Source organism: Dendrobates tinctorius, unplaced genomic scaffold, assembly GCF_039654945.1.
Source record: "Dendrobates tinctorius isolate UK_male_01 unplaced genomic scaffold, ASM3965494v1 ptg000060l, whole genome shotgun sequence".
Lineage (NCBI taxonomy): Eukaryota > Metazoa > Chordata > Amphibia > Anura > Dendrobatidae > Dendrobates > Dendrobates tinctorius.
The window spans coordinates 23,872,423-23,974,714 of record NW_027361728.1 but is presented as its reverse complement, the minus strand read 5'-3'; the positions used below and the strand labels follow the sequence as shown (position 1 = coordinate 23,974,714).

The 102,292-nt window shown below is 44.5% G+C and overlaps 2 protein-coding genes across 3 annotated transcripts; one reads left to right on the top strand and one right to left on the bottom strand.

Moving 5' to 3' along the window:
* Positions 1-12,126: 12,126 nt before the first annotated feature.
* Positions 12,127-84,134, top strand: LOC141092544 (actin-like protein 6A). 2 transcript variants are annotated; one of them, XM_073578785.1, is made up of 14 exons: positions 12,127-12,264; positions 15,342-15,418; positions 16,305-16,443; positions 56,616-56,716; positions 63,519-63,616; positions 65,232-65,326; positions 70,912-71,018; positions 72,422-72,511; positions 72,598-72,659; positions 72,737-72,851; positions 81,070-81,150; positions 81,912-82,004; positions 82,126-82,215; positions 83,220-84,134. In XM_073578785.1, the coding sequence occupies exons 1-14, from the start codon at positions 12,255-12,257 to the stop codon at positions 83,295-83,297; spliced, it is 1,236 nt and encodes a 411-aa protein (XP_073434886.1). In that variant the 5' UTR covers positions 12,127-12,254; the 3' UTR covers positions 83,298-84,134. The 2 variants fall into 2 exon arrangements, with proteins under 2 accessions (XP_073434886.1, XP_073434887.1); XM_073578786.1 differs by lacking the exons at positions 12,127-12,264; positions 15,342-15,418; positions 16,305-16,443 and adding an exon at positions 30,188-30,514.
* A 4,147-nt stretch (positions 84,135-88,281) lies between these two features.
* Positions 88,282-99,297, bottom strand: MRPL47 (mitochondrial ribosomal protein L47). Its single transcript, XM_073578787.1, has 7 exons — positions 99,067-99,297; positions 98,817-98,959; positions 97,001-97,061; positions 96,084-96,180; positions 95,775-95,905; positions 88,678-88,773; positions 88,282-88,436 (listed from the first exon to the last, which is right to left on the bottom strand). Exons 1-7 carry the CDS (start codon positions 99,132-99,134, stop codon positions 88,328-88,330), a joined length of 705 nt encoding a protein of 234 aa, XP_073434888.1. The 5' UTR covers positions 99,135-99,297; the 3' UTR covers positions 88,282-88,327.
* Positions 99,298-102,292: the final 2,995 nt, after the last annotated feature.

Here is a 102,292-nt window from a genome sequence, read left to right as displayed (position 1 = left end):
AAATTTTCTGTCCAAGCTGGGGGAAGAGAATCCAAATTCTCAGCCTTGACCTCCCATCTAAACTCTAGTAGAGGAGGAAGGCTTCTTGAGAGACTATCGGAGACATAAAATCTACAAATGCCATGGCGGTCTAATAATTATAATTTTATTTCTGTAGCGCCGACATATTCCGCAGCACTTTACTTTTCAGACAACATAACAGAAGTCGATTGTCTGAATGACCTGCTTTAACCCTTGAATGAGACTGACATGGCCAGTTCTCATCTGGAAAGTGAAAAGAAGGAAACACTGCCAATATCCTTTTAAACCAGCCATCAAGGACTATAGGCATAAAAGGTGGAAACAGCGATAAAGTACTAAACTAGCGTCCTCAAAGGGAGGCTTCAATAGCCACTCGATGCATCTAAAAGAGGTGCCCTACTTGGGGACGATGCCTCCACCAAAGCAGAGATTCCAAGGGGATACCTTGGAAAAAAAGCTACTGGCAAGAAGGTCATACTGTCAAGGTGATGAGATGACCCTACTCTATGGCTTGGGAACCATTAATACCACTGTATTTGATCAAAGGTCTAAGATGCCACGAACAAATGACTCCTCTAGGCTTAAGAAGTCCATACTAGTGTGACTTGACAGAGTGCGGCACTGCAAAGTAAAAATCCCTAGCTGAGTGAGGCAGTCACGGCTGCCTCTAAAATTAGAGGAAAATGAGATAAGGCAACAAGACTCACCATGCCACGTCTGCAAGCTCTAGATCCCGTGGAAAATGCAACAACACAAAGAACCCCTTATTCCCATAGTCCTAGTTCAAAATTTGCTGAGTCACTTCACGACGAGCCCCGTTTTCGCAGATGCTGCACGTCCACGCCCCCTTTTTGTGAAGCATATGCGAAACGGCGCTCGACGGGCATGGGGGAGCTGCCCCTGCACACCATCCCCTGTGCACAGTTGTATGTTATTTTCATCAGCAGCAGCCAGGTAACCTTCTAATATACTATGCCTCTTCTTTTCTTTCTCCCACATTTATCATGGTGGTATATCAATTGTTTAGTGCTGAGCTCACTCCCCAGTATTGAATAGCAAACATTGTCTTGCACTACTGGTGACATAATATAACTTCCTCATTTATTTCTTTAAGGGCATCTATATATTTTTTGTACTTCATTCTCTGTACTTGCTGCTTTGCACTGTGCACTTAACTATTTAGCTTGTTTATCTATATTCCTATTTATCAACTTAGGATTAATTTAGACATTCCTACAACATTGTGCTGATATGTCAACAAGTTGATAAACTAGTGCTGGGCACAGTCTCCCCCTGCATTTGGAGGTTCCCCTTTGTCTTTTGCATCACGTATTTTACTTATTTATAAATAAAAATCTATATGTTTTAAAATTTAAATCTTCTCACTTCCTTCTTTTATGGCACCATACCATTTAAGAATGTTATTAACACCAAGAACCCTGCAGAACAAAAAGCAGCAGAGAAGTGGAGGTATGGGAACCTAACAGTGAAACACCGGCAGGTGCACAACCAGTGAGGTAGATCATGGGTGCCGGGATGCCACCGAAAAATTACCACCGGGAATCCAGCGCAACGCCGGGAGGCAGCAAGGAACTTACTTTACTGTACAAAAGAAGCTTGATTCTCTTAGATTGGCATCAAGAAGTCTAGGTTCCATCTTCCGCTCCGTGCAAAAGCACCGTGTCACGGTAGGTGTGTAACGAGGTGGCACGGTGGGGTAGTTATGGTCGACTTACTTAAAGGTACAGTCCATAGAGCAAAAGGTCAGCGAGCACCCCCGGCCCCTTGTACATAAACAGGTCTGACCCAGCTTCTTCCCACGGTTTACCTTTTCTCCCGGCCACAGTACTCCAGGCAAGTGAAGTTCAAGAAAACGGCTGTGGTCCAACAGGGAATAACTTTCAATAAACGATGATGAAAAAGAAAAGAATACACTGGCTTCCTGCGCTCTCCCGGACACTATCCACTGCCGTACCCACAACAGTCGTAGTAGTCGAAGTTACGCAGCAGTCCACTCGCTGGAATCTGGATGCTTATGGTCCCTGCAGCGAGGGGCCCTTCCAAAGTCCTGGGGCCAGTGTTATGGTCCTTGAGTCAGTCCGGGGCAGCAGATCCTCTCCCTCCTGGGAGTCTGGCAATGCTTCCTTGTGTCCTTTTTTGCCCGGGCAGCAGATCCTCTCCCTCCTGGGAGTCTGGCAATGCCCCGACTCAGTATACACACCTGTCCAGGCCAACGTGGCTGGGCTACTGACTCGGAGCAGCAGCTTCCTGCCACCTTTTGCTGCTGCTGGCCCAGCCGACTCATTAACTCCTTGCTTTCCCTAACTCTTTAACAACATGGCAAACATAGCACAGCAATAAAGATATAGCACATTAGACAATTTAAAGGGGAACTTCCCACAAAGAAAGGATACACAGTAGTACATCAGGAGACAACATATTTACATATGACCGCACATAGTAAATACAGCACATCAATATGAGGCAGTTCAATGGAATTACATGGCATATACAGTAAGAACAATGTGAAAACAGACGTTAACACAATACATTAAGAGCATATTTATATCAAGTGCTCGGGGCCACACAGGAAGGAGAGAGGGGGCATTGAGGTCCTCTGCCGCCTCCTTACAGGTGTACAGACAAAAGACAAATGGACGAACTGTCCCAGTTAACTGATCGCCGACTGCATCAAGATACACCATCCTGCCATACCTATGAGAGGATACAGGCTGAACAGTGCAGGCTATACTTTCCGTGTCTCAATGGGGTGAAGCAGAGTGGCCTCCTTCATGCTCTATTACTTATTCTATGAAAAATTTGGGCTACAGTGAATGTCTCCTGAAAAACTAAGAGAAAAAGGTTAGCTTCCAACCTGCCTAATCAAGGCTAAAACAGTCTTTCACTCAGGCCTACGTCTGCCTGTGAATGACGCTAAGCGTAGTACAAATGACAGCTAAATTTAATAAATAGGTCCCTAATAACTTCACTCACGTAATCTTCGATCCTCCCAAGACTTCCTTCTCTCCTCCACACTTATTCGTTCCTCACACAACCGCCTCCAAGATTTCTCCCGAATATCCCCCATCCTCTGGATTTCCATGCCTCAGCACGTCCGATTATCCACCACCCTCGGATCCTTAAAACGGAATCTGAAAACCCATCTTTTCAGGAAAGCTTACAGCCTGCAATGACTTCTGCCGCCTCACCACCGCCCGAGCTGCCGCCTCTAAACCACCAGAGCTGCTGCACCCCCGACCTTCTGTCTCTTCCCCACTATCCCGTAGAATGTAAGTCCGCAAGGACAGGGTCCCCTCCCCTCTGTACCAGTCTGTCGTAAATGTTTACTGTTAACGATATCTATAACTTTGTATGTAACCCCCCTTCCCATGTACAGCACCATGGAATTAATGGCGCTATATAAATAAATAATAATAATAGGTCTCATCTGCCCAGGTGTATCCTGGTGAGGTGTAAGCCTTTTTTTTACTAATATGTACCACCAGGTGGCAGCATATTAACCCGTGCTTCCTGTATCCCCAATGACGCAACCTAGAATTCACATTTTGGACCAGTAAGTGGCCGGTGGTTATGTGTAAACTACTAACAAGATCTAGTTACTATATGCTGTGGATGGGTTCCTTCCTGTATTACATACATTTATTAGGAGTTAGGCTTTGTATACAAGAATACCTGTTTATCCCCTTCTCGACATATAACGTACCGGTACACATTTTGCCGGTACTTCCCGCAAATGAATGTACCGGTCTGTTATGGCAATCATGTAACAGCCATAATTGCATCATGATCGCAGGCTACAAATGGTTGTCATGACAACTATGACCAAATAACGACCTCCGGCTATGCCAGCTAGAGCATGGTCAAAAAAGGCGTTCTGTCACACTGGTATAATGCATGCAGTACATGTGCATTACAATGAATTACACCAGTGATTAGACTAATAAAAGTTAAAGTCCTATAAGGGAACTAAATTAAAAAGTAAATAAAACCCTGTAATTATATTTAAAATAATAAAGAATGAAAAAAATCTATAAAAAAATATGCCTATAAGTACCCATATTTATGTAAAAAAAATACAAATACATATTTGATATTGTCATGTTTGGAACGACCTGATCTATAAAACTGTCACACTATTTAACCCCAGTGAACACCGTAAAAATTAAAAAACCTAAGGCCCCTTTCACATATCAGTTTTTTGCCATCAGTCGCAATCCGTCTAATTTTGAAAAAAACGGATTCGGCGACTGATGCCGCTGGATCCATTTTTTTCCTCATCGGCTGGTATTTGCGACAGATGGCCTCACATTTCATCCGTCGGATCCGTCAGAAATTCTTTGTCCGGCGGTCAGACACGAAGCACAGAGCAAAGTTTTTTTGTCCGATTTTTGCTAGAATGGAAGCCTATGGGCACAGGATCCGTCGCTGTCCGACAAATGACGGAATCCGGCGATGGATTCAGTTTTTCACACTGCGCATGCTCCGACACTGTGCGTGTATGGTGTGTGCGATCTTGTGTGTAGGGGCTGTGCGGAAGTATGCGGGTCTGTGCAGGGGCCTGTGTGTGTGTGTGTGTATGCAGGCATTGTCCGATGGGACTACAAGTCCCATTGGGTTATGCCTGCTACACTGACAGTGATTGACACATTAGCCAATTATGGGACAATAGTATTCCCATCATCTGGCTAATGTGTTGAATGTAAAAAAAAATAACAATAAATAAACATACACACATATATACATATATAGTCCATACTCATCATATACTGCTAATCCCTGAAGCCTTCGATCACCTGAAAAAAAAAATTAAAATAATAAACAAACACTATACTCCCTGTCCGACATAATCCAATAAATATGATTGTCCCACCACAATCTCCCATGGACAGCTGTCACATCAGCAGATGTGACCACTCTGCTGGGGCTCCAGTGATAGAATGCGGAGGATTATCTCCATCATTGTATCACTCCGCAGCCAACAGGTCACCTGAGTTCACCTTTCACTTTGCGGCACTACAGCGTGAGAATTTGCTCATGCTGTAGTGTAGTAAAGTGAGAGGCTTATCTCCAATGACACTGCCAGAGGGTTATCTTCGGTCAGTGTGTCATCAGTGGCCTATAGAGAGGTCACATCTGCTGATGTGACAGCTCTATAGGGGAGATCGTCATGGGACAATCGTTATTAATGGGATTACGTCGGACAGGGAGTATATTGTTGGTTTGTTTTATTTTTTTTGCAGGTGATTGATGACTTCGACTGGATAGGTGTGTAATAAAAATTTGGAGACAGCCGAAAGAAGCATTCCATCCAGACTGCCTTCTCCCAACAGTAAAACATGGTGGAGGTTCTGTGATGATCTGGGGTGCTATTTTGTGGAGATCTGCCGGGCCAATGATATCCCTTCATGGAAGAATTAACGGCCAAGATCATTTAGGCATTTTGGGAGACCAAGTGCATCCTATGGTTCAAGCACTGTTCCCGGAGGGGAATGCCATCTTTCAGGATGATAATGCACCAATTCATACAGCTAGAATCATTAAAGCATGGCACGAGGAACATTCTAATGAAGTTGAGCATCTCATCTGACCCCCAGAATCCTCAGACCTCAACATTATTGAGCATTTATGGTCGATTTTAGAGATTCAAGTTAGGCGTCGATTTCCGCCGCCATCGTTGCTCAAAGAACTGGAGGGTGTTTTTACTGAAAAATGGGCTAAAATTCCTTTGGAAACAATTCACACCTTGTATGAATCCATACCTCGGAGAATTGAGGCTGTAATCGCTGCAAAAGGTGGACCTACACCATATTAAACTAACTTTTGTTGATGTTTCCAGGTGTTTCCATTATTTTGTCCAACCCCTGTATATGGCTATATATCTATGTATATATCCACAGATATATATCCATAGATATATAGCCATAGATATATCCATAGATAGCTCCCTGAGGAAGAAGACAGTTAGTCTTTGAAGCATGTTGGAAAGTCCATTGGTCCCCGTCGCAACCACCAGCAAGTGAAATTGACATGGTCATGTGTTGACTCACATCACGAAGGTCCTGTATACCTGGAGCAGCTCACAGACGCCGGGAGCACGAGAGGTCGCTCACGTCTGCTCCACAGCTGGAGGTACACTGACAGGAGGCTGCCACCGGCCGGGGCAGCCCCTGTAACTCGTCTATACCCCAGTGTACAAACTCCCCCCTCCTTTTCCAAGCGCTGGAGCAAAAAGCGCTATTTTAACTTGCACCGCTTAATGGAGTGAGGACTTCGCATCGCATTATCTTTACAGGCACCGCTCTCTGACTTGTGCATTTACTATTGCGGCTACTCTGCACAGCCGTTCACAGGCTGCAATTTGACTTTGACTTTTTTTTTTTTTTAAAGCTACTATCAGGGAGAAATACCCTGCAGTATATAACCTGTTCAGTGATTTCAGGTTTTTACCCTCACTCATGCCTTTTTAGTTTGTGATTGTTCAGGTTGGAACTAAGATTGCCACCAGCATCTATATATATTCTTTTTCCCGTAAGCACTTCTTCTGAGGTCTTACAATTGACTATTACTAATTGCTATTTTCTCGCTATTATCCAGCTACATAAAGAGCACTTATAAGGCCGGAGTCACACTGGCGAGGAATACGGGAGAGTGAGAGGCGCTAAAAGCACGCATTAGACACGGACAAATGATTCTCTATGGGGTCACTCGCACCAGCCGTATTTTTCTCCTCCGTATCCTACGCTCCGTGCCACTCGCAGCATGCTGTGATTGTCAGCGTACTACGCCCGTAGTACGCCAATGCAAGTCTATGGGTGCGCAAAAAATACGCATTACACACGGAACACACGTGTGACCTGCGAGCAATACGCAGGTCTTTTGGCTGGTGAACAGGAAATGGGCCAATCCATTATCAGGAAGCCTAGACATGCAAATGAGGTCAAAAAGCGCTCCAGACATCCAGGAAGTACGCCTCCACGGAGTACAGCAGCAGCATGGCGTCCACATATATTAATGTAGAGATGCTAATTGTGCTGGTGCAGGAGCGTCCAGAAATATGGGACCCACGCGACGCAAACTATGCGAACCGCACAAGAAAGGAGGCGTCATGGAGGCGCATCTGTCGCCAGATGTACCATGACTTTGGTGACAGACCACGTGATGAGCAGCATAAAATTCGTAAGTGCAACCATAAAAATATAATTAACGTTAGCACGCACTATAAAAGGAATCTACAATCAGCCCCCCCCCCCTTCCTGTGCATGTACTTTTATTAGCCTCATGAGGCCGTTACATTAGGATGTGACACGTGGCTTCACACAGCCATAATTAGGGGTTAGGCCACAAGCTCCTCATCCTCCTAGCCACTAAAATTAGTTTCAGGGGAGCTAATGAGACCCTGGGTATCGGCACAATTACATATGCCACCATGGGTAGAACGCACACCCTATAAGGCCCCATGCCTAGACTACTGTTTGTCAAAATCAGATATTTGAGAGGTCACATTTTCAATCTTTCCTGTCACATTGCAGTGGAAGATGTCTTGAAACGGTGGAGAAGCATCCGGGACCAGTACCGCCGGGAACGCCAGCAGCGGTCCTGGAGTGGGGATGCTGGCCATGTCAAGCGCAAATATATATACTTTGACCGGCTGAACTTCCTCGCCCCAATTCTGGCTCTGAGACCGTAAGTACATACCTCACACCACATGACACAAAAACATTACACAAATACTTTACAGGGACAAAAATATTGATGTATTTTTGCCTCTGTTCTATTTCATAACAGAACTCAATCCAACCTTACGGATCGAGGAACGGCCTCAGAGGCAGAGCCCATTATAGATCCTGTAGGGGATGAGGTGGCTGGCCCATCTTCTCCCCCTACAAGAAGGATGGCTGAAGAGGAGGCTTCACCAGAACACACAATGGCTGCCCTACACAACACACCACCAGGACGGTCTGCAGCTGCAACCTCACCCATCCTGGAAGAGATGGGCAACTTGAGCAGCAGCCCAACTGCCCAGATCAGGCCCTCCCCACAGGCTGCTCTAGCATCAAGGCGAATAAGAAGAAGGCGCCAGGTCACCATTCAAGAGAGCAGGACCAATGTGGACACTGGGGTGCTGAATTACTTGTCCAGAGTCACTACAGATGATGGTGAGGAGGCCTATGCACGTAGCCTCACCCTTTATCTCCGTGCCCTTACCCGTGAGGTCAGGCTCCGTATTAGGGGGTGTATTCAGATCCTGCTTGATGCAAGCACCCCCCCCCCCCAATACCCCATATGAGGTGTTTGAATTTCTGGAGAGGTGGCAGCTCTCACCAAGAAATTTAATGCGCATGAGACCATCCACACAGATGCTTGCTCAAGCAGGGTCTGAGCAGCCCCTAATACGTGGGCCAACACCTCAACCCCTTCCTCCCCCTACCCATCCTTCTATTCCGCAGCCCCAAATGTCTTCATCAAGCCAACCCCACCAATATGGCCACTTGTACCCACCCAGTGTTGGAGGCTGGTCCCAACCTGGTTGGGGACGATCTGGCTATCTTGGTGGGTATGAGCCACGGGCCTACCAGAGCCAACAAGAAGCCCCTCACCATCATCATTATTACTCTGGCCAGTATCACCAACAGGCCCAGGAGGCTGGACAACAACAGCATCATGGGCAACAGTATGGCCCCACACAGGGCGATCTTGGCCACAATGTCCAGCAGCACCCACAGGCTGTTCCTCCCCGTTCCCCTTCCCCTACATATGAGGATTTATGAATCAAAAGTTTGGAGATGTCCAGTAACAGATAACTGGTGCTTCTAATCTAGACAAAAAAAACAGGTGTTCTCCTTCACCAACATTTAGAACATAATTTAACACTCACATTTTTAAACAATGTTTTCCAAACATATGAAACAATCCATCATGACAGGCAACGCTACCTCACGCCTTTCACACAGATATTACATGTTTGTATAAAAGAGAAGATTTAAATGCGCTATACTGTTACCTGAAAGGATGAAAATACACTAATCACTTGCTAATGCATAGGAAAGGCGTGCTTGCCTTTAGTTAAGTAGCCAACTTTGTTATTAGCATTGTCTAGTAAAGCAATTTGAGGCGACCAGCATTGTCAATATCACGCTCTCTCTATGTCTTAACAAGTGAGTTTTGTATTTTCATCCTTTCCAGTATAGCATGCTTAAATATTGTCTGTTCTACAGACAGGTAATATCTGTGTGAAAGATGTGAGGTAGCCTTGCCTGTCATGGTGGAAGCTTTCTCTGATTGGAAAACATTATGACGAAATGTGAGTGTTATCTTATTGACTTTATTTTGGTGATGGAGCTCACCCTTTGTTGCCTAATCAAGGTTAATGTAGGCATGCAGCAATGTTGTTATTGCATAATGGTTGTTGCAGTTTTTTTCTGTAATGTTAATGTTACACCAAGTTAAAGAAGGCCCAAAGGGTCATTTTGGCCATTGCCAAATTTGTGTTCTGGCAAAATTATGTTTGCCTTTAAGCAAAACCCCAAAAAAAAAGGCAAAACTAAAAATTTGTCTACTATAGTTAACGTCTCTGTGTGATTTCTCACTATCCCTCACAACATACTAACAGACACCAACCAATGCAAAGAAACACTCATAGAATCATAAAAAGGCTTGAGTAATATATATTTAGACACACTTTGAAAAAAAAAAATTATAACATAGACACAGCATTCTCTTGCCAAGAAGTTGCCCCCTCAGGTGAGATAAAGTAATTCGTGAATATATCACGCACTTTGAGGCCAGAGAGCGGTCTATGTTGAGGGATGATAGGTGGTCTCACCCTGCGCACATTGTCCGGCCTACGCACAACACCATCAGAGGAGGAACAATCATGTATCCTGGTGAAGTTATGCAGAACAACACAGGCTTTCACAACTTCATTCACATTTTGCTCACTCAACTGAATGGCAGACTGGAGTACCCGCCATTTTGCACAAAGAATCCCAAAGGAACACTCCACCAGTCGCCTAGCACGTGATAGGCGCAAGTTAAAAATTCTGCGCCTGTGGTCAAGGTTGCGCCGGGGATATGGCCTCATGACATTACGTGATAACTGAAAGGCCTCATCTGCCACAAGGACATAAGGGACTGATTGTTCGGGGGAGCCTGGTAGCTGGCGTGGTGGTGGGAGATCCAACTGGTTGGTGCGTAGCCGCCGACCCATTATGGAAGTATTGAAGACTCTAGAGTCTCCCGTCCTTCCATAGGCCCCAATGTCAACAATTATAAACTTGTATTGAGGGTCTACCAGAGCCAACAATACAACAGAAAAGTATTGCTTATAATTGAAGAATTGGGAGCCTGAGTTCGGCGGCTTACGCACCCTGATATGTTTGCCATCCAGGGCCCCAATACAATTTGGAAACTGGCAGTCCTCCTCAAAGTCCCTTGAAATCCTTAACCAGTCTTCCATCCTGGGCTCGGGTAGGACCACCTGATGGAGTTTTGTCCAGATTTCTGCACATGTAGACCTCACTATGCCTGAAATGGTTGACTTTCCAATGAGAAACTCATGGTGGAGGGTGGCATAAGACAGGCCAGTGGACAGGAAGCTGTAGAACAACAGAAATAGTACAGGTTAGAATGGGTAAAGTAAAAAAAAATCAGTTACATGCCGACCAAACTTGGTAGGGAATGATAGAGAAGAACACACACATATTTGGTGGCACAATGACTAAGTGATATGCAGTACATATTAGATGTAACATTCTGCTGTGTCAGGTGAAACATATTTTGAGGAAGATGAGGGTATTAAACTTTGTCCAAGAAGGCCAAAAAACATAAATTAACACACACATTATGAACATAGAGAATGTGGTCGTGGAGTACATACCGTATTGTGAGTAGAAGTCGCTCCTCTGCAGATATGGCTTGGCGCATCCTAGTGTCCTGAAAGGTGATCCCAGGGCGCACTGTCTCCAAGAGGCGATCAAATGTGGAAATGCTCATTCGACAGTACTGGTAAAATTTTTCCGGATGCTCCCGCAGAGACGAATAGAGGCGGTGAAAATGCCCTCTTGTGAGTCGTTGCCTCAAAAGTGGATGTACCCACATGCGTCTCCTCCTCCGCGGATCCACTATCACAGGATATGGTTGGCCAAAGCGCCGTGACAAAAGCCAGGTAAAGAGAACCTGCTCGGTTGTATTGAATGTCAGACCCTCGGCCATGCTGCACAAAGAACACCAACACACCTCGTGAAAGCAAGGTGAGAAATGTACAGAATGTAGGCAGCCACCTGTTTCTGAGTGTCTAAATAGGGTGCAGGCTAATGATTTAAATTGTTTGCAGGCCTCAAAACCGTTAAATGTCCATTTTGCAAGGCTGCGAGAAAATCTCGCCATACGGATTGCATACGGATGCCACACGGATTACATACGGATGCAAACATGCGCAAAATACGCGACCACACCTTGCTTACGGATGACCTACGGAGCACTGTTTAGGGGTCATTGATCCGTATTACGCATGTAAAATACGGAGCGTATTTTGCGCAGGCTAGTGTGACTCCAGCCTAAGACGTTTTTTTTTTTCTATAACCACCCAATTTAGATTTCCCTCTTCTTTGAGTGTTCCAAGCGCACACTAATATTATTAGTTATTTTACCTTATTTCTTTGACACCCTTGTGACAGGTGTCTTAGTGTTTGCTGCTGGAATTACACTCATACACAAGCGCCACTGAATCTCCATTTGTATATCCATAGATATATCTATAGATATATCTACAGATAAATCCATACTTGGCACAAGTATGCCAAGTCTGTATATACTAGGAAGGTGAAAACAGGCCTGGGCGGTAAGGGGTTAAAAGACATGACAACGCAGAACATAGTCCGACTGCATGGAGTGAAAGGAAGTTCAGAGCTAATAATTACATAGTTGAAATATGTTTTTATTCAGCTATCAATACATTACAAAGGTTCATGGTCATTTTTCTTGGTAAACTCTCTTTAAGTTCACTGTATTCCTTGGGTCATGGGAATCTCCCTTTCTGTTATAGTTCAACAACTTCCAATATTAAGTCTGAGATAGCAGGGCGGTGGCAAAGTGTTATCACACAACCATATGGGCTGGGGCTACCTGTGATATATAATGGGTGATACACAGGTGTATGCAGGCGACTCACCTGTTCTCACACTGTACAGGAGGAAGGTTCTCTACAACTAAAGATGAGTGAAGGTAAGAAAATGTGAAGCAGCAGCTTCTCTTCATAGGTAGATATATAACTCACTGTCATAACTACTGTACTGTTTGATATATTCAGCCTTCTGATCAGCAGGCTTTTTTGAGGAATAGCTGTTATCGAAATTAACAAGGAAATCTGGTTGTTCATTAAGATCTACCACTACATTTATTACACAAACCAAAATAATAGAGTCCCAAATTAACATAAAACACACTTCTCAACATTGAAATTAAAATTTCAACACCAAGAAGGAGAAGACATTGAGTTATGGAAATCACAGGATTGATAGACATGTTAATAATATAATCTGCAAATGATGAAAAAATGGAAACATAATGTTCACATATATTCATAATTGAGTATGAACGCCACATGCAGAAATCTGCACTTGCACGCTTTGGCAGCTAGCAATGAGGTTATTAATGGTTTTCTGAGGAGCATTATGCCACGCTGACTGCAGTTTGGCGCACAAATCATCAAGATCTGTTGCTGGCAGTTCTCTTTTCAATTGCCGACCTATGACGTCCCAGATGTGCTCAATGGGAGACAGGTGGCTGCACAGTTGGGCCCCTGTCCTGCTCTTCCCTTATTCACATTGAGGTCGGTTGACACAAGGTGAGGTTTTAATTCTAGAGACAAGATAGGACCGTCCCGAATGGGTACACCTTGTTGCGGTGGGATGGCTTTTACGCCTTTTGATCAAAATAGTGTTAACTACCGTATATACTAGAGTATAAGCCGACCCCCCTAATTTTGCCACTAAAAACTGGGAAAACTTACTGACTCGTGTATGAGCCTAGGGTGGAAAATTTAAATTTAAATTTAAATTTAAAAAATAAAAATAGATACCAATAAAAGTAAAATTAATTGAGACATCAGTAGGTTAAATGTTTTTGAATATCCATATTGAATCAGAAGCCCCATATAATGCTCCATACAGTTCATGATAGCCCCATAAGATGCTCCGTACAAAATACACCCCATATAATGCTGTACAAAGGTTAATAATGGCCCCATAAGATCCTCCATAGAATAATATGCCCCATATGCTACTCCATAAAGGTTATGGCCCCATAAGATGCTCCATAGATTATGCCCCCATAAGATGCTCCATAGATTATACCCCATATTCTGCCCCCATAAGATGCTCCATAGATTATGCCCCCATATGCTGCTACATTTAAAAATAAAAAAAATGACAAACTCACCTCTCTGTCGCTGGGGCCAGGTGCCGGTGTCACTGCTGGCACCTGTCAGTGAAGTTCAGACTGCAGGGGTCGCGGTGCGCACTAACCACATCACCATGCCCTCTGCTGTCTGATCGTCACTGACAGATGACGTGCCAGACAGCAGCAAGCAGCGATGGACCCCGGACAGGTGAATATCGCTATACTTACCCGTCCTGGCACAGTCTCTGCAGCTCCCAGCTTCTCCACAATCTCCCTTCCTGCCTTCAGAGATCACGTGGTACCGCTCATTAAACTCATGAATATGCGCATATTCATGAGTTTAATGAGCGGTACCATGTGACCACTGAAGCAAGGAAGAGAGATCGCGGAGAAGCTGGGGGCTGCAGAGACCGTGCCAGGATGGGTAAGTATGACCTGACACCCCCGCCCCCCTCCAACCCCCTGGTGTATATGACTCGAACATAAGCCGAGAGGGGGACTTTCAGCCCCAAAAAATGGGCTTATATTCGAGTATATACGGTAAGCACCCTACGTTATTTACAGTACATGTACTATTACTATTTACTTATTTACTGTGCTTGCTATGGGTACATGGTCATTTTATATTCTTTTCTTGTGTTTTGCCTGTTAAATGACCACAGTGTGTGAACGTGATGTTACATATTGCACATATACCAACTTATGCTCCAGCTCATTTCTTTGGCTTCAATGGGAGTCAAGTCTAGAAATGATGCAGACCGTGGTAGCATGTTTAGACCATGCAGGCTGCTCACTATAGCACAAGCAATATGAGGCCTGGGATTATGTAACGCTGAGTACCTGGAATTAAGACTGCAGAATTTCAGCTACCGTACATTATGCCTGACCACACCATAAACCCAGGAATAGGATTGGAGTGACGTTCCCTTACGAATGCCTGTTCATGGCGTTGCCACATAAGCAAAACAAGATGTTTTGAAAATTTGCTTTTTATTTTTTTCATTTTTGCATACACTAACATATCTATCGATCCAGTGACCTCCATAAATTCACAACTTTTCTTGGTTTTACAATTCCAACATTGAGGAGTGTATTTTTCAGCTTTATGCCTTAAACTATAAACCAGTTTCAATTACGGTATTTGCCCAACATTCATGATGATGACTTCTACTCAATGGTTCATTATAAAGTAATTGTAGTATTGTGCTTGGAAAACATGACCCATGCACATCAGTTGACATCCCATTCCAATGACCTGACTTCTACAGCAAGTGACAGGCTTCAGTGCTCATGTGACTGAAGAATATAATACCATCGCTTCCTATCCATGCAGAGACCATCAGAGTGGCCTACACTAAAGTCATGACGCTATTGAGCATAGCTTCTTATGTGATTTTATAACATTTCATGTATTTTGACCATTCTTTTTGGTACAACGAACCACACATTTAAGGTAGCCATACACATAATATAGTTAGTTAGTCAGCAAACATGGCACTGCCTATGGCACTATATACTGACAATAATACCTAAACCTCAACAGAAACCTGATCGAACAGATATGTTTGATTCAAGTTCTTGGGGGAAGTTCTTCCAGAAAAATGTGTAACAGATTTTCCTTCTCTATCTTTAGCTGGAAACCTGCTTACGGTACTTAACCAATCCAAGGATGTATGTAAGGGCTCATACACTCCACGGGTTGTGTGTGCTACTGCTCCTCAGCCCCATAAACGGTAGTGGAGATGATCTGCCTTATTTACATTTTTGATTGAGTGGCATTATTGGGGAAACTATGGTTATTAGAACTTAAATCAAGGATCAATCAAAGCTATTCATCATAAATGTAATACATAATACGATCCAAGTGCGGTTTCTATGTAATTATTCTATTTTTATTCTAGACGAGGTGGGATCCTTGGTCTTTGATATTGGTTCATTTTCAGTACGTGTCGGCTATGCGAGAGATGACCATCCTGAGGTGAGACATTTGTATGAACGACTTCATTACTACAAGTGGACTATTGCCAGTAACATAGTTATATAGTAAGACAATGATTTACATGTTATTATGAGGAAATGTAATCTACAATAATACATATACAAAGTGCTGAAAAAAAATAACAGGTAAGAATTACGCTGTTCTGTCAAAACAGTGAGAAATAATGAAATTAAACATAGAAGATCTGCGAAATAGTAGTTGTTTTTGTAGATATAGGTTTAGTTTAGAAGTTAGATTGGTTTTACCACTTGAGCAATAACAAAGACCAGTGTGCTTTAATTGACATTGTTTTATTCTGTGATACAATTGGTATGCATAGTGTGTTCTGTGTCTCATGTCATATGGTACATGTATATTTTGTACAATATTTTATATACCATGTACAAGTATGTATAATGTATACCCTGTTTATGGCCTAATAAACAAATTTAAAAAAAGAAATTAAACATAGAAGATGAAAATATGACATCCAGTGGAACAATGGTATAGTCATTAGAAAATATCAGATATGCTGGGCCATAAATGATCATAGAGTCATAGAATGTTAGAGTTGAAAGGGACCTCCAGGTTCATTGTGTCCAACCCCCCCCCGCTCAATGCAGGATTCACTAAACCATCTCAGATAGATGTCTGTCCAGTCTCTGTTTGAAGACTCGCCACCTTTCGTTGCAGCCTGCTGCACTCATTGATCACACTCGCTGTTAAAACATTTTTTTCTAATATTTATCCTCTATCTTCTTCTTTTCAGTTTCATTCCATTGCTTCTCGTGTTTCCATGTGCAAATGAGAATAATGATGATCCCTCTACACTGTGACATTCCTGATGTAAAGAATGTCTTTAATTATTGCCTTACAACTATTGCAGGTAGATTTTCCTACATCAATTGGTGCAGTAAATGATGCACAAGACGGGAGCACACCATCAACGTATTACATAGAGCCTAACATTCATGACGTACCCCTGAAGAACATGGAAGCCATTACACCAATAAAGGATGCAATGAGTAAGTTGTCTCTCTCTTAAAGGTGTACGTTTTCTATTAGAAACATGTATAATCCATATATATTTTATGTAATATGTTAGGTATACTGAGAAATAAAAAGATGTTTCTGAAGATGTCTAGAACAGGTGCCCCATGTTCCTGGTTTACTAAAAAGATAGCTGCTAAAATGAAGTTATGCTTCATTAAAACAGAATTCATGAAAACCTCAACAGACATGGATCTAGCAGCAGGTGTATGTAAATTATGATTCTTTTCCCTGTAAGATCACTTCTCATTTTCCACATTTTTGAGGGTAATAAAAACCCTGCCTGTACTGCCTCATTCAGCCGTCTGTATATCATGGCCCAAGTGCAGACCATGACTATTATACATACTGACAACAGATCTTCTGACCCAAATTAAACAGACTCACATGAAGGCTATTGGGTTTGAACAATCCTGAAGGTGCAGTTCTCAGCTGTATGTGTAGATGACTTACCATAAGCTTAGGGCTATATGACAGCATGTATTGTGTTCACTGATATAGCATGCACTGCATACACTTAGCAATCATTAGCTTAACAGGAAGGAGGGACAATCAAAATTTGCCACAGTGCTCCTTTAAACAATACTGCAAATCCCTTCTACGGGGTTATAAAAAAGATATTTATCAACTTAATGAGTGACTTATTTTGTATTAAAATGTGAATCTCCAAGAACCTCTGTTGTGACGATACAGAATTTAATCTGAATTATTCAGACATAAATTCAGGAGGCCTAGAGACATAAGCTATTATTTTTATGTTGACTTTTGAATTTATGTATTTTTCTTTGGTTGGTCAAGAAGGCTATTGTTCGTATGAACCTTTAACGTTGACTTTTAGTTGTTTGCTGTAACATATTGTGTTGCTATCTTTGATGACTGGTATGCAGAGTAATTGAACAATAGATGTTTGTTAATTTGTTGATTACACATTGTCCAAGCCAGCTAGTTTGTTGCCCTGCAAAACAGAGAAGAACAAACTATGCAGATTGATTAAATACTCAAACAATTAAAGATAAACTCATCTCACCTCCTCCCTGGCCTGTGGATGATAACCTCAAGCACAAATGTGGGTATAAAAAGGGATTTCTATCATTCCGAAAAGAAGAATCAAGCGAGTTGACAGAACAACAGCCAGGACACTATGACTCCATAAAGGAACATTCTAACAGGACAACTTGGCTTCATCAAGAGGGACACAAATTTGACATTCTAGAGGATGTCAGCTTAGAGGACTACAGCTCCAGCTGAAAGAACACAGATCTGCTCCATTGACCATCACTGAACCCATGGATACATTTAGGGAAGCCAGGATTTGGACCCACCGGTCACTTGAGCCCCATGGATACATTTGGTGAGGCCAGAATAGGTACCGACTGGTCACCTGGCTCCATGGAGACAATCTGAGAAGCCAGGTTGTGACCCTTCGGTCACCTGGCCATGTACATCAATGAACTTTCAGCTTCCTAACCTTGTTGTTACCTCCTCTCTGTGGATGCCCACCAAAATTGGGGTGCCACTGATGGGGGTAGTTGGTCCTGGAAGCTCCGCAGTTGCAGATGCTCTAATCCTGGCAAGTCTCAGAGGGTGAGACTCTGTAATTTTGCACCATCTTGGGTATTTTGCTGGGACTGTTCTATGTGTTATTTTCGGTTGGTGGTTCAATAAAGTATTGCTACGCTGTTTTACCCTAACCCTGTGTCGGCCTGAATGGTACTATGCCCACAGGAAAGGAGAGCGAGCATTCAGTGGGGATGAGCTCTGTTAAGGCTGTCTCGGGCCAACAGACTAGAGCACTCACTGACCCCCTGTGTCTCCACAGCTGTATTAAAAGTACTTATAAACATTACTAGTGGTGTAACTAGAAACTTATTAGCACCAGTGCAGAATCGCCAACAGGGCCCCCATCAATCATGGGTGTTTAATATAATTGATCTTCCCTTATGAGCCAAAGGGAGTCCAAAGCTCCACCAGATAACAAAAGACTGACAGTCACTTGCAAACAGAAACCAGGTGTGTACAGGTGTGAAATAAGAGTATCTATCGCCATATATAGCCAACAAAGTTGCACTCTTTAGCACTATAGCATGCAACCATGAAATACTGTATATGAAATATGAATTGGATTACTGCTCTAGAAAATAGGGAAAATTGAGAATACTTCGTGCACAAATTGTCCAATTCATATGTACCTAGCAGCCGTGATAAGGCGATTCTCGTTGCTGGGAACCTATCTCATGTGAATCCTCTCCTTGGCTGAAGCCTGCATTTATGTGGGTAGATAGGATCCTGCTATGATTAAAACCGCTAGAAGCTGATGGGTGGAGTGCTTAGTCAGGGAGCCAATATACAAATAACAAAAGACTGACTGTCACTTTCAAACAGGAAACTTGTGTGTACATGTGCGAACTAAGAGTAGCCACCTCCATATATAACCAACAAAGTTGCACTCTGTAACGCTATAGCATGTAAGCATGAAATAAATGAAATATGAATTGAATTACTGTTCTAGAAAATAGAAAAAAGTGAGAATGCTTAGCACATAAATTGGCCAATTTAATTGTACCCAGCAGCCTCGATAATGAGATCTCCACCAGGGCCCAAGAGCAACCAATACACCAACTATAGTTATAGAAGATGATCTTTGGCAAACCTAACAATTCCTGCAGAACCTAACCCCCAATTCATCACACTTTTTTTTTATCTGAATTGGGCTGACTTGTCCTGTAAGCAGAGTCAAGGAGGTAGCTAAGCGATGTGGTCAGTTTTCAGTTCTGTGACGGAGTCAGCTTACGCTGAGTCGTTTTCTTTAGAGTGGACCCTCTGGGTTGTAGCACCCACCCACCTTGGGCGAGCTAACCTTGTGAGAAACCACCCCCTATACAGGGAGTGTCAGGGGCAAGACCAAGGGGGTGAGCCACCACGACTGCTGGAACCAGACGGCCGGCTCAAGGAAGACACGAGTGTCTGACGACAAAGGACATGCAGGAAACAAGACAAGACGTGAATTCAAGGTATCTTTATTAAGGCAAACTCAGGGTAACATCAGGTGCAAGAAGTGATAACAGGAAAACACAGCAAGGTGCGTGCGTGGCACGCCAAGGTCCATGGCATGATACGTGCTAGATGGCACGCCTAGGTACAAGCAAGGCTCGATGGCATCGGACTCTGGACAGCAGGCAATGATCGACAGGATCAGGGCATCAGGCTGCGGACATCAGGCCACAGTCAGGCATACGATCTCTGGCAGCGATCGGTAGGTTCCGGGCATGCGGCAGGCAAACCAGGGTTCAGGCAAGCAGGCACGACAGATCTCCAGACATGGTGCGTGTTAGGGAACACGCCAAGGTCGAAGGCATGATATGGCGGGCATGATAGTTCGGTGCGTGTGCACACTGCTCTAGGAGTCATGCGGCATACCAGATATGGCGGGCATGATAGTTCGGTGCGCGTGCACACTGCTCCAGGGTTCAAGCTGCATAACAGACATGGCGGGCATGACAAGTTCATTTGCCTTTTTATTCATATCACCTAACAATCTTTTCCTTATTGATGATATATTTATTGGTACATATATCATTTTGGCTTCACTGTAAAACTCAAGTCATTTTCCCTTCTGCTGGTGACTTTGTGAAATGATAACAAATATAGACCAATGATAAGGCAGAATGGGCTTCATAGGAGAACATTATTTTGACTCTATACTGCAATATTGTAGTATTGGAGTTTACAGCTTATAGTATAAGCAATCGAACGATCTCTGGTTCAAGTCTCAAAACTGACTAAAAATATACTTACATAATAATATAATCTGTGTGTGAGATATATATATATATATGGCAACGAATGTCCCATGAGTATAGGGTGATAGGGAGACAAGGAACAACCCAGCTCCAACACCCTAAGCGTAAGCTCAAAGCATAATATTGTTAAAAGGAGAAGCACAAGAGCACGCAATAAGTCCCATATAGAAGAGTACAAATTTTTTTATTTATTAATATTAAATTAGTAACAATAATACAAACATGGATAGCCACAGATGTGCTCATAAACAGTATGGACAATATGTCCCATGACCCACCCTCACACCCTCCAGATGAAAAACCGGGTGGATATGTACCATAAACCCAAAATCAAGTCTTAGATCGAAGTACCAGCCCTGCAAGTCAAGAGTAAACAATCTAAGTGGCAATGGCCAAAAGACATCCAAGCCAATGCCCACATGTAATAAGAGTCAGAAAGATAAAGCCGGTGCTGGTTAAGATCACTGTGTGACCCCTTCCTCTTCCTCTCCCCGGTGAGTTATTCTTCGGTCTTCACATATGGTCTTTTGATCTTAACCAGCACCGGCTTTATCTTTTTGACTCTTATTACATGTGGGCATTGGCTTGGATGTCTTTTGGCCATTGCCACTTAGATTGTTTACTCTTGACTTGCAGGGCTGGTACTTCGATCTAAGACTTGATTTTGGGTTTATGGTACATATCCACCGGGTTTTTCATCTGGAGGGTGTGAGGGTGGGTCATGGGACATATTGTCCATACTGTTTATGAGCACATCTGTGGCTATCCATGTTTGTATTATTGTTACTAATTTAATATTAATAAATAGACTTCCGGTTCCGGCGCTGTGATGTGAGGACGCAGGAGACAGAGCTCCGCGCACCCCTCAGCTACAAAGACCGACACAGACCACCCCACGGCCGCGGGAGGCAGCGGGAAGTGAGGGATAAGGAGTAGGAGACGCCGGTATATGGAGCGGTACCTTCTCAGGAGCGGCGGCAAGCATTTAAAGCCAGGAGCTGTTGGGGAAGATCACACAGCACGAGACCACAAAATGGCGGCGGGCGCGGCTGACGCGGGATACAGAGGTCGGTAAGGAGGTGAGCAGAGCCTGGTGGAGGAGGAGGGGAAGAGGCAGCATGAGCAGCCGGCAGCCCAACAGAGCAGTCAGTTAACGGACGTGCTCATAGACTATGATCGCCTGGCAGGGGCGGTGGCAGCACACCTGGCGGACAAGATAAAGGAATCCCTGGAGGCCATGGTGGGGGTAGCGCTGTCCCCTATTAAAGAACAGGTCACACAGCAGGGAGCCAGAGTGGCAGAGCTGGAACAAAGATTATCTAACACCGAGGATGAGGTGATAACGTTAAAGGGCAAAATGAAGGAGATGGAGGAGGGTTCCCAGGCTATGAAAGACAAACTGGAAGATCTGGAAAACCGTTCCAGGAGAAGCAACTTAAGGCTAGTGGGGTTACCGGAAACAATAAGCATGCGGCAGCTGGATAGCATTTGTGAAGCAGAGCTTCCCAAGGTACTGGGCCTGACACACAAATGCAGAGTGGAAAGAGCGCAGAGTGGGCCCTGTAAGAGAGTACACGGGCGCATGGGGAGCGAACGGGAAGGAGGGTAATGCAGGGGTGACTGGATCAGCCAGACCGCGCCAAGTCATAATAAAATATTTGGAATAAAGACAAAGAAGAGTTGTTGCGAGCATTTAGAGGACGGAGGACCCCACTGTCTCTACAAGGACATAAAGTATTGATCTTTGGGGACTATTCGGCAGAGGTCACCCGGAAAAGGAAGTCCTTCAGTAAGATATGCACTACACTGTACCGCAAGGGTATAAAGTTTCAGCTACTCTATCCTGCCCTTCTGAGAGTGACAAAACAAGATGGATCTCTTTTTGTGACAAAGGACTTGAGAGAGGCGGAGAGATGGATGGAGGAGATGGAGGACAGAAACCTGACAAGTGAATCTACGGAAAGGAGGGGTGGTCGATACGGGGAGAGGGAGGGGGAGGTTCGGGAGGAGGGCTGGAACGAATGGAGGGAGAGGGGAGAGGAAGGGAAGGAGCCTCACATGGAGAATCCCAAGGCACGAAGATCGCCGCCACACAAGTCTGGAAACCAGGGCAGGGGAGTGCCTTGAGAGAGACTCTGGAGGGAGGATTTGAAGAACAGAAGAAAAAGGAAAGGGTGTTTTTTTTGACTGAACTGTGGGACTTATGGGAGGGGAGATTGGTGGATAGTAGAGGTCGAAGGTGGTTTTTTTCTTTTCATTTCTGGCCTCTTCTTTTTGGTTCCCCTCGTCTTTTCAGATTCTATTGATCTTGGGGTCTTACCTACTCTGAGGGGTAGGGGAGTACTAATATCTGGGGGGGAACGGGCTTCTTTCTCATTTGTATTTTTTGATAAACTTCTCTGTTGGGGGTTGGGATGTCCACACCGTTGGGAAGAAGAGGGATTCTGGGTTCAGGAAAAACAAATACTATGTATGGAAGAGGAGGGAGGGGGTGCTATATGTTGGCTTGACTATTGACCAAGAAGGCCTTGTCTGAGTGAGTTGGGTAACAAAATAACGAGGGGTAGGCTATGTATAATTCTTAATTAGGTGGCTGAGGGGGAATTGCGGAGCCAGGAGCATCACAGAAAAAATGGGAGTGAAGAGACGTTTGATTGTAAAGGGGGGGTTAGTTGAGGGGTTGTTAAATGATAATAGAAATAGGAAGGGTAGATGGGTACAGGGAAAGCAATGGCATAAGCGCACCGAACGCTTGGAGGAAACACAACATCACACATATGAAAGACCACATGGCGACTTGAAATATTTGAGGAATTGGGATAATGGTTAAAATAGTGACATGGAATGTGAAGGGATTGAAATCACCACATAAACGTATGATGATATTGAGGCAACTCAAAAGATTGAAAGTGGATATAGCATTACTACAGGAAACACACTTACCCCAGGGGGATTTCTTTCGTATGCAGAAATTATGGGTGGGAAAAGTAGTTGGGTCAGGCTCCTTGGGACGCAAGGCAGGGGTGATGATTCTAATCAACAAAAATTTTAATCACACGATAGTGTCCCAGACCAATGACGAAGAAGGGAGGTATATCCACATCAAGCTTTCCAGTCCACAGGGAGAATTTGGTATACATAACATATATGCCCCCAACAACGAACAAACTTCTTTTTTTAACTTCATCACTCAGGAACTGGAAAAGGATACAGAACTCAAAAGGGTAGTGGGAGGGGACTTTAATGCAGTGGTTTCAAGGGGGGAATACAAGAGATATAGTAGGGATGATGGTAGGCCAAATAGGGAGGTAAAAGGTTTAATGGCCAAGCTTTTGGAGGACACAAATCTGAAAGATAGCTGGAGGTTGTATCATCCAAATGACCGGGAGTACACTCACTATTCGCATCCCCATGAAGCGTGGTCCAGGATTGACTACATCTTGGTTGACCAATTTCTGATGCATAGGGTTAAGGATGTGGTTATTGAAGATATGGTGATATCGGATCACAGCCCGGTGCTTCTAGACATCACTGATATAATACAGAGGGGGACGGATTATCTGTGGAGGTTTCCGTCGTTTTTGCTTAGAGACAAGGAATTTGCCAAAACTCTGACCGAATGGTGGGATGATTATAGCAGAACTAACAGTGAACATGAGGCGGATGTAATGTTGTTCTGGGAAACAGCAAAAACAGTATTGAGAGGGAGATTGATGGGACATGTAGCTATACTTAGAAAACATACTCACAAACAATACCAAGACGCAAGTGAGGCCCTCAGAGAGAAATACACGTGGTACTTAGCAAACAAGACACAAAGTGCGAAAGAGGAGTGGAAGGCAGCGAGACAGGAATTTCACTCTTGGGCGGGGAAAAGAGAGGATCTGATACGATCACAACAGGAAGTTGACCTACACAAATTTGGCAATAAAGCGGGGAAACTATTGGCCAATCTGGCGAAAGGACGACGACCAATGACCTTGATAACTAATATGACTAGACCGGACGGGAGCAAATCCTCAAGCCCACAGGAGATTACAGAGATTTTGGGGAATTATTATGCGAAACTATATAGCAAGGGGAAAGAGACGGGTGACAGGGGCAGTGATCTGTTGGAAAAAATAAAACTCTCGCAAATAAATACGGAAGAGCTGTCTAGATTGAACGTGGAAATAACAATAGAAGAAGTACAGTCGGTAATAGGGGAATTGAACGTACACAAGGCACCGGGACCTGACGGGTTCAATGGGGAATTTTATAAAGAAATGAGAGAGCAGATAGCACCGGTTCTGACTAGAATGTACAATAAAATACTGGGAGGGTGTGGAATTTCGGGACATCTCAACACTGCGTACGTAAAATTGATACCCAAGGGTGATAAGAATCTAGACAATCCAGCAAATTATAGGCCAATTTCATTAATAAACCAGGATCTCAAAATTTTGGCCAAATTGATGGCCAATAGGTTGGCGGAGATAATACCAAATTTAATTTCACCGGCACAATCGGGGTTTGTTAAAGGGAGGGCAGCGGTGACAAATGTACGGAGGGCCATGTTGGTAATGGATGCCATTAGACATAGGGATCTTCGAAAGGAGGAGTGTCCAGCCATGGTCACGCTTGATGCTGAAAAAGCGTTCGACAGCGTGGGGTGGACATGGCTGGAGACGGTGCTAGATAAGATGGGGATAAGGGGAGCTTTTCGTACATTCATAGGAGTATTGTATGCGAATCCTCAGGCGAGGGTGGCGACGCCCAGGTTCCTGTCGCGGTCTTTCCCTTTGAGCAAGGGGACTAGACAGGGATGTCCGTTGTCACCCCTCCTGTTTAATCTTGCCATTGAGCCATTGTCTCGACTGTTAAATGAAGGAGATTGTTTCGAAGGTATTAGTGTCGGGAAGGAACGACTGCACTCAGCCCTATTTGCGGACGATATCATATTATTCATGAACAACCCTCAGAGTGACCTACCAAAAGTGATAAAACAGATAGAGGAGTTTGGGAGCTTGTCGGGTTTTAAACTGAACAGAGCAAAGTGTGAAATACTATTTCTCTGTGGGCAAAAGATGCCACTAATGGTAGCAGATGGAACAAGGGTGGACATCTGTGGGATACCAATAGCAAAGTCACACCTTAAATATCTAGGAATACAGATGGGACGTACGTCAGCGTCGATATATGAATTGAACTACAAACCTTTGATACAGAAAATAGAACGGGAACTAAAGATGTGGGAAGGGCTACCGTTATCTTTGCTAGGTAGAAATCATCTCTTGAAAATGATGTGCTTTCCAAAGTTACTCTACCCAATGCAGACCATCCCCATGTTGTTGAAGCACACAGACATAAATAGATTGAATAAAGCATTCTCGACATTCCTATGGAGGGGGAAAAGACCGAGAATCAAAACGGAAAAATTGATGCAATCTTTGGAACAAGAAGGCATTAAACTGCCAAATATTAGAGGGTATAATTTGGCATGCCTGATGAGACACGCCATAGACTGGTTGAGGAAGACAAATGGGCATTCTGACATACGTTTAGAGAGTGAGTTCTGTAAACCCTGGGATTTAGGGGCACTATTGCACACGTCATTGGCCAACATACCAAGGAATATTAAACACTCACTGGTATGTAGAGATACGGTGATGGCCTGGAAAGCAGTGAGGAAAAAATTCAAGTTGTCCTGGAGAATATCCAAACATCTTGATATATGGAGGTTCCCAGATTTCCCAGCGGGAAGGGATAACAAACTATTTTCAGAATGGAGGAACAAGGGGATAAAAAGGGTGACGGATCTAATACATGAGGCGGAGAATAGATGGCTGACATACCAGGAAATCGTGACGAAATATGGGCTATCCACATTTCAAATCCTCCAATACAAACAGATAGAAAAGGGGCTAATGTCACAACTGAGGGATGTTAGAATGGAACAGGTGACGAATGACATGGACAGAATTATTATGAAAGACCGACATGAGAATTCTATCTCTGCATTATATAAAGCTTTGAGGGAGGTTTTGATTCCAATATGCCCAGAACAAGTCTGGAGAGCATGGGCAAGACAATTAGGTGACACTGAAGCAGGGGATAAGATATTACAGGGGTGGATGAAGATGAGGAAGGAGGTGATTAATGAAGGTTGGAGGGATACACAATATAGGTTGATGCATAGAGCAATCTATGGTTTTAACATCCCAAATACACAACAGATAAACAGAGTGACCCATTGCCCCAAATGTAAATTGCCAAAAACAGACCTATTCCATGGGATCTGGCAATGCCCAGAGAGCCAGAAATTCTGGAAGAGACTGCAAACATTTATGCAAAGAGTGGGGAGTGTGGAAGTTGAAATGGATCCATTGCTGTGGATCTTTCATTATAGGAACAAAGGACAGGTAGTAATAGGAGGGGAGGATCAGAGGCCCAAATTACCAAAATTGTTTCATGGGGTGGCTATGATAGGCAAGAGGGCTCTACTGTCCAAATGGCTTGAGGGAAGTGTGCCGTCGGAGGAGGAGGTGATGGGACAGATTAAATCTTTACTCAGAATCAAACAGTTGGAGGCGGAAAGGAACAAGGAGGGCTTGACGGGTAAATTTTTAAAAAAATGGAGGCATTTCATAGTAATACAGTGTGATGAAGAAGAAATAAGGAGAATAGTAAGGCCCTTTAAATATACAGAATGGTACCTATTGGAGGACATCCAAAACAATTTGGGGAAACTGAAGGTGGCTAATGAAGGTGAGGTGTAAGGTCCTGGTTGGGACAGGAGTTAAAAAGGAAAAAATGTGTGGTGATATTGTACAGGGGTGATGCTTGCAATCTGTGTTTTACAAGTGGTCTAGACATAAAGTGTGTGCGAAGTTGCTAGGGGAGAGTACTGAAAATGTAAGAGGAAGAGGGTTTGTTCAAGGGAGGGTTGGAAGGGAGGATGATAGGCTAAGTTATTGTCTGTTTATTGGAAATATGACTTGTTATGTGAAATGAAGCAATGTCTATGAAAATTTGAAATAAAATTTGTGTTTAAAAAAAATAAATAAATTAATAAATAAAAAAATTTGTACTCTTCTATATGGGACTTATTGCGTGCTCTTGTGCTTCTCCTTTTAACAATATATATATGTATATATACATATTATATTGACATAATTAGCATCACCTCATCATTAACCGCTTAACGACCACCGATACGCCTTTCAACGGCGGTAGTTAAGGGTACTTAAACCACAGCGCCATGAATTCACGGTGCTGTGGAAAAGTGTATTGCGCCCCCCAGAGTCAGATTTTCTCCAGGGCCTCACCTGCTGGGGGTAGCCGAGACATCGGGAAACATTATTCGGGTCGGTTTTTACCGACCCCGCTTTTGCGATCGCCGTTATTAACCGTATAACGGCGACCGCAAAAAAAAAGCCGCGATTTTGCATTAGCTTTCTCCTCTGATGTGATTGCAGAGAGAAATAGGGTCCCTGATCCCCCCTGGTACCTCCTGGTGGTCCTCGGGCCCTCCTGCATCTTCTTCCGCCCGGCAGATTCCATTCATTCATTGAACGTATATTTTGATGACTGTGATAAACTCTTATCTCAGTGATCAAAATAATAAAATAGTAAATAACCTCCTCTTTTATCACCCCCTTAGTTAGGGAAATATAATGAAATAAAGAAAATATATTTATTTTCATTTTTTCTTTAGGGTTAGGGTTAGAATTAGGGTTGGAATTAGGGTTAGAATTAGGGTTGGGATTAGGCTTAGGGGTGTGTTGGGGTTAGGGTTGGAGCTAGAATTGAGGGGTTTCCATTATTTAGGCACATCAGGGGGTCTCTAAACGCGACATGGCGCCACCATTGATTCCAGCCAATGTTAAGTTCAAAAAGTCAAATGATGTTCCCTCCCTTCCGAGCCCAGATGTGTGCCAAAGCAATGATTTACCCCAACATATGGGGCATCAGCGTACTCAGGACAAATTGCATACCAACTTTGGGGGTCTCCAAACGCAACACGGCTTCCGATCTCAATTCCAGCCAATTCTGCATTGAAAAAGTCAACCGGTGCTCCTTCCGTTCCAAGCCCTGCCGTGCGCCCAAACAGTGGTTTACCCCCCCATATGGGGTATCGGCGTATTCAGGAGAAATTGCACAACAAATTTTGTTGTTCATTTTCTCTTTTTACACTTGTGAAAATAAAAAAAATTGGTTCTGAAGTAAAATGCTTGTAAAAAATAGGTAAATGTTAATTTTTACCTTCTACATTGCTTCAGTTCCTGTGACGCATGTAAAGGGTTAATAAACTTCTTGAATGTGGTTTTGAGCACCTTGAGGGGTGCAGGTTTTAGAATGGTGTCACTTTTGGGTATTTTATGTCATATTTACTTCTCAAAGTGACTTCAAATGTGATGTGGTCCCTAAAAAAAAAATGGTTTTGTAAATTTTGTTGCAAAAATGAGAAATCGCTGGTCAATTTTTAACCCTTATAATGTCTTAACACAAAAAAAAAAAATTTAGTTCCAAAATTGTGCTGATGTAAAGTAAACATGTGGGAAATGTTACTTATTAAGTATTTTTGTGACATATCTCTCTGATTTAAGCGCATAAAAATTAAAAGTTTGAAAATTGCAAAATTTTAAACATTTTCACCATATTTCCGTGTTTTTTTCACAAATAAACACAAGTCATATTGAAGAAATTTTACCGCTAACATGAAGTAAAATATGTCACGAAGAAAAACATTCTGAGAATCAGCAGGATCCGTTAAAGCGTTCCAGAGTTATAACCTCATAAAGTGACAGTGGTCAGAATTGTAAAAATTGGCCTGGTCATTAAGCTGCAAATTGGCTTTGTCACTAAGGGGTTAAAATTCCAGTCTATTTAAAGGAAACTTGTCAGCAGGATTGTGCACAGTAACCTACACACAGTATCAAGTCGGTGTCGTTATACTGATTAAAATGATACCTTGGTTAAGGAAATCCATCTTGTGGTTGTTCTTTACTCTTTATTTTCAGTTTTGTGTTAATGATATTCTCGTGCCCTAAGGTGGGGTCCATGTATGAGGTGCTCTGAATAGTTATTCATAATGCATACTGCTGACAGGTCACTGATCCCTCACTAGCCTGCCCCCTAGTTTGGATAATGAATATCTGTATATACTTACAAAAAAAAAAAAATCCCTTCTCCAGGCAGGTGCCAGCCATGGCAACTGCTCTGCAGCAAAATCGCATGTTTTGTGTGCTAACAATACATTTTATTCAGGTTATTCAACTAGATGAAAAAAAATCAATTTGAAAATGGCGCCTGCGCAGTAGCTGCTATCGGTGTCTAGCTGTGATCCAATAGCTGCTACTGCACATGCGCCATCTTACTGGAGAACAAAACAAATTCCTCCTCCAAGATGGTGCCGCCCGCACCTGCGCAATAGCAGCTCGGAGATAGGGCTAGGTGTGCGGAATGTGGGAACAGGTGTGGGCTTGGTGTGTGAAACTGCATCAAAGTTGTCATTTGCCGAAATAGCTACTCTGGAGGGACTCGCATTGGGCACAGACTCACTTAGCACAAGCCAGTAATGCTAGGCAAGTACTTAAGGGTCAGGAAATTCTTCACCCACTCCAGAAGGGAAGGGGGCTTTACAGAACTTTTTCCAGACTGCTGTTGCAGGGTAGCTGTTGTCTGGTGAGGTGGACGATGTGCAGTCAGGTACAAGAGTAAATCCAAAGCTAGCAAAAACCCAAATGAAAACCAAAGGGAAACCTTGGGTTAATAGCTAATAAAGAAGAACCAATAACAATCATTAGCAGCTATTGAGAAGCAACCAGAGCTCAACCTGGAAGCACTCACCATACACCTATGCAAGGGAACTGAATAAACAGCGCTGAACTGGATTAGAAGCAGGCCTATATAACCAGCCAAAATCCAAGGGTAATAATCAGGTGATGCATTCCTCCCAGTCAGTCACTCCCTGCTCACCTGTACAGCAGGGTGCACAAATTCCCACCATTGGCTAACACCAGGCAAGGCAGCACCCTGTATTGCCTGGCAACAGGGGAGACACAGAGTCCCATGTCTCCTGGGCCGCTAAACCAGTGGGAAGCACAACGTTCTGTGTTCCCAAATTGCTCACCACTTCCATACATGAGGCACCACTGCACCATCGTGTATGGTCGTACCACCCAAGTGTGGGATAGCTCTACCCCCAGCGTGGACCGACCGGTGGAGCAGTCTGGAAGCTGGAAGACGACTGCGTCCATTTCAGGTATTCTTAACAAAAGTCAGGGACATGACCTTTGATGTACATGTAGAAAGGGTGTGAAGGGGTTAAATAAAAAAATACATAAAAAGTACAAGTTTGGCATTGCCATAATTGTACTTATTTTTAAGTATTATGTTCCCAGGTCATTATCACATAATGAACGTTCTGAAATTAAAAAAACAAAGGTAAAAAAGTTTTTTTCCCTTGCCATTTCACCAAACATGTATTTTTTTATTGTTTGCCAGTACATTCTATGGTAAAATGAATGATGTTATTGAAAACTACAACTTGCCATAAAACAAGTCTACATATGTCTATGCAGATGTAAAAAAAACCCAGAAAACTAAAATTGGCAGGAAGGGTTTACTTTCTGCTTTAGGCTGCAGTAGTTAAGTAGCTATAAAATGACAGACCTAGTATTACTATCCTCCCCGCCGGGTCCAGCACTGAATCTCCACCTCTTCCCCGGTCTATACTGTTCTTCTGCAGTAATAATGAAATGCCAACAGTCAGTGGGGGTAACTACAAAGTTATGGGCCCCGGTGCGGTTCCAATGGAGCCCCCCATGCCAAAATACACGCACATCTCCGCTCCGTACACCTCGTACACACGCGGCTCCGCTCCCTACACCTCGTACACACGCGGCTCCGCTCCCTACACCTCGTACACACGCGGCTCCGCTCCCTACACCTCGTACACACGCGACTCCGCTCCGTACACCTCATACACATACAGCTCCGCTCTGCACAGTGACACACCATACACACACGGCTCCGCTCTGCACACCCCATACACACATGGCTCCGCTCCGTGCACACACACAGCTAAGCTCTGCACACCCCATGCACACACATCTTCGCTCCGTACACCTCGTACACACACAGCTCTGCTAAATCCACCCTGTAAACCCCCCCTGACCCAACACAGAAACTTTACCTCATCCAGCATCATGACAACCAGCACAGCAGAGTCCTGCAGACAATGAGGCGCCTGATCATGTGACCCATGACTCCTCCCCTCCTGTGACCTCATCACAGGTCCTGTGTGCACAGAAAAGGACTTCATTGCAGGCAGGAGGGCGAGGATGGGGTGCATTAGGGGGTGGCGGCTCAGTGCGGGACGCGGGGGGGGGGGTCAAAAGCGGGACTATCCCGTGAGAGAATCGGCACGGTTGGGAGGTATCACGGTCTGACCTGTCGGGCCCCTCACTACTACCGGGCCCAGTCGCAGTGGCGACCGCTGCGACTGTGGTAGTTACGCCCCTGCCAACAGTGCTGCAGCCAATCACTGAACTTAGTGGCTTTGCCTGTGTAGATCACATAGAAGATGCTGATCGCAATGGTTGGCAAACAGAGACCGAGGCAGTGCCAGGGACTTAGAGCTGGACCTAGAGAGGGTATTAGTCTGCTTATATAAATATATATATGCAGTCAGCTCTCAACAGTTTGGGTCTAATTAAGGTAAGGACGGGTTTTGGACTCTATAACCGTTTATTATGAAACTGCACAAAGCTGAATTTTATACTTTTTTAGAAACGAAAATGACAGCAAACTGTCCTACCCACCCCCCCCCATTCCCTTATTTAAAGATATCACAGCACATACAAACCTGGATCTTCCTAAGTTCTCAGTCAGATGTCAGTACTTTTTCATATATGTTTGAAGTTTCATCAGTGTTTGGCCAGTGATTTTCATGTATGAAAAAATAAATACATAAATTGATGTCATCCATGTGTTATCCGTGATTTTTCTCTGACCCTTAGATTTGTATGGGTGATTTTCATCCATCACGCTAATAAAATGGACATGTCTCCATGATTCTTTTTGCAAACGGAGAGTTCTCAAAAAACATGGAAATGTGAACAGTTCCATAGAATTTAGTAGGTACATGATAGAACATGTACGTGAAAAATATATACATCTGAATGAGGCCTAACAATTTTTAGTTTAGTCATCACCTCATACCCACATGCAAGATGTCTCGTGTCTTCTCTATCTCTTTTGCAACTTCCTACCTCTTTCCATCCAGGAAACCAGCCCTCAAAACTACACCATGTTCCAAATTATTATGCAAATTGTTTTTAAGTGTCATAGCGGTTTTTTTTTTTTCTTAATGAAACCCATTGATGGTATTGTGTCTCAGGGTTCTTTGGATCAATGAAATCAATCTCAGATACCCATGATAATTAGTTTGCCATGTGAGCCCAATAAAAGGAAAACTGGATGTTCCACACTATTGAGCAGGCAACAGTTTTCAACATGGGAAAGAAAAAGGATCTCTCTGCTGCCGAAAAGCATCAAATAGTGCAATGCCTTGGTCAAAGGAGGAAAACTTTAGCGTGATCATTGTACTGTTAAGAGATTTTTGGCTGATTCTCAGCACAGACGTGTTCATGCTGATAAAGGCAGAATGAGGAAGGTTTCTGCCAGGCAAGTTCATCGGATTAAGAGAGCAGCTGCTAAAACGCCATTACAAACCAGCAAACAAATATTTGAAGCTGCTGGTGCCTCTGGAGTCCCTTGAACCTCAAGGTGTAGCATCCTTCAAAGGCTTGCTGTGGTTCATAAACCTACTATTCGGCCACCCCTAAACAGTGCTCACAAGCAGAAATGGTTGCAGTGGGCCCAGACATACATGAAGACAAATTTTCAAACAGTCTTGTTTATTGATGAGTAGTGTTGAGCAATACCATCCGTGTACACGTGTGCTCGGCGTCGCAACTGCGCACGCCTGGATAGGCTGCAACCGCAAATATCGCATGCGCGATGCAGGACGCTAAGCTGCTGGAAAGATGGAGCTTGTGCACGCTGGCGCTAGCGCAGGTGATGACAGAATACCACTCACTCCCACTACTAGTAATGGGAATGTGGACAGAGCAGGAGACATTGCCGGACACACATCAGGGGATCAACTGACGTGACTGAGCCCCAGTAACACAGGAACAAGTGTGGATTGTGCAGACGCCACTTCAGAGCAGTAACTGGTGGGGTTGGAGGCATTGCTGTCCACACAGGCAACATTGCCGTCCACACAGCAGGGGAGCAGCTGGCATTACTGAACCCCACTAACACAGGAGCTAGTGTTTTTCTCTGTGCAGACGGCACTTCTGAGCAACAACTGGCTGTGTTGAAGCCCAGGGATTACAGTTCAGGTGGTAGAAACATGAATACAACAGGAGACCTGGATACTGTTGCCAACCAATTATTTATTCTGGAAGAGGACTGGCAAATTCTGGCGAGATCCAGGCCTTGTTCATTTTCAGAAAAGTAAGCCGGTAAACATTATCGGAGGACTGTCGCGTGCGACGGTCTGTTAGTACACCACCTGCAGCAATAAAGACGAGTTCCGATAATACACTGGCAGCAGGGCAAGCCAGCACCTTCAATGCATACTGGCTAAGCTCTGGCCATGTATCCAGCTTAGAGACCAAAACTTGAAGGGGGAAGAGCCGTCTGGGAGTACACTGACAGGGCAAGACATGTAGTCTGTCACCATCTGACGGAAACGTTGCCTCCTGCTGACTGGAGCCGTCTGTAATGGTGTAGACATTTGTGGCGGGCACACAAAACTTTGCCACATTTGGGCCATACTGGTCTTGCCTTGTGCTGAGGCGCTGCCTCTGCTCCCTCTTTGTGCAGAGCTTCCTCCACTGCTTCGACGCACAGAGCTGCTTTGTAAAGCACTAGCAGCACTGCTCTCGGGTGGAATGGAGAACATGATGGACTGCACCAGTGTCTCTTGGTACTCCCGCATTTTATGCTCCTGGTTCAACGGTGTTATGAGGCTTTGTAAGTTGTCCCGGTAGCGAGGATCTAGGAGGGTGTACACCCAATAATCAGCCGTGTTGAGAATGTGGGCGATGCGGCGGTCGTTTCTCAGGCACTGCAGCATGAAATCAACCATGTGCTGCAGACTCCCAACTGCCCAAGAAACGCTGTCCCTTGCTTGAGGCGTCATCTCTGCCTGCTCTGCATCACCCCACCCTGGCTGGACATACTGACTACAGCATTGTGTACCTCCCTCCTCTGGAGAGATGTCTTCCTCCTCCATTGACTCCTGCTCACAAAGTGTCCCCTGCCTAGGCCTTTGTGAGGAACCACGTAGCGCAGACTGTCCAGAAGCAGATGGCATTTGTGACTCCTCATCCTCCACCTCTTCCAAAACCTCCTCCCTTAGTGCTTGCAGTGTTTTTTGCAGCAGGCAGATAAGGGGGACAGTCATGCTGACTAGTGCATCATCTGCACTCGCCATCTGCGTGGAATCATCGAAGGCACGCAAAACGAGGCAGATGTCCTTTATAGAGGCCCACTCAGTGTTGCTGAAGTGTGACCGGCGCGCAGTGCGACTTGTTTGCGCCTGATGCAGCTGGTACTCTATTTCTGCTGCCTGCTGCTCACACAACCACTCCAACATATGTAACGTTGAATTCCACCTGGTGGGTAGGTCACATATGATGCGATGTTCCGGAAGGCGTAATCGGCGCTTCAGAGCTGCAATGCGCGATCTTGCCGTGCTGGAACGCCGCAAGTGAGCGCACTCTATGCGGACCTTGTGCAGCAGTGCATCAAGATCCGGATAGTCCCTCAGAAAGCTCTGCACAACCAAGTTGAGCATATGTGCCAGACATGGGATGTGAGTGAGGTTGCCTAAGCCCAGAGCTGCCACCAGATTTCGGCCATTGTCACACACTACCAAGCCTGGCTGGAGATTCGCTGGCACAAACCACACGTCGCTCTCCTTCTTGATGGCATTCCAGAGCTCCTGTGCTGTGTGGCTTCGATTCCCCAAAGAAATTAATTTCAGTACGGCCTGTTGACGTTTGGCCACGGCTGTGCTCATATCAGTCGTAACAGGCTCCTGCAGCGCTGATTCTGAGGAACTGGAGTATGAGGAGGAGTCTATGTGTACAGACTGGATTCCTGCAATCCTTAGAGTTGGCAGAACACGTACAGCGCCACTCTCTAGATCTGTACCCGGCTCTACAACATTGACCCAATGGGCAGTGAAGGAAAGGTATCGTCCCTGTCCATGAGTACTGGTCCACGCATCGGTGGTCAGGTGGACCTTGCTACTGACGGCGTTTAGTAGCGCATGTTTAATTTTTGCCTCCACATGCTTTTGCAGGGCAGGGACGGCTTGCCTGCTGAAATAAAAGCGGCTGGGCACGGTGTATTGTGGGACTGCCAATGCCATGAAGTTCCGGAAGGTGTCAGTCTCCACCAGCCTGAATGAGAGCATTTCAAGGGCCAGTAATTTGGCAATGCCAGCATTCAGAGCCTGTGCTCGGGGATGGTTTGCCGAGTATGGCCGCCTTTTCTCCCATGCCTGTGCTAAAGATGGCTGTAGAGTGCCCTGGGAGTGTGAGGATGAACGAGAACGTGGTGCTGTGGGTGGAATGTCACTGGGTCTCTGGACAACAGTGCCAGAGGTTCTTCCATGATGATCCTGTGAGGAAGCCAAACCAGCTGTGTGTGAGCTGGAGGAAGAAGCGACAACACGAGCTGAAGAGGTGGTAGGTGGTGCTGTAGGTTGGCCTACATCATCAGTGTGTCTTTATAACTCCACCACGTGCTTGCTCCGCACATGTTTCCACATATTTGTGATATTGAGGTGCTGACACTTTTCCCTCTTTTGACTTTCTGATGACACAGCTTGCATTTGACAAAGCAAATGTCATCTGCAACTGTGTCAAAAAAGGACCACACACTGCAAGTCTTGGGAGCGCTCGTTTTGGCTTTTGTAAAAGGAATGCTCCTAACGGGTGCCGAAGTGGAGGCTACAGGCAACCAAGTCTGCCCCCTCCCTCTCGTTTTGGCCGTTCGGGGAATCTCTTTCTCAGAGCTGCTCCCACCACCTTTCTGTTCCTCACGCCATGATGGGTCAAGGACCTCATCATCTACACTCCCCTCATCAAACACCGGCTTCTCCTGGGTAGTCTCGCCAGCACCGTACGCACCAGAAAGTGGCACCTGAGTCTCGTCATCATCTGATGCGTACTGAGGTGTGCTGACCATAGGCACTGGCCCACCCGCCTCTTCAGATTCAGAGGGACAAAGCAGTTGCGCATCACTGCATACTCCCTCTTCTTCACTTTCTGGAATGCTGCTTGGCTGGCCCCCTTTCCAAGCCAACAGATTCAGAGAACAGAAGTAGAGACTGTGATGGCTCCTGTACAGGGCTTTCTGACTGCCTGGGCAATTTGGCAGGTGGTGAAGAGACAGATGGTTGCTCTTCAGTGCTCTGGCCCTGAGAGGACGTGGAAGTCATTGAAGTCGATGCGTTAGCTGCCATCCATCCGACAACGGCTTCAATTTGTTCGTCCCGCAGCAGTGGGGTACGGCGAGGTCCTACAAAGCTGCGCATGAAGGACTGTTACCTGGTAAAACTGGGGGATGCTGACTCACTGGTGCCCGCAGCAGGCAGAGTGTGTGGACTACACTTTAATATGAGCTAATGTGGCCTACACCACTGTCAAGTGGAGTGTTTGGTGAACTTTATTTTGTTTTTTTTCAAAAAAACAAAAAGGATGTGACCAAATATTTGAAAGCGATAGTATCACAAACTTTTTGGAGCTATTACAATGCAGGAAGGTAACCTAGAATGCAAAAGATGAGGCTCCAAAAAAATAGGGTAATACTAATCTGGCTGCGGCTGAAGGGCACAAGCCAGAAAAAAGGCTCCTCTATCTACTCCTATAGTGTTTGCAACCAACCAATGTAGATGGATACGGATGGAGGCACACTAATAGGAGAATGAAAAATGAGCTGCAATTAAAGAAAAATATGTATGAGGCAGTGACGCACGCTGAGCGGCCTACAACCAGACTTAGCTGCAGGACACACTACAGCGTGAGCTGCGCTCACACACAGAGACCTCTCAGACAGCCGTGAACAGTGCAGATAACTGGGCGCTAGCACTGAAAGGCTGCAGAGAGGCTCCGCTGTCTACTCCTATAGTATTTGCAACCAACGTATATAGATACGGATGGATGCACACTAATAGAATGAAAAATCAGCAGCAATAAAAGAAAAATATGTATGAGGCAGTGACGCACGCTGAGCGGCCTACAACCAGACGTGGCTTCAGGACCCACTACACAGTGTGAGCTGCACTCACAAAGCCCTTGCAGACAGCTGTGAACACTGCTGCAAGGAAAAAGAAAGCTACAGTGGTGGATTATGTAGCCTGGGTAAAGCACAATATGATTTGGAAAATCGATATCTCTAACTGTCCCTCAGAGTCTTGAACAGCAGCCTGTCCCTAACTGAATTCACAGCAGACTGAACCCTAAATGGCGGCGGCGGCTTTTATAGTGCATCATTACCTCATTTCAGCAGCCAATCACTGCCATGCCATTACTTAACATGCCTACATGCCTAACAGGATGTGCCCACACTTCTGAGGATTGTCATTGGCTGAATCAAATCAAACTGGCTCACAGCATTATGGGAACTTCCGATTCCGGTATTCGATATGCTAAAAGTATTGGAATTCCGATACCGTAAATATCAGCCAATACTTGCGGTATCGGAATGCTCAACACTACTGATGAGTGTTGAGCAACCCTGGATGGTCCAGATAGATGGAGTAGTGGTAGGTTGGTGGATGGTCACCATGTCCCAACAAGGCTGAGACGTCAGCAAGGAGGTGGAGGAGTCATGTTTTGGGCTGGAATCATGGGGAAACAGCTGGTAGGGCCCTTTAAGGTTCCTGAAGGTGTGAAAATGACCTCTGCAAAGTATATAGAGTTTCTGACTGACAACTTTCTTCCATGGTATAAAAAGCAGAAATGTGCCTTCAGGAGCAAAATCATCTTCATGCATGACAATGCACCATCTCATGCGGCAAAGAATACATCTGAGTCATTGGCTGCTATGGGCATAAAAGGAGAGAAACTCATGGTGTGGCCACCATCTTCCCCTGACCTCAACCCTATAGAGAACCCTTGGAGTATCATCAAGCAAAAGATCTATGAGGGTGGGAGGCAGTTCACATCAAAACAGCAGCTCTGGGAGGCTATTCTGACTTCATGCGAAGAAATACAAGCAGAAACTCTCCAAAAACTCACAAGCTCAATGCATGCAAGAATTATGAAGGTGATATCAAAGAAGGGTTCCTATGTTAACATGTAACTTGGCCTGTAATAATAATAATCTTTATATAGCGCCAACATATTCTGCAGCGCTTTACAGTTTCAAAACACAAGTCATAAGTAATGACGTTAACAATACAATAATGAAAGCAAAATAAGATAAGACGACCCTGCTCATGAGAGCTTACAATCTACAATGAGGTGGGGGAGATACAAAGTACAGGTGTGTATTTACAAGGATGTATTTACAATGATGGTCCAGCCATCTTGAGGGAGTGAGGGATAGATGGAGATAGTCAATGGGCTACACACGCACACTTACACATAAAATGACTTTGATTAGTGAACATGATAGGCCGTTCTGAACAGATGCGTTTTGAGGGAGCACCTAAAACTGTGCAAATTGTGGATAGTCCTAATTTCTTGGGGTAGAGCATTCCAGAGGATTGGCGCAGCGCGGGAGAAGTCTTGGAGTCGGGAGTGGGAGGTGCGGATTAGTACAGAGGTTAGTCGAAAGTCGTTTGCAGAGCGCAGCGGTTGGTTAGGCCGATAGACATAAATGAGGGAGGAGATGTAGGGGGGTGACGCACTGTGGAGAGCTTTATGGGTGAGAACAAGTACTTTGAATTGGATCCTATAATGAATGGGCAGCCAGTGTAACGTTTGGCGAAGAGCGGAGGCGTCCGAGTACCGATTAGCCAGATGGATTACCCTGGCTGCTGCATTAAGTATGGACTGTAGAGGGGAAAGTCGAGTAACGGGGAGGCCAATTAATAGAGCGTTGCAGTAGCCCAGGCGGGAGTGGATCAATGTGCCAGTGAGGGGTTTTGTTGTTTCCATGGTGAGAAAAGGGCAGATTCTGGAGATGATCTTTAGGTGTAAGCGGCAAGAGATTGCACATGGGATGTGAAGGAGAGCTTGGTGTCAATCATAACACCCAGACAGCGTGTTATTGTGTTGCCACCCAGGCCCGGATTGGCAATATAACCAACTGGGCATTTTCCCGCTGCCGCTTGCCAGTTGCTGCGGCCACTGTTGCTCCTGCCGCCGGCCCTCTGCGGGCATGCAGTGATAGTTTCCAAGTTCCTCCCGCACTGCAGGGAGATAAGCTGCCACGCCCCCCCCACGCACCCCATCCTCGCACCCCCCCCACGCACCCCATCCTCGCACCCCCCCACGCACCCCATCCTCGCCTTAGCATGAGACCCCCTCCCCCCGCAGCCACTCACAGCGTCGCGCTCGCTTGCCTGCTCGCTCTGTTCGCAGGACCTGTGATGAGGTCACAGGAGGGGAGGAGTCAGGGGGTCACATGATCAGGAGCCTTTGTCCAGACCCCCGATCATGTCACCCCTGACTCCGCCCCTCCTGTGACCTCATCACAGGTCCTGTGCGCTCAGCCTTGCCTCTACCGTCTGCAAGACTCTGCTTTGCTGTTGTCATGGTGCTGGTTGAGGTAAGTATGTGTGGGGTCAGGATTTACAGTGTGGATGTAGTAGCAGAGCTGTGTGTGTATGAGGTGTACGGAGCGGAGCCGTGTGTACGAGGTGTACGGAGCGGAGCCGTGTGTGTACGAGGTGTACGGAGCGGAGCAGTGTGTGAACGAGGTGTACGGAGAGGAGCCACACGTGTACGAGGTGTACGGAGCGGAGCCGTGTGTGTACGAGGTGTACGGAGCGGAGCCGTGTGTGTACGAGGTGTACGGAGCGGAGCCGTGTGTGTACGAGGTGTACGGAGCGGAGCCGTGTGTACGAGGTGTACGGAGCGGAGCCGCGTGTGTACGGAGAGAAGCCGCGTGTGTACGAGGTGTGAGGAGAGGAGCCGCGTGTGTACGAGGTGTGAGGAGAGGAGCCGCGTGTGTACGAGGTGTGAGGAGAGGAGCCGCGTGTGTACGAGGTGTGAGGAGAGGAGCCGCGTGTGTACGAGGTGTGAGGAGAGGAGCCGCGTGTGTACGAGGTGTGAGGAGAGGAGCCGCGTGTGTACGAGGTGTGAGGAGAGGAGCCGCGTGTGTACGAGGTGTACGGAGAGGAGCCGCGTGTGTACGAGGTGTACGGAGAGGAGCCGCGTGTGTACGAGGTGTACGGAGAGGAGCCGCGTGTACGAGGTGTACGGAGAGGAGCCGCGTGTGTACGAGGTGTACGGAGAGGAGCCGCGTGTGAACGAGGTGTACGGAGAGGAGCCACGCGTGTACGGAGAGGAGCCACGCGTGTACGAGGTGGACGGAGAGGAGCCACGCGTGTACGAGGTGGACGGAGTGGAGCCGTGTGTGTATGGAGTGGAGCCATATGTGTACGGGATGTACGGAGCGGAGCCAAGTGTGTACAAAGCATACAAAGCAGGCTTTTCCTACGGACACAGGAGTACACGGCGGAGCCCCGAGGAGCATTTTAAAACACACACATGACGTTCCACCTGAAGTGATGTGCTGGAAGCTGACCGGAAATGAGATAATTTCTTGAGGAGATTGTGACGGAACCAGGAATGCTTCAGATCCATCACCATGTCCTCCTCCGACAGCGCAGACAGCAGGATCGCCTTGGAATCGGGGATGCCGGCCATGTGAGCGGATCATGATATGTCTTGCATCGGGAGGCTCAGGTGGGCACTACAATGGGAGCCGGGCTGCTATAGTATCTTTGTAGAATCTTTCTTTATTTCTTTCTCTCTTTTTCTTTCTTTCTCTGTTCTTTCATTCTCTGTTTTGTCTTTCCCTCATTTTCTTTCTCTCTCTGTTCTTTCTCTCTCTAATCTTTCTTTCTCTCTCTGTTCTTTCCTCTTTCTTTCTCTGTTCTTTCTTTCTTTACTTCTTTCTTTCTCTCTCTGTTCTTTCTCTGTTCTTTCTTTCCCCTTTCTCGCTCTCTCTGTTTTCTTTTTTCTCTCTCTCTCTGTTTTCTCTCTTCCTTAGTGCCAGTCAGTGTGCCCATAATGCCAGCCACTGTGCCCTCAGTACCAGTCAGTGTGATCAGCAGTGCTAAATGGGTGCGATTAGGTGTGGACATGGGTGTGACTAGTTGTGAAATGGGTGTGGCTGGGCGTGGCCAAAAATTTGCAGCTGCGTGCGCCGCAGTCTTTGTCCATCTTTCCCTTCTTCAAAAGTTGGGAGGTATGATAGAGGCAGCTATGACCAGGGGGTCTGGTTGCCCAATAAAGAGCAGTTCTGCCAGGAATTCTGTAATCATGCATACAAAAGGGGACAGAGATTTGGGAGGAGTACTGTACCTAAAAGCAATAAATAGGACTGAGCTGAAATACTGGGCACAGCTCTGACTACATGTTATATAGTCGTGTTAATCTCCTCTCACTTCTTGTAAACTACAAGTGTACAAAGATATTATATAGTCACCATGTGACTAGTGGGCCTGTGTAACTTCAAATGCCAGGGCTGAATTTTAGTCCCAGTCCGGCCCTGGTGCCACTCACGGAGAGGGAAATGTCAGCTTTAGGGAAGTTAGTAGACGGCGGGAGCAGAAGTTCAGTTTTTGAGAGGTTAAGTTTCAGATAGAGAGCAGACATGATGTTGGAGACTGCAGACAGTCACTGGCGTTCTGTAGTACCGCGGGGGTAAGCTCAGGGGATGTGTATAGTTGTGCGTCATCAGCATAAAGATGGTATTGAAAGCCAAATCTGCTGATGGTCAGTCCAATTGGGGCCATGTAGAGAGAGAAGAGAAGGGGGCCAAGGACTGAGCCCTGAGGTACCCCGACAGTGAGAGGAAGAGGAGATGACGTGGAGCCAGTGGACAAAACACTAAAGGACTGGTCAGAAAGATAGGAAGACAACCAGAAGGGCGGTGTCCTTAATGCCTAGAGAGTAGGAGACAGTGGTCAACAGTGTCGAAAGCTGCAGAAAGTGGTCACCGTTACATTTTGCTGTCAGAAGGTCATTGGTTACTTTGATGAGGGCAGTTTCAGTCGAATGTAGGGGGCGGAAGCCAGACTGTGAAGGGTCTAGGAAGGAGTGAGTGGAGAGGTAACGGGTAAGGCAGTAGACTAGGCGCTCCAAAAGTTTGGAGATGAAGGGGAGATTGGAGACTGGTCTGTAGTTGTTTGTGCAAGATGGGTCGAGAGCGGATTTCTTTAGTAATGGAGTAACGATAGAGTGTTTGAAGGAGGATGGGAAAATGCCCGAGGAGAGGGAGAGATTAAAGATTGCAGTTAGGCGAGTTTTGACATTATGCTTTCCCTATACCAGAAATCCACTGCCTCAGAGTAACCCTGGACTCTGTCCTCTCCTTCAAATAACACATCCAAGCTTTCACCACGTCCTACCTCTTCCAACTTAAAAATATTTCCAGAATCCGTCCTTTCCTCATCTCCTGCCTCGACTACTGCAATATCATCCTCTGTGACATCCCTACTAACACTCTTGCACCTCTCCATTCCGTCCTTAACTCCACTGTTTGACTAATCCACATCTCTCCTCCACAAATCCCCTCATTGGCTTCCAATTCCCCAACATATTCAGTGCAAACTAGTATCATTGACCTAAAAAGCTATCCATAATCTATCTCCTCTTGGTCGATTTGCATTTGCCTGGTCAATATAGAGATATAGACATGAATACCTTCAACCTTACCTGGTGCAGTCTCCAGCACAGAGAACACCTCTCCTTTAGCACTTGTGAATATGACGCCAGGTTTGCTACCACACTGCTGGCAGAGGACAGGTGTGTCACTAGGCCATTCAGAGCGGACCGGTGTCTGAGCTTCTGCTTTATCTTCTCTTCCTCTGCAATGGCCACATTATCAAGTGTCTTCTTTAGATTTTCCTGCAACTTCTTGATATCATCCAAGAATTTTTCTTCCCTAGTAAGTTTCTGTGGCTCAGCAATGTGTGAGGTTGGAGAACCTGTCAGCAGCTGCTCTACAGTCATATTTTTCAAGCTTTCTGGGATCTTTATAGCCTCCTTTAACTGTTAGGATGTTTTGGCGTTAAATAGCTTTTTTTGTTCAGTGAATGTGACCTCCTAATGCTGCAAATTCCACAAATGAGCATTTTCAGTTCTTTAAAACATATCAAATGTTTAGAAATTCTACTGTGCCTAATAATTTGGAACAGTGCATTTTGAGTTTTTATTCATTTTGGAGATTATACTGTTATCATTGGGAGGTTTCTTCAATAAAATTCGATGTATACTCTATCGGGTGATGACTTTTATTAGACTGTCATTTGCACCGACCACTGAGGAAAATCAGAGAAAAATATCATTTGCATAATAATTTGGAACATGGTGTAGAGTTGAGCGAACTTGTTCGGATTCGGTTCTGAATGCAATCAGAATCGAATATTGTTTTTGCAATATTTGTCAAACACAGCCGAATGTCATTAGAGTCAATGGGAGATGAAATTACCGAATATGTTCGGAACCGATCATTATACATTTGGCACGAATAGTGTTCAAATATGGCTCGAATATTTACATTTGGATTTGGCGACCAAATCCAAACAAGTTCGCTCAACTCTACTCAAAACCTTCAAGCACTCATTGAAAGCTTTCCTCTTGTTAGGAACGGCGGAAAGCACTAAACAAAAATAAATAATAAAGTGCGTTCGCCGCTCGGGGTCCACCGTGCAGTAGGTGTTGCACCGCTGCTAGGTAATGGCAGACACACAATATGGCGGTATATCGCGCACGGGTTGAACGTCACCCAAGTGCGGTAAGCAAACTCTGTTTGCTCACAGAGATATCAGCAGAGGTAAAGACAAAAGGCTGAGCCTGTTAGTGTCACAGGACTCAGGTAAATGCACACACGGTATCTGGTCACAGGAGCAGGACCCAAGACAGAGGAGCTGCGTCCATCTAGACCTACCGTGCGTGCGGCGTCGCTACTGCGGACGCCAAAGTGGGCTGCAACTGCAGCGCGCCATAGAACACTGCCGCTAGTCGACAAAGCAAGGAAGCAGGCGCAATGTCGGATGCTAGCACTGTGGATGATGCTGTAGTGGCTTGAGGCTTGCCACGCGCTGGCGCTGACTCTAATCCAAGTCCCTGTACACATTTGTAATATCAAAGGAAGGGGATCTTAATGAGTCATTCGCAGGTTCATACATTCATTATCATTCACACAGTAGCAACTAGAGACTATACTAGCGCATGGCTGAACGGTCATGCGCACTTTTTATAGCCGGGACCTTCTGGAAGCTTCCAGATCTCCAAGATGGACCAATGTGATCTGGAGCAGGACCTGGGCACATAAGATAAGATAATCCTTTAATCGTCCTACCATGGGGAAATTCAGAGCATTACAGCAGCAAGGCAGGAACAAGTACAGATACAGATGCATAAAGGCATTACATTGACAGTAGGTAGGTACATATGCGAAGAAAAAAAAAAAAATGTAACCGGACTGTCACAACTTTGGATCTATCAGTTCTCTGTTTGGGTCGTTCTCTGTTTTGGACAGTGCTGGTTATACAGCCTAACTGCAGCAGGAAGGAAGGACTTTCGATAGCGCTCCCTCTCACATTTAGGATGAAGTAGCCGGTCACTGACAGTACTGCACATCTTTGTCACGGTCTCATGCATGGGATGGGAATCATTCTGCACCATGTAGCTCACCTTGGCCAGTATCCTCCTGTCGCCTACTTCCTGAACTGGGTCAAGGGGGCATCCCAGGACAGAGCTGGCCCTTCTAATCAGTTTGTCCAGCCTATTCCTGTCCCTGGCTGATATGCCACTACCCCAGCACGCCACACCAAAGAAGATGACTGATGCCACAACAGAGTTGAAGAAGGATGCAAGGAGTGCCCCTCTAACTCCGAAGGCTCTCAGCCTTCTGAGCAGATAAAGCCTGCTTTGGCCCTTCCTGTACACTGCATCCAAGTGATGGGCCCAGTCAAGCTTATTATTGAGGATCACACCAAGGTACTTATAGGTGTCGACTATCTCAATGTCATTTCCCTGAATGTTCACCACTACTGGTGGATTTTTGCCCTTGCGAAAGTCCACCACCAATTCCTTGGTCTTCCCGGAATTAATCCTAAGGTGGTTCTTCTGACACCACTCCACAAAAGCTTGGTTAGTATCTCTGTACTCTCTTTCATCTCCTCCTGTCATGAGGCCTACTATTGCAGAGTCATCAGAATACTTCTGCAAGTAGCAGCTAGATGAGTTGCACCTAAAATCCGCAGTGTACAGTGTGAAGAGAAAAGGGGCAAGAACTGTACCTTGAGGTGCCCCTGTATTGCAGATCACTGTGTCTGACACACTGTCCCGAACCTTTACAAACTGAGGTCGGTTCGTGAGGTAGTTAAGGATCCAGGTGTTGAGTTGGAGGTCCACACCAACAAGGCCCAGCTTGTCTCTCAGTAGACCTGGCTGTATGGTGTTAAAAGCACTAGAGAAATCGAAGAACATTATTCTCACAGTGTTCCCAGGTTTCTCCAGGTGAGAGAGAGTCCTATCTAGAAGGTGGATAATGGCATCATCCACACCAATGCCCGGCCTGTAGGCAAACTGGAGAGGGTCCATATCCGAGCTCACTAGAGGACGGAGACGTGTGAGAATCAATCTCTCTAATACCTTCATCAGGTGTGATGTCAATGCTACAGGTCTATAGTCATTAAGGTCTTTCGGATAAGGTTTTTTCAGAACTGGTACCACACACGATAATTTCCACAGTTGTGGTACTATACCCATTCTCAGGCTCATATTGAACAGATATGTAATGATCTCACTCAGCTGGTGCCCGCAGGTTTTGATTAGCCTTGCACTGATGCCGTCAGGACCTGCAGCCTTCAAAACTTTGATCTTATTCAGTTCTTTTTCAACCTGGGTACTTGTGAAGAACAGACCCTGGCTCAGTTGACAAGTTGCAGCAGGGGGTGAGGTTATTGTAGCAGAGAGGTATGAATGGTATGCAGGGGCAGGAGCAGCCCCTGTGATACATTACTCCCGATCTCCAATGGGAGATCGTCTCGTGAGCATGCCCAGTGGGAGAACAGAGGGACTTAGTCTCTGGAGCAATCTGCTGCAAAGCAATCTCCTCTGCGGTAGATAGACAGCAGGAGACCATAGAATGTGAGGCTCTGGATTCCTGCAGAGCAGATGCAGAAACCTGACGCCTAACCCCTCTGCCACTGGATTTTCACTGAACAGCAACGCTCCTCGCAATCAGGTTTTGTAGGGAAGACTATGAAGGGGCCAAAGTACTGATAGAGCCTTCATTCTCAGGATCAGTTTCATCAGTTGGATTAGACTCCACTGCCAGACCGCTCTGACCAATATGCATCTCTCCTGATGAACCCACAGCAGGGGGAAACGCGTTGAGAGTGTGCGAACTATATCTGAGGAATGATGTTATCATGGACTTTTTGGCTAAGATAATGAAGGAGTATATATTCATAGATAAGTACTGTTTTTCTTTATGAATGGGCTTATTGTTGTCAATATCTGGTGAATTAAACTAGGGGTATGGTATATATCTAATATCTGAAGTGGCTGTGGTGCCCCTGATAACTTACACTGGGATATGTGAATCTGGCATGTTCAGTGATGCTTTTGATTGCTATGATAATTTCTGACAATTTGATACCAGATAAGCCTGTTTTGTTTGCCTACTATTGATTTATCACTTTGCTCAATGGGCAGGTTTTATCTAGGCACTTGCTGTGAGGATTTATATATATTCCATATACATAAACATAGTGGTTTTGGGAAAGGTCATAATTTGCTACAAATTTATATGTAACTAGCTGAAGAGCCCGGCGTTGCCTGGGCATAGTAACCAACTGTGGTTAGTTATAACAAATTATAATGATTATATTGCACATAAAAACCGTGCATCTAATCCTATCCTGTGTGATACTGACTGTTGAGCCATGTGTCTATTCCTCTCCTGTGTGATACTGACTGCTGAGCCGTGTATCTAATCCTATCCTGTGTGATACTGACTGCTGAGCTGTGTATCTAATCCTATCCTGTGTGATACTGACTGCTGAGCCGTGTATCTAATCCTATCCTGTGCGATTCTGGGCTCCCCCTGCAGTCTGTGTCAGAGGGTGGTCTGTGTTGGCACGGTAATAAATTGTGTTATTTCCAGCTTTACAGAAGGACGATAACACCATAGAAATGATAAGAATAATAGGCCTCAGTTACCACAACTGTCTACAAAGAAAACTGTTGCTGATAGCAACCAATCACAGCTCATTTTTCATCTTTTAAACAACTCTGGGACAGCGTGGAGAGGTTTGAGTGGCGACTTTTGTGTTTCGACTTTTATGTGGCGAGGTTGGTGTATGTGTGGTGAAATGTGTGCTGAGGGTGGTATATGTGTTGAAGCACGTGGTAGTGTGTGGCACATTTAGTGTGTGTGGTCATATCCCCATGTGTGGTGAGTATCCCATGTCAGGACCCCACCTTAGCAACTATACGGTATATAATCTTTGGCGCCATTGTTCTCATTCTTTAAATCTCCCTTGTTCATATCTGCCAGCTGTCAATTTGCCTCCAACACTTTTCCTTTTACTTTTTCCCCATTATGTAGATAGGGGCAAAATTGTTTGGTGAATTGGAACGCGCGGGGTTAAAACTTCACCTCACAACATAGCCTATGATGGGGTCCAGACGTGTGACTGTGCAAAATTTTGTGGCTGTAGCTACGACGGTGCGGATGCCAATCCCGGACATACACACATACATACATACACACACACATTGAGCTTTATATATTAGATTGGCTCTACTGTATGTGAGTGTTATGCATTTATTTAGACTGTCTGGACTTTCCACCTTTTCTCACATCCATATATGATTGTATAAATCTATTTTACTGCATTCATGAAGATTTTCTAAGCAAGTGGATACAGGCCATCTGGCCCTCTATTTCTAATCTGTCGTCTTATAGGATGATATAGGAGACTAGGGATAGCCATCGCACGAGTGGGGGTGCCATTCTCGTATTTCTTAGGGTGCCAACCTCCGAACCGCACCTAGTTAGGTGATCAAACAGTAATTTTGTATAGGGCCAGGTCACTCTTTTCTTCACATCGGCTGAGTGAAATTGTTATTAGGTGGTAGCACTAATTATCAATTTTAATACATTCCCTTTATGTCCATTCCCTCTTTTCCGTTTGAGTGTTTTTTTGGGCTATAATAGTTTTTGTGCAGTTTTTTAACTGCTTGGATTCAGGTTTTTCTGACCATATGATTGTATTGGCAGATTTAGCTGGTGAGACTTGGTTTAACTGTTATACCTCATCTCTTTCCAGCAATGTAATAGCCCGTTTTTTACTAGGTTTTAAAATAGGGGACATCTGTGCAATTTTATATTGCTGTTTTGTACTTAATAAAAGTTATATTTTAATAGGGTTTTTTTTTCCAGTTAGTTGGTTATAGGTAACCCTTATTTACATATTTACATCTAAGTTGAAGACTATGAAGGGGCCAAAGAACTGATAGAGCCTTCATTCTCAGGATCAGTGGGGGTCCTGATAATAAAATGATGGCATATCCTACCAATATGTCATCACTTTAGAAGTTGGTCTTAACCCATTAAGTTATTTTATGATAAATTCTCTGGTTAACCAAAGGATAAAATGGTTCCATGTATGACATGAGGGCACAGCTAGTCAATAAGTAGGCTATGTTCACACACTACGTTTTTGCTGCTTTGTTTATGCAAATTAGAAGTTGCTTTTTAAAGTACCAGCAAAAGCTATGAAATTTCAGAAAACTGCTGATTTTTTTTTAACTGTAAATTTTCATTTAATTTTTACAATTAAACAAGTGAACATAAATAAACAGAGATCCAAATGGCTACATTCAGGACATAAAGTCATATTACAATGTAGAAACCAATATGCTACAGTGACACTTAAAGGAACATTACATACCAAGAATAGTACACTAAAGTATAATATAACTAAAGTATAATTTAAGGGATCGCCCCCCTCTTAGTGTAACCAGAGCTTAAGCATTGAATAATATACGGTACTCAATATCAGATTCAGTGACAAGTCGATAGAAATAGAAAAGACAAAAAGATTGGTTTCACCGTAAATTAGCTCCATCCTTTAATCTAGTAGCTATTATCCAAACAAGACATAAAAGAGAACAAGACTTACAGACAGGGATAAGGGTAAGGAAGAGGCGTAAACCTAATAAAAATAGTACGGGAAGAAGATCCTAACCGCCAATCTGAGCCCAATAGTAATCCCAGGGGGTCCAACTCATATCAAATCTGTCCATTCTGCTCTCAGTGGATGTCAGCAATTCTGTTTAGCAAATGTTGTTGGGAGGGGGCAGAAGTCCACTTCCAGTTAAGAGCTATCAAGCAGCTTGCTGCTGTGAGAATGTGCAGCAACAGTCTAGCCAAGTTTTTCCCCATCCCCTTAGGAGAAACATTTAGGAGATAGCCGGGTAAAACTGCTGATTTTTTAAAAACTGCAGCATGTCAATTCTTTTAGCGGTTTTGTAGAGTTTTTTCACCCATAGGAAACAATGAATAAGTGCAAAAAAACACTGTCATCAGTTTTTGCAGCGTTTTTAGTGAAAATAAGCATTTACAGCAGGATGTGAAACCCATTGAATATTTGTGATTTTCTCAAATTTAAACCATGTCTTGGTCTCCTCCACTGACCATGGTTGTTAGGATTAGTACAGTTTAACTAAATTAGTGACACGTGTAAAGTAAGCATTGGCTGACCAAGGTGTGAAAGTAAACAATGCCCAACTGTATCAATGCTCTGGCAATGCCTTAGGTAAACTATTCCCTTCCTAATTAAACTAAGGGTCCCGTTTCACATAGCGACGCACCAACGATCCCGACAACTATACGACCTGGTAAGGATGGCTGGTGCGTTGTCACACAGCAGCTATTCTGAACGATTCCAGCCTGCCCCCCTGAGTTCTGCGTCGCCAACGAGGTCGCTTGTCGGCGTCAAACACAGCGATGCATGCTGGCCAGCGGGACGCCGATGATGAAAAGATGGCCCAGGACATTCGAGCACAATCAGCGATACCAAGCGGGGGGGCGGTCGCCGCTATGTGTCATATGTAGCGAGATCGCAGGCGAGATGGCTGTTGCTTCACAAAATTGGTGACGCATTAGCGATCTCGCTATGTGAGACGGGGCCTTTACTCTGCTGTTTTTACATTTGTAATTGTGGATTTTTTTCATCATGAACTTTTTTTGTTCACAATAGTCACCATTTTTTCACAGACATCAAAATCTTTTTTCACTACTGTGATAAAACACTCCGGGATCGCCTTTGCTGGGGTCAAATGTCACGTGCGTTCAGCATTAAACTCAGGCGCAGAGCTGGGATTCGTGTATAACTGACCCTGGGTCAGGTTTATTAACGGTGAAAGCAATGCAAAAGGAAATAAAACATAAAACAAATCCTTGCCTGTCCGGCACTAACTAAACAATGGACAACCTAACTACCAACTGGCGGGCTTCTCCCGTCCAGCCAAACCACAGTTGCAGTGGGCACTGCTTCCACTCACGTGTGTCTCTCACACAGACAGGCTCTCTGTGTTCCCAGGCTGAGACACTCACACAACCACCTTGCATCCTTTTATATCCACCTCCCATTATTCATTAGCAAGCAGGTGCGATACTGACCAGACTAGGCCACATAGGAAAGGAATCTGGGCGAGATATACCTGCCCTCATCCACTATTCCCACCTGATTCTCACATATCCCCCCCCTCTGCTCAGACCACTCTGGTCGAGCAATGAGACCCGCCAAACAGTGCACTCGGGACAGGGCATCTGCATTCCCCATCTGTACCCCTGGGCGGTGCTCCACCATAAAAGTGTAGGCCTGCAGGGCAAGGAACCACCTTGTTCAAGTGCATCCACTTGAGAGGGGCATGGTCAGTGATCAGCCTGAACTTTCGGCCCACCAGGTAATATTTGAGGGCCTCTAGAGCCCACTTAATGGCGAGGCACTCTTTTTCTACGACTGCATACCTTTGCTCGTGTTTATTCAGCTTCCTGCTGAGATAGAGGACTGGGTGTTCCACTCCGTCCCTCACTTGTGAGAGTACGGCCCCGATACCGGTATCAGAGGCATCCGTTTGTACCACAAACTCGCTGCGGAAGTCCGGAGTCACCAGTACGGGCTGAGAGCAAAGTGCCCGTTTTAGGCTATGGAAGGCTTCTTCAGCCGCTAAACTCCATTTAATCATGACGGAGTCTTTCCCTTTTGTAAGATCCGTCAGGGGGGTAGCGATGGCTGCAAAATTGGGTATGAACCGGCGATAATAGCCGGCGATCCCCAGGAAGGCTTGCACCTGCTTCTTGTTGAGAGGTTGTGGCCAGTCCTGAACCGCCTGAATCTTATCAACCTGGGGTTTAACAACACCCCTCCCAATTACATACCCCAAATACCGGGCTTCTTCTAGCCCGATGTGACATTTCTTGGGGTTCGCGGTTAGACCTGCCTCCCACAGGTCGTCAATCACAGCTTGTACTTTCTGGAGATGAGTCTCCCAGTCCAAGCTGTAAATGACAATGTCATCCAAATAGGCCGAAGCGTACCGCCTATGTGGCCTCAAGACTCGATCCATCAGTCTCTGGAAGGTCGCCGGTGCCCCGTGCAGTCCAAACGGCATATACACATACTGAAATAAACCTTCCGGCGTAGCAAATGCCGTCTTTTCTCTGGCCGCCTCAGCCAGAGGGATCTGCCAATACCCTTTGTTAGATCTAGGGTCGTAATATACCGGGCTTTTCCTAACCGATCTATTAACTCGTCAACCCGGGGCATAGGATAGGCATCAAATTTTGAGACCGCATTCAGTTTCCTGAAGTCATTGCAGAACCGGATGGTGCCGTCCGGTTTAGGAATTAGCACAATCGGGCTGGACCACGCACTGTGCGATTCCTCAATGACTCCTAACTCTAACATTGCCTTCACTTCTCGGGAAACGGCTCACGGCGCGCTTCCGGGATTCGGTAGGGCTTTACGTGAACTGTGACACCAGGTTCCGTTACGATGTCATGTTTCATTAGCATAGTCTGCCCGGGTTTTTCTGAGAAAAACTTTTGGTTGTGAAGTAGAAACTGCCTGACCTCAGTCTTTTGCCGCTCCGAGAGAGTCTCTGCAACCCGTACCTCCGGTACGGTATGCGAGCAGACAGGACGGGCCAGCTCCGCTGACAAGGCAGACCGATCCTTCCAGGGCTTTATCAGATTTACATGATAAATCTGTTCAGGTTTCCGTTTACCTGCCTGGTATACTTTGTAGTTTACTTCACCAACTCTTTCCTTGATCTCAAAGGGGCCCTGCCACTTTGCCAGGAACTTACTGTCCACCGTGGGGACCAGGATCAACACCCTATCTCCGGGTGCAAACGTACGGATCTTGGCGCCCCTATCATAGATTCTTTTTTGGGCTCCTTGAGCCTGTATCATGTGTTCTTTGACAATAGGCATAACAGCCGCAATACAGTCCTGCATTTGTGTGACGTGATCTATCACTGTTTTAAATGGAGTGACCTGACCCTCCCAGGTTTCTTTTGCAACGTCTAACAGTCCGCGAGGACGTCGGGCGTACAATAACTCGAAAGGCGAGAATCCCGTGGAAGACTGGGGTACTTCCCTGATGGAAAAAAGCAAATACGGAAGTAAATAGTCCCAGTTCTTCCCATCCTTGTCTATCACCTTTCTCAGCATCTGCTTCAGAGTTTTATTGAACCGTTCAACCAACCCGTCTGTTTGAGGGTGATACACGGATGTGCGTAACGGTTCGATTTGTAACAATCGGCAGAGCTCCTTCATTATCCTGGACATAAAGGGGGTCCCCTGGTCGGTGAGTATCTGTTTTGGTATACCGACCCGACTAAACACATGCACCAGTTCCTTGGCAATCGTCTTGGTGGCCGTGTTACGCAAAGGGATGGCCTCCGGATAACGAGTGGCATAATCCAAGATGACCAGGATATGTTGGTGTCCACGTGCAGACCGTGGAAGGGGCCCAACTAAATCCATCCCAATCCTCTCAAACGGGACTTCAATAATAGGTAGGGGTACCAAAGGGCTACAGAACCGGGGCTTAGGTGCAGAGGCTTGGCAGTCAGGACAAGACTCACAATATACACGAATATCGTGATGCATGCCTGGCCAAACAAAACAGTGTAATATCCTTTCGGTGGTTTTCTGGACTCCCAGGTGACCTCCCATCACATGTCCGTGGGCCAGGTCCAGCACCTGCCGCCGGTAGGGTTTTGGCACGACTAATAGTTGCACCGTATCTTCCCCCTTTTTCTCTATCTGATAGAGTAAATCATTCTCCAGAACCATGTAAGGATATGCCAGCCTAGAGCCAGGTTCTACGGGTACCCCATTTATCACTTTTACATTTGTCCTAGCCTGAGAAAGGGTAGGATCCTTTATTTGCTCGCTTTGGAAGTCATCTTTCTGAACTTCTAAATCCGGCAAACGGGGAGGTGGACGGCTGGCGGCCTCCTCCTCTTCCCCGGTCTCCTCCGTATCACCCGCCATGACTGAAAACGGGAACGGCAGGTCATTTCCCACAGACTCTTCCCCAGAGTCTTCCGGGGAGACCTCTTCCAGGGGTTCGGGACCCACACGTGCCCTGGGAGAAGAATCATGTACACTATTACCCTGGGGTATCAACTGATTCTCCCACAATCGCCAGAAGTGGGGAAAATCCCGACCCAGGATAACATCATGCAATAACGCCGGGACGAGTCCCACTTTATGTTGCACAGACCCATAGGAAGTTGTAATGCATATGACCGTGGTGAGGTACGAACAGGTGTCTCCATGCACACACGTTACAGAAAATTTGTCTGATGGTCCAGTCGGGGCTGACACCAGACTGGCCTTCACCAGAGTCACCACACTTCCCGAGTCTAACAATGCCACCACATTTTTGCCATCAACAGTTAAATCACACAAGTGTTTTTCCACATCCTTTTGACCGGCATTCACACTCACCACCCGTGCAACCATAGACATGTGGTTTTTAGAGTCTGTGACGTCGCACTGCATGGGTTCAGTAGTGACCGGACAGTTCGCAGCAATATGTCCCATCTCTTGGCAGCGGAAACACCTAACGGGCCCCTTGCTTAGACCATAGTTCGTTACTCTCGGCCTCGCAGTGTGGGCAGTCCCGTTTTCCTCCCCCACTGTCTTAGGGATTTTTCCATCTCCCCTACTCCCTGGAACAGTCTTACCGGTTCCACGTGGAGATGATGAAGAACGAGGTGGGGTAGCGTCGTCTCGGAGTCCTTCCGCCACGGAGTAACGTTCAACCAGATCCACCAGTTGATCTGCCGTCGTAGGATTTCCATGGCTTTCCCACTTCCTCAGGGCTGGCGGTAGAGCTCTCAGGTACTTGTCCATGACGACTCTCTGGATTATCTCTGGCGCTGTCAACACCTCGGGTTGTAGCCACTTCTTCGTCACGTGGATCAGGTCGAACATCTGGGACCGCGGTGGTTTATCCGGCTGATAAGTCCATTGATGCACTCTCTGTGCATGGACAGCGGTCGTCACTCCCAGCCGGGCCAAGATCTCGGCTTTTAATTTGTCAAAGTCCTGCGCGGCTTCAGGCTCTAAGTCATAATAAGCCTTTTGGGCCTCACCGGAAAGGAACGGGGCAATCAGGCCGGCCCATCGTGCCTTCGGCCATTTTTCTCGCACCGCCGTCCGTTCAAACGTGGTCAGGTATGCCTCGACGTCATCTTCGGTCGTCATTTTCTGCCAGTACCGACTCACGTGAATCACTCTCGACTCGGCTTCCAGGTTAAGCTCAGGTAAGCTTGCCAAGCGCTGCGCCACCTGCTGGAGAAGCCAACGATCGGTAACTGTCATGTCCACCAACTCCTTCAGCTGGGCCATCATCACCCGATTAGCTTCTTGCTGGACGGCGGTGGACTGTACCAGCGCTTTCACCACGTCCTCCATGCTCATGCTTGCAACGTGATGCCCGCGTTCTCCACCACAATGTGATAAAACACTCCAGGATCGCCTTTGCTGGGGTCAAAGGTCACGTGCGTTCAGCATTAAACTCAGGCGCAGAGCTGGGATTCGTGTATAACTGACCCTGGGTCAGGTTTATTAACGGTGAAAGCAATGCAAAAGGAAATAAAACATAAAACAAATCCTTGCCTGTCCGGCACTAACTAAACAATGGACAACCTAACTACCAACTGGCGGGCTTCTCCCGTCCAGCCAAACCACAGTTGCAGTGGGCACTGCTTCCACTCACGTGTGTCTCTCACACAGACAGGCTCTCTGTGTTCCCAGGCTGAGACACTCACACAACCACCTTGCATCCTTTTATATCCACCTCCCATTATTCATTAGCAAGCAGGTGCGATACTGACCAGACTAGGCCACATAGGAAAGGAATCTGGGCGAGATATACCTGCCCTCATCCACTATTCCCACCTGATTCTCACACTACATAATTTGATCAAATTGCCCTTCTTTTCCCAAAAATGTTTTAGAGTGTCACATACGTCTTTCATTGGTGTATTAACAACTTGCATTGTTTATGTTTGTATGGTGGAAGCAAAGATGAAATTTGGGGGTCCTGAAAAACACCACAAAAATGCAGCAAGAAAAGGTTTTGGCTGCAGAAAAAAGTAACGTGTGAATATAGCCTTAATACAAAAAACAAGTGGCATTCTGACAATGACTACATGGGCATAAGTTTTACTCTTTAGCAAACAGTTATAAATTTCGCTGGGAGGCTCCATTTAAGGCATAGATGAGACTCCTACAAGATCAAGCTTGCAGCTTTTACCTTATATAGCAGGCAATGGTGCATAACGTAACCATTTATATGGCTTTTATACTTACATGGGAAGAATTAGACTGGATAACGCCTCTATTGGGAGATGTTCCTTTTTTTTTTTTAATCTTTAATCGCTGCTGAATAGGTAACCATTTATACAACCTGCTATCAATTCTTTTATGACTTTGCTAGTAATATAAGTAGGAGTAATTCATTGTAACTGCCAGGGTGATTTCATAATTTTATTTTTAAAGGCATATTTCAATATCTGAACTAAATTTCTATTTACTTTCTTTAGTTGACGACTGGGACGGTTTCCAGGCAATTTTAGATCACACATATGAAAAGTGTATCAAGTCCAAATCTAATCTACATAGGGTAATGATGTCTGAGCCTGCCGTAAGTAATTACTATTCAATCACAAAAAGTAACAACAGTATTAATATGTCTTGAGAAATAAGCTCAAAACATTACTCTACTTTCTGTGTTACCTCTGGAATTCATAGGTCCAAATTAAAGCCCGCTTTGTAAATGTTATATGAGGACAGGTGTACAATGCAGATGGAAGGAAATTGGCACATCCACAAATCTCATTAAAAAACTTAATTCTTTACTGATTTTGCATAATTAATAGAGAAAAAAAAGATTAAGACTCACATGGCATGGTCTGAAAATTCACTGATGAATTTCTGGCGTTTCAGCAATATCTTTCATAGTGTGAATCAGAGTATCATTGTAAAATATTTATGCAAAATCAATAAAAAAACGAAATAATAATACAAAATAAAAAAATGAGCATTTACCCTGTAGTAAATAAATAAGTAAACAGTAATAATCCATGTAAATAACACAGGGTAATTAGTTACTACTATTTTGATTAAAAAAAAAAATCATAAAAGCCATCCTGCCATGACAAGGTGCACCCATTTGGGATGGTCGGTCCTATCCTGTCTTTAGTAATAAAACCTCACCTTGTGTCAGCCAATCTCAATATAGATAAGGGCACAGCAGGACAGGGGTCCGACTGTTCAGACACCTGCCCATGGGAAGCTATATAGATTAAAATGAAAGTACAAGAATCGCCCCATTTGGCGATAAATGTGGTATCACTACAATCATACTGACCTGAAGAATATAGTTACTTTATCAATTTTACCACATGTGGAATGGTATAAAAAAAAACCCACAAAAACAATTCCTGAATTGCTAGCGTTTGTTCATTCTGCCTCACAAAAATGGGACTAGAAAACAATAAAAAAAATGGCATGTGCCCGAAAATTGTAAAAACATCAACTCGTCCCGCAAAAAAACAAACCATCACATGACTGTCGGAAGAAATATAGACAAATTAGATTATATAAATGTTGGTTTTGCCAAAAAAGCATCTTTTAGGCTATGTGCCCACGTAGCGTTTTAAAACGCACACTAAAAACCGGACTCCTTCCCAGAAATCGCGCGTTTTTTTCCACGCGATTTCACCGCGATTATGATCGCGATTTTGCCGCGATTTTCTCGTGCGATATTCAAGCACTTTCCAAGCGATTTGAAGCATCGCTTGGAAAGTGATTGACAGGTTGGTCACACTCGTCAAACATAGTGTTTGACAAGTGTGACCAGGTTTTTACTATTGAGGCCGCCTATGCGGCATCAATAGTAAAAGATAGAATGTTAAAATGCTAAAAAAAATAAAAAAAATCAGGGTATATTTACCTTCTGGCATCCTGCGCTGCCATCCCGGGCCTCAGCGTTCCCAGTAATGCCTTGCGAGACCTGTGATGACGTAGTCTCGCGTTGCTATAGCGATCTCGCGAGACCGCTAGAGTCACGCAAGACTACGTCATCACAGGGCCTTGCCGCAAGGCATTACTGGGAACGCTTAGGCCGGGAATGCAGCGCGGGACGCCGGAAGGTAAATATACCCCGATTTTTTTATTCTTTTTTTTACAGGGGTATGGTACCCAGGGCCTGGAGGACAGTCTCCTCTCCTCCACACCATGGGTACCAACCGCACATGAGACGCTTAACTTCCCGCATGGTGGGCATAGCCACATGCGGGAAGTAAGCGATTCTCATGCATTCTTATGGGTGCGGAATCGCGGCAATTCTTTGCGATTCCGCACAAAAGAATGAGCATGCTGCGATTTTTTCCGCGATGCGATTCCGCCGCAGAAAAAAGCGCAGCATTATCACAGCATGTGCGGAATGCCATAGGAATGCATGGGGGGCGTTCTGTACACGATTTTTAAACGTTTTCGCAGCGTTTTCGCGCCAAAAACGCTTAAAAATCGCTACGTGGGCACACAGCCTCAGTGTGCAACAGCAACCAAACATAAAAACCCGGCATAAATCTGGTATCGATGTTATCGCACAGACCTGAAGAATAAAGTTGTTTAATCACTGATACCACATGAGGAACGGTGTAAAAAATAAATGAAACCAATTCTTCACCTACTGTTGATTTGTTCATTCTGCCTCCCAAAGATTGCAGTAAGGCACGGTGCATATTTATACTTTGCTCTACACTGAGCGCTTACATAGGGGTTTCTGTATACATTTCTGAAATACTTGATTCAGATGGGACTCCCAAAGGACAATTCCTTTTAATGAGGCAGATAGAGGCACTGTGGACGCTGTCTGACCTATGATCCGGCGATGACCATCTTTTCAGGTGTGCATAAAAGTGCCGTCAGCCACAGTTTTGTGCACCTCTGAAAAGAAGGACGATGATGAACAGAGGCCAGACGGAGTCCAGAGTAACCCTCTCCCTCCTGAGCCCCACAGTGTGCCGAAACCACATTTAGTGTCCACATGTTTGGCATTTCTGTAGCAATGAGAGCCAATTTAATTTATGGGTGCTTGTCTCCAAAAGCATGAGCTGGGCATAATGTAGTGGTGAATGTACTACAACAGCAGTTTGCAATTTTCACTTGGCAACATCCACTGCTGCTTGTTTCTGAAAAACACACATGGAGTCAAAATCACCACTACACCTGTAGATAATTTCCCAAAGGGGTATAATTTTCAAAATGGTGTCACTTGAAGGGGGATTCTGCTCCTCTAGCACTTAGGGGCTCTGTATTTGGAGTTAAACTGTTCTAGGAAAATCTGTGCTCCGTCGCTCCCGAGTCTCACCATATGGCTAAGCAACACAGAAAAGCCACATATGGGATATTTCTAGATTCAGCAGTAATTGTAGGACACATTTTAGTGCCATTTTTGCCTAATTTCCCTTGTGAAAATGTAAAATCTGGGGCTAAAACTAAATTTTGGTGATAAAAATAATTTAAATTCTGTGACACACCTGTAGTGCCAATATAATCACTGTACCCCTTGATTAATTGAGAATTGTAGTTTGTACAATTGGGTCACTTATCGGGGGGGGGGGTTCTGTTCTGGCATCTCAGTGGCTCTGCCAGTGTGACTTAGCACCCTCAAACCAGTCCAGAAAAATATGAATTCCAATATGGCGCTTCTTCCCTTCTGTCCTTTTACTTTTTTATTTTCACAGCTCTATGTTATAAACTTCTGTGAAGCACCTGGTGATTCAAGGTGCTAACCACACATTTAAATTAGTTCCTTGCGGGGTCTAGTTTCCAAAATGGGGTCACTTGTGGGGGGTTTCCACTGTTTAGGCACATCAGGGGCTCTCCAAACGTGACATGACACCCGCAGACCATTCCATCAAAGTCTGCATTCCAAAATGTCTCTCGTTCCTTTCTGAGGCCTGTCGGGTACCAAACAGTAGTTTTCCCTTACATATGGGTTAACGGCATACTGAGAAATTTCTCAACACAAGGATTCAAAGGATAAGTTCCCTGAGGGGTCACAACATTGAACACCTCTGAGCATTACACTCACCATAGAGAAAGCAAAGTGCCTGACTGTAATCCAAGATTTGTGTAACTGATGGTGGCTGATGTGCCCAGACCTTTGGATAGGTGAAAACATTCATGCCGTAAGACTGATGCCGCTGTCACCACAAAAATAAGGCGTATTCCCAGATCCATTGCTAGTTTTTCATCGATCAAAGATATCATGTTTTTCTTGAATGTGGCAACTGTTTTGCTTCTATTTTGTATCTGCTTTCTTTTTATCCGTTTCCTTCTTGAAAACAGATGGAGATCAAATGCCTAAATTATTACTTTCCGTTGTCACAGCAATGAATCTCTTTATAAATGGATAAAAATGAATGTCTTCTGCTTTTCGTCCAATTTATCAGATCCCCAAAGACTTCAATACCAGAATCTTATCCGCAAACACAAATGAGATAGGACCTGTACAGAGTTTAACGGAACGTACACATCAGTCAGTTAAAGACAAAAACACAAGAAAAAACAGATTTTAATTGTTTCATTAAACTCTGTGGATCAGTGAGCTCTCTGGTTTAAAAAATGCACTGCGCGTGGATAAGGAAACCCGATGTGTGAACGTGCCTTTTATAGACCACAGATGTTATAAAGCACCAGCAGTACAATGACAGCTTAGGTCCTGTACGACTAAAATGCAAAAACTATCTGAGGCTGTAGGACACTATGAGACGAGTGTATGTGCACACAGCATAATTTAGACGTTGGCACAGTCGCATCAGGAAAACGGCAAAAAATTAGCATGCCACTTCTTTTAACCGCTCCAAGGTTTCCGAACTCTAAAGTGGCAATAGCACAAAAAGAGGACTTGAAAATCATCCAAAAATTCAAAAATACAGCAAAAAAGGCAGAGATGTTTACCTGCCAAGGCCTCCAAACAAATGTACTATCAGGATGCAGTGGACCCATATACGAGGGGCGATCCAAAAGTAATGATAATCAATAATAAACACAATGAATATAGTAAAAAAAAAAATTTATTTTTCTACATAGTCTCCTAACAAGTCTATACATTTAGTCCATCTCTTTTCTAAACTTAGAATTCCCTTCGAAAAAAATTCTTGATCTTGACCATCAAAAAACTCCCCAACAGCGGTTATCACGCCACTATTGTCGTCAAATTTCTTGCCCCGGAGTTGTTCCTTGAGCCGAGGAAAGAGAAAGAAGTCACTGGGGGCTAGATCTGGCAAATGGGGGGGGTGTTTCACCAGTTCAAAGCCCGCTTCTTGAATGGTAGCCATGGCAACTGCAGCTTTGTGAGCCGGTGCATTATCTTGGTGAAACAGCACTCCAGCCCACAGTTTGCCGTGCCTTTTCTCCTTGATAGCCTCCCGCAATCTTCTTATTTGTTCTGCGTAGTAGGAGCCCGTAATAGTGGCTCCCTTCTCCAAATAGTCCACCATAATAACTCCTTCAGCGTCCCAAAAAACGGACACCATAACCTTCCCTGCTGAGCTTGACACTTTGAATTTCTTCGGCGTCGGTTCATCGGCTCGTTTCCATGTCATCGATTGTTGTTTAGTTTCGGGATCAAAGTGGTGGATCCAGGTCTCACCCATGGTCAAAAAAGTGACAAAAAATTCTCCTTGTCTGCTTGGAACTTTTCGAGATTTGCTAATGAAATGTCAACTCGTTGCTTCTTTTGCTCGTCGGTTAACATTTTTGGCACCCAACGCGCGGAGACCTTTCTCATATGCAATTCTTTTGCAAGGATTCTTTGAATACTGCCATATGAGATCCCTGTGACCTCAGCTACATGCCTGATAGTCACTCTTCAATCTGCCAACACAACTTCTTCAACTTTTTTCACGTTTTCATCATTGAGGGACGTGGATGGGCGTCCATCGCGATGTTCATCTTCCGTCGATGTTCTTCCCAGCTTAAATTCCTTGGCCCAGCGTGCAACTGTAGAATATAGAGGAGAAGAGTCCCCCAATGTTTCCACCAAGTCACTGTGTATGTCTTTGGTAGACATTTTTTCAAGCAGAGGTATTTGATGACAGCTTTGAGCTAGTTTTTTTCCATTTTGACGTTCACTCCTTGGCAGTTCATATTCAAATGAATGTAGCTCCCGGGAATCGTGGCCTATTTAAGTGATTTTTTTTTCCTGGACTAGTGGGTACCTAAGAGAAAAGAAAACATTTTATTTTAATTTCTGTGTGCAATAGAAATAACCGATTATCATTACTTTTGGATCGCCCCTCGTAGTTAAGATGTCGGCAACACAGGTGCAAGAATACCGATGAGACAACCGCTCACATCCTACCAATCCATGGAGGGGGCAGCTGCTTTGTTATATAAATGCACAATGAAGACTTGTATGTGGCGCTGTTCACACTATGGCAATGCACAGCATCCAGGTTAAAAGCCTATTAGTTACGCCATTCTATTAGATCAGGCGTGCTGCCCAGCGCTATCAAGATGCATCCTATGTGAACAGACATCACAGTTTAAAAGACCAAATGGGCCCAACTGCACCCCGAATAAAAAAGTGCAAAAAACACATAAAAAAGTGAGGTGTTAGTTGATATTTTGGCCAAAATACGTAAGCTCTTAATCCTCTTCACGGATCCCCACGTTTACGAGTCCCTAACACTAAACAGCAATAGCACAAAAAGAGGACCTGAAAATCCTCCAAAGATTCAAAAATACAGCAAAAAAGGCAGAGATGCTTACCTGCCAAGGCCTCCAAACAAATGTACTATCAGGATGCAGTGGACCCATATAGTTAAGATGTCGGCAACACAGGTGCAAGAATACCGATGAGACAACCGCTCACATCCTATCCACTCTGAAGTGGATAAAAGAAGTGTCACAACGGGGAACATGTGCAATCAATGTAGCTTTGACATTGCTGTGTATTCTGTTCATTTTATGGAAGGCTTTATGGGGGATTCCGGTCAGAATACACCATCGGGGTATGTGATGTGTGCACATACCCTAAGGCCACGTTCACATGTTCAGTATTTCACATCAGTATTTGTAAACCAAAAACATGAGTTTAACAGTCAACAAGTATAATAGAAACACGTCACCACTTCTGTATTTATCACCACTCCTGGTTTCGGCTTACAAATACTGATGTAAAAAATGGACCAAATACTGAACAGGTACACGGGGCTTCAGGGTGTATTCATTTTTTTTGAATCATAAACTCTCCAAAAACCACAAGGAGTACAAAAGCCATGAGTTTTGTTTGGAGAATTTCTGCTCTAAGCAAAAAACACAGTGTGAACACACCCTAATGTTGACTTCTATGGGTACCAGGACAGTAGCTAAAATATTTTCTAAATGTTCATTTTATGTTGGGTGAAATATTTAATTTTTTTTTGCAGTGGAATACAAGAGAAAAAAGGGAGAGACTGACAGAGCTGATGTTTGAGCACTACAATATTCCATCATTTTTCCTCTGTAAATCTGCAGTTCTTAGCACGTATCCTTGTTAAGTACTGAATGATGAATATTTTATATGTCCTTCTCTATTAACATGTGCAGGATGTTTACTAATGATCTGTAATTACAAAATTGTTTGTGATTTTAACATTTATTTTTCTTGATTGCTTCCAGGAATAAAAAGTAAGACCTGTTTACTTGGATTTTCCCCTCTACTTACAGGGCATTAGAGGTAGGGGTGTAGATGATTACAAAAACACTGCTGCTTTCCTCCAGGATCAGCAGCAGACATGTCCAAGGTCAAGGTTTTATATTGCAACTCCACTCCATTCACTTAGATCTTCCTGAATTTCAAATGTTTTTGTGCTTCACTTTTTTGGGCATTTTTTCTCCTTAATTTTGCAAGCAAACAATGAAGTGGTTCACTGACTATTGACAGCAGGGTATGTGTAGAGTTAAAAGTACAGAAAATGTAACATATAAAATTGCAAAAAGTTAACAAAAAGGTAGCAAAAAAGAAACAAACAAAACAGTATTTACCTACAGACATAGAGGTAATCTGCAGATAATTACCCTTTAAGACAGTTTAGCAGCGTACTTAGAAGTGTAGCTGCAGGGAGAAAATGAAGTTACATTCCCCCTGCAGCCACTCATTTCTATTTATCAAGGCAGCCTACAGGCCAGTAACCAGTCAGCTCTCTCTACACACTGTACGTGCTGCAGTGATGTCAGCCCAGGAGCAGTGAGTGATTACAGCACGCTCAGTGTGTAGAGAGCGCTGACTGCTCACTGCCCCAGAGCTGCCCTGATGTCTGGAAGCATGCGGCTGCAGGGAGGTTATAACTTTATTTTCTCCTTGCAGCCACACTTTCAATTAGATAGCTGCACATTTTTAAAATGATTCTTACTTGCAGGTTTCCACTATGGCTGCAGAAAAATACTGTTTTTCATTTTTTTTTTGCTGACAGGTTTGATTTAACCAATAAATAAAACAAAATGAGCATGTCCCCTGTAGTAAGTAAATAACATAAGGTACTTAGTTAACACTATTTTGATCAAAAAAGCATAAAAGCTATCCCACCACAACAAGGCCTACCCAATCAGGACTGTCCTATACTGCCTCTAGTAGTAAAACCTCACCATGTGCCAGCCAATCTCAATGTAGATAAGGGCAGAGCAAAGCAGGGGCAGGTATCTGAACAGTTGGGCCCCTGTCCTCCTCTGCCCTTCTCTACATTGAGGTCGGCTGACATAAGGTGAGGTTTTACTACTAGAGACAGTATAGGACCGTCCCAGTTGGGTATACCTTGTTGTGGTGGGATGACGTTTATGCTTTTTTGATCAAAAGTGCCTGGGTTAATTTAAACGAGCCCTAGGTTTACCATTTTGAGTATAGCCTAATTCAGACATCCGTTAAACATGATCCCAGTATACACCGTGATATCCAGGAACTACAGGAGTCCTGACCTGAACCCAATAGCCTCATATAAGCCTATGAGACAGTTGAGTTTAGTTCAGGAGACAAGTGATCAGTCCGGAAATCACGCTCTGTCCTCAGGTCGGGTTTCCTGGACTTCTAAATTAGACCTTACTTCATTAAGAAATCATTGCAAAATGTTCTTTGAGAAAATTTGCTTCTTGACTGCTGCAATTAGATTTTCTAACGGGCGACTTACTGCTTTGATATTGGATAGTGGTGCCACATATACTACAGCTACACCTATTCTCGATGGACGAGTAATTCATCAAGGTAAAATAGATTCTGGCATAAGAAATGTTACTTGTATAGTAATGATCCATAACTAGCCCTCTTTGTATTTGGAGAAGCGCTCTAATATAGTATTTAGGACTGGTCTGTAAACAGCAGCCATGCTGTCCTTATATTTATTTCATCTATTGGTATTTTTGTCAAAGCTATACCAAAAGCAAAGATTTGCAAGACTTTTGGAGCATAAAATTTGGCGTTCAGCTTTCACCTCAATATTAAATACAAGGTGTGGGTCTGAAAATAAATTAAAGGATTTTTCCAATCTTCCGAGAATGGTGCCTTTACAGTTGTGGCCAAAAGTATTGACACCCCTGCAATTCTGTCAGATAATACTCAGTTTCTTCCTGAAAATGATTGCAAACACAAATTCTTTGGTATTATTATCTTCATTTAATTTGTCTTAAATAAAAAAAACACAAAAGAGAATGAAGCAAAAAGCAAAACATTGATCATTTCACACAAAACTCCAAAAATGGGCCAGACAAAAGTATTAGCACCCTCAGCCTAATAGTTGGTTGCACAACCTTTAGCCAAAATAACTGCAACCAACCGCTTCCGGTAACCATCAATGAGTTTCTTACAATGCTCTGCTGTAATTTTAGACCATTCTTCTTTGGCAAACTGCTCCAGGTCCCTGATATTTGAAGGGTGCCTTCTCCAAACTGTCATTTTTAGATCTCTCCACAGGTGTTCTATGGGATTCAGGTCTGGACTCATTGCTGGCCACCTTAGAAGTCTCCAGTGCTTTCTCTCAAACCATTTTCTAGTGCTTTTTGAAGTGTGTTTTGGGTCATTGTCCTGCTGGAAGACCCATGACCTCTGAGGGAGACCCAGATTTCTCACACTGGGCCCTACATTATGCTGCAAAATTTGTTGGTAGTCTTCAGACTTCATAATGCCATGCACACGGTCAAGCAGTCCAGTGCCAGAGGCAGCAAAGCAACCCCAAAACATCAGGGAACCTCCGCCATGTTTGACTGTAGGGACTGTGTTTTCTTCTTTGAATGCCTCTTTTTTTTCTCCTGTAAACTCTATGTTGATGCCTTTGCCCAAAAAGCTCTACTTTTGTCTCATCTGACCAGAGAACATTCTTCCAAAACGTTTTAGGCTTTTTCGGGTAAGTTTTGGCAAACTCCAGCCTGGCTTTTTTATGTCTCGGGGTAAGAAGTGGGGTCTTCCTGGGTCTCCTACCATACAGTCCCTTTTCATTCAGACGCCGACGGATAGTACGGGTTGACACTGTTGTACCCTCGGACAGCAGGGCAGCTTGAACTTGTTTGGATGTTAGTCGAGGTTCTTTATCCGACATCCGCACAATCTTGCGTTGAAATCTCTTGTCAATTTTTCTTTTCCGTCCACATCTAGGGAGGTTAGTCACAGTGCCATGGGCTTTAAACTTCTTGATGACACTGCGCACGGTAGACACAGGAACATTCAGGTCTTTGGAGATGAACTTGTAGCCTTGAAATTTCTCATGCTTCCTCACAATTTGGTTTCTCAAGTCCTCAGACAGTTCTTTGGTCTTCTTTCTTTTCTCCATGCTCAATGTGGTACACACAAGGACACAGGACAGAGGTTCAGTCAACTTTAATCCATGTCAACTGGCTGCAAGTGTGATTTAGTTATTGCCAACACCTGTTAGGTGCCACAGGTAAGTTACAGGTGCTGTTAATTACACAAATTAGAGAAGCATCAAATGATTTTTCGAACAGTGCCAGTACTTTTGTCCACCCTCTTTTTTATGTTTGGTGTGGAATTATATCCAATTTGGCTTTAGGACAATTCTTTTTGTGTTTTTTCATTTAAGACAAATTAAATGAAGATAATAATACCAAAGAATTTGTGTTTGCAATCATTTTCAGGAAGAAACTGAGTATTATCTGACAGAATTGCAGGGGTGTCAATACTTTTGGCCACAACTGTATGTGTGCTGTTCCTAGGGAGAGGTAGTCGGTCTGAATTTCAAATACTGTATATTAGAATTCCGACTATTTAATAAAAGCAGGCATTGGGACAGCAGTTTCAAGTCAGAAGCAGGTGTTCAGAAGATATGCCATAAGTGTACAGGATATGCAAATAAAGTCCGTGAAGCCTCATTTAAGAGTCTCAAACACGGGACTAACCAGATCTTCCTCCAGGGATGGACCCAGCCAAGGAGTTGCTCCTTTCGGAAACCACCATTACCACCGTATTAAGTGGCCCTTTAAGTCAATATCCAGCTCTTTACGAGTTTACAGATATGACAAGGGAAATACCAAGGCCAGGTATCCATCCACAGACAGCTGTTTCAGGGTGTTGCCCCTCATCAGTGTGGAGTAGGATTCTGGCTAGGTGGGAGCAATGCCTAGTAGACCAACATCACGAAACAATCACTGACCACAGGGAGACCAGTCAAAGAAAACACTGCGGAAGCCGGCAAAGGTGCTCAATCACAGTGAAATCCTAGGTGCATTGCTCCCTGGGAAATAAGAATATGCAAATAAAGTCCGTGGAGCCTCATTTAAGAGTCTCAAACACGGGACTAGCCAGATCTGCCTCCAGGGAAGGACCCAGCCAAGGAGTGGCTCCTTTCGGAAACCACCATTAACACCATATTAAGTGGCCCTTTAAGTCAATATCCATCTATTTACGAGTTTACAGATATGACAAGGGAAATACCAAAGCCAGGTATCCATCCACAGACAGCTGTTTCGGGGTGATGCCCCTCATCAGTGTGGAGTAGGATTCTGGCTAGGTGGGAGCAATGCCTAGTAGACCAATATCACGAAACAATCACTGACCTCAGGGGGACCAGTCAAAGAAAACACTGCAGCAGCCGGCAAAGGCGCTCAAAGGGCCACTTAATATGGTGGTAATGGTGGTTTCCGAAAGGAGCCACTCCTTGGCTGGGTCCTTCCCTGGAGACAGATCTGGCTAGTCCCGTGTTTGAGACTCTTAAATGAGGCTCCACGGACTTTATTTGCATATTCGTATTTCCCAGGGAGCAATGCACCTAGGATTTCACTGTGATTGAGCGCCTTTGCCGGCTGCCGCTGTGTTTTCTTTGACTGGTCTCCCTGAGGTCAGTGATTGTTTCGTGATAAGTGTACAGGACGCACTCAATTTTTGTTTTTCCTCCTTTTCTTTGACGAGGTATACCGTAACTTTTTTTTATCTTTAGGCAAGTAAAAAAAATTAAATAAAAAAATATAATTGCACTATAATTTTTATGGTGTTCATTTTGTGGCAAAAATGACAAGGAAACATGATTGTCCATGTCAGTATGATTACAATGATACCAAACATGTACAGTTTTTTACTATTTAAGTGGCTTAAAAAAATTCAGAACTTTAAGTGGATTCTGGGTCGCTGATGTCTGCACGGCACCCCCACCCACCCAGGTACTATTTGATTCAGGCTCCATGCCCAGCGCCTAGTGCATGACCAGGCACATTTAAAGTGACTATGGTGTCACTTCTACTATCACACTGCATGAGATTAACTATTATACTGCAGTCTGTTACTGATGAAGGCCAGTGAGGCCGAAACTTGTATTATTTTCTGGCTGCATTAAAAAATCCAAAAAAATATTCTAGAAGTTGAGTCCCAAGTTTTCTTTATTATTCATGAATGGTGTGGTGCCCTACTTGAGCACCTTCTGAAGTTGTGCATACGGTGTTTTTCCTTTACTCCGAAGCAGTGGACTTGCGGTACAGGGGAAAGTGTCATATCATTTATTGTGATAGATAAATCAGGTAGGGGAGTTAGGTGAGATGAAGGAAATATAAGGTCAGTTTTGTGTGGCGAGATTTAGGAGGATATACGTAGCTGATAGACCATCAGGTATTTTGGATAGCAGAGAGATGACGTCTGGGCCAGTGTTAGCACCATGTCGGATCCCTGCTCTGACAGGCAGTGTCTCCGGTGTGTCATTTCTCTCACCCATGCTGCAGTTGGTTCCTCTCGCAGCAGGGCACGCGTGGGCTCCCGCCCTCTTAAAGGGTCAGCGCGTGCACTTGCTATTTCCTCCCCAGCCAATGGTTGAGAGGCATTATGTATATATTGCTTCCTCTCCACTGGGGAGGTGCCTGAGCAACCTTCCTGTTTTGCGGTCTAGTTGCGTAAGGTTGCATACCAGTCTCTGCCTGCTGCACTCTGGTGCAAATCCTGCCTACTGTCCTCTGGTGCAGATCCTGCCTGCTGCACTCTGATGCAAACTCTGTCTGCTTCATTCTAATACACACCCTGCCAGCTGCTTCCTCCAGTCTGTCCTCTGGATCTAGCTGCTGCGCGTCCATTGGTCTGTCCTGGAGTGGCACCTGGAGTTCATCGGGAGCCAAGTCTAACTTCACCATCAGAGGGTCTAGTGAACAGTCAGGTGTTCGCTTAGTCACGCCCCTACAGGCTCTCCACAGTCAATGGCAGTGGTTCCACAAACCATGTCTGACAGCCAAAGAGGTAGATCTGAGTAGTATCAGTGTGTAGATGGTACTGGAAGTCATGGGACTTTGAGCTCTCCCAGGCCAAAGGTACACTGAGAAAAGTAAGAGTCCCAGAACAGTGCCTTGAAGGACACCAGCAGAGAGAGGGCAGGATGAGTAGTTAGTATGAGAGCGGGAGATGCTAAGTGTGCAGTTGGTGAGGTATAAGAAGATCCAGTAATGGGCAAGGTCTCTGACACCAAGGGAGTAGAGAATTTGTAGTAGGAGGGAGTGGTTGACTGTGTTGAAACCAGATGACAGGTCTAGGAGGAGGAGTATAGAGAATTGTCTGTTAACTTTGGCAGTAAGTCAATGATAATTTTGGTCAGGGCAAATTCGGCATGTGTGGTGGAGACTGAAGCCAGATTGTAGTATATCAAAGAGTTAGATGAGAGATGGGAGGAATGCTCAGGATGGACAAACTGTTCAAGGAGTTTGGAGGTGAACGGGAGCAGCAATGAGGTGCAATTTGGAGAGGAGATAAGTGAGCTTTCCTTCCGGTGATGGTAGGGAGGAAGGTTATGAGGGAGGAGCAGTGGTCTTTTATACATGGGGGTTGTGGTGGCTGGGCAGTAGAGACATGCCTTGGTTGGTTGACCTTATGTTAGAAATGTGTGGTGAAATCTTCGGCAGAGATGAAGGATCTTGGAGGGGCAGTGGAGGGATATAAAGTGTTGAATAATGAACTGTTTGGGGTTGTGGGATAGAGAAGATACAATGTTTGTGAAATAAACCTGTTTAGCAATGTGAAAGTTGCTGTTTTGAATGTGAAGTCTGCCATGCATGTATGAGATGGGGATACAGTGTTAAGCTAGACGTGTCGGCATTAGTGCCAATTCAGTTAGAGAATTTTTTACTGTCATTAGCAGGACCACAGTGCTTAAACATACAAAATACAGTATATTTCCCTTACCAATTGTTTTATTCTTTTCCAATTAGTCCTACTTAGCAAATTGAACACAGATTTGCTTCATTTATGCCACTGTTCAGTGTCTGCAGTTTACTCACAGTACTCAAATTCACAACACAATATCTTCTCTATGGTTTATAACGTGATATTTAAGATCTATTAGCTAAATTCTTTTGGATTACCTTTACTGTTTCCAGGCATTGTAAGGTCACCTCTGGCTGGAAACTTTGTTACGCTGCAGTGTAGAGAGTTACTGCAAGAGATGAATGTGGACTTAATCCCTCCATATATGATTGCTTCTAAGGTGAGATGAATTCTTATGCAAGATGGAGAGGTTTCAAAATAGTCTTAAAGTATTAATAATTGGTCAACAGCATTTTTGGTGCCAAAGATATTTCATCGAATTTAGGGTATTTTTGGGGTGCTGATTCTGAATATGTCATCAGTTTTGCCAGATTGGCTCAAGTTTTTGAGATTTTTGGTATCTTATTTATAGCACTTGTTGGTAAATGCGACGCATCATCTCATTAATTTCTTTGGATTAGTACTTGAACTGAGCAGTTCTCAATATAGTTTTGTGTTAATTAGTGTTCTAAAAGTTTGTTCATAGCTTGATTTTTGCACTAACTTTATGTTGTTGTCTGTTTTCCAGTGAAAAGCATGAACTCATCAAGAAGAAGTTGTCTTAACGATCCAGACTCATTCTGTTACATTTGTGGTGAATACACACTGCCAAAACATAGAAGAAACATAACAGACTTCGTAAAAAAAGTGTATTTTGCCTATTTTGGGGTTATGCTTGGGGACCAAGACAAGTTTTGGGCACCACACATAGTGTGCAAAGCATGTATCGAATTATTACGAAAATGGAGCAAAGGACAAAGAAAAAGCTTCAAATTTGGTGTTCCAATGGTGTGGAGAGAGCCAAAAAATCATCATGATGACTGTTATTTATGGTAAACACAGGTACAGGCACATCTTCACAATGAGGGACAGGCCTTCTTGCAGATTCCATGTTACTCCCATTTTCGTTTCTTATGCTTATTGAATCCTTGCACTTGCACTGCACAGAAATAACAGTCATCATGATGATTTTTTGGCTCTCTCCACACCATTGGAACACCAAATTTGAAGCTTTTTCTTTGTCCTTTGCTCCATTTTCGTAATAATTCGATACATGCTTTGCACACTATGTGTGGTGCCCAAAACTTGTCTTGGTCCCCAAGCATAACCCCAAAATAGGCAAAATACACTTTTTTTACGAAGTCTGTTATGTTTCTTCTATGTTTTGGCAGTGTATATTCACCACAAATGTAACAGAATGAGTCTGGATCGTTAAGACAACTTCTTCATGATGAGTTCATGCTTTTCACTGGAAAACAGACAACAACATAAAGTTAGTGCAAAAATCAAGCTATGAACAAACTTTTAGAACACTAATTAACACAAAACTATATTGAGAACTGCTCAGTTCAAGTACTAATCCAAAGAAATTAATGAGATGATGCGTCGCATTTACCAACAAGTGCTATAAATAAGATACCAAAAATCTCAAAAACTTGAGCCAATCTGGCAAAACTGATGACATATTCAGAATCAGCACCCCAAAAATACCCCAAATTCATTAAAATATTTTGGACACCAGAAAAAAAAATTTTTTTCGTTGACCTGTGTAATGATAGTATGATCTTTTGGGGGATATTTCAGGAGGTGGTACCAGAGGGAGCACCGGCTAACTGGCAGAAAAAGCAAGCGCTGCCTAATGTGACCCGGTCTTGGCATGATCATATGTGCAGTGTAAGTATAACATTAATGTATGAAACAAACACGGAATCCGGAAAACTAAAGACTGTAAAGAACTCATTTCTACCACTTCTTTGCAGAATGTAATACATGACTTTAAGAAATCTGTGCTACAAGTCTCCAGCACTGCTTACCATGAGAAGTAAGTCTGTCTCTAGTGTCGGGCCGTGTACTGAACATTTATGTTATTAATCAGTGTAAACTCTTCCACTCCTCCAGTGTAGCAGCCAAGATGCCGACAGTCCACTATGAATTTCCTAATGGCTATAACCGCAAGTTTGGGGTTGAGCGACTAAGAGTTGTGGAGGGATTATTTAATACTTCCGGTGTTAAGGTCGGTTTTTCTGTATTTTTAGTGCTAACCATTTTGTTAATAGTGGACATAGTCATGGCTAAAAATCACAATTTAGTTAATTCTAAATTATACAACTTCAGCTAGAACAATATGATATGGTTAATGCCCTTTGTCCTGGGATAGGTATTAGGCCCCTTTAACAGTACCAGCACACAAGAGACAACACAACGACCATAAGTCCCAAATTATAGCACAATATTTATTATTACAATCAGATAAAATCAATATTAAAACAGGTATCAATATATGGAATAAGACAAATTTTTATACATATACTGAAGAAATATACATATATTTAAAATTAAACTATCTGGAATATAGGCAGTACCACCCCAATAGGACATACATTCACATAGCAGTGCAAAAAATAAATGTGAAAAATGTGCATACAATTAATAAATACAATTCTATAAATTTATAAAGTGCATCATAAATTGTAAATAAAGTGCTGTGCAATTTTACAATAAAACAGTAGGTGCTAATATGTCCTATGTGGATCATACAGATAAAGTGCAGTGCCCAGTGCAATGCAATTATGTAACTGAACAATAGGTGTCAGTATGTCATAAACAGAATTGAGGAGATGAATAGTAAATCACTTACAAAGTGTGCTGTATAAATTGTTCCTGGGATAGACGCCCAGCCCCAACGCCCAATTCATCTCCTCAGTTTTGTTTATGGCATACTGTCTTCCTGGTCAGCACACATACAGATCATTCTGTGACACCTGTTGCGTTTTTTGGATTACTACTTGTATGGTCTGCATAGGCATACTGACACCTATTGTTCAGTTACATAATTGCATTGCACTGGGCACTGCACTTTATCTGTATGATCCACATAGGACATATTAGCACCTACTGTTTTATTGTAAAATTGCACAGCACTTTATTTACAATTTATAATGCACTTTACAAGTTTATAGAATTGTATTTCTTATTAATTGTATGCACATTTTTCACATATTTAGTTTTTGCACTGCTATGTGAATGTATGTCCTATTGTGGTGGTACTGCCCATATTCCAGATATAATTTTAAATATATGTACGGTATATTTCTTCAGTATATGTATAAAAATTTGTCTTATTCCATATATTGATACCTGTTTTAATATTGATTTTATCTGATTGTAATAATAAATATTGTACTCTAATTTGGGACTTAAGGGGGTTTTACACATAGCGATATCGCGATAACGTCACCGATTTTGTGACGTTATCACGATATCGCTATGTGTGATACTTACCTCCGACCGGCTCCCCCGCTGGTTATCGCTGATCGCACGAGATCGGGGGGCTCCATTTCGCGTTGTCAGCTTCCTGCTGGGCTTCCTGCTGTGTGAGTCGAGCGACGCTGGACGCGGGTGGGAGGACGTCTTTATCGCTGTGTGTGAAAGGTGAGTATCGTGCGCTGCGTCGCTGCTGCATCGCTGTGAGATCTTTCTGTGTGAAAGCTCACTAGCGATCATTTAGCGATGCACCAGCGATCCTGACCGGGTCGGATCGCTGTTGCCTCGCTAAATGTAAAAGGGCCTTTATGGTCGTTGTGTTGTCTCTTGTGTGTTGGTTTTAGCTAAGTTTACGACTGTCCCCATTTAATGTCCAATTCACTGGCAATAATAATATTTGTAACTTAATTTTATATCATTATTTTATTGATACTATATTGAGTGAATTGCCAGTTCTCCTTACATCTTTCTTTGTGTGGTGCCCCTTAACAGTACGCGTGGTATCCGTTTCCACGGATGTCACATGTACCCATTATACAGTTGTGGCCAAAAGTATTGACACCCCTGCAATTCTGTCAGATAATACTCAGTTTCTTCCTGAAAATGATTGCGCAAACAAGTTCTTTGGTATTATTATCTTCATTTAATTTGTCTTAAATGAAAAAACACAAAAGAGAATGAAGCAAAACATTGATCATTTCACACAAAACTCCAAAAATGGGCCAGACAAAAGTATTGGCACCCTCAGCCTAATACTTGGTTGCACAACCTTTAGCCAAAATAACTGCGACCAACCGCTTCCGGTAACCATCAATGAGTTTCTTACAATGCTCTGCTGGAATTTTAGACTATTCTTCTTTCGCAAACTGCTCCAGGTCCCTGATATTAGAAGGGTGCCTTCTCCAAACTGCCATTTTTAGATCTCTCCACAGGTGTTCTATGGGATTCAGGTCTGGACTCATTGCTGGCCACCTTAGAAGTCTCCAGTGTTTTCTCTCAAACCATTTTCTAGTGCTTTTTGAAGTGTGTTTTGGGTCATTGTCCTGCTGGAAGACCCATGACCTCTGAGGGAGACCCAGCTTTCTGACACTGGGCCCTACATTATGCTGCAAAATTTGTTGGTAGTCTTCAGACTTCATAATGCCATGCACACGGTCAAGCAGTCCAGTGCCAGAGGCAGCAAAGCAACCCCAAAACATCAGGGAACCTCCGCCATGTTTGACTGTAGGGACCGTATTCTTTTCTTTGAATGCCTCTTTTTTTCTCCTGTAAAATATATGTTGATGCCTTTGCCCAAAAAGCTCTACTTTTGTCTCATCTGACCAGAGAACATTCTTCCAAAACGTTTTAGGCTTTTTCAGGTAAGTTTTGGCAAACTCCAGCCTGGCTTTTTTATGTCTCGGGGTAAGAAGTGGGGTCTTCCTGGGTCTCCTACCATACAGTCCCTTTTCATTCAGACGCCGACGGATAGTACGGGTTGACACAGGAACATTCTGGTCTTTGGAGATGGACTTGTAGCCTAATCCAACCTGCTATTAACCAGGACGTCTTTCTGAAGGGCCCTAGTGTGGAATTGTGCCCACTTGACCGCAGGGATACATGAGGTTAGGGAGCCTAACAGGGACATGGCCTGCCTGAGGGTCATGGAGGGTCTATCGATTGCCCGAAGAACCTGCTGCTGTATCTGCTGTAATTTATCTACGGGTAACAGACACTGCTGAGCTTCTGAATTTAACAGCAAGCCTAGAAACTTCTGGACCTTTAAGGGCTGAAATCGGGACTTCTCGTAATTTATTATCCATCCGAGGTTCTCTAATCTGGACTTAGCTTTTTTTTTAATCTGAGATAGACAATGGTCCACTGAATTTCCCACAATCAAAAAATCATCCAAGTATGGGATAATTAAGATGTCAACTTCCCGTAAATGAGCCATAACTTCGGCCACTATTTTTGTAAATACCCGGGGCGCTGCTGGGAGACCAAAGGGAAGGGCTCTATATTGATAATGACGGATTATACCGTCTATTGATATCGCCACTCTCAGGAACTGCTGGAAATCTGCGTGGATGGGCACATGATAGTATGCGTCTTTTAAGTCCAATACCGCCATAAAACACCCTTCAAACAGCATCTTTATTGTAGAACTAATGGATTCCATTTTAAAGGTGCGTTTAACCAAAAATTCATTAAGGAAACGTAAATTAATAATCGTTCTGAATGTTTTATCCAGCTTTTGGATTAGGAATAAGGGAGAGTAGAACCCTCTTCCTCTCTCACCTCTATCAGAACGATTTTTAGACACAGGTTCAAGACCTCTGCTTCTATAGCCGCTTGCTCGAAGGGTGAAGACCTTAAGGGTGTTGGTTTAAAGCTATGCCGTGGGACTTGAGTGAACTCCAACCTGAGTCCGGTGGATATCACATTCCGCACCCAGTCACTATTGGTGACCTGTAACCATGCTGGGAGGAAGGATGACAGTCTACACCCCACGGGAATTGCTAGTCATTGGTTCTGTCTTTTTCGCTCTCTCGACAAGCGTCTGAACATGAACCCCGTACCTCTTCTCCAGTAGTTCGTCCAGGACTGCTCCGAATAAATATTCCCCCTCACACGGGATAGTACAGAGTTTCGCCCTGGAGTGAATATCTCCCGGCCAGCACTTTAGCCACAGGGCTCTCCGAGCCGCATTAGAGAGTCCTGCTGCCCTGGCGGCCATTCTGACTGCATCAGCCGAGGCATCCGCTAGGAAGGCTGCGCCATCCTGGATTATTGGTAGGGCCCCAAGGATTGCCTGTCTAGATGTTCCTTGTTTTAACTGCGACACTATATGGTCCAACCAGACCATCATGGACCTGGCCGTGCAAGTCGATGCTACTGCTGGTCTTAAGGAACCGGCTGCCATCTCCCAGGTATTTTTAAGGAAGGTATCTGCCTTCCTGTCTAGAGGATCTTTAAGGGACCCCATGTCCTCAAAGGGTAGCGAGGATCTTTTCGATGCTTTCGCAATAGCTGCATCTAATTTGGGGGCCTTGTCCCAAGTATGCATTGCTGAATCATCAAAGGGATATCTCCGCTTGAGGGCTGGTGGTAGCGACCCTCTTTTATCTGGCTTTTTCCACTCTCTGCAGATGAGATCCTGGATCTTTTCGCTTAGTGGGAAGACCCTACGCTTCCTCTGCTCCAGCCCCCCGAACATCACATCCTGCATGGATAATTGAGGCTTCGGCTCCTCCACCTCCATTGTCCCTCTGACCGCTTTTACCAATTTGTCTACTCGGTCGAGCGGCAGGCAAAACCGACCAGAGTCCTCTTATTCTGAGGAGGAGGAGGGAGATGAAATATGGGAGTCCTTACTTCTCCTCCACTCTGTCGAGGAATCCGACTTCACCGGGTCCTCACCCCTTAAACTCTGGTTGGGACAGGGATTTTAGGGTTTCCTTCATCTCTGCCCTTACTATATCCCTTAAACACGCCGCTACTGCGGGCGACTCCTCCGCCACTGTCTGCTGGATACAGGGGGGACATAACTTTTTGGGGCATGAGTCTGGTAACGGGCATGCACAGAGTGCGCATTCCCTGTGTCTGGTTTTACTCATGGCTTTCTTCCCCTAGAATAAAACACAGAAGGAGGCCCCGTCACTGAGTGAACATTCACGAAGATCACTTACCAGTGCCACAATCAAGTACCGGAGAATGAGGGGGATTTTTCTCAGTCGATGCTCCTGTCTGCCTAGAGGAGCTTTTATGACTGGACTGGTCACTTCGTCCCGGACGCTCCTGTCACGGGCCCCTTTCTTCTTCTGTTTGACCTGCCTAAGGTCATCCAGGGACGGCAGTGAAGATTGTCGCTGTTGCCGCCGTTCCTGATCGCTCTCCATTACTGGCTTGCAATAATGTGGCCAAGGCAAGGCACCCATCTAGGGTCCTGCCTATATACCCCTCCTCCGGACAGCAGATTTCCTCCTGCCGCACCCTCCCCCTAATAGGGCCCTCCTCCCCATCTGGCGCCGCTTTGGGCAGGGGAACCGGCGCTTACCGGCATCCTCCCGATGGGCGCCGCCATCTTGGGTCCCCGCGCCTGCGCAGTGGCGCCGCCGACCCGGAAGCGCCCCCAGGCTCCGCCCCCTGACGTCACCGCGACTCCGATGTGACCGGAAGTCACGCGGGACGCCCGGGCGCTACACCATGGAGCACTCCCCGGCCCCAGCGCCCTGCAGCTGCGCCGGCCCCCTCAATCCTCCGCGATCGCGCTGCCGGAGCTGGGAGCCCCCGGGGGGCATACTTACCGGCGGCGGCGCACATATGGAGACGGACCTTCTCCGGATGCCGCTCCCTGCTGTATCCACCATCGCCATGCCACCCATCCTGGGACACCGTGGCGTCCTCCAGGAGCTCCGCACCAGGCCGAGGTAGGAGACCCCTCGCTACCTATACTGGCCGGCCTGGGATCCGGTCTGTAGGATCCCGTCCCCTCAGGAACAGGAAACCAACTGATGCGTGGGAGAGATGCCGCCCTTTTGTACCTGTAGGTTTCCTGTTCCCGAAGGGCGGATCCCCTCTCTCGTGGTGCTGTCATGGGTGTCCGAATAAAATGTAACGGTGACCACTTTCGACACTGTTGACCACCATCTTCTATTCTCTAGGCTCCAGTCACTAGGCATTAAGGACACTGCTCTCTCCTGGTTCTCTTCCTATCTTTCTGACCGCTCCTTCAGTGTTTTGTTCGCTGGCTCCACTTCATAATAATAATAATAATAATCTTTATTTTTATATAGCGCTAACATATTCCGCAGCGCTTTACAGTTTGCACACATTTTCATCACTGTCCCCGATGGGGCTCACAATCTACATTCCCTATCAGTATGTCTTTGAGGTGTGGGAGGAAACCGGAGTGCCCGGAGGAAACCCACACAATCACGGGGAGAACATACAAACTCCTTGCAGATGTTGTCCTTGGTGGGATTCGAACCCCGGACTCCAGCGCTGCAAGGCTGCAGTGCTAACCACTGAGCCACCGTGCTGCCCTCTTCTCTTCCTCTCACTGTTGGGGTATCTCAGGGCTCAGTCCTTGGCCCCCTTTTCTTTTCTCTCTACACGGCCCCAATTGGACAGTCCTTCAGCAGATTTGGGTTTCAGTATCCTCTTTATGCTGATGACACAACTATGCGCGTCATCCCCTGACCATAACCCCACTGTACTACAGAACGTCTGTCCGCAGTCTCCAACATCATGTCCGCTCTCTATCTGAAACTAAACCTTTCCAAAACTGAACTTCTCCCACCGTCTACTAACCTCCCTAAATCTGACATTTCCCTCTCCGTGGTTGGCACCATAATTACACCCCGGCAGCAGGTGCACTGTCTGGGTGTTATGTTTGATACCAATCTCTCCTTCACCTCCCATATACAATCTCTTGCCCCTTACACCTAAAGAACATCTCTAGAATCTGCCCTATTCGCACCATGGAGACAACAAAAACCCTCACTGTCGCCCTGATCCACTGTAAGGATCTATTAATTGGCCACCCCCTCACTCGACTTTCCCCTCTCCAGTCCATCCTTTATGCAGCAGACAGGGTCATCCATCTGGCTAATCGATACTCGGACGCATCCGCTCTTCGACAGTCGTTACACTGGATGCCCATTCATTATAGGATCCAATTCAAAGTACTTGTTCTCACCCACAAAGCTCTCCACAGTGCAGCACCCCATTACATCTCCTCCCTCATTTCTGTCTATCGGCCTAGCCAATCGCTGCGCTCTGCAAATGACTTTCGACTAAACTCTGCACTAATCCGTACCTCCCACTCCCGACTCCAAGGCTTGTCCCGCGTTGTGCCAATCCTTTGGAATGCTCTACCCCAAGAAATTAGGACCAGCCACAACTTGCAGTTTTAGGCGCTCCCTCAAAACCCATTTGTTCAGAGCAGCCTATCACGTTCCCTAATCAAAGTCATTTTATGTGTGTGTGTAGCCCATTCACTATCTCTATCTATCCCCCACTCCCTCAAGATGGCTGGACCATCATTGTAAATACACACCTGTACTTTGTATCTTCCCCACCTCATTGTAGATTGTAAGCTCTCACGAGCAGGGTCGTTTTATTTTGCTTTAATTATTGTATTACTGTTAACATTACTTACGACTGTTGTGTTTGAAACTGTCAAACTGTAAAGGGCTGCGGAATATGTTGGCACTATATAAAGATTATTATACTAAACAGGAAACCCATACAAAGAAAAGGAAACTTGCAGCATTCACCAGTCATAAAAAAAACCCCACCTTTATTTAAAAAAATAAAAACACAGAAGAGGTGTTTCTTCCTAAACCAGGAAGACGTGCGTGACTATTGTTGAAAAGCATGTACGTAGCGTAAAATGGCTGTTAACAATTTATTATAGTGTTGCTTTTTTTTTTTTTTTTTTCAAATAACATCATAGAATTTTATGACTGCTGAGTGTTGCATTTTCCCTCTTCTATGTATGGTTTCCAGACTGTTTGCGCTACCTCTTGCTGGAGTAATTGGGGATTACTACCCCAAGAGTGCCGGTATTCTTTCTATGGACTGTTATGCTATACATGAAAGCTGCAGCTAATGACTGTCCTAAGCGGTCTTTTGTTGTATACCGCTGAGGCCAAAGATTAACTGCACTTTTCATGTCTGGTAGACAGCATTAGAGCCAAGCACACAAAGACCAGTGGAATGGTAGAGGATTATTCAGCACAGGTTTGTTTTATCACAATCCCCACTTTTTTTTTTTTTTCATTTATGTCTGATTTTTTTGGAAGTTGTAATTGGTACAGAATGAAAACAGCATTTTCCTGCTGATGCACTTCAGAAGCATACAAGACCTTTTTCTATATGTGGTTATTGATCTGTAACACTTATCTTACAATTACCAGTAAATGTTTATTTTTTGTGTTTTATGTAGGGTATAAAAAGATAATTGCAATATATTCTCTCTTTAGGGCTTGGCTGATGGTACTGCACTTGGAGTTAGCCAAGTTGTGTTGAAAAGTGTTGACATGTGTGATAGTAAAATTAGTGCGGTAAGTATGAAACTGAGAAGTTATCAATATGCACAGTATGTGCCAATAACAATACATGACTGGTTCCTACGGGGCCACAGTAGTTATTCTGGATGGCAGTATTAGGCCGGTTTCACATTTGCGCTTTATGGCGCAGCGACGGCCTGCGCACGGCCGCCACTAAGCCCCGCCCCATCCGGTCATCGCCGCCTACTAGCGCACATGGACGTTTGCGATCTGCGCACCCTATCTTTAGCATAGGGTGCGCAGATCGTGCGCTGGCAGTATTTTGTCGTGCGCTGTGCACTTTTGAAGGTGCGCGCCGAAATGCAACATGCTGCGTTCGGCGCACCTTCAAAAGTGCGCAGCGCACGGCAAAATCCTGCTAGCGCATGATCTGCGCACCCTATGCTAAAGATAGGGTGCGTGGATCGCAAGCGTCCATGTGCGCTACTAGGCGGCGATGACCGGATGGGGCGGGCAGGGAGCCGGCAGGGGGCGGGGCTTAGCGGCGGCCGTGCGCAGGCCGTCGCTGCGCCATAAAGCGCAAATGTGAAACCGGCCTTATGGGTGCATTTTAGCATCAGTAATTACATGGACAACACCCACAGCTCCCATTGATCTACTGAACCAGACAATAGGTTCCTCCGGTGATCACTTCAAACTAAATATTAAAAAAATAAATGAATGAAAATTACAATATAATGGTAATTTTGCCAACTAACCGTGCTGCAAGGAAATGTAAAATAACAATGCATAATAATGCATTTTTTATTTCATAGAAATTGTATGGCAACATCATCGTTACAGGCGGGAATTCCTTATTACCAGGATTCACGGACAGACTCGCAAGAGAACTCTCAAATAGAACAAAGGTAACAATTACTTTCTGTGGATAATCACTTTTGGGGACTCGGACATTGATTGCCTTTCCTCAGCTAATTGTCCAGATTATCTATATAGGAGGAGAGCAGTAATGAAATGCTTCTGTTACAGAACGTAAAACTAAAGCTGGTCATAAATGAGCTGGCAGTAGAGAGGAGGCGGCTCAGTACATGGCTTGGCGGCTCCACTCTTGTTTCTCTGGTGAGTGAAAAATACTTGTTTAAAAAGTAGTGTGTGACTTAGGAACGCTACATTGAAATGCCCAGCACAGGGCATGACAGGGCCTGGTACAATATGGATTCTCCCTGTACTGAACCACTGACCCACTAGATTTGGGTAAACCTATATTATTTGCCTACTGTGCTTTTTCTAATCTATTGCTTTTACATATTTGCTAGTGATGAGAGAACTTGCTCGGATAAGGTGTTATCAGATCATGCTCATGCTAATGGAGTGTATTCGGCGTGCTCAAATACTATGTTAGTGTCTCTGCGGCTGCATGTCTCCTGGCTGTTCAACAGCCACAACACAAAGGGATTGGCTAACAAACAGACAATCCCTGCTTGTGTTGCAGATGTCAAACAGCCAGGAGACATGCAGCTGCGGGGACTGGTACATAGTATTCGAGCACGTCGAAGTCACTTGGTTAACACCTTATCCGAGCACGTTCTCTCGTCACTAATATTTACCCAACTGGATGTGGTTACAAATAAATACTTATTTTCAGTGATTAATAATTTACAGTTTTTGTATATTCAAAGTCATCAGTCTATCTACACTATCATTCTATTTTCTTAGCATCCTGAAAATGCATCCTTGTAGAAAATCCTACTAAAGTCTGTTAGGCACACAGTGGGGCAGCACAGTGGCTCAGTGGTTAGGATTGTTGCTTTTTAGCACTGTGGGACTAGGGATCAAATCCTAGCAAGAAATAAAAAAAAAAATTGAAGGACTGTGTGCCCCAATGGGGACAGTGATATGGTGCTATATAAGCAAGTAAAACAATTTGAATAAAGTCATACTTACCAAAAAATGAGTATTTGAATATTAGGAAATGTCATACCTCCCACATCTGATGAATTCATTATGTAATATCCCTGTTTGCCCTTGTTACCCTGCTTTACTCTTCATTCAATAAAGATTAATCTTTAATTTTGAATAGTTTGGGGATGTATCTCCTTAAAGGCTCTTGTCTGATCTTACAGGGAACCTTTCAGAGCTGGATATCCAAAAAAGAATATGAAGAAAAAGGAAAACAATGTGTGGAGACAAAATGCCCTTAACTTAGAATTAGAGAACTTAACAAATCATTAAATCGCCCAAGTAATCCCTTTTGTAGCATAATTTACCAGTCATGTATAGATGACATACTGTAATGATGTGTGATTTACCAAGCAGGCTAACCCTAAGGGTGAATTCCTTCACTGCAGATTTGGTTGTAGAAAGTTCTACAATGGGTCCATTCATCTGAAACAATCCAAAACAGATGACTGGAACTGACTCAGTCACAGAAATGTCTGCATCCAAACCTGCAGCATGGGAATTCACTCTAGAACGCGATTTTACCAAATATATTGAGTGCAAGTTCCCACGTGGCACGCTGCACCATAGAGTGCACATTTTATGCCGAATTCACCCCATACCTAGCAGACTACCATACTGCGAATTTCATGTGTGTGAGGCAGGTCATTTCCTGCAGCAAGAAAATTTGATTTTGTTAAATCGCATTCAGAACGCTGGTACTTAATCCATCATAGAAAATATGCGGCATTTATGCTTCTTTGGAAAATACTTTTATTTTACAGTCTTGAGTTAAGGGATAGCTTTTGCCTTCAGCAATGTGTAAATCGTGAATTGGTTTAATCCATACCTTGATTGTAAAACATTTAATACTTGGATACATATATAAGGCAGTCAAGTTCAGGTACTGCGATCCCAGCATGGTCGGGTTTTATGAACGTGTAAATTAAGCATTAATGAAACAGAGTATTTTAGCAGTTTGTTAGTCCAACTATTAAATGCATAGACATAGTAGAGGGTAACATACGTAACAGCACAGAACTGTAAGGTTTCTTGGAAGAAATTGAAGAACCTCAAATAAATCTTGTTGATGCATTCAATATTAAGTGTATGTCTGTATTTCATTATATGTATCAATGGAAAAGTTTTCATTCTATTTAAGACTTTTTTTTTTTTTTTTTACTATTAACAAACATTGCAACGAGGGTGTGCTGAACAGTTTGTACATCTCCATAGTTGGTAGAGAGGGATTTCTAATCAGTTTTAACCATGGCCAGACTAGCCGCATTTCTTATCTCTGGATGCTGGTGACCATGTGGATCTATTGGACTGATCATAGCAATGGGACTCAGCTTATGAGATGATCGGTTTCTGCCTCTGTGGAATATCTGCATTATTATGTACAAACTGCTATCTTATTAATGGGTGGTGATATGCGGCAGAATAAAAGTATACATTGTGAACGTAGTCTAAATTTTTTCTTTATACATAGAAAATAAACACTTCAATCAAACCAGTAATTCCAATGACTGATAGCCCTAGCTTTTTGTTTCAGATTTTAGAGACAAGTGTTTGTCTCCAAGATGAAAATCAGAGTTATTTGTCATTTTCTTAAATGGGTGCTTACCCTCCCCGGATCCAGCGCCAAGTCTCCGCCGCTGCTTCCAGTGTCTATTGGTGTCTGCAGTGCTGACGTCACATCTGCAACGTGGCAGCCAATATGCGAGATCAATGGCTCTGAGCGACCACTGCTGTGTGCGTGAGCAGAGCCGCTAAGCTCCGTTATGTGCATCGCTGTCACGAGACATCAGTTCTGCAGACAATTAGCGTCACCAGGGCCAGCGGAGAAGACTCCACGCTGGACCCGGGGAGAGTAAGTAAAGAGCTGGTTGTTTCTCAACTACTACAGGAGCTTATACCCGTTCAGAAAAATGTTTGTGCAACACATTTTAGTCTGAATGTAGACATAAACCATGTACAATGTAGTAGGGCAGTAGTAGCATACCTGTATTCTATACTCATACATACCTGTGTTGGGTTTATTCAGCCATCAGTTACACAAACACTGCATGAAAATATGTTATCTTCTGGTCTGATAGTAACAAATTCTGGTAAATAGTTAGGTCCATATATATTTGGACAGAGACAGCATTTTTCTAATTTTGGTTCTAGACATTACCACAATGAATTTTAAATAAAACAATTCAGATGCAGTTGAAGTTCTACCTTTCAGCTTTCATTTTAGGGTATCCACATTAAAATTGGATGAAGGGTTTAGGAGTTTCAGTTCCTTAACATGTGCCACCCTGTTTTTAAAAGGACCAAAAGTAACTGGACAATTGACTCCAAGGCTATTTCATGGACAGGTGTCGTTATGTCATTCTCAATTAAGCAGATAATAGGCCTGGAGTTGATTTGAGGTGTGGTGCTTGCATTTGGAAGGTTTTGCTGTGAAGGAAACATGCGGTCAAAGGAGCTCTCCATGCAGGTGAAACAAGCCATCCTTAAGAGAAAGAAAGAACTGGTGAACTCATTAATACAAAAAGACTTGGGCGCCCACAGAAGACAACAGTGGTGGATGATCGCAGAATTATCTCCATGGTGAAGAGAAACCCCTTCACAACAGCCAACCAAGTGAACACCACTCTCCAGGGAGGTAGGCGTATCAATATCCAAATCTACCTTAAAGAGAAGACTGCATGAAAGTAAATACAGAGGGTTCACTGCACGGTGCAAGCCACTCATAAGCATGAAGAATAAAAGGCTAGACTGGACTTTGCTAAAAAAACATCTAAAAAAAGCCAGCACAGTTCTGGAAGAACATTCTTTGGACAGATGAAACCAAGATCAACCTCTACCAGAATGATGGAAAGAGAAAAGTATGGCAAAGGCGTGGTACAGCTCATGATCCAAAGCATACCACATCATCTGTAAAACACGGCGGAGGCAGTGTGATGGCTTGGGCATGCATGGCTGCCAGTGGCACTGGGTCACTAGTGTTTATTGATGTGACAGGACAGAAGCAGCCAAATGAATTCTGAGGTATTCAGAGCTATACTGTGTGCTCAAATCCAGCCAAATGCAGCCAAACTGATTGTCCATGTGTAGTATGAAACGACGACCAATGACCCAAAACATAAAGCAACCCAGGAGTTTATTAAAGCAAAGAAGTGGAATATTCTTGAATGGCCGAGTCACCTGATCTCAACCCAATTGAGCATGCATTTCACTTGTTAAAGACTAAACTTCAGACAGAAAGGCCCACAAACAAACAGCAACTGAAAACCACCGCAGTGAAGGCCTGGCAGAGCATCAAAAAAGGAGGAAACAGCGTCTGATGTCCATGAGTTCAAGACTTCAGGCAGTCATTGCCAACAAAGGGTTTTCAACCAAGTACTAGAAATGAACATTTTATTTACAATTATTTAATCTGCCAATTACTTTTGGTCCCTTTAAAAACAGGGTGGCACATGTTAAGGAGCTGAACTTCCTAAACCCTTCATCCAATTTTAATGTGGATACCCTCAAATGAAAGCTGAAAGTCTGAACTTCAACGGCATCTGAATTGTTTTGTTTAAAATTCATTGTGGTAATGTCTAGAACCAAAATTAGAAAAAAATGTTGTCTCTGTCCAAATATATATGGACCTAACTGTAGTAGTGCTCTTTATACTGGCACTGACCACAAAGAGAAAACATGTATAATATAGTACTTTGGAGTCAGGAAACCTACACATTAGTAAGTGCGGCATAGATCAGATGTACACACTGTGATGAAGACGCATCCATAACAGGAAAAACGCTAATGGTCACCAGTGACTGATAGCTGGATGTATACAGAAACACAGCAGCCTGTCAACTGAGAAAGGCAGGGAAATGTCACCCCATGAATACACCTGACTTCATCCATTAGTATGCTGAATTTTCTGAACATCAGAAATTGGAAAGAGTAGACTGTACCCCTAAAGTAATGTCAAATAGCATTTGATAATGAAGAGGGATGCAATGCACATGTACAGATAACACAAATAATGCTGTATCAAAACATGTTCCATGTGCATAGTCACCTATGCAAACTGGCATATAGGAAAGCATCATATAGGAATGAGGACCTGACGCGTATCGCCACAGTAGGTCGCTTCATCAGGGAACATATTCCTCCTGAGGAATCCACCTGTGCTGATACACAGTGGGTCCTCATTTCCACAAGATGCTTTTTCTATGAGCCAATTTGCCTAGGTGACTATGCACATGGCACGTTATTGCACAGTGCTACTGCTTACCTCATATTTTTTTTTTATAAAGCATTATTTATTATCTGTACCTGTGCACTGCAACTCTCCATTATTGAAGACTATTTAACAGGACTTTAGGGGTAGTATATTTATATCTCTCAGATATTCATTGTATTTACATGGCTCTACTGGTTATCATGATTGCCATATTGTGTTTATTCCAGTGCCTATTTTTGGCCTAGGAAACAGGTTCTGGGGCAATGTGCATATTGTTATGGAATTTTTTTTTGTTTTGTCAAGGTTTTTGTGTTTGCTACATACTAAAGATTTGTATTGTTAAAATTTAGAAAGTGCAAGCAATCTTTGAGTTACCTATATTTTAGTTTGCATTCCATTTATAAACAGGTGGTGCGTGCCTGCTGCATTGGGATTTTTTTTTTATATTTTCTGACCATTTTAATCTGCCAAACAATCAAAACCGTTTTCGTGCCGTTTGGACTAATAGTACAGACCGACTCCATTCTATTCAGCAACATACCCATGTGGCCACACATGTAAAAATATCAGGCACTCTAAAATAGACCTCATTTAGATGTCTTTTTTTTATTTTATTCCCTTTGCATGCCAGAAACAGCAGACCATTTATTTAAGTGCTGAAACAGATTTTCAGTCATTTTTTCCATCTAGGTGGCATCTGTTTTTCTCATAAGCCTCAGAATATATGGGAAAAAAGACATGCCATCTGAAAGAGGCTTTAGGGATCTGGCCTCCTGACAAGTTTTTTTCTCCCCTTACCTTAGAAAAATTAAAAAAAAAAAAAAAAAAAAAAGAATCCTTCCGTGTGTAAGATGACTTAATGTTTCTAGCAGTTACACCTGTACATTTAGATTTTAGACCTGCATATGAACAGTTCTCAATGACTTAACTATTTCATTAAAACGCATTTCGTTTACAGACTTAATGGAATTTGTTGGGTGACAAGCATGAGATATTACAAATAACAGATACATATGTAACTAGAAATGCAGGTCGATTTATTTTACACATGACCATTTCATTTTAAGATTTGTTAGCTATGTGTGGGAACCTTTTCTCTAGTTTCCGCTGCCGGTCTCTTGCAGCACTTCTCTGTCTTGCCTCTGTTCGCAGCTGCTTCTCTATTTTTAATCTGAAAGGAAAAAAAAAGTTGAATCTTTGCTCAAATTCTTGACATGCTCATCAAAGTTATGTCCACCATCCAGAAGACTGAAACCTTCGACACACTGCTGTCATAGTGGAAATCTCTAGGTTATAAAGACCCTATGAGAATCTGACCACAACCATCAGATGCACAATTTACCAATAAATTAATTTTATATTATACATATAAAAGCTTTACAATTTTTCATTAAACATTATATTAATCTTACCTATCATAATGATCAACATATGGCAAGGCAAAAAACTTCTTTTTCCGGTAACGTGTGTTTAAGTACCAAGGTATAGGCCATTCTTTGCATCTATGCCTGTAAAAATAGGAAAATAAAATAAAAACAAAAACCCACACTGAAACTGTGAAGAATTATTTATTCTACAGGTGCAGAAAAACCTTATTTTTTGGATTATAAGACTCACTTTTGCTCCCCCAAATTTTTGGGGAAAGTGGGGGGGGGGGTGTCTTATAATCCGAATCTGTGTGCTGTAGAGGGGGGGGCGACTCTGGAGTGATGTCAGGGGGCTGGGGTGGGCTGCAGAGACAGCGGGTGGTCAGTGCTCCCGCACATTAGGCTCATGAAATATTCACTGCACCCGCTGTCCATCACCTCGGTGCTGAAGCCGCGCCGAGTTGGTAGACAGGGGAGTGGCGCATATTGCATGTGCCTGCACTCTCCCCCCGCCGCGTCGCTATACTCACCTTCCGATGATGGCTCCGTGCTCCCAGCTGCCCCTGTGTCTGAGCTGGAGCTGCTCTTACAGGCACTTCATTGTAGATTCAGGACCTTCCATCAAATGACCACTAGGACCTGCGGTCACATGACTCCCAGTGTGCAGCACTGCGGTCCTGTGATAGAAGTTCCTGAAGCTACAATGAAGTGCCTGTATGAGCAGCTCCTGGATGTCAGCACAGATGCAGGAAGAGCCAAGGGGGAGCATGGAGCCATCATCGGAAGGTGAGTTAAGTGTTTGTTATTTTATCATGTGCTTGCCAGCAGGGGGAAATATAGTGACCAGGAGGGGGGGGGGGGGGGGGGGGGGCTATGTACCAGGATGGGGGTTATATAGATACCAGGATGAGGGACATATATACAGTGCCTACAAGTAGTACTCAACCCCCTGCAGATTTAGCAGGTTTACACATTCGGAATTAACTTGGCATTGTGACATTTGGACTGTAGATCAGCCTGGAAGTGTGAAATGCCCTGCAGCAAAAAAGAATGTTATTTGTTTAATTTTTTTTTAAATTGTGAAAAGTTTATTCAGAGGGTCATTTATTATTCAACCCCTCAAACCACCAGAATTCTGTTTGGTTCCCCTAAAGTATTAAGAAGTATTTCAGGCACAAAGAACAATGAGCTTCACATGTTTGGATTAATTATCTCTTTTTCCAGCCTTTTCTGACTATTTAAGACCCTCCCCAAACTTGTGAACAGCACTCATACATGGTCAACATGGGAAAGACAAAGGAGCATTCCAAGGCCATCAGAGACAAGATCGTGGAGGGTCACAAGGCTGGCAAGGGGTACAAAACCCTTTCCAAGGAGTTGGGCCTACCTGTCTCCACTGTTGGGAGCATCATCCGGAAGTGGAAGGCTTATGGAACTACTGTTAGCCTTCCACGGCCTGGACAGCCTTTGAAAGTTTCCTCCCGTGCCGAGGCCAGGCTTGTCCGAAGAGTCAAGGCTAACCCAAGGACAACAAGGAAGGAGCTCCGGGAAGATCTCATGGCAGTGGGGACATTGGTTTCAGTCAATACCATAAGTAACGTACTCCACCGCAATGGTCTCCGTTCCAGACGAGCCCGTAAGGTACCTTTACTTTCAAAGCGTCATGTCAAGGCTCGTCTACAGTTTGCTCATGATCACTTGGAGGACTCTGAGACAGACTGGTTCAAGGTTCTCTGGTCTGATGAGACCAAGATCGAGATCTTTGGTGCCAACCACACACGTGACGTTTGGAGACTGGATGGCACTGCATACGACCCCAAGAATACCATCCCTACAGTCAAGCATGGTGGTGGCAGCATCATGCTGTGGGGCTGTATCTCAGCCAAGGGGCCAGGCCATCTGGTCCGCATCCATGGGAAGATGGATAGCATGGCCTACCTGGAGATTTTGGCCAAGAACCTCCGCTCCTCCATCAAGGATCTTAAGATGGGTCGTCATTTCATCTTCCAACAAGACAACGACCCAAAGCACACAGCCAAGAAAACCAAGGCCTGGTTCAAGAGGCAAAAAATCAAGGTGTTGGAGTGGCCTAGTCAGTCTCCTGACCTTAACCCAATTGAAAACTTGTGGGAGGAGCTCAAGATTAAAGTCCACATGAGACACCCAAAGAACCTAGATAACTTGGAGAAGATCTGCATGGAGGAGTGGGCCAAGATAACTCCAGAGACCTGTGCCGGCCTGATCAGGTCTTATAAAAGACGATTATTAGCTGTAATTGCAAACAAGGGTTATTCCACAAAATATTAAACCTAGGGGTTGAATAATAATTGACCCACACTTGTATGTTTAAAATTTATTAAAATTTAACTGAGCAACATAACTTTTTGGTTTGTAAGATTTATGCATCTGTTAATAAATCCTGCTCTTGTGTGAAGTTTGAAGGCTCTAACTTATTTGCATCTTATCAAACCTGCTAAATCTGCAGGGGGTTGAATACTACTTGTAGGCACTGTATATATGATTTGAAAGACGGACACTGGCACTGACACTGGCAAAACCAGGGGAAGAGTCTTGAGGAGATTATTTGCGTATTCCCAGTGCCTTCTGGGATAAGTGAAGAGTCTCCGCGAGCTCAACGATCACTGGGTTTTGGCTGTTGCAGCTGAAAAGAGGAAATCGGAAAGCCGCGCGCCTATCGGCGCGCAAATTTTGACTCATCTTTCATCGTTTTTAAGAAATCTCAATATGGAAGAGGCCAGGAGCCATTTGGTGAGCTGCATTTCTTGCTACATGTTCAAAGACTTACCAGTGGAAAAGCCAAACTTCACATGCCACAAATGCAAGCTTGTGTCCCTGTTGGAGGAAAAGTTGCAAAGTCTCGAAGAGAGGTTAGCTACGTTGAAGATCATTAAGGAAGGCGAAGAGTTCTTAGACAGAGCAGAATTATCTCTTCATGTTACAGAAAGAGAAGAAATTCGAAGTGCATCTGAAGAAACAGAGGAATGGAAACATGTAACCCAGAGAAGCAGGAGGATCGGGAGGCAGTCAGCACCCATACTGCTCAGGAACCAGTACCAGGCTCTCACGCAGGAAACCAATGAAGAAATATATCAGGATAAGACTTTGCCCACAAACAGCAACCTTGTACGCCTTCAGAGTCCTCCTGGATGGAGAAAGAAAAATGTTGTGAAGAAGAAACGGAGAGTGGTGGTCATGGGGGATTCCCTGTTGAGAGGAACAGAGGCCGCTATCTGCAGACCGGATATAACTTCAAGAGAAATGTGCTGTCTTCCAGGTGCAAAAATTAAAGATGTGTCTGACAGGATATCAGGACTCTTCAGACCTACAGATGACTACCCATTCCTGCTACTACATGTGGGGACAAATGACACCGCAAGAAACGACCTGGAAACCATCTGCAGAGACTTTGAAGACTTAGGCAAGAAAGTGAAAGAACTGGGAGCGCAGGTGGTCTTCTCTTCCATCCTCCCAGTGGATGGCCATGGAACAAGGAGGTGGAATAAGATTCTGCAGGTGAACAACTGGCTACGTCGATGGTGCCGTCAGCAACGATTTGGATTTCTGGATCACGGAGTGAGTTACCTTTACGATGGACTACTTGCTAGAGATGGGGTGCACCTTACGAAGACTGGAAAACAAGTATTTGGAAGTCGTCTTGCTACACTTGTAAGGAGAGCTTTAAACTAGAACAACATGGGAAGGGAAGCAAAAGACCAGAAAAAGCCATACACCTGACAAATGCTATTGAGAACTCTGTTATTAGAAGTGGAAAGGAAGAACAAAGACAAAAGAATCTAATTAATAAAAATATTGGAGAAAGAGAAACCAATCACAAACTAAAATGTTTCTATACTAATGCACAAAGCATGGGCAGCAAACAAGGAGAATTGGAACTACTAACACAGGAAAAGAAATATGATGTGATTGGAATCACTGAAACTTGGTGGGACAATACACATGATTGGAATACAAGACTAGAAGGATACAACTTATTTGCAAGAAACAGACTTGATAAACGAGGAGGAGGTGTCGCATTGTATGTTAGAAACGCGTATATCTGCACAGAGATTGAAGCTTCAGAGACTGGGAGTTCTGTGGAAACTGTTTGGGTAAGAATACAAGGACAGAACAATGGAAAGGACACCATTGTAGGCATTTACTACAGGCCGCCTGTGCAACCTGAAGATATGGATGAACTCTTTATGCATCAAATGGCCAAGTTCTCCCAAAAATATGACATAGTTGTCATGGGAGATTTCAACTATCCAGACATTTGTTGGGAATCTCTCTCAGGCAAAACTAACAGGTCAAGGAAATTCTTATCCTCTCTGGCTGACAACTTTATCTTCCAAAAGGTAGGGGAGAAAACAAGAGGAACTGCTACCTTGGATCTAATCCTTATAAACAGGGAGGAAATGGTTGAGGAGGTAAAAGTGGCTGGGACCCTAGGAGGTAGCGACCATGCTATTTTAGAATTTTGGATAACTAGAGGCGGAAGACCTGTGAAGACTCAGACGTCAAGGTTAGATTTCAGAAAGGCAGATTTTAAGGGATTCAAAAAGAGAATTGGAGGGATCCAATGGCTGGATATCCTTAAAGACAAAAATGTCCAGGAAGGATGGGAAATCTTGAAAAATGAAATTCTCAAAGCACAATTGTTAACAATTCCGAAAAGAGGGAAGAATAGGAAGCATTTAAGGAAGCCAGGATGGATGAACACAGAACTTAAGCACATGCTAAAAAGGAAGAAAAAAAATGTTTATAAAATGGAAAGAGGGAGGCATATCTAAAGAAGAATATAATGCTGTCTGCAGAACCTGCAGGGCACAAATCAGATTATCTAAAGCTGACAATGAATTGAGGCTTGCAAGAGATGTCAAAAGCAATAATAAAGGATTTTGGGGATATGTCAAAAGTAAAAGAAAAGTCAAAGATGCTATAGGATTTTTACAGGATGAAAATGATGAAATGGTAAGACAGGATGTTGAGAAGGCCGAACTTTTAAATTCCTATTTTGCATCTGTTTTCTCTCAGAAAGGAAATGTGACATCAACTGTTCTTCACTGTCCTATTAAGGGAATAGAAGAATCCAGGATATCTATAAACAGAAAGATAGTGAGGAAACACTTAGCTAACCTAAATGAATTCAAGTCTCCAGGTCCAGATGAATTACACCCCAGAGTACTGAAGGAGATAGCAGAAGAAATTTTTGAACCCCTCTCCATAATCTTTGAAAATTCTTGGAAAACAGGAGAAGTCCCAGAAGACTGGAGAAGAGCAAATGTTGTTCCTATCTTCAAAAAGGGGAAGAAGGTGGACCCAGGCAACTATAGGCCGGTGAGTCTGACTTCTATACCAGGAAAGATCTTTGAACAAATTATTAAACAACATGTATGTCAGTACCTGGATAAGAATGAAGTGATTAAACAGAGTCAGCATGGGTTTGTAACTAGTAAGTCATGTCAGACTAACTTAATTTCCTTCTATGACGGAATCACTGATTGGGTGGATCAAGGAAATGCTGTAGATATAGTATATCTTGACTTCAGCAAAGCATTTGACAAAGTATCTCATACAATCCTTATTGAAAAAATGACTAAGTATGGAATGGACAAGGCAACTGTTAGGTGGATTCATAACTGGCTTAGTGATCGGACCCAAAGAGTGGTCGTAAATGGCTGCACATCCAGTTGGAAGAATGTTTCAAGTGGGGTACCACAGGGCTCTGTCCTGGGCCCTGTATTGTTCAACATCTTTATCAACGATTTAGATGAAGGAATTGAGGGTAAACTGATTAAATTTGCTGATGACACAAAGCTAGGAGGGATAGCTAATACTAGAGAAGAGAGAGAGAGGATTCAAAAAGATATAAATAAACTGGAGAAGTGGGCAGCAACTAACAGAATGGTTTTTAACAGGGAAAAATGCAAAGTACTACATCTGGGCAATAAAAATGAAAAAAGCATATACAGAATGGGAGGAATAGGCCTAAGCAACAGCACATGTGAAAAAGACTTGGGTATACTAATAGATCACAGACTGAATATGAGTCAACAGTGTGATGCAGCAGCAAAAAAAGCAAATGCAATTCTAGGATGTATTAACAGAAGCATACAGTCTAGATCACGTGAAGTCATTATTTCCCTGTACTCCTCTTTGGTCAGACCTCATCTGGAATATTGTGTCCAGTTTTGGGCACCACATTTTAAAAAAAGACATCAACAAACTGGAGCAAGTTCAGAAAAGAGCGACCAGAATGGTGACCGGTCTGCAAACCCTGTCTTATGAGGAAAGGTTGCAGGATTTGGGATTGTTTAGTTTGCAAAAGAGAAGACTGAGAGGAGACTTAATAGCTGTCTACAAATATCTAAAGGGCTGTCACATTGTAGAAGGATCAACTTTATTCTCATTTGCACAAGGAAAGACTAGAAGCAATGGGATGAAACTGAATGGGAGGAGACACAGATTAGATATTAGAAAAAACTTTTTGACAGTTAGAGTGATCAATGAGTGGAACAAGCTGCCACAAGAAGTGGTGAGTTCTCCTTCAATGGATGTCTTCAAACAGAGGCTGGACAGACATCTGACTGGGATGATTTAGCGAATCCTGCTTTGAGCAGGGGGTTGGACCAGATGGCCCAGGAGGTCCCTTCCAACTCTACGATTCTATGATTCTAAGACACACCTCCATTTAACAAAAAATATTCTCTCTTTTTCTTCACCAAATTTGGGGGTGCGTCTGATAATCAGGTGCGTCTTATAAAGCGAAAAATACGCTAAGGGCTCAGATATCCGTATATATCGATACGAGCACGGAATGCAGTACAAGGACTGGGAGTGGCTCTCCCAACCCACATGTGACAGCCTCATAGAAATGTATGAGGCGGTCATAATCCAGTCTGGACAGCAGCAGACAGTCCGTGCTCGGATTGATATGTACAGACATCTGATTCACTCTAACTCACCAGCAATATTCTAGCAGTTTGTTTCCTCCCTCCTTACAATGCCTCTTTTGCCAAATTGCTTTTGATCTTGAAACGCCTTTACATGCTCAGGTTATTGCCCGTCCCCTGCTAACACTTCAGCTTTATCTTCAAGATAACATTACTAATATGTTGTACCATGTTGTATCGCCAAAGCAGTCCTTTCTCCATTCTCCTGGCCTTGCCTTTTCCTGACCAGTTTGTAAGAGTCGAAGGGCATCTTCCCTTTCTGTAACCACCGTGTGAAGGTTCTCCATAGACTTGGTTACCTGCAGTAAAGAGAACAAGCCCAATTAATCAGGTAATCACACAGAGTAGAGAGCTTTTAGTCTGATTTAGTAAACAGCTAATATCTCATACATGCACAATTCCATCAAAACTAAAATTCTCACGACCCATGGGGAAAAAAATGAATACATTATATATCGGTCCCTTTCTTGCTGATACCTTGTAGAGACGCTCAGGACTTGGCATGGCTACTCTTTGCCGCTTGGACTCTTGTTCTAAAGTCATCAGCATGTTCTTTTCTTTTAATAACACATACCTAAGAGTAAAGAAATCTATTACTCCATCTACAACAAATACATCGCTTATAGTAAAGCATCCCCTTAACATCTAACACACAATGGGTGCTACAAGCTTTATCAGAAAACCTTATGTGCAATCCTGCAAAGAATTGTATTTGAAGGACTAGCCTGAAAAAACGATATCTACCACTCTGAATGTTGCTAAGCACTTCAATGAAGTCACAGGCAGGGCGAGGAGCCACATACCAGGTATGCAGGATGGTTGATGTGGAGATATACATTCCCTTTTCTTGACCAGGTCATAGAGTGGCAATTTGACGTTCCTGGATCTCTATGTAAAATCTGTAACAGGACCCTCTACCCATCGTGTGCCATTTAAATTATTGGTGTCTTCTTATAGGTATGACCAGGCACCAAAGAACCGGTGTGACTTACCTATGCGCCCCCTATATATCTACAATGCAGGAAGGTCGTGAATAAAACATACAAGTGTGGACAGATGAGGAAAAAAAAAAAGAAATATGAAAATAGTAATACTGCACTGTTTCAGTGCACTCTATCAATGTACTATTAAAATATATTGCCAAGAAGCATTGACCTGATGGCTACAGGTTTCTCTGTAATGTTTATTCTCATGTGGGGAATTTGAGGCAGTTATTTCTTGGACTTCTGTTCCAACTATCGGAATGGGGCCATTCTGGCGATGAGCACATGATTTCAGCAAGATCCATGTAGATTTTTGGAGATGGCCACAAAAATTCCTGCAAATAATCCGCTGCTTGAGAATAAATCCCAAGTCAGTATGATTATTTGCTTACATTACTTGGAGTTACTAACCAAAGTTTGTGCAAGTCTTCACTGCTTTTGCATCTCAGTTGGTTAATGGTCCATAAATCACCTGATAACAAAGACACAAAAGTGAGGAAGAGCGGTCAGTCCTGGTGCTTCTGCGTTGGTGGCGCTCTTCACTCACATACTGGCAGCTGCACACAAACACCCCACGCAGCTACTAGGGGCATACCAAGCCATGTTCACACACACATTGTTGTATTAAAAGGGTTTTCCCCAAGTTAGAAAGTTGAGGCAGATTTCTGTCTTTTTTCCCGTTATGGGGTTTTCACATTAGGTTATGGGGTAAACGCCAAGTCCTTGTGTCTTATTTCATCATTGTAAAGCACCTCTTCAGCAAGTTGTATTTTTTATTGCAGCGCTGGATCGGTGCTACTATCACAAAGTCCCTGCACCTAATATTATAGTCACCACCTGCTGTCTTCAGCTCTTCAGGGCGTCACGCTGGACCTGTGCCGCCATTTTGTGACTGCAACATCTGACTGACCATAATGGTCACAAGCTCTCATTGCAAGTGGACGAGGGCCCAGAACAAGGCCAGAGCGAGGCCAATACTAGAGCGCTGCTTCACAACTATGACATTATGAATCTCACTGGCGGACACAGACAGAAGAGGGCTCCTGTGCAAGGACAATATATAGGCCTTTGCCATCCAACAGCTCCTCATAATGCACATTGCCACCTGCTTTGGGGGTAGTGATGGGCCCCTTTACCTCTTGAGCTGCAGAGGTTGCACCTATGATATGTGTGCTATAATATATATATATATATTGTAACGTTCCACACTGTCTGTGGACGGGGGTTACTCACTCTGCAGGTCTTGGCGGTAAACACCGGCACAATCAGGGTTAAAACGAGTCCATTCGGTTTATTTGCTCCATAAACCTCACAGCAACAAAACACGGTTTCCAGCCTTCACCGCAGTCAAAAGCAACATAATCAGTCCGTAGCTGGGCTGTGTTCCCTCAGGCCCAGCTCTCACACACACACACCAGGGCAATGTCTATAGCAGAGCTCTATCTGCAGCCAGACACAGGAAGGCTTCTCATTCCTGAGAACACAGACCACTCTGTAGTGTCCCACCTGGAAGTCTGGCCTCACACCCTCTCATGTGCTAAACACCTCAATTACATAGCCGAGTAACCACACCCATAGGTGAGGTATGGATCACATGACCAGGGCCTCACCACAGGTCCTGAACATACACATTTCTTCAGGCAAAACGGGGTACAGTCCGCACCTCACCCAAAGGGGAGGCAATATGGGTAGCCAGACCCTCCCATCTCTCATAGCTTCCCCGGACCCAGTGCACTAGACGCCATATTAGTGCTCATGTACACTAGAGACAAAATACTCCGGGTTGCATCCATCCCTGTGACATACACCTCCCATTAACCACCCGTCACATCACTATATATATATATACACACACCACACATCCATCTGTCAGGTGAACACTATTTTAAATGTAAATTGCGCCAAAACAAAAAGTGAATACACGGAGCAGATCCCATGACCCCTCACTAGATACGCCTAGCTATGCGGCCATTCACCCTCCTCCTCTTCAGCCTTCACTCTACTTCCACTCAGACTCAACCGTGTAGTTTGCAGGCGACCAAGGGCCACTGATTGGCTGCAGCGGTCACCAGATGTTATGTTAGAAGGTATTGTAGACTTTGATGCATACAGATCCTTGGGCCCGTTAACAGCCGGTTGCCCAGGAGTGGAGATGGAGAGCCCCTCTAAGCCAGGATTTCCCTTATTTTATGGGGCGCTTAGACGTCAATCCCATTTCTGGCCTCACCGGACTTCACTGTATTTTCTCCCCAATTTTTAGGGTCATCGAAGAATTCGTCCAGTCCTCTGCGAGCCGCGGACGAGTGCAGAGAGGAGCCCTGCAGCCGAGGAGCCGCCACACTGCTGTTCACAGCCAGGCCCTGGAAGATACTGGAAGAGGAGAGCACACGTCACTGGCCTGCACGCTGGGACTTGTAGTTCTTACACGGGCACACTGCTGTGTCTCTAGTGCGGCGCAGCCATAGGAGCCCACCTACCTGGAGAGGACACGCGCGGACCCCCGACCTCCGCACAGCAGCGCCCTGACAGCGGCTGCCGCCATCATGTCAGGCTCTCATCTCCCACAATACAATAGTGATGTGTCGTTCGTCAACGATCCGATACAAAGAGCCGGCTCCCTGCTGTGAACGAAATGAGCCGGCTCTGCAGGTGAATGAGCCGTTTTGTTTTTTTCTGGCGCCTGGAAGCAGTGAATCCTGACTGTGACTCATCTGGGGGGAGGAGCGGTCAGGAGAGGAGGAGCTGTGGATAAATACACGTGAGTTAACCCTTCAGTCCCAAATATATCCTGCCAGTTCCTCCGTGGCATATATAGTGTGTGACTATGTGTAAGAGGAGGGACGCAGCACGTTGTCATCATCATCATCTGCAATGAGCTGTGCGTTACCTTTAGTCCCAAATAAAGCTCCACTTTCCTGTCCCCTCATCCCTGGCGGATACATACAGTATATGGTGTGTAGGAGGAGAGGCTCCGCACATTGTCTGGTATATCATCATCTCATAGTGTTAGGCCGGGTTCACATTGCATTTATGGCCCTGCGTTCAACGGGACCGCTACATAGCGGCACTAACGCTGTAACGGATGAGGTAACGCCCCCATTGGCCGCAATCATACTAACATATCCAAAATCGGTCTGATGCGTTACTGCATGACGCCCCCTGGAGCGTGGTCTGCAGCATTTGTGGGGGCGTCATGCAGTAACGCATCATGCCGATTTTGGATGCGTTAGTAGCATTGCGGCCAATGGGGGCGTTACCTCATCCGTTACAGCGTTAGTGCCGCTATGTAACGGTCCCGTTGAACGCAGGGCCAGGAGGATTCAGGACAACACTACAGGGAGGAGGACAGACGACGGCAGTTGTGGCTGCTAACGGCTTACACTCACTTGTGAGAGACGCACGTGATTCCTGTGCAAGTCTCACGCATGGAAACCTGGCACTGCCGCCAGCACTCGGACCGGAGCGTGTGGTTACATGTACTTCTATACAGCCGCACGCTCCAGTCCCAGTGCCGGCGGCAGTGCCAGGTTTTCATGCGTGAGACTCGCACAGGAATCGTCCGAGTCTCTCGCTAGTGAGTGTGAGCCCTCAGGGTAAGGGAAGGAATATAAAGTGATTTTAGGTAAAACCTGTGGAGAGATCAGGTCCAGCCCCAATCATTATATACGGTAAGCTGGTGTCACACTTGCATATTTTGGCTGCACACGGATTCGTTTTCATCTCCATTGACTTTCAGTGGTGACGGATGGGACTGTGCATCCAGTTGTCACCGTTTTCCCACAGATCCGTGTGTCTGCATATTTTATCAGATGCACAAAAACACAACTTGTTGCAGTTTTGTGTCATCTGAAAAACACGCAGGCACAGGGAGACGCACGGATCCGCGGCTACACGTCTGGAATTAACATGGCGCTCTATGGAGCACGGATCCAGGACAACACAGATCCATGTGCTTCCGTGTGCAGGGATCCGTTCTGTGGCACTGAGCATGCTCGGAAGCGAGGGATGTGCTGTATGGGACCAGTCTGCAGACATAATATAGACTATGCCCGCATGCTGCTCTGTCATACAGTGATCTTTCCTGCCTCACTAGAAGGGCTTGTGCCCTGTGCTATAGTGTGGTAATGATACTAAAATGTATTGGGAGCATGTATGGGGGCTCCTGGTTAGGGGCTGCATGAGTGGGGCTGCGTTCACACTAGTGCAGGGGTGGACATAGACTGTAGTGGGCCCCTGTGCAAGAAATTTTTCGGGCCCCCCCCCTTCATAGGGCAACAAAGTTATTTGTTATCTAATATTGAGTCTATGCAGGGCTGGATATAATATCTGTATAGAATATAATGTAACCCCCCCATAGAATATAATGCAGTCCCCCCCATACAGTATAATGCAGCCCCTCCATAGAATATATGGCAACCCCCTCATAGGATATAATGCAGCCCCTTATATAGTATAATGTAGCCCCTCCATAGAATATAATAAATACAGCCCCCCTATAGAATATAATGTAGCCCCAAATAGAATATAATACAGCCCACCTCCCCATAGAATATAATGTAGCCTCCCCATATTATATAACACAGCCTCCCCTTATAGAATATAATGTAAAATGTACCCCCATGGTATATAACACAGCCGCACAGTGTATAGCCCAGCAACACATGGTATACAACCCACCATGGTATAATACAACCCAGCATGGTATATGGCCCCCCCAGAATGGTATAATACAACCCAGCATGGTATAATACAGCCCAGCATGGTATATAGCCCCCCCAGCATGGTATAACACAGCCCAGCATAGTATATAGCCCCCCCAGCATGGTATAATACAGCCCAGCATGGTATATAGCCCCCCAGCATGGTATAATCCAGCCCAGCATGGTATATAGCCCCCCAGCATGGTATATAGCCCCCCAGCATGGTATGATGCAGCCCAGCATGGTATATAGCCCCCCCAGCATGGTATAATACAGCACAGCTTGGTATATAGCCCCCCAGCATGGTATAATACAGCCCAGCATGGTATGTAGCCTCCCCAGCATGGTATAATACAGCCCAGCATGGTATATAGCCCCCCAGCATGGTATATAGCCCCCCAGCATGGTATGATGCAGCCCAGCATGGTATATAGCCCCCCCAGCATGGTATAATACAGCCCAGCATGGTATATAGCCCCCCCAGCATGGTATGATACAGCCCAGCATGGTATATAGCCCCCCAGCATGGTATAATACAGCCCAGCATGGTATATAGCCCCCGCCAGCATGGTATAATACAACACAGCTTGGTATATAGCCCTTCCAGCATGGTATAATACAGCCCAGCATGATATATAGCCCCCCCGCATGGGGGGGCTATATACTATGCTGGACTGTATCATACCATGCTGGGGGGGGGCTATATACCATGCTGGGGGGGCTATATACCATGCTGGGGGCTATATACCAAGCTGTGCTGTATTATACCATGCTGGGGGGGCTATATACCATGCTGGGCTGTATCATACCATGCTGGGGGGGCTATATACCATGCTGGGCTGTATTATACCATGCTGGGGGGGCTATATACCACGCTGGGCTGTATCATACCATGCTGGGGGGGCTATATACCATGCTGGGCTGTATTATACCATGCTGGGCTGTATTATACCATGCTGGAGGGGCTATATACCAAGCTGTCCTGTATCATACCATGCTGGGC

What these genes read in the sequence shown, in the direction of transcription:
- LOC141092544 (XM_073578785.1), top strand. An exon ending in AAATCTGCAGTTCTTAGCAC is followed by an intron (nt 63,617 to 65,231) that starts GTATCCTTGTTA and finishes TGCTGCAATTAG; the next exon opens with ATTTTCTAACGGGCGACTTA. An exon ending in TTAATACTTCCGGTGTTAAG is followed by an intron (nt 72,852 to 81,069) that starts GTCGGTTTTTCT and finishes TTCTCTCTTTAG; the next exon opens with GGCTTGGCTGATGGTACTGC.
- MRPL47 (XM_073578787.1), bottom strand. Translation starts at nt 99,134, where the DNA reads ATGATGGCGGCAGCCGCTGTCAGGGCGCTGCTGTGCGGAGGTCGGGGG. An exon ending in GTCCTGAGCGTCTCTACAAG is followed by an intron (nt 95,906 to 96,083) that starts GTATCAGCAAGA and finishes TCTTTACTGCAG; the next exon opens with GTAACCAAGTCTATGGAGAA. An exon ending in TGCTTTGGCGATACAACATG is followed by an intron (nt 88,774 to 95,774) that starts GTACAACATATT and finishes CTATTTTTACAG; the next exon opens with GCATAGATGCAAAGAATGGC.